Below are 120,402 nucleotides of genomic sequence, written 5' to 3' on the forward strand. Positions count from 1 at the left end.
TGTGAATTGTTGGAGAGGAAATGTGTAGGGCAGAGATGCTCAACATGAGCAGCAAACAGTGAACAACATTTCAAACCAGCTCCATCTGCTGGACATAAACAAGAAGTTGTTCAGTTGTCCCCCTGGATCTTATAAACAATATACAGTATATCCAAAATGTTATTTATTCTGCAATTTTGTTTGTCTATACACATGACATTTATTGCACGTCTAGCCCTTCTGTGCGAGGGCTCCTTCCTCTGTAGCTCTTTCTGGGGTCTCTACACTTTAAAATACGGAAGCAGGGTTGCCATTATTTTACCGTTAATTTTACAGTTCTCCTACTGTAAAATTAACCTTCTACATTTGCCTATCTACAGTATTGAACTCTACCATATTTATGTTATTAAAATATATGTTTATTTCAAGTTAATATGAAGTTTCATGTCTGTCAGAACATAATATTTGCTGAAATAATAATAAAGCGTTTGTTCAACCAAAAGACCTTTCTGTTCTCATTCCGTTAAGGAGTCACTGAAAAGATAACACCATGATACCGTAAAACTGTGATATTTTATACGAAGGTCATGGTATTGTGAAAATCTCATAAGCTCATCTCTCGTTGCCACCCTACTAACAGGCCATATTCCTGAATAAAGTTGCCTTCAAATTACCACAAACTGACACAGAAACCTTGGGGTCAGGTCCCGCAGGAACGAAAACTTTAAGTAAATGAGCAAATGATAAACTTGAACATAAGCATTGTTTTAATTTGAACACATCTTAGTGAAATCAGTGCTTTCCACAAGAGATGAATAGTATAAATTACACTTCATTGTTATTTTCTTGATATATAGGAGGTCCATAAGTAAAGAAATGTTACATTTAGGATTGTAAGATGTGTAAGATGGGTAAGTCTATTATAACCACCATTAACAAATTAATACATTTATAATTAATCAAAGTTAAAAGTTATTTCACTGTTAAGAAACAATGAAATGCTTTATAAACCATTTATTAAGCAACTGTTAAGGTTTATAAACATCAGTAGCAACTTTACAATAAACACTTACCTCATAAATGTTTTATAAAGTATGTTATTGTTTGTTAACAGTGAAATAACTATTAACTAAAGCTTAACTAGTTATACATTTTCCATTTATTAAAGGTGCCCTGTGTAGTATATTTATCTTTTCCATAACTGAATAAACAAGCTGTTCTCAGAGGAAGATAAGGTCCCCAGTTTATTCAGTCATGAAAACAAAGACAGTTTGTTTAGGCATAAAAATAAATAAATCAGTCGATGACGATCTTTCTCATCTGATTAAAATTTCTTCACCAAAACTACATGATGCACCTTGAAAGATGGTGGGTCATGGTCATAATATTTTTATGAACTTTATTGAAAAACAATCAAATATACAAACGCATCAGACATCTACTACATATAATTGAATCTGCTTGGGGTGGTTAAGGTAAATAAATAAATAAGAGAGAAAGAAAGAAAGAAAGAAAGAAAGAAAGAAAAAGAAAGAACAACACATGGTGGTCATTATAAAATGTTACCAATGTTTGAACTGCAGGTGTTTTTATGAAGTGAAACCACACCTCCTGGTCCCTGAACGTCACTCCTCTATATTGTTCTTAATTACTCACCTGAAACAGTTCGTCAGTCCTCCGCACTGAGGTGAGACCCCGCGACAAAACAACCCGTCACAGTAAATCTTTGCTGTGACTGTATAAGAGGAAGACGTCAGCTCACTATTTGGTTACTTGTTGGTTGCGAAACTGCAGCCAATCAGAGGGGGCCTTGCGCAGACACACGCACGCTTCACGCTCGTGCTCGGTCTCGTCTGTAGATAGAGGACCGGTGTTTGGGAGGTGGGCTGACCTCTGAGCTTCTCAGTCCGACTTGATCACTCTCATCAACTTCTTCGATTAAGAATGTCGCGTGGTGGTGCACAGAAGGTAAATGAGTACATTATACATCACACGTTACTTTATCTCACAGTTTAACTCCTTTATCTCCTCCAGTTTAACACAATGCGGACAATTGTGAGAGAAAAACCGAATGGCATGGTGGTTTGTGTAGTGAGTGCTGTTTCAAGATCTTTTGTTTTGTCTTAACAATAAAACAACCACGAACCTGCATAAAAACAGAATGTGGACTGACTGATATTAGGTAGTGTTTTGCAGGTGTCATATTGTCTTATATTGTGTGCAGAGGTGGCAAAATTAATTCTCAGGTGAAGTAGGAATACAGACTGAAAATACTCTTTTACTAAACCAAACGTAAGAAAATACAGACTCTGTAAAGTACTGTGAGTATAAAAGTTAAAAGTATCCCTCTGAAGGATATTCTGACCATTTCTGTGCAAAGCTAACAGAAGCTCGTCATATTAATGTCAATCGAAGGCTATTAAACTTACCGGTTAAACCAGTAGGATTTTTCCGAGCTGTTCATTAACGCACCACAAAGATAGTTGATTGTTCAGCCTCGTTCCCAGGACGTCAAATACCAACATTTTGGTTTGGTAATGCGTCAGTAAATCATCTAAACTTGTCCACAAATGCATTAAAACTAAAGTAACAAGCCTGTGTTGTAAATGTAAGGCGTGGAAAGTACAGATATTCGTGTTAAAATGTAGAGAGTTAAAGTAAAAGGATGTCAGAAAAAAATATGCTCAGGTAAAGTACAAATAGATACCTGAAAAATCTACTTAAGTACAGTAACAAAGTATTTGTACTTGTGCAGTAGCAGCTGCAGAACATGTGCACTTAATGTTTCTAAGTGATCACATCAGTAATTCTGCTATAATACAATCATCTATTACGTTTCTTGGTGAAAATGTAATAATTCATTAATGTGTAAGTTAGCTTTGGCAATAATGTAAACATTAAGCTTATTTGAATTTAATTTAGATATTGCAGGTGTTATCCTGCATGATATCTATCCAACTGCATGTTGTAGTGTTGGTTTTATTTTAAGATTTGTCCATTGTTTGTTTGTTTGTTTGTTTCATTGATTGATTAGGACAGAGCACCTTAATGAACATCAGTATAAAAAATACAATGTCAATATGCCAGATTTAGCAAGAATGCTGATTTTCAACTTCGGTTATTTCACAGGTAACAAAAACAGTAATATAAAAATAACCATACACAATACTAAAATGAACAGAATACATTATACAATAAGTCCATTTAAACGCCAGTGAAGAAACAAACTGCTCATTTATAGGAGATGCTGTGATTTAAGCTAATTAGTAGGTCACCTGATACGTGAAGATAAAGTGTATCTTAAAAAACATCTATCTATCTATCCATCTATCTATCTATCTATCTATCTGTCTATCTATCTATCCGTTTGTATTAACAGAGCAGTCCTCTGACGTTGGTTCTGATGGTTGCTTCTGCAGCCATTGGAGGAACTCTTCAGTATGGCTACAACCTCGCCATAATGAACTCTCCCACAACTGTAAGTTTGTGTATGTAGCAGGTTTCCCAGTGTAGTGTTAAATATTCATTCAGATACAGGCCTGTATGTGGTTACTGACAGAGGTGACAACGCTCTGCGGGGTGAGTGAACAAATCTACTCACCTCTTTGCCGATTGATATTGGCTAAAGTTACGTAGTCCACAAAACACTTGTTTCAGCAAAACAGAGTTGCAGCATTTTGCTGAACAACTGAAGTTGTTGTTTTAAAGCACACAATTCATTCAGCGTGATCCAATTCTCAGAAATCCCCAAGAAGATGTTATTTACGCCCTTTTTGAAGCCAAAATCTGCACTGTAGCTGCTTAGCTAAAAGCATTAGTGCACAACCCGTCTGAAGTGGGTCAATGAGCTCATCTGTGCATTAAAGGTGTAAATAACGTCTTTTCAAATCAATTTGGGACCTTAGGGCTTTCTTAGACTTGGATTAGAGGATTTCAAAACAAGTCCTCATCTACTTCAGTTGTTTCGGAGAAGGCTGCAACGCTGTTTTGCTGTGAAGCTCCAGAAATGTTTTGTGGACTACGAAACTTCACCTGACTTTCCATCGACATGGGGGCGAGTAGATGATGACTGAATTTTAGGTTTCACACAATCCTTTAAAAGTGTAATTTGTGCACGATGCTTATCGGTAAGTGTGTAAATTGGCACAAACCAGATTAAGGCTTCTTTTGTCTGTGATTAGTCAGTCTGACTCGAGCACATCCAATTGCATTGTGCTATAGAAACTCGGTGTTTTGTAAAGACTGAACAGCTGAACTGAGAAAATAAAGTAGGAAAGCCAATGAGGGCCGTATAGGTGCAGTTATTTTTTTAAATGTGGTTATCTCAAGATCACAAGCCAATCCTTATGTTACCTCAAGATAACAAAGATAGTTTTCTTGTGATAAAACAGCATTTGTTATAACGTGATAATGACAGACAAACAAAAAGACGTCACAAACTCTGTTGGCAGAGGTAATGAGTGTCAGCTTTAACCACCGCTCTGTTTACATTTGTGTGTTAGGTTAACTCAGTTTGACTTTAAAGGTTGTCTATGTCGTGTTTTCTCACAGTTCATTCAAACTTTTGTCAATGAGACCTTCCTGGAGCGCTGGGACATCCAGCTGGAGGATTACCAGGTGACTCTAGTCTGGACAATCATTGTCTCCATCTTCTCGTTGGGGGGGTTTGCAGGGGCCATTATCGCAGGACCTATGACCATACGCTTTGGGAGGTAATACGTAAATGTATGAATGTATTGCATTTCCAGTGCAACATGTAGAGAGTGAATGATCAACTTGCACACGTTTGAATGAATAAATGAAGAGATTCTTTATTTACTTCCGCTGTCACGTGTAGACAGTACACGACCCCGGATTGAGCCTTGATCCTCAGAGAAACACACATGCATCAATCACGCTTCAATTATTGCCACTGACTTTAAAGCATAAGGCTGATGTTGTTCCATTTTTGTCTTATTTTGAACAAATCCCATGAAAAGACCAAAACCAGCACCGCATCAGTCCATCCCAGTACCTTCAGTCTTTTTTGTTCTTTCTGTTGCACGCAGCCTCAAGCCCATACGGCCCTACTGAAGATGAACATTTTAAAAAACAGGCCACAAAAACAACCAGTACATTTTTTAAAGAGGCCAAAGAATTTTATGACACAACTGGAGACAGGAGTAAATAGTTTATTGTTTCTTGGGGACTGCTTTCAGTCTCAGATAAACACACATTCGAATGCAGGACAGTGTATGTGGGATTGACTTCAAATAAACTACAGTGCTCATGTTCATCATAATATAGAAAATGTCCACGACAATACTGTGCTCATGGTCTGGTTAGGTTTAGGTACAAACACCATTTGGTTGTGGTTATAAAATATCATGTTTTGGCTTTAAATACCTCCTTTGGTCGCCACAAACATGGCTGGAAATTTTCCTGAGGTCGCCTTAAAAATATTCAGTGGTGTCGCGCTTACAAATGTTGGTTCTAAGTCTTGAGCTGCAGTCAGTGGCTTGGCAGCCTTATCCCCCAGCTACTCCACCACCATCACCTCCACCTCTCGCTATTACAGTCATAAACAAGCAGAGGTGGGAATTGTGGAGTCATCAAGTCATCTCCATGCTATGTATTTGTTCTGTTCATGCACTAAACCAGCTGAGTCCAATCAGCACAGCTCTTCAGCCAGAAAGGTGAGCTAATTAGTGAATGCACCTGGTTCAGTGACTGAGCAGAACAAGTACATGGCATGGAGATGACTTGATGACTCCACAATTCCCACCTCTGTAAACAAGTAATGTGAACGTGATATGACAAGTATTATTGAAGTGTCAATATGACACATAGCCTTAGAATGTGAACGAATCAGAGGTTTGCAGAAACTGCTCACATTTTAATCTGGCGACGGGGCTGGAAATGTCATTATTACAATATTACAACATATTTTTAATATTTTTTTGGACACCAGTGGAGCTCTGTGGCACAGAGGAATAAGATAAATCCGGCTTTAACTTTACAGATTAATGCTTGTTGTTTGAATCTGTTTATTGCTGGTTTGGGGATTTTCATACAATAAATACACCCACCAAACAGAGGGTCCCTGAGTCTGTATTTCTTAAGACTTGAACTCTCTCTGACCATTGTTTTGAATCTATTAACTTTGTCCTATTTTTCCCTCCCTAGGAAGAAATGCTTGTTGTTGAACAACATTTTCCTCATGTCCGGTTCACTCTTAGCTCTGACAAGCAGAGCTGCCCAGTCTTTTGAGATGATCATTATCTCACGCGTGCTGATTGGAATAAATTCCGGTATGTCATTCGGTCTCATGCTCGTGCTGTATATTCATAACGCCTGTAGCAGACTGCAGTGAGAACTGAACTAAACTGAGACATTGAAGACACTTTTCTGTGTGTTTTGCAGGGATCAGCATGAATGTGCAGCCCATGTATTTTGGAGAAAGTGCACCAAAGCACTTAAGAGGGGCGATCTCCTTGTCATCAGCTGTTTTCACAGCATTTGGTGTCGTGTTAGGACAGGTGGTTGGACTAAGGTGTGGACACTGTCTGACAAGTTTCTGTCAAAATGGGCCAATCCTTTACTACAAGAACAATATGGGTCGTAGATTATGTATCCACAGTAACGCTCTGGATTTTCTGTTTTAAGAGAGATTTTGGGCAGCGAGTCGTGTTGGCACTATCTCCTTGCCAGTAATGCCATTCCTGGCTTCATTCAGCTCCTCACGCTGCCGTGGTTCCCAGAGAGCCCCAGATACCTGCTCATCGACCGCGGGGACAAGGAGGCTTGTATTAAAGGTGCGTACTGTAATATGTCAAACAGTGGTGGGAAGTAATGATTGACTATATGAGTATTTCCATTTTATGCTACATTATACTTCCACTCAACTACTTCTCTGAGGGAAATCTTTTTTACTTTATTACATTTGTCTGACAGCTATAGTTACTAATTACTGTAAGATCTTACATTTAGACACATGTGATAAGCTTATGAAGTGAAACACATTGTGAAAGATTAAACCAGCTGCTCCCAACAAAGTATCGGTGAGTAGTCATGTTTCAGCTTTCTTTGAGTTTGTAAGCAGTTCCGGCAAAGACACATATTCTGATGTTTCATTTGAAAAAGATTTGTTTTTGGTTTTTTATGTCCTCTCCGATTATTTAACTCACAACCAAAGTGTGTGAAAGGTAGTTAAAGGGTGACTCCACCAATTTTACACATTATTGTCTGTTTACAGGTCTTGGTGAGTATAACTGCATATGTGAAAAAGTTGTATAAAGCCTTTTGTGGCCCCAGAGGAAGGTGCATGTAATCTGATAAACTGCCTCCAGTGATGTCAGTGAGTGGCTAAGTTGCATTGTGGGTAATGTAGGCTACAGGTTTTGAAAAAGGAAGAAAAACACATGGAATAAAAAGGCGATATCTCTTGTTCTGCTGTATTGATTTTGATTATCCATTTTTAAACTGTCCATAATGAGTCTAGTAGTCTTTTTAGGAGTGCAATGCTAGATCTGGTGCCTACATTACCCACAGTGCAACTTAGCCACTCACTGACATCACTGCAGGCAATGTATGCAGCTTTATACTCCTTTTTTCAGACCTGTAAACACACTTGAATGTGTAAAATTAGTGGACTTATCCTTTAAAATTAGCTTCACTGTTCTCATTTTGTACTAAAAGTATCTATTTAGGTAAAAATATACTGTATTTTTACCTAAATAGGAGATTGAATGCAGTATTTGTACACTGCTGTATTGGCTCTACAAAGGTAAAGGATCTAAGTACGTCATCAACCACTACTATCAGCACGTTAAAATCTATATGAAACACACAGAATAATACATTTTAGCCGGAGAATGACAACAAAAAAATTCTCAGTCATCTAAGTTGTGTTTTCTTTTCTCTGTCAGCTCTGAGGCGGCTGCGGGGCTGTGAGGTCCAGAGCAGCGAGCTGGATGAGATCCTGCAGGAACAGGCTGAAACTAAAGGCATGAGGCCGAGCCGACCCTGGGAGCTGTTCGCTGACCGCTCGGTGCGCTGGCAGCTCATCTCCGTCATGATCATCAGCAGTGCCATGCAGCTCTGTGGGAATGACTCGGTAAGAAGAGCTGGGAACATCAGGAGACTTTAACAGTGTGATCTGTGTCTCTGTAGGAAATATTGTTATATAACCCACGAGGATCCGTGTTACTGATACCGAGCTACAGTGTCATGTTCTTTTGGCTCTCAGCTCCGTCAGAAGGTTGATTAGAAATTTGAGATGATCCATCAGCAGATTGTGTTGTGGGTTTTCTAATGTTCCTGCAGGTCATATTAATAATGTAAACTGGTGTTGAAGCAGCATCAGTGATGAGTAAAGACAGCTTATTGTTTTGAATGTGCCTTGTGTATTAAAAGTCATTCTTTGTTGTTTTTGCAGAGTGTTAATAACACGTCTAAACTGGTTTCCAGAGCTGCAACAGGTTTCCTTCTCTGTTAGAAAATGCTGACTGTATTTCAGGGCTTTTAACCACATGCTTGGCAGTTTTATGGAGGGGACTGGGTATTAACATAGTTACTCTTTGTCCCAAATCCTGGCTTAATCAGCTTATGAACACTTGAGGAACTTGTAATGATGCTCTGCAGTTATCTAATGTCTTTTTATGTTCTTTGTCTTTTAGATTTACTTCTACGCATCGTATGTTTTCAAAGAGGCTGGAATATCCGATGACCAGATCCAGTATATTACAATTGGCACTGGTACATGTGAGTTCACAGCATGTATTATGTGTGTAAGTATCTGACACTAAAACACGTTACGTAAGCAGCTAGAAGCAGAGAGAGACTGTTGTTTTCTGAAAGCTTTAACACAGACTGAGGACTAAGAACAGACCCATGTACTGTACTGTACAATGGGTTTTGCATTTCATTTGAAATCAGTTGGGTATATGATGTTACACTCGCACATACGAACACTTTACCTTAGATACACAAATTCTTGAGTAGCTAAAAAGATATGAAAAAGGTCTGTAACTAACTGCTAATAAGAGTAATAAGAAGTTCCTGGACATATTTAATTGAACAATATTTTGTCACTTGAGAAAGAAGATGTTATTTTTACAATATGTTTTGACGTTTTGGGAAAATCGCCTATTCACTTTATTTCCAAGACTGAGATATGAAGATTGATATTGCATCTCTGTACCGTAAATATGATGCCGCCACCAGTGGCTAGTTAGCTTAGCTTAGCATAAAGACTGGAAACAGAGGTAGTAGCTAGTCTGGCTCTCTCTGAATGTTACAACCCACTGGTTATATACTAATTGTTTAATCTAGGCCTGTACAAAAATACTGATAGCAGTTATTAGAAATCAAGGAGACTGAACTCCAATATTCAAGTATTTATTCAAGAAAAATTCATGCGTACAATTTTTAAGGTACTTAACTTGAGTATTTCCATTTTCTGCTACTTAATACTTCCTCTCCACTACATTTATTTGATACATTTAGTTAATAGTTACTTTGCAGATTCAGATTATTCAGTGTTTATAGGCTGTTATTTGTGATGTGTTACCAATCGGATATTGTTGTAGGCGGGACATTGTGTGAGAGGATGTTGCATCAGAGCCAAAGTAGCACATTTTAAAATTAGTAGGTAATCCAAAAGAAAAATTGGAAACCAAATTTGTGGATTTTCCAAAATGTAAAACTATTCTTTTAATACAGCGGTATGTCATGATTAGCGTCGTTTCATGACATTACTGAATCTAGCAACCAAACATGGATCAAAGTTAATAAAATCTGATAACTTTTAATCAAGTCCGAAATGGTGATACCGATAACTATTATGCACTTATCTAGTTACTATTGTTGTGTTCCCTGTGGGAGAAAAATATGATTCCCCCAGGTCATTCTGTCCTCATACAATAGGACGTCATACGCATCCTGTACAGACGTTAAAGTCTGGATAAGGATAGTGAAGACTGCTCTATGAGGAGCATATCTCATGGTCGTCTGTACAGGATGCGTATGACGTCCTATTGTATGAGGACAGAATGACCTGGGAGAATCATATTTTTCTCCCACATTCCCATCAGGTAGAGCATCAACCCGCTCAACTGAGCAGTAGTTTTTTGACTAGAAATATACCATAAGCTCATTTATGCTGCACATTAGTAATGGCTATTCACTGGCATGAAGTTCCTTATTTGTTCATCGATTACTGCTATGAACTTTAGATATAATTCGTTATAATTCAGTATTGAAAAGAGTAGGGTCTGATTTACATTGCTGTTTTGATGTTTTCAGAACCTGCTGATAGAACGCAAAGGCCGGAGGTTCATGCTGATGGGAGGATTCATTCTCATGACTGTCTGGGCTGTTGTCTTTACAATTGCTCTGTCGTTTGAGGTATTTTAAACCACTTGTATGACCTACATACTTACCTTTTCCAGTGAAAAATCATGTGTGTATCTTTAAAGATTTAGTAAACGATGAAAATCAATTACTCACAGTTATTAATAGCCAAGCGATTTTGTCTCTCAAAAAACATCCCGGTGGGTTTGACCACCCATGTTACTGCGTGTCAAACTGCATGAAAACACAGTGATGCTGTATAAAGTAATATGAGGAGTGTGAGAACAGGGAAATCCACATTTCAGTGTGTCAGTAAGTCCACTAGGAGGCGTCATGAGTCGACATTCAGCCATTAGACAATGTTTGACTTTTTGAGAGTGGAGGTAAAAGGAAGATGATAATTGCACTGGATTACGGGCCTGTGAGTGAAAATATTGAATTTCCCCAAATGGATCTTCTTCTTCTTCTTCTTCTTTGCACTAGTGAGTTCATAATTTAAGTTGGTTATACTAACTTAATGACATATCATAAAATATCTGGTCAAACTATGAAGTATAAAAGTGTCACAATGCTTCTGGTTTCTTCTTTCTTGTGAATTGCTCTCTGTAGTGATTTAACTTTCCTCCCCATGTGTGAACAGCACTATATATCCTGGATGCCGTACCTGAGCATGGGCTGCATCTTCACCTACATTCTCAGCTTTGGCATGGGACCAGGTCAGTTTATGGAGAATTTCTTTCTCGATTTGCATTTTTATAGCAAAGGGATTCGCAAAATGTCAGCTTAAGATACATGAATGAAATGAAAACATACTGTCTGTTTTCAATGTAACTAAGCTGCACTAGTTAGATATTTATTTTGAAATGTTCATTCTGTCAACAACATCTTCAGTACAGTTTTAGTCATTTTCTCACCCAGAAGTATTTACAGTAGCTATTTAAATGCTAAATATGATTTTGGATGTTGACGGCCATTTAACATCCAGTCAAGCCATAAACATAACTGCTCCCGGCACATCTCAACAGCTGTTTCCATTTCCATAAAAACTCACATTGTCTCCTGAGAGAACATTTCAGGTTATATACTCTCAGGTGCCAGTTTCACATGTACACATAGCTCAAACTAATGCAGTCTGTAAAAATACATCCTGCTGTAAATCCTCTCTTCATGAAGGTTATAATGTTGAGGTGTTGATTCAACTTTATGATCATTTTGGAGGATTTAGTTTTTGATGATGTTGAATGGTGTAACATATCAAATAGTATTGATATTTCTAGGGATGTGATAATGAAGCTTACTCTGATCAATATGTTTTCTCATTTCAGCTGGAGTGACCGGTGTTCTGCCCACAGAGATCTTCAATCAGACCGCTCGGCCGGCGGCCTACATGATCGCCGGCTCCATGATGTGGCTCAACCTCTTCATCATTGGAATGATCTTCCCTTTTCTAGTGGTCAGTCTGACACTACATCCATCCAGCTGTCAGCATCTGTCCATAAATACATCCATCCAAACATTTAACAAACATGCCGTGACATTAAACAAGCATACATACATTTAGAGCAGTTACCTCTACAATTATTTAATGTTAAAACAGAGTATACACACAGCTACAATGTGTTCATGGCTTCATCTCTGGTCCTGTGATCTTTCTAACATTAGGAATTTGAAGTTAAGGTTTTATTTAATTCCCAGTTATATACATTCTTTTTGAATTCTGCATATGTTTACATACAGGGAAACATACAGCCAGGTTTGGTGCTGGCTAAGATTGACACAGACAATTAGACATTATGAATCAGTCTGACAGCTTCCCATTGCCTTTCTTTCACAGAGCGAGTTGAGCGAGTACTGCTTCGTGCCTTTCGGCGCAGTCTGCCTGTTGTCGGCTCTGTATGTCGGCCTGTTTCTGCCTGAGACCAAGGGGAAGTCTCTGTCAGCCATCACGAGCGAATTCCACAAGCTCAACTTCAAAGGCGAGGACAAAATGAGTGAATCTCAAACACAAGCTCAGTATCAGCTGGGTGAGGTGTGTCTCTCCACGCAATTGTAGACAGACTTTTGTCACATCCACTGTCAGCCTCACTTTAACCTGATCTGCCTGAGCTGGAAGAAGTCGAGCACAGTCCGACAGGAACGAGAGGAAACGGTCGCTTTAAAATCACCGAAAGCAACTTAGATCTGCTGTTCCTCCTTTATCTGGAGTATGTGACACAGGAAGAAACAACAGTTGTTTGGAATAAAAATAATTCACAGCATGTATTATGTGTGTAAGTATCTGACACTAAAACACGTTACGTAAGCAGCTAGAAGCAGAGAGAGACTGTTGTTTTCAATTCATTTTATTACAGTTTGTTTTTTTTGGTGACACATTATAATACAGATTGTGATTTATGGAATTATTTTTGGACATTTAAAGATTTCTTATTGTGTAATTTCACTGAATATACAGCATCATTTTGCTGTATGAATCAATACATATAAAATACTTTTACCAATTCCAACTGGTACAGCCGAACAATTGGGAATTTTACAGGAATTAATATATAAATTATACTGTAAGTACTTTGCAAGTACTGGGTACCTGTGTGATACACTACTGGTAAATAGAGCTGAATTTCAGTTACACAGTTCATTTCCGGATATTACACTATAAATCGTGGGCTGTATTATTAAGTTCTAATGTTTCTTGTTCAATGAGACAAAGGACACAGTTGTCATCCATGTAACCAGAAGAGTTATTACTGACTGTGACGAACTATCAGAGGTTGAAGAGGTTTTTATGTCTTTTACTGAAGTAAAAAGTCTTGTATTCAAGCTTTCGCTGAAGGGAAACAGCAAACTGTACTTAAAGTATTAAAGTTAAAGTACTTTTTAGGCAGAGTGGTCCCTTTCAGAGACTTATATTATTATATCCTGTTATTGGAATATGCTTGTGTTTTAACGCCTGATCATTTTAATGTTACAGCTATAAGAGGTGAGCACAATTTAACTTCACCGTTAGGTATTTCATTATCATATTTAAAAATTGATTATGTGTTCTGTTTGTAAAATCTTTGTCTGTAAAGTATAGGAATAGTAGCTGAATGTAGTGGAGTACATTGTAAAATATTTATCTCTGAAATCTAGTGAAGAGTAAAATCAAAATACTGGGGTGAAATAAAAGTACCTCAAAATTGTACTCGTGCAGTACTTGAGTAAATGTATTTAGTGATTTTACTCCACTTTAAACGATGCCCTTGCTCATTTGGGAGGTCAAAGGTCAGAGCAGGCTGCACATCAGGACCTACTGAAGTCCTTGCTGTGTAGCAATGGTGCACCATAACGAATGTTAATTTGCCCCATATTAAATATAAACTGAATGCATCAGTGTGCACAGCTCACTCATCAAAGAAGATGTGGAACATTTTAGTCATGAAACTGTGAAATCGGCTGTTTCTACATAAGCTGAATATGTGAAAATGTTTATGTTGAATATTGCTGTCACTCCTCTGTTTTAATGATCAAACTCTGAGCCAATAAAAATTGCTTATATTAACATAGTTTTTCATAGTTAAATGTACAGCAAGCAATTATAGTCCCATTCCCAGGACGTTAAATACCGACCCTTTCGGACTGAATCAACTGTCTTTCTCCAGAATTGCTGCTGCTCCTATAATTTTCAATGACGTCATTACAAAAGGTGCCTTTCAAACATGATGCAGTAATAAAGTCATGTCAAATAAATGTTTTCTGGTGTCAAAAGAAGGAGTGTGAAGTTGTTTTATTTTGTTTAGCCACTGTTGGTTTGGTGACCATCACACACATTCACTCTCACTACCATAATTAATCTTTCTGTCCATCTACTGTATCACTCATGTATTTGAGTTTAGGCAGGCAGATGTCTGTTATTGCCTGGTTGGTGGTATTATAGTTTTACTGTATACACTAAAATGTGTTTTATGTAAGCTGTTCACCTTTCATCGCTTCGTCCACTGGTGGTCCTACAAAATTTTGGAGGAAAAGGTATTTTAAAGTGTGCACAAGACGTCAAGAATATTAGATCTAGAATAAAGAAACATCTTTGTTTTATATATTTCACTTTGTATAAGTATCATATAACCTCAACAAAATGATGTAACATGGAGATTAAAAATGTCGTGTGTGGAAAAAAATCCTCTTCTCACTGGAAAGAAAACTGAAGTGTGGGAATTCCAATAAAAATCATCAAGATGTTAAATACATTTACAAATGTTTCTGCTTTTCTTTCAGGCTGCGAATGAAGTAGATTCACAATCGCTCACAGCTGTTCAATTAATTGTCCTGTTACAAATCAAAAAGTTGATGTAAAAGGTCTTTTAAGCATCATGTACCGTTTATATAACAATGGAACAAATGTAGAAGAAGGAGTATTTACAAACATCTCAGCTGGGATGTTGGCCATTTTGTTTTAACATGTGATCAGTGTGGAAAGAAGGCACACGTGAGTAGATTCACATATATTACTTCTATGATGATCATAATATTATCTGCATTTTTAAAGAAAAGGGGAAACTCCACATTAAGCTGTTTTATCAAGTATGTAGTGGTTTCTCCAGAAGGTACTTGTAAACAGCAAATATGCAGAATTTGTTTTCTCGCTCTGTATTCTTCATTTGTCAGTGTAAATATACATTTACAGCACAAGCTTTCAGAGTATTGTGAACATGATGCAGACACAAGCAGTAAATGAAGCACAGCAACATTGGATCAATCAAAACTCTGAGACATTGGCGTTATTTACACTGAGGATGCTGGGGACATGTTCCCACCACTTTTAGACCTGGCCAGTTTTGTCATAAAGAGTTAGAAATGTGCTAAAAATGTGCCTTTAAAAAAAGAGCTTGTATCTTAATTAACAATTCATTCTCCTAATGAACTGTGATGCGCCACTGTGAAATTATTTTCCTGTTGTAAATTTCTTCTCTGACCTCTTATCACATCACCTAAAATCGCGTATTTTATAGACAATTCAACAAATGTTTTATTCATCTGAGCCCTGATGTCCCCACCGCCTTTCGACACCTTGCTCTGAGACACTGGACCAACTTAAATGAATGATATGGAATTAATTTTAACAAAGAAAAATGTGTTTGTCAGTGTGTGTCATTTATACATAAATTTAAATGTAAAAGATAAATCTGCTAATCCTTTGCAAAAACAATTAAAAAGATGGTGTATAGTTTTAAATTGCCAGTCCAGCAATTTAATTTTGCAAAAGTTTAAGGACGGTGGCTGGTCATGTTTAAAATCTGAGCTGCAGTTGTCAAGATATCCTGACTTTCAGTCTCTGGTATTGTTCAAGATCTCAACATATTGGATCTGACAAATCCCACAGTGCATCTGGACTGTTTTTTATCAGACCACTCGTGCCTGGTTAAAACCCACACCTTTCAAACGGCGCAATCCCAATTTGTAAGGCAGGCTTACTGTATAACCATTAAATCTTTCAGTTCAACCATAACCACGATGACATCAAAATGACATCATCAGGGTTATTGTCCCATGCTTGTCATAGAGCCACACAGGGCCCAATGCAACTTTTTTGAATAGATGAGTCATCCTTCCCTCAATGAGTAACCAGATCTTCAATTTTAAAATCATTGTAGTACCTATATAGTGTTTGCATGGACTTTGTAATCCCACTCTGACAAAGAGGAAGGAGACAAAATCTCTTACTATTGTCACACTTTTAATGCTCAGTGCCTGATACACAAGACAATGCTCAGTTTGTAATACACACACCGATGGGAAGCTGTTCTCTCTCTTTGAACCGTGGCTCGGTACTATTTCATCTTGTTGAAGTCTCTTCTTTAGCATCTTGGACATCCTTGTTCTTGAGAAAAAGGTCTCATAAGTCAAAGGTCAGGATCTGATCACATCCAGGTGGACGACAACTTCTTAGTTAAGGCAGTCAGACCAAAGTTTATTCAATCAATGTGTGATTGAATAAACATGTGATCTCTCTTTTTTGGCATTTTTCTCTTAAATCTTTGTGAGTTTTGTTTTTTTAAGATACCTCTCTACCAGTAATATCTCACCAGTGAACAGAACATATTAGCAGGTCTTTTATCATCTACTGGAATCATCCAGACAGACCAGGCTGGGTCTGGCACAGTGTCTAATCTTCCTTGTGACACACGTCAAAACATGACGGTCTTGCTCTAATGGACAACTAAAGTCTATTGATGTGTAACTTCAGGACGCATCCTTCATATATGCTGCTCCTCTGCTCCTTCTGTAGCCAGAAAAAGAAAAAATGGACAGTGCATCAAAAAAGGTAGGTGCTCTTTCATTAAAGTGCCGTTTGAGATCCATGCATGTTATAACTGAATACTTTTTCTGTGACAACTGCAGATTTAAAAACTTCTATGTATCAAAAATACAGTTGGGGAACATTTTATTATAGTGTTCAAACAAAAGAAGAAAACATGTTCATCAATCTGTCAACTTTTAAACACAAATTGAATACAGAAAACTGAAGCAAATACTGTACAGAAACAAATTCTAAGTATTTTCTACAGATGACAAACAAGCTGATAATAAAACAGTACAAATGTAAACGATGAAATAATTTGAGACTAATGCACACAAGAAAAAACATTAAAATGTAGTAATTAAACCTATCATTAAAGGGTCGGTCCATCCAAATCTTGGAATGATATGAGATAAAAGATTTTTTTTTTAAATGACACTTCTGCTGCCACCCCAGAAAAATTGGGGTAAAATGAATTTGAATTGCTTTCAATCAAAGAAATAATCCTATCGACAGAAAAGTCTGCTCATAATCCAGAGAAACTGGGACGAGGCAACTTTTTATTATGTTTTTTAAATGTATGTTTTAATGTGCTGTGCATCAAAATAAAAAATCCTCTTGCCTTCGTTGTACTGGTGTGGGGCTGCAGATAATTCAGAGGTTAATATCTACAAGCCTAAACACATCAAACTAAAATGATCTGTATGGATGCTTAAATATCAGTTCAGGTATAAAAAAAAAAAGGCCAGAACATTTGTATTTTAGGGAAGCCCTAAAGGGCCATGCATTCATACATTTTATTTCCTCCTTTTTCCCGTGATAACGAGTTAATTTCATTTGTTTTCTCGAGATCTCGAGTTATTATCTCGAAATAACAACTACCGTTTTCCCAAGATAACGGGATAATTTTCTCGAGATAACGAAACTTTGTTTTCCCAAGATAACGATATAATTAATTCAAGATCTCGAGATAATGACTGTGATATGATAGGCCTGAGATTATGGAGACGCCCGGGACCTCATAGCTGGTCAACTATGTAGTTAACGACGACATCAGGCTTACTTAGATGGTGCTGCCGATATAGCTGAAGCCTTGCTAACCGTCTTTTTAGATTGCGCACACTAATGTGTATATTATCTGTAATAGCAAGGCATAATGCTATTTCAGCCTGTGTCAGGCCTTGATTGAAAAGATATGTGACGCGGTAATCGATATGCTCCTGCTCCTCTGACATTGCTACACTGAATGATGTTTCCTGCAATGATTTAATTTACTACACTATCGTTTTGTTTTCTCAAGATCTCGAATTAATTATATTGTTATCTCGGGAAAACAAAGTTTCGTTATCTCGAGATCTTGAGAAAATTATCCCGTTACCTCGGGAAAACAGCAGTTGTTATTTCGAGATAATAACTCGAGATCTCAAGAAAATAAATTAAATTAACTCGTTATCACGGGAAAATGGAGGAAATAAAATGTATGAATGCATGGCCCTTTAGGGCTTCCGTAATATTACACCGATCAGGCATAACATTATGACCACCTGCCTAATATTTTGAAGGTTCCCCTTGTGCAGCCAAAACAGCTCTGACCTGTCAAGACATGGACTTAAATCTTACAAATGTTACATGATTTGTTTCTACCTGTGGACAAAGTCAATCAATGGGAAAATATCAAGTTCACATGGGATATTTTTCTATTTTCACATATTAAAATTTTAGTTTATAACACTCTTTATAGCTTTGATCACAATCTTTAACTGTGTCTGTGCATCTATAACAAGAAGTTGAAGGTTAAACTGAAATCTGTAACAGAGCAGAACGAGGAATGTGGTGTCCAAAGAGCATCAGAACACATGACATGCCTAACACATGATAATATTCCTAATCATTAAACACATGTTTGGTCCACACCCCTGTCCTCTCCTACAGTGTTTAAATAAGTCCCATAAATAAAAGGTTACTGTATATATGATGTCCTTTACATTTTAGCTGCAGTACTGGAGGCTTTATCTGCTGACGCTGGTGTTGGGAATCGGGGGATCGTTTCAGTATGGGATTCAAGTGTCTGTCATTGCCTCTCCAGCAGTGGTAAGATTTCTATTAATTAGACAATTAGTATGCATGAAAACTGTGAACAACCCTCTACAGTTTGTTTTTCTACAGTTTGTTTTCCTTCAACATCATTCCCTGTGGAGTCTGCACAGAGTCTGTGGACGGACTCAGCAGCTCTGTCCATGAGGCTTGAAAATGGTTTGAGCAAGATCATTTAACAGCTTTAACGTAGTTTTTGGGTGAACTTATCCTTTAATTCAGTCGCAACTCAGCGATCATAAGAGCCATCTTTGGTCAGAAACCTCACAACAAAACACAAACCTGCTTAGACATCAAGTTTTGCATCTTTAACATGACCTTTGACCTCTCTGACCTCTGTGCAGCATGTTCAAAATTTTGTGAACTACACCTGGATGTTGAGGTACGGAGCTCCGGTGACTGACTCCACCAACCAGCTCATCTGGTCCTTCATCGTGGCTGTGTTAAGTCTTGGAGCCTTGGCCGGGGCTGTTCACTCCGGCAGCCTTGCTGTCACTTGCGGCCGGTGAGACAAACACAAACACAAACACAAAAACACATACACAACATGGTTATATAATCTAAAGTTACATCTGTGGGATGAGTTGGGCCTTTAATTAACAGGAAACAGTCAACAGTACTTGCTGTCATCGCTGTCTTCTTCTGTTTTTAAGCAGTACAGCAGTTTGTAAACTGGAAGGGAAAGTGAAAAAACAGATTAATGTTCACCCTCAGTGCCACTATTCTGGATTACAGGCATTTTCACATAATAACACCAGAATCAAGGGCATCTTCCATTATTGTTGCTTTGTTTAAAATATAGTCAGTTATTCAATTGACATAAATTGGGTACAACATAAAAGGTCAATTACCAAACTTACTGGAATGTGCTCATAGATTGATTATGTGTAATGTAAAGTCAAGCCCCATCTTATATATATATATATTTCTTTTGATTTTGCAGGAAAAAAGCTCTCCTGATTAACAACATTGTGGCGATTGTCGCTGCTTTTCTCATGCTCTTCAGTCGCATGGCCAAATCGTTTGAGATGATCTTACTGGGCAGATTTCTCTATGGATATAATGTTGGTATGTTCTGATGTTGTGCAGAGTGTTTTTTTGTTTGTTTGTTTGTTTGTTTGTTGTTTAAGTGTTTGTAAGGCTTTTTGTTTTGTTTCTCCAAAGGTCTTGGCCTGAGTGTGCACCTCATGTACCTCGGGGAGATTTCTCCAAAGAAATTCAGAGGTTTCCTGACGCTCACCAGCTCAATCTTCATCGGTTTTGGAAAAGTCACAGGTCAAATAATTGGCATCAAGTAAGAACTGACTGTTGGCACTCTAAAGCATAAATTAATTAATATTCAAACTGTCAAGACAAACTGGGCAAAAAACAACATCCTACTCACTTACCTAAGTCTTTCTCTGGGTCAAAACATTTATATTACATTTAGGGCATTTAGCAGACGCTTTTGTCCAAAGCGACTTACAAAAAGTACATTTAAGTGAATATAGGGGGTTTTTTGGTGTTTTTTGTGGGTTTTTTTGGGTGGGAGGGAGTCACACTATGTGGGGTCGAGGTGAAGTCTGAACGAGTCCTAGTGAGTCTTGAGTCTTTCGCGGAAGATGGCAAGTGACTCTGCTGTCCTGACATTGGTCGGGAGTTCTTTCCACCACTGAGGCGCCAGAACAGAGAAGAGTTGTGTCTTTGCTAAGCAACCTTTGTTTGCTCTCAGCGAGGGCGGTACCAGCCGGCCAGCTGATGTAGTGGAGCGAAATGCTCGTGCTGGGGCATGTGGTCTGATCAGTGTTTGGTGGTAGATGGGCGCAGTTCCGTTGACAGCCTTGAAGGCCAGTACCATCGTCTTGAATCGAATGCGGGCTGCAACAGGAAGCCAGTGGAGGCCACAGGGAAGGAGGTCACATGGGAGAATTTGGGTAGATTGAAAACGAGGTGCGCTGCAGCATTCTGGATATGCTGCAACGGTATGGTCGCAGAGGCTGGGAGTCCAGTTCCTCGCAGTCGATGAAGGCGATACTGTGACGTCCTCGACAGTGACTGACAGGTCCATGCAAGGGCAGTCTTTCCCCTGGATGAAGAGGAGTTCAGTTTTATGAATGCTGAGCTTGAGGTGATGCGCAGTTGTCCAAGCGGAGATGTCTGCCAGAAATTCGGAGAAGCGCGTTGCAACGTGGGTGTTGGAGGATGGGGGAAAAGAGAGGAACAGTTGGGTGTCGTCTGCATAACAGTGATAAGAGAACCCATGTGATGTGATTGCAGAGCCTAGTGATGTAGTGTATAGCGAAAAGAGAAGTGGTCCTAGTGCTGAGCCTTGAGGGTGACCAGTTTCCAGAAAGCAGGGTTTGGACAAGGAGCCATTCCACGTGACCTGAAAGGTGCGATTTGTCATGTATGATGTGAACCAGGTAAGAGCAGAGTCAGCGATGCCAAGTTCAGCCAAAGTGGAGAGGAGGATTTGGTGGTTGACTGTGTCAAACGCAGCGGATAGGCCAAGGAGAATGAGGACGGATGAGTGGGATGGGCTCTAGCAGCAAGGAGGGACTCAGTCACGACCCCTTTTGGTGGGAATATCAACTGTCCAACTCAGTGTACTCTCAGGAGCCCCGAGTCGGACAGTTGATATTCCGACCAAAAGGGGGTGTGCCTCGGTGAAATGTTGCGAGACAGCTGTGAGATTTCCCACTTTGCAGCTCGGGCGGGTGGTGTCCCATGCGTCTGGAATGCAGCATGAGTTTGTCGGTTACACCCCGCCTTTCTGAAACCCCGCTGTTCCGTAAATAGACTTCCATTCATCGTAATGGCGTGGTTTCTCATTTTTTCTAAAGACCCCGCTATTCCGAAAAGGCTATTGTAGTACCCCTGACCCTAACCATATTGGGAAGTAATTGGAAGTTGAAAGTCGGATTCGGAACAGCGGTGTGTCGGAGTGGGGTGTGTCGGGATGGAGGGGTTTCGGAATGGAGGTGTTTCGGAATGTCGGGCTGTTCCCGAGTTTGTCTTGGGGAGTGAGAGAATGAGTAGGCAGTTGAGAGGGCAGCTGGAGTGGCAGTGTTTTCTGGGGTGATCCAGGTCTCCGTAATGGGCCAGGAAGAGGAGAGTCTGCAGGGAGGTATAGGCTGAAATTGTCCGCCTTCTTGACTGCAGACTGGCAGTTCCATAGCCCCCTTAGTACTTCAAGTTCAGTACCGGTGGAGAATGTTGGGTAACAGAGGTTGGCTGGGTTACAGCTTTGAGCAATGGGAATCCGGTGAAATCTTCTCCGGTTTGATGTCCTGACTGGGATTGGGTAGGACTCATGGCTGCGATGGGTGGTGGACAGTGAGTTACGTGGACTCCCTCGATGGACTCCTGCAGAGAGACTCCCTAAATCTTCATTCGGCTCCTGACACTGCAGCTGACACTGTAGTAGAAAAAAGGCACACAGATTGCCACAGACACAACACACACACTACATAGCAACTACAGCCTACTACCATCAGCATGCAGATACAGGTCACTCCCACTCCAGACAAAGAGGGCATCATCCAGTTTCATTCCCACCTCAATCCGACTTTTAAACACCTAACTCCCACCATAATTTTTTCTTTTTTTTTTTTCCTTTTCTTTTTCAATTAACCTGTTTTTAACTAATTTTATCTTTGTATGTGTCTTTTTTAACCTTTGCTGCGAGTACTTGTACTTATGTGTGGTTTTAGGAATGTGTGTTATTATTGTGTTGGGTATGTCTGTGGTATGTAGGGATGTGTGGATCGTTGTATTGCTGCTCCTGCACTTTTGATGTCCTTCCGCAACGAAGTTCCTAACGGAATAATAAAGTACTTTTGATTTGATTTGATTGAGTGATTAGCCCTAAGTGCTAGATTTACCTCATGCAGGGTTAGCTCCTCCCCTCAATCAAGCCTATTCACCACAGCTGAGTTGGCCAAAACTGGCTAATGACCACTCAGCATCAACAGTTTCACAATAATTTACACAAAAGTTATCTAGACAAGATTAAATATTTCAACTAACCTTACTCACAGAATGCCTAAACACTGGATCTACAATTACTTTCTGACTTGCCAACAACAAGATAACATGCAGCTTCCTTCCCCTAGACAAAATGTAAAAAGTGTCAAATGATTTTGTAAAACATTACAAAAATCTGGCAGTGCTCCATGTAGTTCTTCGTGTCTTGATCAAAAACTTCTTGTTCCTGACTAAAATGCAAGACCTTCTAGACCTCTTCTGACTAATGAGTGACTTCCCTGGATAATGTACAAGCAGTCTTGATTACTTTATTTTAAGTGCCCATACATAGATCTACAGTATCTCCCTTCTTTTCTGCCATTTCTTCTGATTGTGTTTGTTTTACACTCTGTTTAGGGAGATGATGGGAACAGAAGACATGTGGCCGTATCTCTTAGCTGTTAGTGGTATTCCTGCAATCCTGCAGTTTGTGACGTTGCTCTTCTTCCCCGAGTCACCTCGGTACCTTTACATTGACAAAGGAGACACTGAAGGCACCAGGAAAGGTGGGTGTACACAGCAGGTTCTGCATCTGCAAACTGAATTCTGACATTTACAAACATTTTACAAGTTAAGTTGGTAATTTGTCTTCAGTGTAAGACGCAAGTTCTTAGATCATTAGTTTGATTTGTATGGTGGCCCTGAGTGAATTTTGGTCGTTTAAATCACCTTTCTGTAAACTGAGCTCTTTGAACGCCTCCTGCTAATGACGAAAAAGTAGTCTGATTCTGTGCCCGTCCAGAATTAATTTCATATTAGACAGTTCATGTGTGATTCGATCAAGGCAGTTGAGATAAGTGATGCTAACCTTTGTGGTTAAGGTTCAATCTGAAAGCTCAAGGATCTCCTGTCATGTGCACTGAAATGCTACCAGTGTAATTTAATATAATGACAAACTGCTGTCGAGCTGCTTTAAACTAAACTTTAAACAAACTATAACTGTTGAGATTGGGTCATAAATGAACAGCAGATTCATCATGTTTTTGTAACGTGTATGTGCATGTGTGTTAAGCCTTGCAGTGGCTGTGGCAGGAAGAGGATTTGAAGGTGGAGCTGGACGACATGCAGAAAGAGAGGGAGAGCACGCTGGGAGAGAAGGTGAAGACTGTGAAGGATGTTCTCACCTCTCGCTGTGTCAGGTGGCAGTTATTGACTCTGGCCATCCCCTGCGCTGCTGCTCAGTTCTGTGGCATCAATGCCGTAAGTTCACTTCAGTTTTCCTCTTCGTGACATGAACATATACATTCACACATGTTAAATTTTGAACTGTGTCTTATATTTCACTGTCTCATCCAGCTGTATTTCTACGCCTTTGAAATCTTCCTTGAGTCAGGAGTGCCAGAGGACCAGATGCATTACTTGTCCATTGGTCTTGGAGCAACAGAGCTCATCACTGTAACACTGTGTGTGAGTGTCTCTTCAAAATAACATTAAAAATTTCATGAAATCACTCCTGAAGGAGGATAACAACTTGACTACATGTTCAAAGCAAACTGAAGTGTAAGTGTATCGTAATAGAAGTCTGATGAAACAACTAAACACAGATTTTATTTAACATCCTTGTTAATCTCCACATCACTGCTGCGTCTCAGTCGTTCTTGATAGAACGTGCCGGCAGAAAGAAGCTGATGGGCTACGGCTATCTGATGATGGGTGTCACCATGGCTGTACTTACCGTTACGCTGTCCTATAAGGTAAATACACTCCAACAAAATGCACTTGTCTTTCTCTAGGCTGTGATGTAGAGGACAGATTATAAATGTTTCTTTTTTCAAACAGGATCTGAACTCATGGATCCCATATGTGAACATCGGTCTGATCTTTTGTGTCATCTGCATTTATGGACTTGGGCCTTGTGAGTTTTCTGTCACTTGGCTCCACATCAAAACATTTCAAATGTATTTTTATCATTATTCAAATAAATGTGTTATCCTCTCTCAGCTGGAGTGTGTATGGCTCTCTGTGCTGACCTCTTCCTACAAGCCTGGCGTCCTGCTGCTTTTGTGATCAGCGGGACCATCAACTGGCTCAGCATGTTCCTTGTAGGGATGTTGTTCGGCTACATTGTGGTGAGATATCTGCTGTGTATCGTCTTATCTCAAATAATCCAGATACATTAAATCTCTCTTTATGTCACATCACAATCTGATTTTATGTGTGTCAACGCAGGATGGACTCGGCCAGTTCTGCTTCCTGATTTTCGTGGCTTACTGCATTTTCAGCGCAGCATTTGTTTTATTTTTCGTCCCAGAGACCAAAGGAAAGACAATGGTAGAGATTATGGAGGACTTCAACACACTGAATTACAAGAACAGGTCCGCTGACGCTGAGAGGACTGACATTGATCTTGCAACTAAGTTTTAAGAGGTTCTATCTATAGTTTATTAATCACTTTTGACTTTTTTTTTGCAAAAGCTATTGAGTATTAAATTATTCCGTTAAACTACTTCAAGAAAAAAACGTGGACTTTAAAATTACATTTTAGTGTAGCCATTAAACAGATTAGAAATGTGGAAACCAGATAGAGTTCTGATAATGACATTGTTTGTTAATATATTACCGTGGAAAATAAAACATTTGTAATCACATCTATATATTGTCTCTCATTTTTTACAGTTGTTTATTTAATTCGTATTTTCTACTATAAATACTACAGTTTGAGCACTTTATCATTTTGGCAGAGCCACAAGGATATCATATTATTTTTTTAATGTGGACATGTTGGTAAACATGTTTATAGGAGGACAAAGTGTGTTTGATGAAATTATATTCCACAAACCTCTATAAGGCATCGCTCCACATTGCTCCTCTTCCACCAGCAGTCTTCAAACATACAAACCTTTCTGCAGTCAATATGCTGCTGGGGAACCAGAGGTCCCCGTCACTTTCTGGGTGAACATCAATCAATCGTTTGTTCAAATAAAACACTACCAGATATTCATAACCATTTTGACTAATATGTAAAAAGTCAATTGGAAATCATCATTGTGACCTGTTTTTCAACCTATATGTCCTCTTGCCTTGTTTCATTAGACTTCTATTATAATACCCTTTCACTTCTGTTCATGATTTAGGTTCGTCATCAATATCCTACAGGCAGTAGTGAAAGACAAATTCAGATCTTTTACCTAAATATACAAAATATTACTTCCTGGAGAAAGATAGTTGATTGTTATGTGTCATCCCAAGATCGTCAAATACTGACGCTTTGGGTTGGCAGCTAGGTAGCAATACCTTGGGGTAAAATAACTACTATAAGTAAAAGTCTTGCATTCAAAACCTGCAATTTACAGTTTGATTAATGTATGATTATGAAGTAGATTGGTTGTAGAGCCCAACTGATATTGGACTTTTTCTGACAGTGTTATATCAGCCGATATACACTAATTTTTTGCAATGACTCCTCAGATGTGGTTATCAAACAATCCTTACAAAGATATATAATAAGACCATATTTTTTGTTTTTGTATAAATGTGGTTCTTTGGCCTTTTCGTGGCTTCATTTAACAGGATGACATGCTGCTGTGGAGAGGACTAAGTCTCTGTACCAACTAAGCTACTAATGCACACCTACATTTTTCTTTTCAACTACAAAATGTATTGTCTAAAATGACACCAGCACACAAAAACTTACTGGGAATTTAATAATTAAAAATTATCCCAAGCATCTTTTTCTGCATTATAATCTCTGAAAAAGAAAAAAAAAAGACTTATCGGGTAACAATCAATACAATAAATCTGTGATAGGCCAAATCAGTTGATAATATCGGCCAACCAGTATATCAGTTGGGCTCCAATTGGTTCCTTATAAAAATGGGTTGCACTATTTGTATCTATTTTTGACTAATTTTGTCTGCCACCGAGCACAAAATCATCTGGGAAAAAGAAGACAGACTGGCAGCATGTCTGTCTGCTTTCACATCTCCATTAATGACTAAATGAGTGAATAACCTTGTGTCTTCGCATGTGTTGTTGGAGTGGCAGCTTGCAGACACGGGGCCAGGAGCTATAAATACATATCTACTGCAACAAGCAAACACACATGAAACAGGAAATGATAGTTTTCATGACAGACACTTCACTACAGCGAAATGTATTTTAAGTATCAAAAGCAAGGGGCTGCAAAATTGCATCAATTTAGCATTGATTTTACACAATTAATTATTGCTATTACCTGTACTTGGTAGAGTAGCAGCTGACAGACTTGTGGTAAATGTTTGTCTGCGGGTTTTAATTAAGCCCCAACAACACAGAAGCATAATGCACCCTGCAGTGAAACTGCTATACATAGTTAGTTTCACATCTGACCCTACCCCACTCGTTGCTGCCAATGCATTTACCAGTAATAATTAAAAGAAGAAAAGTTAGGAGCTTTTTCAATTGCAATTTATTTGACGCTCATCTCTGTACCAACAAGAGAGATGAGACTCAATAACAGAGTACAAAAACAAATATCTATAGAAAAGTATGCTTATATTGAAATAAGTCCAAAGACGTTATAACAAAACATGTAGCCCACATGTTTTAAGAGCAATCTTGTTGAGTATGATGATAAAATACCAAGTTAACATATTGTACATTTTCTGTGTGTGTTTTTATACAAAAGTGTCAATGCAAGTCACTCTGTACAATTCCTAACCTTTAGAAAAGAGGACCTTTTTTAATCCACTGCTGTGCACAATCAGTATTTGGAAGGCACTTTGCAACAGACCAAAAGCACAAAGCAAAACATTTAGGCCTAAATAATCCTTGAAAATCATTTTTTACACTGGAGTACCAACACGAAGTGAAAACAAAAATCATACATCCCAGTGAGGAAAAATAAACAAAGGAACGGCACATCCTTACAGCATCGATAACAAAAACAACCCTTATTACCTTTTAAAGAAGTAAATACTAGTGCAGAGTGGATCAAAAAAGGACAAAAAACTTGGTCAAAGACATGAGTCGTGCAGCTGGCAGTGTGAGCGCTACCAGAGCAGAGTGACAGCGAAACCATTACTGCCACCAACCAGTGATCGACATTCAGTCCCCAGCTCGGCTCGCAGGCCAGAACATGCAGTTTACACTTCCAATCAAATGGCCATAACTTAACATCCCTCCACATGATAGACGAGAAAGAAAATCTTTATATCTACAGGACCACCATTGACAAACACTGATCATATTGGTTGGTTCATATATATTTATATATATATTTATAGAATGTGTATATGAATGGTATATACACTTGTTACAATCACAACATAATCATAAATAATATAGGAATGTACTGAATTTAACAGACTGAATTACTCACAAATAAAAAATTAAACAGAAAAACACAGATCAAACACAGACACACATGGAGACACGTATACTTTTTTTTTTTTTTTTTTTACAGAGCCATCACCACACACGCGCACACACACACACACACACACAGAGACACTCCGCTAAGCCCCTTCAATGTTGGATGGGTTTGATTTTCATCATGATTCAGGTTTTACAACACAAGAAGACACACCGACCTATTAGAAAGATGTTAATCGCCTGATGTGTGAGTGTAAGAAAGTCAATAAGATACAAGATTTTCGTTTGGACACTTGTTATTTTAGAGTAGCTCTTGAGCTTCTTGAGTGTTTTGACGCCAATTTTCTGTCCTTACTGACAGTGATCTAAAACCACTCATCTTTACTTAGAGAGAAATGACCTTCACACACACAATATCTTCTATTCAATAGCATCCTGAGTTTTCTTTTAAGACGTAAAACCAATTAAGAACCATAGTTTTAATTAAAGTAGGGCTTTACTAGTTTACTAGTAAGGAAAACTCAACAAATTTTACACATTACAGTGTGTTAACAGGTTTGGGTGAGTACTACTGCACGTGTTAAAAAAGTAGTATAAAGTCTTTTGTGGCTCCAGGGACACTGAATGACATCACTGGAGGCAATTTATCAGATTACATGAAGCTTCTTCTGGTCCCACAAAAGACTTTTTTCACATATGCATTAGTACTCCCCGAGACCTGTAAACACACTTTAATGTGTAAAATTGGTGGAGTTACCCTTTAACGTACTTATTTTCGTTAGCAATTAATTGCAGATTGTTTTCACGATTAATAATTTAGTCTGTAAAATGTCAAAAAGTATGAAAATGGTCATTAAAAATTCCCAGAGCCCAAAGTGACGTCTTCAAATCGCTTTTTTTTATCCAACCATCAGTCAATAACAAAAAGACTCTTCAATTACTGCCACAAATGACAAAGAAAAGCAGCCAGTCTTTACATTGAAGAAGCTGAAACCAGCAAATGTTTGACATTTCTGCTTGAAAAATGGCCAAAACAATGGATTATTTAAATAGTTGGGATTAATTGTCTTTCAATCAACTAATTGCAGCTCTATATTACAGTGGAGCGAGATTTCAAATCAAACAGAACAAAGCAGAATGTGAATTTGAGGCTCCCGCTGCGTATTGATTTGAAGTGCTCGTCACAGGAATGTCTTGGATTAAACACACTCAATGGATAGCTTGTGCATTAACCTAGCGACCATTAGTGCAAACACAAGACATGTCATCTACTAACAGCACTAGCCGATCTGACAGGTGAGCAACACAAAAAGAGTAAAGAGACACTGGAGAATTAACTCAAGCGCAAGTACGTGACTCTGTAAAGGTTGCAATACATTTGGTCGGTCCAGAGGTTGGTGGGTCAGGGTGTGACTCCTTCGTCCAACACAAATTAACCACACATCTCCATTTAACATAATTTAGAGTGAAACATTATCAAAATGAACAAATCACATGATTTTTCATTAGACAATTAAAAAAAACTGTACACAAAAGCGAGGGCGTGAATAAGTTAATAAAATATAATCTACATTTCTCAAAATATATACTGAAAATATACCTGACCTTGGTCCCTGTTTCATGTACACAAGTGATTTAAGCCCTAACGAACAAGAACTGGAAACCTTGTCATTGTAGGGGGGGGGGGTACAAAAATCATTCCTAACAAGCTCAAGCCATGTCTCAAGACAAATTGTACAGGTTAAAGGCGTTTTATCCTGGGAAAAAGATTTTTTATAAAAAAAAAAAGTATGCCTGTACGCAGTATAGATCGTGCTAATAATGGCTTTCCTCCCCTTACTTCTACAATTTCACGTATGAATACTTCATTTAAAAAATCATCAAATCAAAAAACATCCAAATGAGATGCCAGCAGATCTGCTTCATTTAGAGCAGCAATCTCATCAGTGTTCATACTTCACACCCGCTCAGGTTAAAGGTGAACAGTAACATTCCTTAAAGCCCCCCACCCGGTGGATTTTGATATTTCTATGATATTACATGTCCTTTCATATCCTATCCTTCCTGGCAATGTTGAAGAGCCACACTGTTCACCAAATACTTTTTGACAAATAACTTAATGCTTGATAACCACATTTGAGGGATCATTGCAAAAAAAAACAACTGTGTATATCGGCCAATATATTGATAGGGACATTTTTTACTCCACAGTATCGGTATTGGCCCGAAAAATCGAGTATCCATCGGGCTCTAAACAAAAGCCAACCTCAAAAATGAGAAAGCTGAGGCGCTACTGGAACTTAAAATATAGTTGTTTTTTTCACTGACATTCTGTAGGTATACCTAATTACTGACTAGACGAGTGTTGGTGGTTTCATTCCTGATTTTTCTTTTCTCCTTATCCTTTACATCTAATGACGACACACAAAACACTATGGTGTCATTTTCTTCTGTGAGGTAGCTTAATTATTTTATATTTTTGCGGTGCCAGATGGGCTTTGTGTGGATGCTATAGCAATTCAAATTTAAGTTTTTTATCAATACACGTTTTAAAAGTGCTTCAACACTGTTGTCCTGTCAATAGTAATTCATTAAGGTCCTTGACAGTTACCAGTGCTACTCAGAGGCCAGAAAACACGGTGTATGAAGCTGAAGAAAATTGCTTATAGTAAATGTGCCATGAAATAAGCCTGGGGCCTGTTAGGAATGCTTCTTGGAATAATTTACAGATTCAAAGAAAACCTGCTATCAAAACTGAGGCCAATTTAAATCCCTGTCCTTAAGAAAAACAAAATCCTTCTTAAAAAGACGCAGAGAAACAACATAAATACACAATTCACGAATAGACAATAAGCAATTACTTGTTTTAAGGTTGCAGTAAATAATTCATCTCATGTCAAGAAACATTTGTGCAGCTAAGAAAGCTCAATAACACACAAGCCAAAAAAACTAATGGGAGCATACTGAACATAACTTCAACAGATCCACGTCAGGTAAAGGACATAAAACCTTCATGTCGTTTCTTTATAAAGAAAATTTTAACACCGTACACGCACTTTTCATACTCTGAAAAAGTAGAAAAAGTAGGAATCGCATGGCAGTCTGTGACAAAATATATCGGATACACATTAAGCAATGTCACCAACGGAAAAAGTAGTCTTGAGGCAAAGTTATTCCCAAATACAGAGCATCTTCTGTGGGCAACCCGGCTTTATCCTAAGAATCAGAGGCTTTGCAAGAACTTTAGCAAATATGTCACTTTCCTCCAAAGTCGATTCCACTCTGACCCGCCTCAGCGTCCACCAGTGAAGAGGCAAACGCAGACTGGACTATCTGAAAGCCAAATGACTCAAGCAGAGACATGTTTTGTTGAGGGGAGAAGGGAGAGGTCAGGGAGGGGGCCAGCTCATTTAAGCCCGACCCCGTAACCCCCTGAGCCTTCTGGGCTTTGTGAACTCTGTGCTGGTGCTTGTTGAGGTAGGACTTGGTGCGGAAGGCCTGGCCACAGATGCCGCAGGTAAACTTCTTCTCAGGGTCCGTCTTGGCTTTAGATCCTTCAGGAGACCCCATGGTCCCTGCAGAGGCTCCGTTGCAGGCTAAAGTGGGCATTTCAAGCTCCGGCCCATCGGGTTTGTGTGGGGATTTAAGCTCGTCGCCATTGGACAACTCCCCAAATGAAGGATCTGATTCTTCCGATTCCAGGTGAGGACATTTCCCAGTGTTTTCCTGCCCATCTGTGGTGAACACATCATGGATAGGAAGGCAGAGAGTGAGACAGAGACAGAAAGAGAAAAGGGGGTAAATGGGAGGAAAGGGAGGCGTGAATTAGGACAAATGGATTATAAAACAGGTTTTGTCAGGTTTTGTCATATAACTTTGGTCCAGTAGCTGGCTGGCACCTGCAAAACTTAAACATTGAACTTGAGTGAGAAGGCTCCATCACAAATAGAACCAACTGACAATATTACGCATAAATCACTAAATATAGTTAAAAAAACAAATAACAAAGACACAATTCTTCAAAATGTGGCTACAGCATTTAACTATACAATCATCTATCTCATTCCATTTGCCCAGTGTCCACTGACAATGCTGCGGTGCTCATCCAACATGTGGGCAGTGCTAGCACCATGCCCCCACCCATCCTCCTGCTTGACTGTACTGACCTGCGACAGGCCCATGGACAGGGAAGCCAGGCAACCCGCTAGAGCGACACTCCCAGAAATATGGAGCCCCACCTGCCTTCCCCATGAGCAGCTCAGGCTGCAGGCCCAAGGCTGGAGGGCCGGGCTGGGGAAGAACTGGGTGTCCAGAGAGCCCATGAAAGCGACCCTCTGCCTCAGACGAGGTGAGAAGCAGCTGGCGACTGGCGCACATTTCTACACAACACCCGACCAGGGGAGAAAGGAAGGGGGAGGGGGAGCAGACATAACAGGCCGGCGGAAACCATAGGGACAGAATTACCTTCATTTCATAACTATTGTTTAGAAAGTCTGTTGAAGCAAGCCAGACAGATTGGATAGTTTGAATGTCGATGAGCGATGAAATAATTACCTTTTTCCTATTTTCCCCTTAAGCAAATACCAACTCACTGAATTAAGTGATTTGTGATGTAAGGGAATATCATAATAATTGACTAAAACAGTTGATATTTGTGCTACTTTCAGATCAAATTAAATAAAGTGTGTGACATTTGAGTAGACTTTTATCACACTCATTTGTTCAACACAGGGAATTAAAAACATTTAAAATGACCACTTTTAAAACAGGTGTAACCTTGACTAAATTAACATGCACAAAATCTTCCAGTTTTTGCGCTTATTATGAAAAAGACAATATTCCTACTGAGTTGTTTTAAAGGCTAATGAATATTCCAATAATATTCCTGTTACATGCAGCCATGCATACCCCAATTAATGTGACTTAACATGTTGTTTATCACGAAAACCTTCTGATGTAAGTCTTTCATCATGCTTAAAAGTAGTTAGTTGTTGGTTAGTTGGTTAGTTGCAAACTGCAGTACAAATTTTCCTAAAACCCGGAAAATATCAGCGCGTCACTCGACTTAATCAGAAAATGCTACATTTGGAATAAGGCCTAAATTGGAATATCTCAATGTTGTATATTGTCTCATTCAGAATAACATTGGAATATTAGTGTGTGCCTGCAAACATAGTCACTGTCAGGACACTGCTTGTGTGAATGCTGCCTGAGACACCTTAATGAACAGAGTGTCATTACTGTTATCAGTTACACCTGTGCATCCTGCTGTGACATGTCAGAAGACCCCTGTGAGAAAAGTCCGTACTGTGTATAACAAAGTATAATGTTCACACACACAGCTTGTTTGTCTCAATAAATGGCGTGACACTAAATGAAGACTAAATTGCAGTAAATATAGTGACAGTACACATGTCTAGCCATGGCCATTTCCAAGGGTAAACCATATTTTCTGCTTTTATTCTGCTCATGTATCTGATGAGCTTCGTCACTCAGAACTTAATCATTAAAAACTCAATGATTGCCTGATTGATGAGTTCTCAGCTCACCAAATGCTGGTGTTCACTCAAATTTTCAAGGGGCTTAACAGTCTGCACACCTTCTATCCTTAGACCCTGGATTTGGATGAGTTTGTTAGCTTTGTGGTAACAATGGTTACTGCTCAGATGACACCTATCTACTGTGTGACGGGGGGAGAGGTCTGCTCATTTAGTGACACCACAACCAATTATTTAATCCTCTAACAACTTCAGCAGTGCTGCTCTTAAACTGACTCATTATGGAAATAAGCACAAAAAGACTCATTTGCGTAACAGCACAACCTGAGCAGTGAGCAAGCAAATAAAAACAATGATGCTGTCCAAAAGACACATCAATAACAAGATTCATCATTTGACATTTGATTATGCATATCTGTGAGTCATTGCATACTAGTGACATGCTGATCTGAACACGAACTGACCGGCAAACACTATGACAACCAAAATCGATTTTAACATCCTAGATTCACCAAAGGAAACTGCTAACCCACTACCATTTAATAAGCTTGTCCAGTCTCCGCTTGCCAAAGAAGGACGCTTTTCCCCAGCTAGGCCAGGATTCTAAGGTCAATATGGTGCTAATGAATTCCTACTTGTGGTATTAGGACAGATAATATCACTCATTAAAAAGAGGCTTGTACAATTTCTCAAAATAACTCCTTAGGCGTTACCTAAGGAACCTCACTAAAGGAAAATGGCAAATATCTATCAAGTTGGTTATCAGCACATATGTACAATATGTTCAACATTATATCATGATATGAGACTATATGATCTTAAGATTTTGGATATCGTTATATCCTGAAGTGCTGTCTTTTCCTGGCAATTAAGGTTTGCATTACAGTAAAGTGATTTACTGAGCTTTCTGAGCTTACCACTACTAACCATTTAATCATTAAAGCCACATTACTTATGATTATTTATCAAAACTCTCATGTCTTATTAATTATTTTGTGAATGTACCAATAATCATCAACATTATTGTCGCAATATTGAAATCAAGATATTCTCTCGAAAATATTGTGATATTTGATTTTGTAACCCAGTCCTACCATCTATGAAGTGCTTTTTTTAGGGGAAACATATCAAAATATCTATCATGTATGACGACAAGGCCGTATTACCCAGCCCTAATAGGATCCGCAGCAATATATCTACCATGATGCAATTTAAAAGGTGGTAACCAAAATGACTGGGCATGATAAGTTTTAATGATTTATTAGGTTGCTAATGTTTCACCTTATAAAAGCAGCACTTAAATGAATCATTTTGATAGCCAACCTTTGGTTGGTAATTAGCCATATAGCATAGTTTTGTCTCTGATTATTCATATAATTGCAATCGTGGTTGAGGCTCACACTGTGCACTGTCTCTATGCTACTGCTTCTCCCACAAGAATGGCACAACTACACAAGTTTCATTAAATCCGGAGCAAATGGAGTACACATTAGGACGATCATGCAACACTGTGCATTGTCGAACGACTGCTGATGGTCCAGCCAAGCAGAAAACAGACACTGTTAACCAAACGATGCCATGGCCATGCTGGACGGACAGACACACATGTACCAAAAAAAAGAAAAAAAAAAGACAAAAGTGACTCTTGTCTGTTGTATACTTAAATCTGTATGTGGGTCAGCATTATATTCCCAAATCCCCGCCTAAATACAAAGCTACGTCTTCACTCTAAGTAGTATTCAATGTAGTGATTTAGTATCATAGGCGCACATCGCATTAAGTGTCCTTGTCGAACGACAGAAAATGTCATGATCACTACTGTAGTTTCAGTTCTTTAAATAAAATCAATTTTATTTATATAGCCCACAATCACATTGCTCAGTGGGCTTTACAATCTGTACAGTGAATGACATCCTCTGTCCTTTGACCCTCAATTCGAGTGAGGAAAAACTCTCGTATGCAAGTAAATGAGTCTTCTGCCCACTGACTTGCATTTATTTTAGTCAATCTTAAAACATGCACTGCTCATAGGTACAGCATAAAATGGTTTCCTCCAGCCATTTCTGCAATTCTGACCTTTGACATGAGTCAGTGAGTACACGTAGGTGTTTTCAACACTTTTCCCACTCTTTACGCAGCACTAGGGACTGAAAATGGTATAGTAGTTAGAGAATAATTAGAGAAAATGTCCTCAAAAAAGGTGTGGAATACTTCCAACTGTTTTCCCTCTACCTAATTACAACAGAAAGGTTCTGTATACACTGCCCCCTCTGAATAAAAGATGCCAGGCATGAGCTAGCACAAAAGAAAGCCAGCACATGAAATTGCACAACAGTAAATGTTTGAGCAAAAAGCTTGGCAGCGGAGGTTGATGTACGCTTGTGTTTTAAACATACACAAAGATGCAGCAGCATGTTTCTCCAAAAAGCAGCAGAGCAAATGAAAAAGCCAGAAACATGGAGGTTTGGGATGGGGCGGCCGGCTGCTTGCCTTCCAATGAGCACTGGCGTCCCATGTGGTAAGGGTTGCCGTTGTGCATCTGCAGTTCCCCCCTTGGCTCAGGGAAGGTGTGCATTGTGGCAGAGGGGGGCAGTGGAGAGCCATGGTGTGTCTTTATATGCACCTTAAGGTAGGACGCAGTGGAGAAACCTGGGACCAGAAGAACAAAGAACAAGGCAGTTGTTTGACACACTCAAGGCCTTGACTGCGAGGAGGGGCGCCCTGTTGCACAACCACAGGCTCTTCGTTGTCAATGATCAGATGACTGCTTTGACCAGAGTAACACTTGATAAGTGTTATGATTAATTGAGGGGAAGTTAAATTAATATCCATCTCTTTGAATTTCATCTCTCAAAAGACTATCACAATATTATGGGCAAGAGGCATAAAATCTAAATTACCATCTTGAGGAAACTGTGTGATGCACAGGGTCCTTGTTTCGCTCTCTGATTATCCATTGATGCATTTGCAGGTGCAAAGATGTCTATATTTCTGCTCTCCATTTATCTTACCTCGTCTCCAGGAGCCCTGGAGTGGCTATGGAGAGAAAACGTATATATTGAGGCCACGTTTTACTATATCAAGTGCTCAAAATGCTTTTATGTTGCAATTTGTTCCAACCTTTTGATTAATTTGTGTCCATGAGATAAGTGTATAAGTTTAACTCATGGGTAGGCTATCACGACACAACTATGGTAAGTCTATCCACCATGCATAATAATGCACACAACTACAGCACTGTTAGCTACTCTTTAAAGAAAAGACAGAGCTATTTGCCAGCTGTTTAAAAAAAACTTGTTTGTAATTCGACATCACTGTAAATGAGGGCAACCTCAATGGTCCTTCGAATTCAGATAAAGGTTTTGAATTGAACTGAGCCTGCGGCACCCATAAAGGCTTAACGTAGTGATAGCCATCCTATGCTTTCAGCTTAGTAAATAACTGTATCTTGTTTTCACTAATAATCAAAACATGAGAATGAATCATATCTCATGCACACACACACTACCATTTTGAGTGCTCAATGTGATAAAACATGGAGTTAGTTTTTGTTTCTTTCCATTAAAAGGAGAATAATAGAACCTCCACTGATGGATTTTGTTTCAACTGAGCTTTTCTCCACTGTCTTCAATTTAATTTTTTTAATTGCTAGTTTGATGCCTGTTTTTAAAAATCTTTTACCCTTTCATCCACTTTATCCATTATTTCAGTTGCAGCTTTATACATTTCATGTGACTTATCGTGTTTGCACTTGTAAATGTAACATTGCTCTTATTTTCTTCGTACAAGGCGCACTCATGTAAAACAAGATACAAAACTTTCATCTGACCTCTGTGAAGAGATAAACGGTTGAAATAATAAAAAAAATTAGCCTCCACAATAATCTCAACTGGTTCAACCACAGAAGGACTCTTGTGTTTGTGCTTATTGGGCACAAAAAATCAGAAGCCAGGGAAGCCTGAAAACATTTTCAGCAGGGAGCACCAAGACTTTATGTTCAAGGTAAAGGCCAACTTTCAGACATATTTGTCACATTTAATATGTGAATTTTGTCTACAGACCAAACAACAACAGCAACAAAAGAAATATAAATATTTTGTTAAACTCAATGCATCCTGTCCCCTAAAGACAGTGCATGATCCAGATGGAAAGATTTGAATCAAAATGTAGCCTTTACCTTCACAAGGAAAAGGCACTCATCTTAGTCACTGAGTTTACAGTTGTGTTTGTGTAGCACCATTAAAATCAGGAAGCAAAAGAAACTAAAATAGGGCCCCCACACACCCTGAACAAGACTTTGGGAAGAGTCAGGAGTGTTTGTGCTTTCTCCTTAAGATATTCGGCGACTTTTATACAGTACATTTCAGTCTTTGTGGAAGACATTTAACCACCCATTATCTAAATGGGAGTCCAAAAGATGCAGTAGGTGACCAATGTCACGTTTGGACCAACATTAAAAAAGACAACCCCCTCATTCATTTCAGTGACCTCGCTCTACAGACCGCAGAGCCAGCCAAATACCAAAACCGGGTTATGGCAAGCTGTTATCCTCTGAGTGTCCATGACTTCAGTGCCAACTGAATATTTGTCTGGACACGAGGAGCTTGTAACAGTGTGGTGCACGCTGAGGTATTTTAAACAATTACCTTTGTTGCAAATGCCACAGTAGTTATGCGTTCCTTCACTGTGTTTCTTGAGATGGTCTGTCATGTAGGCAGCTCGCAGGAACTTGCCACAAACTTTGCAGGGGATTTTGTCCTCATGGCATGCGAGGTGTGACCGGAGGCGATCTCTTGTGGCAAATGAGGCGTTACAAATCTGCAAAACAGAAATTAACATGATAACATGTATTATGATTTAAAGCCATAATTAGCTAAACTGTGGGATATTAAGTCTGATCTGTGTATCCTTAAGGTTACCTGGCACTTGTGGGGTCTCTCTGTTGTGTGAACCTGTTTGATATGTCCATTCAGGTGGTCTGGTCTGAAAAGAAAAAAAGGAAAATAACATTTGTAATGGAAATTAGCCATAGATGGACTTAATATACACATTTCCACACAGCTAAATACCTTTTCTTACTATTACCATTCCTCCCTTAAACTGTAAGAAAACCTCTCTGCCTTTGTAAAGACTTCATTGTGAAGGACATTTTACTTCATTTTATTCACGTTTATACTTTATACTTACTGAAGAATAGCAACAAAAAATAAGCACTGTAGCTGTTGTAGACTTCCTGTGTAAACCAACATGTGAAATGTTGCCTCCATTACAACAAACATCTTAGTTACTTCTGCCTGACTTTGTGAATGTAGAATTATATCCATGTTGTCATCATTAAACATTACATTTGTGTGGTATCGCTATATACGTCTCGGAAAATATCAAAGCCGGACTGAATTCCCATGTTATGAAATTTAATGACTTGTTTTATTATGACTAAATAAAAATACTAGGACTACTAATACTACTAATCTGTCACATCTTGTAAAAATAATTAAAAAATAAAATGAAAATAATTCAGTGGGGGATGTCATGCAACACAGGCCAGAATCAAAACAAGGGTGTAGTGGTAATGTGGCATGCTCTGTAACCATTTGCATACAAAGTGCCGACATAATGAGTTCAAAAAGACTCTTTAGTAAAAAAATTTAAAACATAAAGAATAAGGTGGGACATGACCAGTGCACCTCCAACCTCTCCCTCATCAAAATGTTGTCTTTCCTTTAGCAGTTAGCATGCAACTTCTTGTGACTTCCTTTCATTTCTTTTCTGCATGTATTTTAACCTCCAAAGCAGTAGGTGGTGACAGTGAGTTTCCCAACAGGGCCTGAGAACACTGAGCCTGGGAAACTAGTTTTTGTGGTTGAGGCCAAATTACACAGATGACAAGTCCGTAAGTGAGGGCTCTGCAGTTTTGTGAGAACAGAAACAGAGACACTGGTGGGTGCTAACATTTAAGAGTGTGTCAGGGTTTGCAGAAAGTGGCCTTCTTAAAATTGCTTTGAACTCTGTCCTGTCTCTGTTAATTAGTACCAACCTACAAGAAGGACATGTGTAGCTTTACTAATTTGGCTGTTTTAAGGCTAGAGCCTAACTCCAGGCTGCTGGTGATAAAATAGCTGACTAAATTATGTGTCTGTGTATTTTTGTGTATCTATCAAGCTGATTAAAAGCTTCCTGAACAGGAACATCAGGTCTGTCATGAACTGCTTCCACCAGTTCCTGTTTTGTAAAAAAAAAAAATGTGGGTTCAACCTGTAGTTACTGTCCTTTAGGTATTACATCTCACATGCAGATATATAGGATTGCATTGCAAAAAACAATACAGCAAACTGTGGAGGGTGTCTGATGATTGAGGCACAGTCACAGCATGGTTTTTGTACAACTCCAAAACACAGGACACACTGTTAGTGGGTCAACTCACCTTGAAAACCCTTTACCACAGCTTTGGCACACATATGGTTTGCCGACAGACCCGTCATGGGACCGCACATGGTATGACATCCTGTCCTTGCGTTTGAACCGGAGCCCGCACACATGGCACGCATACGGCTTCTCCCCGGAGTGGGACAGCTTGTGTCGGTTCAGGTGGTAAACGTCGCGGAAAACTTTACCGCAAATGTCACAGCCAACATGCCGCCTGGTCCTCTCCCTTTTGCGGCCGTTGTCCATAGTCAGCCCTCCGTGTACTTGCACGCCGTTTTCCAGCAGACCGGGCTGAGACATCACCGACATGCCGCCCGCCGCTGACAGGCTGTCACCGACGTTGTTGTTTACACCGCCGGTGTGAGCTCCGTGCTGCGCTTCGTGGTTCTTCAAGCGCGAAGCCTCTGTAAAAGCTTTACCGCAGGTCCCGCAAGGAAACAGCCCATTGTCTTTCTGGGTGCTGTGATTAAAGTGTACAGCCTCCACTGGCCCACCAGGTGTCTTTGGTCTCCCTCTGTTTCTTTTCGACCCGGGGGAGCCAGCGTCGTGCTGGAACGCGTTCCCCGGTATTTCCGTTGACGGGGACACGGACAGTCCTTCCACGGGCTCCAGCATCGGCACCGAAGACTCGCCGCCGTCTTCCAGTAACACGACGGCGGTGTCTTCGCTCCTATCCACATGCATCTGTGCATTGTTAGCGAAGCTCTGGCCGTTCACCAGCATTCCCGTTCCGTTTACCAGATCCTGCTGCTGTGCCACCGGGAAACCCAGCTCCGTGGTCCCCGTGGCCTGGAAAAGGCTGGCGTCTCCCCCGCGGGAGGTCGGTACGAGGATCTGAACGTTGGACTGTTTGATCACCTCCTGACATATCTCAATGACCGACCGCATCAGCAGAAACTTGGCAGCTGTCATCAACTCCGGGAAGCACTCCAGTCGCACCACAATCCTGGAGGTGTACGCGAAGTCCAAAACGTCTTTAAAAACTTTCGGGCTGATGGTGTGCATCTCCAGCTCCTTGGCGTCGCCGTCCCCCTCCGTCTGGCGACTGAAGACGGACTCGAAATACTCGCTGCACGCCGCTAACACAGCTTTGTGAGCAGGGAAGCTCTCCTCGCCGACGCGTAATATCACATCGCAGAACCTGCCTCCATCTTTCCTCTGAATGTTGAGGTTGTGTAGCATCTCCGCACTGTGCTTGCTCACCTGGTAGGTGTACGAAGAAGTCCAAGACGGCTCCGCTACCTTCTCCATGCCGAATTCATCCAATAACAATGGTTGTTAACAAACACGGTCGAAGAAATGACGGATTTTTGTGTGAACGATATCGTGCCGTTGGTTCCAGCTAGCTACAGGATCCAACACCAGCCGCCCCTCCCCGTCGTTTTAGCATCTAACGTTAAAACGTTAGCAGTAGCAGCAGCAGCAGGGAAAAATGGCAGCCCCCCAGCTTCCTGTGAACTTTGACCCTGGTTTCTTGAGGGGTGGGGGTCGCTCTTGTCTTGTGGAAAAGATGTTTCCCTCCGGTTTGAATCTGATTTTTGGTATCATTAATGATTAATTGTAATGACAGCCTCTTGGAGGAGCAGAGCCCCCGCACCGCAGGGGTCTTTATGTCTTCAGCTATGCCTAAATGTTACCACGCAGGTCTCTTCCTGCCTGCTCTGTTTGTAAAACCCCTCCCCCAACCAACAAACCACTGACATGAAAAACCCCATTTCCTCCGCACGAGCGCTGTCTGTGCGCCCATTCAAGACACGCGTCCAAGCATTATACTGTACAAGTCACTTCAGGGAAGTTCAGAAACAATGAATATAATCATAAACCCGTGAAAATAAATGAAAACGAAAACAAAACAGACCAGTATTATAGTAAAATAAACATATCTGTAGAAATAATTTAAGGGTTGATTATCAGGTTGGAGAATATTTTTGGAAAATGATTCAGAGTGAAACATTTCATAAGAAACTTTTACATTATTGAACCTGTTTATTATTAGTATTATAATTATTATTTTATCTTAATCACCCCAAGCAGATTCAATATGCAGTCATTATTTTATTCTGTTTCATTATATGTAGTACATGTCTGATGAGTGTATATTTGATTGTTTTTTCAACAAATTATCATCTTTCAAGTTGCAGTATGCAGTTTTGGGGAAGAAATTTGTAATCGGAATAGAAAAGGACAACACAATTTCATACCGTTTCACTTTGTTTATATGTGGTGGACCCTGCCACCTTTCTAGCTTCAAACAGTGTTCTGGGGATCCGAGCACAGCTTGTTTATTCAGTTATGGAAAAAAATCTGTATTTCCAAGTTCGTATTATTACCTCATTAATATTGGAAATATTAAAATTCTGAGTTTAAATTTCTTCTACAAAACTAGATAATGACCGTTTGAATACTAAAGAGTTATTTATTTTGTCCAATCCTATTTACCGGGGCTTTCCAAAGTGTGGCCCGCAGGCCAAAGTTGGCCTGCCATAAGGTTCATTTTGACCCACCAAATGTTTGTAGATAAAAATATTCACAATTTTGAGGGAGGTAAAATGCTCTTTAAATATGTAGGATCCCTAATTATGAATCAACTTTCATAATCCCAGCATGGCAGGCAGAGTGACACTTTGCAAGAACTCAATTAAGGAAACTTTGGATCCTAGTGTTATTTTGCATCTTAATACAGTACAATAGGTGTGTTTGCTTTTGTGCCTGCAAGGGAAAAACGTTTGAGCATCCCTGCTATGTAAATAAGGGGGCAGAATATTAAAAACTTTAATACAATCCATTCAACCACTACCACCTTAATAAACACCTTTCTGAAAGAGTCCATTATTGAAGATTACATGCTTCACTACAATGAGATATATTGCAGCCTATTGCATTGGACTAGAGCCAGATATCATTTTGTTAATTCTGATCATGTCTGTTGTTTTTAAAACCACATAACAGAAACAATAAGGATTCATTAGATGTGATTATTAAATAATGACGATGATGTGCATTTAAAAGTTGCAAATACCTCAAATGTCTGACATTTCTGCACCAACATGTCTTGTCTATTACTGGCCCACACTTACTCGCCAATGCCGCGATATCTGCAATATGCCAGCATCAGAAGAAGCAGATATCCTGGCCAATTAATCAGCCTGGCTCTGCATTGGACTGTAAACTTTAACAAAATAAACAAAGAACTCAGTTAAATGCCTCAAGCAGCACAACTATTACAAACTATTTTGACAAACATGTTGGAAGAGATTACAAAGACAAACTTCAGCAATTCTCCTGGCAAGTACAGTCAATAGAGAGTAGAAAACAGACTGCGCTCCGTTTAGAGTTCACAGCTACACTGGGCTGACTGTGTGTGTATGTGTGATTGATATCTATATATAGATAGCTAGCTATCTATATCGATATATGTATATATCTATACATAGATCGCTCCAGCCATCTATTCAGTACATAAATAAAACACAAAAGCATTAAAACAATTAAGCAAATCGTGTTTTACTGAATTTTATTTATTAATTCTATTTGTGCTTTTTATAACTTAATAGCACATAAACAAACTGAATCCCAACCACCCTCAAAAAATTGACAATGTGAGCAGTGCTGCCCCCCCTAGTGACAGGTTGGATATGAGAGGATACAGTTAAAAAGGAAGGAAAACAACAAAACAAAAAAAAGGCACAACCAGCTCTAGCTGCATCCCCTGGAGTAGTCTTGAAATGCTCCAGCCAGTCACATCTACAGAAAAAGGGCCACTAGCCACACAGGAAGGGTAGAGTATACACAATCCAACATTTCTCTCTAGCAGTAGCCCTTTCTCTGAGCATCAGGGGGAAATTAAAGTTGGACAAGACAAAGGAATGCTACCAGCTCTTGGTGACTTTGTCTCTCGCAGTTTTCAGATGAGCTGCAAGACAGTTTCAGCTTCCCCCATACCAAGAAAAAGAAAAATAGCTATATACAGGGAGAATAAGATTCTTTCCCAAGGTCTGTACAATTGGGCCTATACATTATTTACTGCGCAGAGCCGAATACAAATACAAAAAGGAAAAAAAAAATAAATTCACTCAGTCGTCAAAACTTCTCGCCATCACTCATCTTCCCATTACTGCCGACAAGCCTCTTCAAAAGCAGTGACTTCAAGGTTGAAGACAAAGCATGGCATGGTTAAACTGTCCAGGTCTGTGCACTGTCTTTCAAATTAAAGTTCACATTTTTATGGTAGGAGGAGGTGGAGATGGGCAAAAAGAAAAAAAAAAAATCTTGCTATCCAGCAGTTTTCTTATGGCCGGAACTCCAACTCATCTACACTTATGACCTTGGCTGGCATGGAGGGGAGTGGCTGTTCTAGCACGTCTGTGCCGAACCACTTGGCGAGGCCGAGAGGGGGGCTACCCCCATGTCGCTGGGATCCATTTGTCCTGTGAGGGCCTTGGCTCTGTGACTGAGGGCCTGGGACACCTGGATGCACTGCAGGGAGACAGAAAATACATAAAATGGGAACAATAATACCGCTGCTAGCAAATGTCAGTACAGTCTCATAATATTATACATTAGCTCCACTCACTTGGTCTCTGTTGCTGAAGTTGCTGCTGCATTACTGCTAACTGCATCTGAGTACTGGCTCTGGGAGGTAGAAGTGGATGCCCTGTTGCACTTAGAGGGTACAGCGGTTGTCCAAGCAGGGCGGGAGGCAAGCCTTGAAGTTGTGCAAGATCAACATGTGGTGGAAATATACCTGATGTGTAAAAATAAAAACTTCCATTAGACATCATCAAGGTTGCACATCAGGTCAATTTCACTAAAAGCCATCACAGTTTAATATAAATACGTTTTACAAAAGATTAGAATGAAGAAAAAGGCTAACCTGCTTGCACAAGAGCAGGTCCAAGTTGTTGGGGCTGGATACCCTGCGCCAGCATTCGTTGAACCATATTAGGGTGGAGCTGGGGAGGAGGCCGCACCATGGGTACATGGGATAGCAGCGGTACCGGATAGATGGGACGAGGGTAAGATGAGGAGGGTCCTGGAGGTGCCATGGTGGATGTATGGTGTCCAGCAGAGCCAGGCCTGAGACGCTCCTGGTCCTTACTTGGTAGGGTCTGCGAGCCGGCCTTTACTCCTCCTGAGTGGACTGCATTCCCGTCCATCACTTCCATGTATAGATTTGGCAAGCTGCTGTCTGTAATCACATAACCCCAATTGCCAATGTTACAGTGCTGTAGTTGATTAGGTAGTCAGCTAAAGTTCAAATTAAGGTGTTGTGGGTAATTATATCCTCTGTACCATCCTGAGAGTGGGCAGCTGCCTCTTCCTTGTTGTCTGAACGACTCGATGGTTCGTCTCTTCCTTTATCTTTTGTCGCATACATTTTGCGAATCACAGATGTGGGTGTAAATGACGGAGACAACTGAAGTAAAACGAATAAAAAGATAGAAAAACATTAATACTAACCATACAAAAATTATGAAGAGTCTAACTTTACATGACAATTCAGAGCAATGGCAGCTGGGAGGATAAAGTTTATGCTCACCATGCTGGTGACGGGATTGCCTGGAGAGTTTCTTCCAGCAGGCTGCGGGCCTGGACCAGGGGAGCGATTTGTACGCTGCAGTCTGTGGATTACAAGAAAATCAGCTGTGTGTAACTGTCAAATGCTAAATATCCATTTTGTTATCTGGTTTGAGTGCATCCATTCAATAAACTGATGTGTGCCAGGCCTCAAAATAATATTGCAATATTCTTAGGCTATATCACGATACATGACGCACATCTTGATATTTTGAAATCTCCTCAAAAGCAAAAGTGGGTAAAGGCAACCATCAGTACAAGTAGAACAGTTTGGTAAGTTCAGAAAATGACACCACTTAACTTTAAACGCAGCCTTTAAAACCAGGAAAAGATGACACTTAAGCCATATCATGATATCCAAAATCTAAGACGATATGTAGTCTGATATCATGATAAAGCTAAAGTATTGATTCATTGCCCAGCCCTAATATATGCCAGTAAGTAGCATAATATTTTTTATGATTGTCAAGGATATTTTAGTAAACAACAAAAACAATCATTGTAAACAGTACATGAATACATGTGGCATACTAAGCCACATCATTAAAGTTTCTAAAGTACCCCAATACAAATGCCCTCTTCACAAGACACAGATCACTGATAACTCAGGGGTCATTAATCACATTAAAATCAACAGTAATTCTTTCAGCATTGATACGCACGATTCTGTATTTTAAAATGTTTTTTAAAAAACACTAACCTATTTCGAAAAGATTTATCCTGCGGTGGCTTGTAGCCGGACTGGAATGAGTGGTGGTGGCCATGTAGAGCAAGGTCCTGCTGGAATGCCAGTGCTTCAAAATCTGCCTGATTCACTGGCATGGAGAGCGCCCTCATCTGGATAAACAAAACACAAACAACTGAAGTGTTGCTTTTCTTAAAATATAAACGTATTATAAAGTAAACAAAAAAAACTATATATCTGTTCATGAAGCTTAAAGGAAAGCTAGAAATAAAGATTTTTGGGTGATATGCAAGGTTGGTACGCTGAGAATGGTTACATGCATTTACTTTAATTGAAGTCCAACATGTCAAGACATTTAAGTTACCTGTTGCGGTGTAAGCGATCCAGGGCTGATAGACCTGTGTATATCAGCAAACTGCTCTGGCAGCATGGGTTGAGGACCAACAGCAAAACCTTGAGGATGGAGAGGAAGAAAAACTTTTAAATGATCCAGCTCGTTTGACCAACACCATCAACTAAAAAAAAATATTAAAACTAAAGATGTAGAATGTTGAGGCTGAACTCTTTGTTGCTCACAGAAGGCCTCAGTGCCATGCCATCAGAGCTGTTATTAAGTTTGGACAGCAGCTTAACAATGATTAACACTTCCTCCTGTTGCTTCACATATAAAGCATTCAACTGTGTGGTGATGACGAAAATCCATCGAAGGACATTTAATGATTAATAAATTATTTGAGCCAGTGAATCCCAATTCTTTTCCGATGATACGATCATGGAATCTGTGGGTAAGGTGTACACATTAAAAAGAGAATGTCCAAACAGTATGGCTTTGTGATGAACTTACCTGCTGAAGGCTGCAACCGACTGTTGAAGTAGTCAGGTGAGGGTGCCCTCTGTGGAAACAGAGGGGGTGATGGGCCCTTGTGTAGTAGACCATGTAATGGAGCAGAGGTCGTTGGGCCATCAGAGCTGCCCAACAGATTCCCAAGTAGTGTAGGGGAGCCACTACGAGCAGGACCTCCCAAGAGCTCCTACGATACAAGCACAGACGTAGTTAAGTCCCAATTCACTATAATGTTATTGGTCTGGCAGTTAGATTTAACTGTTCGTAAAATGTGGGATTAAGTAATTCCCTCCCCCCCATTAAATTCACCCTGGCAATTTGCACGATGCCTAGCAAACTCAACAGCTCTAGTGAAGAAACACTGTCAGATACAAAACACACAAAGTTACAGTGGTGCGAGACATTTAATCTTTTATGTTTTGGCTGCCCCTCAAACACAACCTGAAGTTTAACAACTGCATCAACCGTTTCCATAAAATCTCTTCTGTAGGTTGGACTACAGTTTTTCGGCTCCAGTTCACATATGGTATTCTTCTCATGCTACATCGATTTGACAATTAATTTTTCTACTGTAGTATGCAGAAGTTCATTCTGATGTGTTATCCATTGGGATGCTGCAGCATTCCCACACCTTGTATTTGTAGTTGTATTTGTCAACTGAGACCAATTTTGAGGGTCTACACAGTTCATAACGTGTGGTACTACTGAAGGGCTCGCAAGTCTGGCCCTGGTAGTGCCCATTGTCATCTACCCGGCGGGGGACTTGCAATCAGACAAACAAGTCAGAATTCAAAACAGCATTTTCAACAACTAGATACAAATTCATCAGCACCCAACTGTTACCTGGTGGCGTTGCCACCAATGCCGAGAAGACAAACACTCCACATCCTCATTAATGTTTTGTTTTTAAATCCTGATCTGACAGGGAGCAGAGGACAGCACAGATTGGAAATTGGAGACAGTAAACACTAAAATGAGAAGGAATCCAACACAGGTAGCAGAATAATTGTACCGCAAATTAATGAGCAGTCTCTAATGAAAAGATCAATACAGGTTCCCTTTCCCCCCTGCAGTTCAGTTTACACTCTCCATCTGCTCCAAAAAATATTTTAATCCTGTAATGATGATGACACACCACCACCTGATCAAAAACCAGAGATCTGTATTACCTCCCGAGACTGAAAATGGTTTGCACAAGGCCATGTGAAAATCACTTGCTTAGACTAAACATTTGTCAGCATCAGCCTGAGAAGATGGTCAACATACACACCTGAAATATGTTTTTCTGCTGCTGAGCGGGCACCGGAGTTTCAGACACGGCCATCACAGCAGGGTCTGAAGGCTGCTGCATTGTACAGGGAGAAAGAATTTGTGTCAATTTCAATGCAACCAAAAACCAAAACGAATTCTTTGTAAAAATCCATCCCAGTGAATGTACAGTGTTTGGGAGGCATTTTGAAGCTCATCATAAAAGAAAATGGCAGACAAATTGGCCCTTTAAATATCAGTGCTCACGAGATATAAAATTTGGACATTTATCAAGTACAGAATTTGGTGAAACCTCTTTAAACTGCAACACTGCAGGCCCACTGAAATGAGTTTGTACATGCCACTCGCAATCGAAGTGTCCCTCATGCAAGTCAGGTATGCCTTTGGTTAAATGTATTGTCGATACCGAGCATTCGTCCGATGGCTCTTGTCTCAGTACAGAAATAAAACCATATTACCAATTCAGACACTGACTTGCATAAAAAGGACGTCTGCAGGACATTTTTTCAGGCACCAAACCAAAAAAAAAGGAAAAACACCTCAAAACTGTTAAACAAATTTATGCCCATCACTTTCTAGTCTACTCATAAAAGTGGGTTAATCATGTATAGTTTAAAAAGCTTGCATGCAGCATCACACAGGGACAGATTTGTATGAAGTTACCAGTTTCACTGCAACATGCAAACTGTTGCTAGTTATCCAGTCTAAGTCTGGTCAATGCAAATAAAAAAACATATGGCAAGAATACTTACATTGTTTGTATTGGTTTTGGGGTGAGTTGGCAGAGTTCCACTTGCCTTCATGCTGCTGACCAGTTTATTAAAGGCTGACATGTCGGAGTCACGCGAGTGTGGACGGGTGCTGGAGCCACCAGTTAGAGCCTCCTCTAAATGTTCAGCCATGAAAGGTGTGCCGTTTCCCCTCTGGGGAGCTGGCACCTTTCGCACCTGTGATTCTGAGCCCAGCTTCATCCCCTTCATCGATCCCTCTACTTCCTCCAGCGAGAGTACCGCTCCACAGTTGGCTGGGGACAGATTTATACAGTTTAACTTTATGTAGGACTGTTCAAAACAAAAGACGTGCACTGTGTTTCAAATAAAAGCTAATAAAAATTTTTTAAAAAAATTTAACAACAAATGAAGAACTCAATATAGAGTTTAGAGAAGACTTCTAATAGGATGAAGACTCATACTTGAGACGCACAGGCAGGAAATGTAAGCTCAGATGCCTGAACAGAGAAGGCCTTAGCGAGTGTTCAGATACAGGAGTTTAGTCAGATATTCATTTCACTGGAATAGTCAAAAACATTACCCATCTAATAATGCATTTATGGCACTCACTGCTTTCCCGTAGCCGAGCCTTGTTCACTGACAATGTGGAAAGAAGAGGCTTCAGGTCTATTTTGGCCTTGTGCAGCAGTTCCAGGATGTCCACCTTCTCCTTGCACTCCGATGATTGAATAGGTGTGAAGTATGGAGCAGGGCCGTGGCCAGGGGACGTGCTATGCGTTTCGAGCCCTTCAGAGGAGCAAACCAAGATAAGAAATCCTTCAGACACTCAAAGAACTGTGTTTTGGGGGCATAAACATTACAAATATGCAATATGCTAGTCAGCGTTGGAGAGTGACGTAGTAAATCAGCAGCTTAGTGCTGACAAAGATTAAAGATTGTAACCTAGCCACAGACTCCAGTACACTCAAGATTGGCTTCTTAAATAAATATAAGATAACACTAAAGCTCAATGTTGTTTTTGGCCTGAATGTAATTCAACTGGCTTGTTCCTTGATGCAGCGTTACTAAATTATCTGGATAACTGGCCTAAAATCAAGAACATGCAGAGGTTAACCTTATATTTCATTAAACCCACTTTTAATAAACAGGCCTCTAATCTTGAGGTTTTCATACCAACATGCGCCAAGAAATAGCTCCTTCTGGGAAATCAAATCATTTACCTGCAAGTTTTTCCAGCTCCTCGTGGGGAGTGGACCTCAGACTGCTGGACCGGCTGCCTGAGGGGCTCATGTTACTGGAGAACCACTGACTGAAGCGGCTAGCCGATACAGGGCCCTCCCCCAAGACATCCTCTATCATCTGTGAGACACAAACAGGCGCCGCTGAGACAGAGCGGGAGACACAATACACGGCAGACCGAACAGAACAAGGACAAAGGTGGCACTTACGTTCAGGGCGTTTTCCATCGATTTAGCACAAAATGTGCTAGAAGATTGAGTGCAGTAGCATTGAATGCACTACTGTTTTGCTTGTGTTGATTTATTGCCACAAACCAGTCAGTACACAACTTTCTTACTGAGTCTGCTGACTGGTTAACTTAGGTTTTCTAATTAGTAGCAGGTGTACTGTGAATATAATGATGGGCATAAACTTGGATTGTTGATACCTTTTAACCCCATGCAGTAGTCCACTGACCATTCAGTGAAAACACCCACCACCAAAGAGCAAGTTCAGTGAGAGCAAGCCAGTGCAGCAGAGGTAATCTTGTGCTGACACAAAGCATCGGCAGATTTTTTGTTTAGAAACTGTGCCAGAAATGTCAAATCTATCCTCTAAAATGTTCTTTATGACTATATTAACTTGTGAAAAAAGCTCTCTAGTGTGAGGGGGAGGCACAACTGAAAACCTCTACTGTTAAGCTTAAAGTAGAAAATGCATAAAAGGAAAAAGAGAGTTAAAGATAGCATCCCATCTGTGATGTTACACCTTAAAAAAAACAAACACCAACAAACCCAAACAGTGCACCCCAGTACTTACAGAGGCCAGTCCTGGCATGGTCTTCTCCAGATTGAAGAATTCATTGAAGTCAAAGTCTCCCGTCGACTGCTCAGGTAGGACATCAGGGTGGGGAACTTCCTGATCAGCGGAGGACTGACCAACGTCTTGCTCTCCGGCCTGTCCACCATTACATTCCACAGCTGTGCACACATCAAATTAAATCATTAATCAGAGATTAAAACATGAAAAAAAGGGTATAAACTGCATTATGGTGCTTTATTTCTGAAGACCAAGGCTTTTGACATGCCTTCTTTTAAAGACTCTGTCCGCTTCCTTGATCGTTTGGACCTGCGCTTATCATCTTCCAGGATTTTGTCATCAAATCCAATGAGCTCAATCGTCTCAGACTGGCTGGTAGGACCTCCAGAGAACCACTCTGGCTCCTCCTCTGCATAGGAGTCATTCCTTCTTCTTTCACTAAATACACGTTTGTCACCAAAATCTCTCTGCAAAGGATGAGACAGGACAAACATAAAATCACTGTTTGTACTGCATTCAAATTAGTTTAAATGAATGGGACCATTCTTGAAATAAACTCTTTGTATGAAGAAACTGCCCTGATAAACCAGGAATCTTTACTCAGAGCAGCACCTTCCTAATTTTACTGTAGTAGTGAGTAAATGTGTGCTTTTATGATATGCAAGTAAAACCAGATGAGTGACCCAAATCAAATTCTTCCACTTTAATTTTGCACAACTCTTTCTTGGCAATACTACTTCAATTAGCATTTAGCAACTCAAGAGATTAAGTATGGGCTGGGAGCAATGAACACCAACCCTGAATCTTTTATCCTTGAAGTCTCTCTCACGTTCCCTCTCTTTCTCCGCACGAGCTTCTCTCTCAAAGGCTCGAGCAGCAATTATGCGGCCACTGCCAATTCTGCGTGCAGCTCCCAGACGGAGACTCTCGTTCTCCTTATTTTCCAGGGGGCTGATTGGGCGACGAATGTGGGGTGCAAGTGCAGCGTTGCCTTGACATCCACCTCCAAAGCTGCGTCGCTGTGGGCTCAGTATGACATCCAGATCATCCTCCTTTAACCGCTCACGAGGATCTAATTATAAGGAGGCATTGAACAGGCTCAGTTTTAGATGTTTAAAAAAAACTTCTGAATACCCTCCTACAGACATTAAGATAATTCAATGATTTTTATGACATTTACCTGGGATTCTTCGTTTCAAAGGAATTCTATCATCCACATAGTCCTTCTTAAAACCTTCCACTGGAGAGCTACGCTCTGAAGTGGGATACAGGGAGGCATGCCACTTCTCAGGATCCCAGACACCATCACTGTATCAAAACACCATTTCAACCCACGATTAAAAGAAATGCTCTTCATGTTTTTCAAACTAAAAAGACAATTGTCTAAAATGACTCCAAAGACCAAAAACATCAAATGGGTAAAATATGATTTTACATGTTACATGATAAAAAAAACATTCAAGGCTAATAACAGGAACAAAAAGGATACATACAGGGCACTGCTTATGTGTCTACTATTGTCGTCTTCTGAGCATTAGAAAGACCAACAATAATACCATCGAACAACGACATCAAGTCGGCATGACCAACCTTTATCTCTGAACTTTTAGCATACCAACTATCATCCCATGTCTAAGTATCCCTCTGTGATAAAATACCTGGAATAAAAAACAGCAGGGCTCTGTAGAATTGACAGCCATTCAGTAAAAAACCGAATGCAATCCATACAGAATGTATTTTTTAAAAGTGTGCTGTAGAGAAGGGTTAGGGTTAGCCAAAGACATCTTCTAAGACAATGGCAAAGGAATTCTTTGTAAAAATCTATGAAGGAGTCTAATTCTTGCACTTCTGGACAACCACTGCACATTTGGCTCAAGCCAACAGTAGGGCTGCATTCAACAACCATTTTCATCGACTGATCTGACGATTAATTTGTCAATTAACTGATTAGTTGTTTGGTCGATCAAAAAAAAAAAAAAAAGGCAAAAAAAAAGTCCATTAGTGTTTCCCAAAACCCAAGACCAAAAGAAAAAAAAACAATACAAAAACACAAGTGATCTGAAGACCAAGCAGTTGTTTTACATGTGCTGCCGTTCTCTATAGTGAAGAAATCAAAACATCTAGCAGAACCCACCGTTTGCCAGCCGCCAGCAGCACTGTATTTGGTAAATATTTCCTCAAGGATCTAAAACATTTGCACTTCGATTCAAGACTGCAGTAAATGCGACTACGTAAGGTCCTGCAGATTCAGGTCACCGAATTATAGATTTTACTGTCAAATGTCACGAAAGTTTGTAAAGTGTTTGCATGTTTTTCATGAGCCAACCAAGCGCTACTTCAAAGTAATCATATACACTTCAGACAGCACATACAATTAGACAAAGCTCTTGAATGACCAATAAAAGCCACTTATGTTATAGGCTCAGAACAAATGCTGATACTTTTCATACCTATGACCAGACAGCTAATTCAGCCAATTGCTGTCCAAGAGCCAAAAACGTGTCATGCAGTACATCTAAAGTATCTCATTACTCAAGATTAGTATTCCTTCCCTTGTTGACTCACATGTTTTATTCAGGTAATGTCTGAATACTATACTGTGGATTACTTATGGAGTGGATTTTTATGTAAAAGGAAATTAAACCTTACCTGTCATATTTCTCAGAGAGACAATCTGGTCTTTCATTGGAAACTGGCAGGTCTTTTATTTCCAGAAGTTCCTCCTGTAAAAATAATTCATCATGGTTAAATTTGTGGTAGCAAAGACTCTGTGTGGCCCCCTAAATTATACTGGAGTTTTTCATCACCTTGGTGTATCTGAAAGGAGCCGTGACTGCTGGCTGTTTCACTTCATCCACAGCAGCATCGCCATTTTTCTGCTCCACACAAGCATCGTTCTCCATGACTGATTTCAGACGCAGAACAAACAGCTTCCAGGCCAGCAATGACTTCTCTACCTGATAGACACAAAGTTAACGTCTGCAAGTTAATCAAGCATGACAATAGCTGCTCAAATTGATTTAATTTTGATTTGCCCTGACAATGTAGCCTTAAAAAGGTTCAGTCGATGTTAATCAATAGATCAATGGTGTTGATCAAGTGTTTTTAACTCAGCCACACTGCGTCATTCAAGAGCTGATGACATTTTAAACTTGAATGGGGAAAAAAACTAACTAAACAGAAGTGGCCTAGCTTCAAACATGATTACAACCAGAAATGATCATCAAATCAACAATAAATCCCACCTTACGTCGAGCTAACCTCAAGGTGTAAACTTTAACAAAAGCTACTAGCTAATTAGCAAGTTAATTGACAACAGCCGAGACCGCTGACATGACACTAGACACTAGTCAATTACAATCATTTACCAAGCGTTTACGTTAATTGACACATAGCCTGTAGTGGCTAGACTGTTAACGAATATGTTTGAAGAAAATCTACAAAATGTTGACGTAAATTAACCAACATGTTGCCTAATGAATCATGTCTTCGCCGAGTTACAAGACATTTGACGCTAACAATTAGCCTACACATTTGTGTAGAGTTAGCTAAGCTAGCGCCCCACACACAGGTAGCCAACAGTATCCCTCGTTCGTGGTCTAACATTTGTACTAATTAGCTAGCTAATACATTTACAAAAACACAAACGGCCAACTTACTCAGCTAGAAAGCTGCGTGGAATCCTGGTTGCTAACGGCCAAACAGCGGCACTTTACGTTAGTTAGCTAGCTAGCAAACCTAGCACCTCAAGCTAGCTAGCTAACTAGCTGGGCAATGGGGATAATGCCCACCCAGCAAGTACCAAATCTCAAGCCGGTTGAGTTGTTGCAGTGATTTAAGCAGACGCACAATTTACTGGGGTAACTAAACACAATAACACAGGTCTAAATAACTAATTAATTTACACGGAGACTTTGTAATCTCAAATAATTGTCTGATCTTTCTCTGTTTTCTAAGTCGTAGCAGCAATTTTCATCTGATCACCGCTTTAAGAAGGTCCTAGGAAAGATTACATTGTGCCCATCGCGCCTTTGTAGAATTAAAAATAGTCTCGAGTGCATCGGCAGTGTTGCATTTAAATATTCAAATCATAGTAAAGAATTATAACCCAGAACTATATAAACGTTATAAAAAAATCAAACTTGCTTTGTGGAGGTATAATATAAACTTAACCGAGAACATTCAAGAGGCAATAATTGGGGCAGCTACTTATTGTCGTGGGGTTTGCCTGATTTGTCGCTCTGTCATAGCCGTCCTTTGGTGCTGCTTTGTGTAATCGTCACACTCCGCCCTCATGGACTGTCTAGGAGTTCATTGCAAGCATCCCTTACTCTTAAAGGACCCTGGGTGCGTTCCTGATTTTTTAGCAACCTGTACTGCGCAGCGAGAATAAATATGCCACAGTTTAAACTCCAGTATAAAAGATGCGTTGTTTTAACTATTTAATCAGTTTCAGTCCGAAAAGATTATTTAATAGTTTGAAAACGCCAAAGAGACCTAAACTTTGTGCTTTGTGTGCTACGCAGAGCACCGGCGCTGCCTGTTGCCATTGACAACTGCGTCTGGAACAGACCCTAGTGTCACACCCGCGACCACGTGATCAGGAAAAACAAACGCGCGGCACTTAGTTACCCAAACAATCTCATCACATTGATGAAGGAGGAAACAAATGACTTAAAAAGGTCGTAAAGTTGTGTTGCTTTGAGTCAGATGTGGTGTTGTGGTTTTACAGTTCTGCGCATTAGTGGCCTGATTTAATAAAATGCAAAGTAACGTCAGAAAGCCGGATCCAGTAAGACCCCGACCAAGCAGTGTCAGTTCTGGTGATGGGACGAAACAAGCCCGCAAAGTTCACACCAGAAAGTTTCCTTACAGAGTTGGATACAGCTGGAACAAAGGTGGACGACTCAAGGAGCTGAGAATAAGGTGCTGACACTCTCCATGTATTCCAGTTTACAACTTGTATCTCACCGTGTGTAACTTAGTCCAACTTTTTCAACCCCTGCAGGCACTTGGCAAGGAAGTTCCTGAAGATATGGATGCACAACACCTTTGGACGAATTCTTCTTCATAAAGCCAGGTGACATGTGACATCCATTTTGCAAATTGGAGTTGTTGAAATCAGACATTTCTAAAGGATTTTGCCTTTAAAGTTGGATCGCAGTCTGGTTGCCACTTTGATCCTGAGTCCTCTTGCATGTTTCAGGTCCCACTATAGGAGCGTGGTCCTGAGACGAGCCTTTGGAGGGTGGAGAGACGAGTGGTGGACTTCAAGGAGGGAGTGGAGTCTCATAATGCGGGCAGAGTGTCACAACAGGTGCATCATACAGTCTTGTACCTTAGTCAACTGGTCACAGACAGTCTTTGCGTCTGCTGATGGTGATTTTTGTTTTTCAGGTATTATCTGTACAACCTGGCGTTCCAGCGCTGGCGAATGTTTGTGTCACTGCAGATGGAAAAGAAGAGCAAAATCCAACATGCTAAATCATTTGGTAAAATTTTGGACTTTGTAGCTTTGTGTTTTGTTACACGTCAAAATCAGCTGTTTTGTCGTTCATCACTTTGTTTCCTTATCTAGCCGACAGGCAGCGGATGCGACTGGTTTGGGAGAAATGGGAGGTTTTCACAGAGATGAGGCAAATGAAGAACAGGATGCTTGACTCTGCCCTTGAGCTGAACAGACTCACAACCCTGCAGTATGATCATTGTATTTATAAATCAGATATACACTTATAATGCTGAGTGGATAATTGATTTTAACACAGCTGGGTTTTTTCACCTCTGCAGTTCAGCATGGAGGTTGTGGCAGACCAGGCTGCAGCAGCATCAAGACCTTTACGCTTTACAGGACCAAGCCCTGAAACAGAGAGCACTAACTTTACAGAGCAGGGTAAAGACGTGATCCATAAATGATATATAGTCAGCATTTTGTGTGCTGATCATTGATCTCTGATTGTTGTTCTGTTTTTTAGACTTGGTTTCAGTGGAAAGAAATGCACACAGGTGCTTGTTGCTGGAGAGAGAAGGAATCCAAAGCTGCACTTCTCTTCATCCTGATACTGAAAAGAAAAGCTTTACATCGCTGGAAAAGTTATGTGTCTTGTGTCCAAACCAAGAAAAAGTCACAAGGTCATTAAAATTTACCTCTTTCTTTATTTAAACACACCCCTACACCCCTGGTCTCACTCGCCCTTAGAGTCCTGATATGCCAATGTAGGTGCTGTCAGTGAGCATACGTGGCCCCAGCTTTTGGGAGTTTTATGTTTTTTGATTTTATTTTTTAGCTGTGGCTCAGCGTGCGTACCATCTCCACCTGTTGATGATGTGTTGGAGTAAGTGGAGCAGCGCGTTGCATCACAAGCAGAGTAAGGAGGACCGTTTGCGAGCTGCAGGGCATTTGGCCGTACAGAGCACACAGCGCAGAGCACTGGAGCGCTGGAGAGCTTGTATCCTAAACATAAAACAAATCAACCTTACACTTTCATTGCTATTCTACGTCAGTACAGCTGTTTGATTCTTGAGCTTATAAGCAGATGTGACGTTGTGCAGAGAAGAGGATGAAAGAAACAGGATTGCACTTCAACATCGTCATCATCATCTACTGGTGAGATTCCCCAAAAATTAAGAAAACTGCACAGAAACCGAGAGTGCGATAATTTTATGCGTTGATCACTGTGTTCTTGTTGCAGCGTGCTGGATTGCAGGGACTTTCTGTTAACGTCGTGTGGAACAAAACACACCGACTGAACAACAACATGGCTGTCCAACATCATCATCAAACTGTAACTGCCGAGCGCTCCATCATCCTGATATCACATCGTCAAAAATGAACACTTTTAAAGCTTCTAAAGGTTTAATGTTTTTCATAGGTGACATGTACGTTTTGGAAGCTGTGGCAGGACCGTCTGGAGGAGGCCGAAGACAAGAGTTTTCAACCCCTTGGAGACATGGCACTGACTAAACACAGGTGCTATAATTTACACTTCCCAATCCCTCCCTGTAGCTATGTTTCACCTAGTGTGAAAAACTGTATTTATGGTTCAGTGTATATGATTTAGGAGGATTTAGGGGTCGCGATTACATTTTCATTAGTGTATAATCACCTCAAACTAAAAGTTATGTTTTCGTTGCCAGAGAATGATCCCTTTATGTCTAAAGAGGGCTTTTCATTTTTTTAGCGTCCACCATAGCGGAAGTTGAGACGAGGTTTGCTCAGTTGGTTGCAATCTCCATCCACATGGCTAGATGCCACTAAATCCTACACACTGGACCTTTAATTGCTTCTTGTTGTAACATCCAGGTTACAAGCATGTTGCATATTTCCTATGAAGTTGTTGCCTACTTTGGATTTCATTTTAACAGGAATATTTTTTTCTTTACAGCTCATCCCTGTTAAGTAGCTGTTTCCCCCACTGGAGAGAGATGCTCGCTGAGCGGAGACACATGCAGGTATTTTTAGATCCAGAACGTTACCGGCATGTTCTGCAGATATTCTCAGGGTATTCTGTATAAACATTATAATGTTACAGTTTATTGATTCCTTCAAAATTAAGGCAAACAGTTGTTGAAAATATGAGGGATATCTGTGTGACCCGAATCAATAATGTAAATATTTGTATATGTAGTTTAATTGCAAATTCACAAACATCATGTTTTTCTGCAGGAACTGGAGCATCATGCAGACATTTGGTTTGCTGAACGCATGTTGCCTCGGTGTTTCGACTCATGGGTCGAGTTCACCCTGCAGAGAAGACTCCACGAACAGAGGAGACACAAAGCAGAATTGTTTAATCGGTGAGTTACCACCTGGAGTTGTTCATCTGTTGTAGATGAAGCAGAGCTGATCTGACTGTTTTGATGTGTTGTCAGGCAGCGTCAGTACACTTGGGTGTTTTACACCTGGTGGGGACGATCAGAGAAGCAGAAGGAGCAGATGCTTTCTGAGAGGATGGTACGTTCAGCTGTAAAGGGAAACACAAACTACTGCATGTTGTTGATCGAGAGCCCGGCTGTGTATCAGATACTGACGGATAACTCTCTGCTGTCAGGCTATTCTACACGAGGAGCGGGGCCACTTGCAGAGAGCCTGGTGTCGCTGGAGCCAGCGGACAGAGCAGCAGATCAACGAGGAGGAGAAACAGACGGCTTCAGACAGTCTGTACCTGTACAGGCTGCTTCACAAGACGATGACAGAGTGGAAGGACAACAGCACTGAGATACGAGACAGGTGAGGCAATAAAGTGCTGATGAAGTGTTTGAGTAGAGAGGTGGACTTGCTGGTCTGTTGTCTAACATATATTTTTGTATTTTGTTTGCATGTCAGGAGAAATCGAGAGCAGCAGGCTTGTCATCAGGGTGACCTGTGCTGCATGAGATGGGCTCTCAGAAAATGGAAACGGGTGAGTCTGTAGTATTTGATCATAACATGTGATGGGCATCTGTTCGTTAAGCTCAAGGTTGAAAAAAAGACAGGAAGTGATCTGTTTAGGTCTGGAAACTTGCATTTTCTTTTAAGCTGTTCTGTGTACATCTCTGGTAACAGTGTCTTAATGAGACCTGCTGTATTTATCCCCAAAACACTGCTCTCCTCTTCTTAATTTGTTCAGCATTATAAGACCTACATATGTGTCTCATTTTAGAGCTCATCATTGGATTATGACACAGTCTGTTTAAATCCTCTTTTTATGTTTTATATATTTTCAAGAAAATCAGGAAGGCAGTGGTACCAACACACATTCAATGCACAGTTATCTGTCTCAGGTCTGTGTTTTTGTTCCTGTTCCTGACTGTTTGTCCAGTTTGTTCAGAGCCAGCGAGTGAAGAAGAGCAGACTGGAGCAGATGAAGAGTTACCATGAAGTTAAACTTCTCAATCACACGTTGGTTGCCTGGAAGGTACATCAGTGTTTGTATGACCATGATTTCTTAAAGTTGGAGTCATAAAGATGATGTTAGAGCTGATGCACTGCGGCATGCTGTATTCACAGATGCACCACCTCCAGGTGTCTCAGATCTACGATCATGCAGAGGAACTTCACAGACAACAAGAACAGAACTTTCTCAGGTACTGAACATGAACAAGAACCCTCTTCTTGTTCCTTTCTTAATGATTCATACCAGCTTCATCTCCTCAGTCTCAATAACATCTCTCTCCAGGAAGGTTCTGTGTGTTTGGAGGGAGAACGCAGCGCTGCTAACAGAAGTCAGGCTCATGGAGCGACGAGCACAAAATCATTTTCAGCATTTCCTTCAACTTAAGGTTCTAAAGCTGCCTCAAACTATCATAGTTATTATACTTTGTTGGAGCTTTTGCTCATTTCTTTCTAATTCCTTCAAGGTGTTTCTTGCTTGGAGAGAAGCAGCAACACGTGCAGTGCTCAGACGCCACCAGCAGGGGGAAGCAGTCATCAGGGCTCAGAGGTCCATAAATCAAGGTAGGAACAGAGCTCAATGTTCTGTCAGTATTCTGCTTTGAAAATTAGCCATGTGTACCTGATTTGGTCAACACTTTTTAACTTGATGTTACCTCTGTTTAGTTCACCTACTGCAGTCTTTCAGACGATGGAGGAAACAAACCAGGGAGGCTCGGAGGGAGAGGATGTACATGGAAAAAGCCAGACGGTACCATGAGTACAGACTCCTTTCTAAGACACTGGAAGCATGGAAGAAGCATCGCACACAGTATCATAGAAAAAAGGTTTTTAACTTCATTATCTGTTATCTAAAGTCACTTTGGTGACTTCATGCTGTAACATGGCTTTTTAAAAATGTGTTTATTTTGTAGGTAATGAAGCGACAGGGGATCATTTTGCTGAGGTTAAAGATGTACCAGAAATACTTTGAACTGTGGCAAGTGAAGGTTTGTTGATATTCTTTTTCACACAAATACTTAAACCTCTTTAACGCCACTCATTTTACAAATAAAGATCACTTAACTTCACATGAGGAGCACAACTCAGCCAGTAAAACAGTTGCATTGATTCAGGAGGAGCTTTTTGTGACAACAACATGACCCTGATGCATGATTGAAATTATAGGATCCAGTGCTCTTTTTTTTTCTTTTTCTTTTTTTTTTTTGCTTTTTAAGTCAGGATATCTTGGCCTCTCCTGCCTTGAGTTTGATTATTCATTTTCTAAAAAATGTCTCTCACACGTCCTTCAACTGTATGGAAACATAAACTATGAAGTCACTATAGTCCTCTGTTTGTTGATAATCTATGCCAGATGTAGATATGTGAAGTTTTGGCCTTGTTTTATTTGTGATGCTAATCATTCAGCTTGCTATATGGAGCAGATATCAAGGTCAGGCTGTCAGATATTTGTATGTGGTTCGACTCACTCTGTTTAACCTGGCTGTGACTTTGGTTTCCTTCCTGCTAACAGCTGCAGCACAGACAGCGAGAAGCTGAGCAGACGGAGCGAGCGCTCTGGCACTGGTCCCTCACTCTTCAGGCCAAGGTAACACCTGCCTGCACATTCTTCTCTCACTGCAAAACTGAGCTATATATTAGAATAACTGGTGCGCACGTGCTTTAACCCATCTCAACCTGCTGCAGGTGTTGTTTGGGTGGAGGCTGTGCGTCACAGAGCAGCGCAGGAAACAAGAGCAGGCCGCCAGAGCTGCACAGGTCTACAGAGACCAGCTGCTGAGGGAGGGCGTGACGTGCATCCTCACGTACGCTGCTCACATGAACGACATCACGACGAGCCTCACACAGCACAGCCAAGAGCAGGTGTGTCTCTGTATGTGTGTGTGTTTAAATTTCACTTCAGATATTAAGTTTAAGTTTACCAAGTCTGCCTGTGTCCTGCAGAGATCAAGACATCTCCAGAGAGTGGTGAGGCGCTGTGCGATGAGGTGGAAGCAGCGGGCGCTGTGCAAACCGCACAGGGAGCAAAAGGTTAAAGTGCAGCTGCCAAAAAAGAGTGTGACCTTCTGTTTGACTACACCTGGGTCGGTGGAGCAGGAGGATGAAGATGAAGTGCTTACTAAGCTGTGAGTCTGAGCCGCTGACAGCCTTTGAATCTGTGTTCAACACATGGTCCCAGTTTTAGAGAGCTTTTCATTTTCTTTGCATGCTGCTCAGCCGTCCGCCTCGACGTCAGCCACGTCGCCGCCCAGAACAGTCTGAGTCTCAACTGAAAATAAAGTAACACTGTTGTTTTCTACATAATCAACAAATTAGAAGTTAAATCGAAACATCATGTTAAAATTCTTTTTTCTTCTTTTGTTTTCTAGCACCCAAGATCAGTCGGCCATCACAGGCGCTGAAGCAGCTCCAAAACCCTCGCAGCTCAGTCATCGTACAGTGTTGTCCTGCCTCCATCCTGTTAACATCCCTGTCAGCTCCACACATATGAGCACCACAATATCCAATGTGTCACCCTCTGAACCTCACTCATCCACTGTTGGCTCTCCTCAGGAGAAACAAGATGTTCTTTTACCTCCCTCTGCATTCATGACCACCGCGGCTGAAGATACGGTAATAATCACCTCTGTGACTTGGACAGACATCAGTGTGCATTCAGTGTTAAAGTAACTTGACTTTAGTTGTATCGTCTGCATTTGTTTCCAAGTTGTGGAAGAGCAGCAGCTCAGGTTTTGGAGATCCTCTGCTTGTTCCTCCCTTTAAACAACACACATCAGCTCATCCAGGTATGACAGCTGCACCTGCCAGTGCAGAAACTGCAGCAACAGATCCGACTTCAGCTCTGACCAGAGAGCTGCTCAGCATCCAGCTGGACATGAAGACGTACCAACAGGACAGGAAGCAGCTCCGGTAAGAAATCTGTAAGAACTGCGTTTCCATTCTTGTCGAGTTGTCGAACACATCGTCTGCATTGTGGCTGATTTTGATTGTGTGTGCTCTCTCAGGGCATGGCAAAAACTGAAAGAGGTGTTACTAAGTTGGCTGCAGACCAGCGGACAGGAGGAACAAATGGAGAAAGATACTGTTTGTCAAGAGTTGGAGGAGGTAGGAAGATGATTGCGTCATTGTTTATTATGATTAACAAGAAACAACAAAAGACATGACTAGCATGGGATCATGAGTTGTTATTGTTAAACAACCACCATTGCTGATAAAAATCTACCTATGTCTCTATTTATGCAGTTCTGCTGTATGATCAGTAGAAATACATTTAGCCTTCTGAGTTTTTTGTTATTATGGAGAGAGACGTGTGAGGTGCTGATCATGAGGAAAGTTATTCTGAGGTAACTTCCCAAATTACTTCTGCTGATGGCTTCAATTATTCATGCATTCCTGTGAGGACAATAAATCAAAGGCGATCAGAGGTCACATGAGGGAAACGGTATATAAAACCACCAGTAGATGAATGTAACTAAGTACATTAACTAAAGTACTGTACAAGTTGATCTACTTGAATACTGAAGTATACCCATTTTATGCAACTTTATTCTTCTTCTCTCGGAGGCACATATTGTACTTTTTACTCAACAATTTTTGTCTCACAGCTTTAGTTACTAGTTACTTTTCAGGCCTGTCCAGTGAAAACAAAGTAACTGAAGGATAAAGTGTTCCTTTATGGGTTGAGAAAATTCTCCTCCCTCTTAAACTGAATAAACTCTTTAAAGACCTTCTTGGATTAGCTGGAAAATGCCTTGTCACAAAGCTGAAAACAGGTGGTTTTTCTGAGCTCTTGGACTTTAATAGTTCCTGGTGCAGCAATAATATTTATCCAGAAACATTAGATGTAATACTCAAAGAGTGACAGGGACTATATTGTACTGCAGAATGAGTACTTTTACTGATAATACTCACAAACTTTTTCTTAAGTAAGTACAAGTAAGTTTGATACAGGACTTTTAATTTAAGTATTTTCCCAGTGTGGTATTTATAATTTTACTTATGTAAAAGATTCAGAATAATTAGTCCACCACTGGAAATCACTGACACTCAACTTTATGTTTTTTTGACAGCTGGAGAAGCGCATCCACAGTCTGTCCACCGAACTGGCCAAACGGAAACCAACAATGCTGCTTCATGCAGAGAGGATCCAACATTTACAGACCGTCCTCACAGATCACTCTGCGTTTACAACATTACAGCAGATAGTGCTCACACACAGCAAAAGTGAAGGCACCTGCTGATCGTTCGGACTGTTGTTCGTCTGCTCGGATCACATTTAACAAGCAAACTGAAACTGAAAGTGGATTAAGAAAACTGTCCACCAGCTGATACATATTTTCTGAGCTTTTGGCCCGAGCTCGTAAGGAAAAAATGTCCATGTATGCTATTTATCGTCTTCCAACTGGCTGTTTGTGCCTTACAGCAGCTCTCACTGCTACATCCACTCTTAAAATGTACAAAAACATTAGCTAGGGGTCGTCCTTCTAACAGATGGTGCTAAATATTTTCCATATGTGTGAAAAAAAAAGTGACTTTACTGTCTTCAGAGGAGCTGCCCTTGCGCAGTAGGTTTTCTATTTATGCTTTGGTACCTCTAATACTGTGGAAAATCCATGCAGGAGTGTGGGGATTTGAGACTAACAGAAAGGACAGCTGTTTGTTGTGCTCTGCAGAAGAGATAAGACAGGTTTGAGAATCAGCAGGGCAGAATGAGAGGACTTTATGCCATTTTACTCTTTGTCATCTTTGTCTGCTGCATCAGGGGTAAGTTTTGTTACAGAACTAGTTTATTTGCTTACATTGTTAAGTTATATTTTGTTTATATTCAGGATCAATGTGTCTCTAAAAGTCTTTTCATTTTGTTGATGTTGACTTTCGATTGTTGTTGGAAAGATTGTTTCCCTCTTTTTAGTCTTTTTGTGGACTTTATTAAAACTGATTTAAACACTAAATGTTGTAAAATCATTTCACTCTTCACCACGGTTGACTTTAGATCAGAATGCACAAAGAAATCATTAAACTCCTGCATCTTACTAAAACACAATATGCATGAAGTAGACACATTCTCTACAGAATGTATATCTTCTAATGAACTGTCACTTGTTTGTCAGCTAAGAAGATGCGGTGGTGCACGGTGTCCGATCCTGAGCAGAGGAAGTGCGCAGAGCTCGGGAAAGCTCTGGTGGCAGTGCTGCCGCCAGCTGCTGTGGCAGCGTTTGCCAAACTCTCATGCATAAGAGCGTCCAGCACGACTGACTGCATCGACAGGATCAGGGTGAGACATCCTTCACCGTAAAACTTAAAGGACTGTCGGAAATAACGGCCATGTGAAGCTATGTTTGTGTGTGCTTCTACATGCGTATTCAATTCAAACAATGAAGCATTTTCTTGACAAATACACAAAGAAAACTTTGGATGGACAAGTGGATTTCTTCTTAATATTTTCTCAGAAGTTAAAACCTGAGTTGCAAAAAATAATAGACATACTGACAACAGATATTATTTTGAAAAACTCAAGTGGACTTTCCCACTCAAGTGACAACTTTCAGTGTTATTGAGAATATTAAGCACAGTCAAATTTGTTGTATAAAGTGTCACAGATTACTTTTCCTGAAGGGCAGATCAGGTCAACAGGTTTGTAAAGCTGTAAGCAACAATGATTAAGGCCAGGAGAGTTTTTTAAGAGCTCGATTGATATTGGGTATTAGAGGCAAATATTGATATTTAAATATTTAAAAAAACAATATTTGCATGAACTTGATCAGGATCCCTTATGCTTCTTACTAGGAATTAAGAATTGTGACAAAGTGTGCACATGATGTTTTATAGGTGACAAATCTACTTGCCTGTGCTCTTTTTGGCAGTTTTTTGTGCTATGATTTCTTGTAATTTATCAGCCACCATATGCGCTAATACCTGTTGGAATCAGTTTAGCTCTACTCTTGATGATAACAACAGAGGTCGGTACGTGGAAAAGGAGAAAACATCCAAACCGGGAAGAGCCAAAGCCAGAGATGTGGACTCAAGTCACTGTGACTTGGACTCGAGTCGAGTCAAAGTTTTGATGACTTGCAACTTGACCTGATGGAAAATAAATGACTTGAGACTCGAATTGGACTTGAAGGGTAAAGACTCGTGACTGGACTTGAGACTAGTTTTGACTCTTTAAAAGTGATCGGGAGGAAATAAGAGACAAATTAGCTTTTATAAAGTTTTGTTTTGTTTTATTACATGAAAGAAATACTGAAAATCAAATTATTATAATCCAAATTAAATTCATTGTCATACTTTTTGAACAGGAGATAAATTGGCCAAAAATATCATTACTAAACAGGTACTTCTCCCTCCCCCATCCATCCATCCATCAATGTTTCAGTAAAATTCAAATGTGTTTTCAAATATTTGAATACCTACATGACCAATTGTTACTGACATGCACATATGACCTTTCTTGACTGATTTTGCACGGGCCTAATGGAAGCCCTCACTGTGTAATGAACCACTATAGTTAGGTCTCTTTTCTGATATGTAGACTCACTGTGTTAGTGCTTTGTTTCAGGCTAACCGTGCTGATTTAGTGACATTAGATGCAGGAGAAGTTTATTCTGCTGTGAAGCAGTTCGGCCTCGTCGTCGTTGCCAAGGAGATCTACAGTGACGGTAGGTTGACCTCATGTTTCTGGGACACTTCAGCATCTCTCTTCAGCAGTGGTGTCTGAGTCAGTGTGTCTGTGTGAGTCGTGCAGGAGGCTGTATTCTGTCTGTGGCTGTGGTGAGAAACAGCAGTGTGGACATACGGTCCCTGCAGGGCCTCAGGAGCTGTCACAGTGGGGTTCGATGGACGGCTGGATGGAGTCTCCCTCTCGGCTTCCTGCTGTCCCGCAACTACCTGAGCTGGTCAAAGGAGCAGCCGCTCAGTCAGGGTAATGGGATTGCAGTCAGCTCCAGTGTGGAAAGTCTTTCTGTTTTCTATTTTGTCGTTTCTGGTCCACTGATTTTCAGTCCCCTCACTTGTTTTTCTCCTCTCGAGCAGACGTCAGCACCTTCTTCAGTGCCAGCTGCATTCCTGGAGCTGCGGCTATGGCGCCACCTCTGTGCGCTCTGTGCCAAGGCCAGAAGTCCTACATACGCCAGAAGAATTACCACTGCGAAACGTCACACAGTGAGCCCTTCTACAACAGCCAAGGGGCCCTCAGGTCGGGCTCAACAAAGCTCTCAACTTAATGACGCACATTTGCTGTATTTCAAACATGAAGACAGTCAGAACAGCAGAGAAGTGAAGTTCTTCTTTTTGCTCTGTCACAGATGTCTCAGGAGCGGAGCAGGAGACGTCGCCTTTGTGGACCATCTGGCTCTTGAAAGTATTGAAGGTAAACTAATCTTCTAATGGACTCCTAAAACATCTCACTGTTCTACTGATCTATGATTAAAAAATAATTCTGAGGTGTCCTAATGGGCGAGAAGTTACAAAACTAATAAACTGGAAGCCTCAATAAACTGACACAGATTACCACCATCCAAATTATGCCATATATATCATATAGTGCCCATCACCAATTTCAGATTTTTGCCTTACTTTAAGAAAAACACTTTTGAGTGTATAGTTATGTAAAAATAAATAGATAAAATAAATAAATAAAAAGAGTCTGGAATCCCTTGCCCCATAGTTTCACACAATCAGGGGCCCCATTTTGCACAGGGCCCCTGAAAAAAGCTAAAAACGGCCCCGCCACACCCTCTCAATGACAATTTCATCTTTCCTAAATGCAGATGCTGCAGAAAAGCTTTCACAAGTGCAGAATAAGTTGGAGCCTTAGTTTTCTTCCAGTTTAATCAAATCAGTCTGCGCTTAAAAGGGTTACACATGTAATCATGTTATATTAAATCTGGTTAGCACGAGATCAGATCAGAGTCTGTCATCAGTGATTAGGATCAACAGGTTTTTGCATGATGTCAACAATATCATCTTCTGTTCTTCTTCTGTTTGTTCTCTCAGACAGTGACAGAGACAAGTTCAGCTTACTGTGCACAGACGGCACACAAGCTCCTCTCAGCGGCTACAGAAATTGTAATCTGGGACGTGGTCCAGGAGGCGGCATGGTGACCAGATTTAACTTCCGCAAGGTTGCTCGCAAGTTTCTACAGACGGTGCAGGTACTTTTTTTGTTTTTGTTAAGTCTTTTTCTTTCCCCCCTTTTCCCACATATATCATTTTGTTGCTTTCACCTCATTAAAATATTTTGTTGGATTGTTTATTGTTGTTTAGGTGCTGTTTGGTCAACAAGGGCGAGAGCGACAGCGCTTCCATCTCTTCAACTCCTCTTCTTTTGGAGAGCACGACCTTCTCTTCAAAGATGTGACAGATAAGCTGGCTGTTCTTCCAGATGACATGGACGTCAGTCAGGTGCTGGGGCTGGATTATGTGGCTCTCCTCAAAGGCCTTGGACATGAAGGTGCTGACCCGAATTAGTTTGTGCTTGTTGTTGTTGTTGTTTAATGGCTGTGATTTTAACCATATTGAACCCGCTCGTGTGCAGGAAGTTCACTGGAGGACAGTGTGGTGCGGTGGTGCTGTATCAGCCACGCAGAGCAGAAGAAGTGTGAGCAGTGGGCTCTCAGTATAAAGTCCGACCCGCTGGTGTGTGTTAAAGCAGGCTCACTCCGCGACTGCATCGAGAAAATTAAGGTAAGTTGTTTAAGTCACAGGAGGCTGGGACTTTGAAGTTTTATCACACTTTTAAAAAACACATATGATTTAAGTCGAAACAAGCTGTATTCACTGACACTGATGCTTCAGAGGGACGAGGTGGACGCTGTCTCACTGGATGCAACTCACGCTTTCATCGCAGGAAAATGTGGTCTGGTCCCTGTTGTCACAGAATATTATGGTGAGACCGTTTACATTTCTTTTCTTCTAAAGTCTGCTCTAAATATACAGACTATATATATATATATATGTATATAAATGAATATTGATCTGTTCCACTGTGTTTCTCCTGGACTCTCAGGAAGAGAGTGTGTTCCAGCCGAGGGATCGACCCACCTGGAGACAGACGGTAAAACGCTGCAGTAAATGACACTACTCGTAGCTGACGTGATTATTGTTTTTACACTGAATGAAACTGCTGCTGTCCGTGTCCTCAGTATTGCCCTCGGTGGTGGGCGTGGCGGTGGGGAAGCGCTCCAGCAGGAACATTTTCATCGGGAACCTCGGAGGCCGTCGCTCCTGTCACAGCAACATGTACAGTCCAGCCGGTTGGCTGCTGCCGTACAGACACACGTTAAGTCTGGAGCATAACAGCAGCTCCCCCTGTGATCCAAACCAAGGTACTGATCTCTGGAGTCCTGCACATGTAACTTATTTATCAACTTCACATTCACACTGACAGTCCTCTTGTAATCAGAATATCACGATATGTGTTTTTGTGTTTTCTCAGTGTACAACGGGGTGTTTTGGAAAGGCTGTCTTCCTGGCTCTCAGGGGAATCTGTGTAAAGTGTGTATGGGAGGCACCGGGGAGGCCGCCACCAAACGCTGTGCTGACAACCACAATGAGCGTTACTATGGCAACATGGGGGCTTTAAGGTATGCACAGTGACTCACCTGAGCCAGAGCTTTCTGCTCATCTGTGATTGCTGGTGTGGAGCATTTAAAGAGTTTTTATGAAAAGTATGGATACTCTCACTTGTGTTCTCTGACATCCAGCCAATAAAATGCTTTTGTTTTTACATTTGTTTGATAACACTTTATGATAATCATGATAAATAAATCGTCAATCAACATTGTTTTGGATAATCTGCAAAATATACAGTCGACTGTTTTCATAGGGACTGTTGTGGCTGGATGCTACCAAGACAAAGTGAGAGAATGTTTGTATGTAATTTGGCTGAACTGAACCTTTAATCCTTCACTCATTACTCGCAGGTGTCTGGTTGGAGATCCGAGCGGTAAAAGCTACGGCGATGTGGCCTTCCTGGAGCAGCACAACCTGCAGTCCAACATCCTCAGTGACAAATTCAATATGAAGTTTTGACATGATGCACACACTGATACAAACACGGTGTGTTTATTGTGTTACATTGTGCCTTTGTCATGTTGTACATCAGGTTTGAGTTCCACTGGTTGGGCAGACGGGTGGACGTCGTCAGACTTTGAGCTGCTGTGTGGTGACGGCCGTCGGGCCCCGTTGTCTGAGTGGGAGAGCTGCAACCTCGGAGTCATCCCGCCGAACACCATCATGACACGGCCAGTTCTCACGGCACGAGTTTACGACTTCCTCATGAAGTCTCAGGTCAGCTCAAGTCAAGCCAATTTTATTCATATATCCCAAAATCACATATAGCTTTCAACCACAAATCCTTAGACTCCTGATTTGAGTGAGGGCCCAATATTTGTTGGTACCAAAACATTATTGCCAGCAGTAACTGTTGCTAAAGATCCAGCTCTTTGCTTCTTCTGATGAATACTGACAGAAATCAGAGCAGACAGTTATATTATGATGGTTGTCATGGGAGTGTTTCATTGGATAATTACTCTTTAAAATGTTCTTTTAATCTTTTAGGAAACTTTGGCGGCCAACCCAAATGCAGAGTTCAAGCTCTTTGAGTCTCAGCAGTATGGAGAAAGTGACCTGCTGTTCAAAGATGCAACTCAGTGTTTCGTCCACACGAGCCACATGGACTACCGCTCCATCCTCGGAGAAGAGTTTTACAGTCACGCAGAAACTGTCTTCAACTGCACACACTCTGGTACGACTGTGATCAAATACACTTGCTTGACTGACAAATAAGTGAACTACCCCTCACACATGTTCATAATGGTGACATCTGCTTTCTTTACAACAGATATCTTGGAGTTTTGTAATCAGGACGTGTGCAGCATATTTTAATGGACACACAGGACACCCAGCGGTTCAAACTTTCATCTGCAAACTTGTTTCATCAACATGTGATGACTGCGAACCGTCACTGGTATCATCCTGTTAACAGCAGAGATTAAAGTCTGCTGCCTGACGCTACTGCAAACTGATGTGATCGCCACATGCACCTGCTTTCATGTTTTCCACAAGTCTTAAGTGATAGAGAAAAGCCTTCAACAAGTTTCAGGTCCTATTATAACTTAAAATGAGGTATAACATTTCTGTCTTTCAAAAAAAACTCAAAACACATTTGTTTGTAACAGAGCAAAGTGCAAACATAAAGGCTAATGAAAACAAGTTAAGGTGACATGTAGCATTGAGGTTAATACCAAAACACAAAAGACATGACTACACTTGTGTATATATATGGGTGTAAAATCACTGTGTGTATAAACTGTATTCATATGTAAATTACCCACGTTGTGCCTCAATTGTTCCACTTTTATATGCACCTATTATATCACTGTATTTGTTTTTTAAGTGTGGTAAATGAGTTTGAGACTTGGAACCATCAGATGTTTGGGGAGGCCATTTTAATGCAATGTTTATTACTGTTAATTAATCATAAAGCAGCACTGAAATAAATGGCCTCAAACTCAAACACATTTTCATGACCGCTACACTTGTTGTATTATTAAAGCTTTGGTTTAAAAAAAGATATCCAAACTCAAGGAAACCTACAGCAGCTCATTGCAGCCGGGACTACTGTGTCATAACTGGTTTTGTAGGCTACAGTTATGTACTGCAGTGTGTGTGATGACATTAAGTTGGTTTTAATGTTAAAAAATAATTAGTATAATTTAAATTTCTTCAGGAAAAAAAATGGAAATAGTGTTATTAAAACTGAGCAGTAATCTTGATCTAAATATATTTGACTTCAACTCCCAGACTCCACCGCGACTGTGTATGGTGTTACGTAAAGCCCGATGTTTCCGGTTGCTGTCAGTGTAACAGTCCGACAAAGGTTCCCATCTTATATCACCTTGTTGTAGTTTGTCATGTAACTCAACCAGCACTTTGCCGCAGCTGTGACTTTGTTCCTACACTAAAATATAAACTGTTGCTGCCGCTGTGCCTCGTGAATAAGGTATAGTAGCTGAATAACGAAGCTAAACAAAGTAAGCTAGCTAGCTGACAATGTAACTGTAACGTTAGCAATTTGTTAGTTACCGGTTCAAACGTGCATGTTTGCAGTCACTGTCTCACGTCTTTCCTGCTATATTTTAATAATTTAGTTTATTGTATTCAATATTTTAGGCATTCACTCTCATAATAACATCGTGTAATTAAAGGTTGTGTTAAACGAGTGTCAAAGCATGAAGCCGTGTTCTTCTTCTTCTTAGCTAACTGACTAGCATTCACTTTACTGTCAGCGTTAGGTCACAGTACTCTGATACAGATTACAAAGCGGTTTGTGTAATATGTAACGTTATTCACTGGGTTACAAAGAAGTACACTGTACACTTTTGGATTACTACAAAATAAAAAAAATATAGCCTTATTCCCCTTATACTAATTTTTTGTGGTTTTTATTTACATTTATTGAACATTTGGGACACATAGTAAACATACAATATCTCGTATAGGATATATATTTATAAAAAACAATATCAAACAGGGTGAACAATAATCAACCTTGATGAAGTGTAAGAAAAATAAAATAAATGGGATATATAAAAATGGATATAAAAATATAATGAGCAGGCTTATTTCTTATTCTCTAGAAAAGATCAACACAAAGTGGAGTTAAGACATCAAAGATACAAAAAAAGTGTCTGACACTTTTCATGAGTTAGAAGGGCAGCAGTGCTTATCATGAAAGAAAGTTACATCATTTTAAAACTGACATATTTTAAAAATCAAGAAATTATCCTTATTGCATGTAATCTTTCACAGTTTGCAGTGACTTGTCACCGCCCCTCAGAGAAGAAGATAGAAAATTAAATTACATGTGTCATTTATAATCATCAGTACTGTGTGTGTCTTCCTGTAGATGAGATTGCCACGACGGATCCTCACACTTCACACAGCACCTGTAAGGAGGGCGTCCTCAGCCCCTGCAGGTGTGGTTAACTTCGTCCCCGCCTGCTGCACCACTGACCTCCAATCCCTGGAGCTGCTGCAGGACTTTGTGACCCGAGCCAGACGCCTGTTTGTCATCACTGGAGCTGGACTCTCCACAGAGTCTGGGATCCCCGACTACCGCTCAGAGGGCGTCGGGCTGTACGCTCGCACTGACAGACGACCCATGCAGCACGCAGAGTTCGTCCGCAGCGCAAAGTCCCGTCAGCGCTACTGGGCCAGAAACTTTGTCGGGTGGCCGCACTTCTCCTCCCATCAGCCGAACTCTGCACACGAGGCCCTGCAGCGGTGGGAGGAGAGAGGCAAGCTGCACTGGCTGGTGACACAGAATGTGGATGCTCTTCATTCAAAGGCAGGACAGAAAGGACTGACGGAGCTCCACGGCTGCGCCCACAGGTGAGAAAACATCATCTGACACATTCATCATGGACCTGCTCTAATAGTTTGTTTGGTAGATTGTGGTCTTTGGTTTTATTTTATCTAAACAATCGAAATATTTAACAATAGAATCCCAAACAGATGCAAAACCAAGTCCAAGCAAAGTTAAGATAAAGTTAAAACAAGAAGACAAAAGACACAATGCAAAATGCAAAATGTCAATATAAATGAATAAAATTAAGAGAATGAAAGCAATAAAAAGACAGCATGTTTTGTTATTTGGATGAACTGACCCTTTAAGTCACCATCCACATACACATCCACTAAAATGTGTTAAAAAATGAAATAATAGAGTTCATGTCTGCGTCATCAGGGTGATGTGTCTCGGCTGTGGTGGCATCTCAGCGAGGACGGAGCTCCAGAAGCGATTTCTAGCACTCAACCCCGACTGGAGCGCGCAGGCAGGCGGCGTGGCCCCAGACGGTGACGTCTTCATCGAGGACGAGCAGGTCCTTCACTTCAGGGTTCCCTCCTGTGAGGCCTGCGGAGGGATACTGAAGCCTGAGGTCACGTTTTTCGGAGACAGTGTGAACAAAGCGACGGTGCAGTTTGTGCACGACAGGCTGGCGGAGTCCGATGCGGTGCTGGTCGTGGGGTCTTCGTTACAGGTGGGTTTTGGAGAAATGTATGAAGCTTCATGTTGCTTACATCACAGCTCCTCTGGATTTTTTTGTTTAATTGTTTCTCTTTCTGTTTTTTCCCAAGGTGTATTCAGGATACAGGTTTTTACTGGCAGCGGGTGACAGGAAGATGCCAGTCGCCATCCTGAACATCGGGCCCACGAGGGCAGATCACCTGGCCGAGCTGAAAGTGAGCGGCCGCTGTGGTGAGGTGCTGTCAGTCATTCAACCTCTCTGACTGTCGTGGACACACAATTTAGATATTCTGTAATAAGCTGGTCAAAATTCTGTAAAACTACCTCAGATTCAAACAGATAAACAACATACAGACCACCTCAGCTGTTTGTCCAGGAGCCTCTACGCGTCTCTGCCAGGAGAATTTGCTGCTACTATCAAAAAAGGTCAAAAACTGACCTCATCTATTTTATGCAGAAACGGTTGAATGTTAAAATTGTTCATTGCCCAAAAGTGTGCCTGTCCTGGAAATACAACGTCCTTGCTCACAACAGATCAGTGTCAGGGGATCGTTATCTTTGTTCAGCTAAATCAGAGATGACGACTCTCCTTGGAGACACAGAAAGACTAGTTCTGTTAGCATCGCTCTGTGGGTTTAAGTTTGTACAGCAGATGATACAGCAAGCATGGTTCACTGTCTGAAGGCCCTGAGATGAAAGCTGTGTAATGACAACCTGGAAGCTGAAGCCACGACGTGCGTCTCCGTTCATTGTAGCAGGTACTTTTATTTAAATTAAACGAGCTGCCAGTTACACAGTAGGCTGCTGTACTGACAAATCAGTTCATCTTTCTTCTTGTATGTGAAATAAAACCGCAAGATGTTTGTTGAGATGCAAGCAGGTAACAGAGGAGTGAAGTTCTCGACACTTTCAAGACACAGTGAAGAGTATAGAAAATATGGTGCAATCAGCTGGTTTTTAAAGGGTGGGATTTGCTCATCTTAGAGAGGATCAGCCTCATGTTTTTATAAAATGATGCTCAGATTTTTGAGCAGTACACAAAACGCTAACATAGTCAACAGAATGGACCTTTTATCATTTTGTGAACAATTAACTGTTAAAGAGGCTGAAGACTATAAACTGTGTTTTCAGACAGATGCAAATGTTAGTGTTTGAAATGTCAAGCTAAAATCATGTTATTTTCTGTTCTACATGATTTAAAATAAACATTGTTTTGTGTATTAACTTTTTACTTTTGGACTTCATCATATCAGTCTTTACAAATGTCTGGTGTAATGTTGTGAGGGGCACATTGAACCAAACGTAATATTTGCATTCTGTTACATCTTCACCATTTGTCAGTGTGATCTTTAACACAACTGGAGATGATGTGATAAATTGGTGCCCTGACACCACCCATCATTAATCGCACATCAATTTATGTCAAAGCTACTACAATAAAGAAATTCTGATCTTGTCTGCAGGTTAAAGGGGCACTGTGTAGTTTTGGAAAATAAACCCAAACTCAGAAATGTACCATTTACAATATTAATGAAGTAATACAAACTGATATAACTGAATAAACAAGCTGTTCTCGGAGGAAATAAGGCCCCCAGAACACTGTTTGTTTATATTTGACGGACCCTACCACCTTTCTAGCCACAAAGTAAGACAGAATGAACTTGTGTTGTCCTTTAAGGTCAGTTTATACGGTCATGATAATGAAGAGGGTTTTTTTAGGCATAAAAATCAATCAGTGAAGATCTTTCTCTTCTGATTAGAATTTTATTTTTCCAAAATTACATATTGCACCTTTAAGTTCAGTCGTACTGTACAGAAGTCTTTTGCACAACACAAAATGTGACCAATGTAGTTGTTCAACACCTTACAGCTAATAAAATGAATCCTTTTGTTGAATTAATTAGTGTTGTGAAGCTTACTGAGCAATTATTGAGTTTTAATATAATGTTTTCAGACTGGATTCAGTCTATATAGGAATCCAAAACAAAGCTTTGTTCTATTACATAGAATCTCAAATTAATTGTTCTAATAAGTGTATGACCTTGTTGTCTTCATACGTTACAGTTGGTAATATTTTATATACCAGAGTATAAACACTGATTACTTTCTAGACTTTGAAAACATCTGTGGAATCTCTGTCGTTCTCCTCTGATATGAATCACGATCTGACAAAAATAACGCTCCCTTAGTCTCTTTAATCCATTACTTGTCAGAAAGGTCGTGTATGTGCAGTAAAATACCACAACACATTCAGAAATAAACAGCTGTTCTGACATACTTTAATGAAGTGATAAAGTAAACAAACATTAGTTTATCGTCATGACAAAAGTATGCTGCTAGCATCACAAACAGACAGAGGGCAGAGTGACTGTGGACTGACAAATGGTGAGATCCTTGAGGACGTTTTGCTGCTGAAATCTTTCCTGTAAACGAAGCTTCCAGTTTTCCAGGTTGGGCTGCGTCACTTGAAGCAGAACAGCCGGGATGCTGAAGGAGTACAGAAGACACTTGTGCTCTGCGGAGTCCGCCTGCCATGTTGCTGAAGCTGTAGTCACCATCAGGGGAGTCATGGACAGACAGTTTTCAAAGCTCTTGTTCTGATCAAACCAGTAAGTGACAGGGTAACCCAATAAAACGCCAAACACTGTGCACAGGTTCCATTCCTCTGATTTCTCTCCGGCATAATGAGGTTTCTCATCTTCTTTCAGATGTTCGAACCCTTTCAGGAGCAGCAGTAAATCTTGTATCATGCTCTTCAGCTCTCCTCTGAGCGGATCAGTGACTGTGGGCTCCTCCAGCGAGTGGCACACATCAATCACGGCCAAGCTGCCGTCATGAATCAGCTGTTCTACATTTGACCTGACTGCAACTGAGTTCACGATGAGAGCGTTTCCGTTTAAATCCAGTGTGAGGAGTGATCTAGACACGAGCTGGGAAGACTGCAAAGAGCTCAAATACTGCTGCACCTGATCTGCACTGGCGCTGTTGCTGTCATACAATAAAGCTGGTTTCAATCCCAAATCAACAGCCGAGACCTGAGCAGCCAGCTCCAGACTCTGAGGGACAGAGAGAGATTTCCTACCAGCAGACAGACATTTACGAGCTGCAGCAACAAAGAGCTCCTGAGTGGACATGGCTGCAGAAATCACACCATTCAAATAGACAAATGTAACAATAATACACTTCAGCGATTAGACATGTTTTTGAGAATAATAAAATTAAATTACAGCTTTTCTATGGGTCAACAACAACAAGAACAAAGATTCTGATTTAATGTAATTAGTTCTCTTCAGGCCACGATGACATGAAGCAAGTTATTCTACAGAAACAAGAAGTTAATTCAGGACAGCAGGATGTTTGTTTTAAATGTGTAAAAAAAAAGTTTCATCATCATTTATTCATGTCCTTGTTCTTCTTTGTTGGTCCAAGACACCTGAAAAGAACAAAAACAAAATCATGACGATTATTTAAAAGCAACTCTGACATAGGTCCGCATACGAACTGCACACATGTAGCAGACGTTTTGATGTTAAATTCCAATTTCATAAGTTTGTTTATTAGTAATGTAAACTAGATGTAAATGGACATCACCTCCCACTGGATCAAGTAAAAGAGATGATCTCACCATCATCCTGGTTTCATGTTATAACCAGCTTATGTCACAGGCTGGGGAGCCATCAGGTCAAAATCTGAGAGGTTTCTTGCAACCCAAACACCAGCTGCAAACAAGCCCAGGTTGACCAGAAGATTCCTTTAAAAATGACATAATTTTACATTAGCCACAAGTAATCTTACAAGATTAACACTTTAAACAATCAGCACAAAAGAAACAAACACAATTCTAATGGTCACTAAAAATAGAAAAAAATATTGCCCAGTGACTATAATCAGGTTAACCTCCCAGGGGACAAAAACAAGTCTTGTGTATCGGTTCTCTATGCTCGTACAGTTAAAAGGACTTTAGGATTTGGGGTTTGACAAGTCCAGAAATGCGAAAGAGGCTGAACGAGGCAAGGACAAATCCCTCCGGCGCACCATGAGCTAACGTTAGCTTCACGGCTAACGACCACACAGGTCAAACAAATGATTGTATTAATATTAGCTCACCTTCTGAAGTCGTTTCTGTCTGTAGCGAACCGACACGCTGAACCGATCCACTCCATCACCCCGGGGGAAGAGCTCTTTTTGCCGTTTGATCCGTTCATCTTGCTAACGTGCAGTGTATCGACAGGAGCAGCAGCAACGAGGAGAACAGACAGGAGGGGGACGAGTTTAGATGTGACACAAGTACGGTGCGCGATAAAGCTCAAACTTCAGACGTCCTTACACAAGTCGATTAGCATAAGTCCAAAGATGTCAGCTACCAGGTACCGTCGGTTCCTGAAGCTGTGTGAGGAATGGCCGCGGGACGAGTTCAAGAAAGGCCGTGATTTGGGGACGTTTCTGCGGCAGAAAGTAGCCGTAGCCTTCCGTGAGGGTGAAAACACACAGGTACTGTAGTTTAACTGACACAAGACACGGCTGTCCCTCTGCTAGGCTACGTAACACACCGAGCTAAGCTAGCTAAGTGGATAACCGTGAGCAGGACAGCCGGGGATAAGAGAGCCGACAGCCGTCGACCTTGCCTAACCCTCGCCTGGTCTGACAGATGATTCAGTTAAACATTAGAAATGCAACAATAGTGGTGCTAATGCTAATGTCAATGCAAATGCTAATGTACTTTAATTGGTACACTATCACAAATGTAAGTGAACCTGATAGCAAGGCAGTTTGATTATGTAAACTTTCATAAGTGGCTAAAGAAAGATTTTAGGTAAAGTTTTAAGGTATTTTAATGCTCCTCATGCTATTGTATGTACAATTGTAACTATTGCTATTTTCTCTAATACCATTATCAGAACCTGACCAATGCTTGATTTTTGGGGAGGGAGTCAAAATTTCCAAGATGAATACATCAGCTGTTGTTCATACATTTTTGCACTCATCCCTCTCATGTGGATATCAAACACCTGAGACAAAGATGTGCAAGGAAGGAAAGATATTTTACAGTTTAGCAAACTTGATTGATATCAGAGCACTGAAACGGTAAACTTCACTGTGAATTTAATAATTGTAAATTACCCTGAGCATCTTTTTTTTGCATCAAATTCTCTCATTCATATCGGACAACATATACACCCACACCGATATATCTGTGGTAGACCAATATCAGCCGATAATGTCCACCAGCCAGTATATTGGTCAGGCTGTATTTGTTATTTTATTTTTACACAGCTAAATTTCATTAACAGCTAATTATTATTGTAGGACTGGTATCTGAGATTTCTGATGTTATTGCTGCTGTAAAGCTTTTACAAAATTAATATACCCTAATATTCTTTTTTAACATAAACAACAGTATACTGTATCATATTCCAAGTTCTTGTTATTTATTGGCCAAAATGTCTGTATAAATGCATCTGTAATACGCTTTAAATCAGCTGATAATATCAGACTGCCAATGTGTTGGTCCAGTTATAGTTGGTATTTACCTTTAAGTTCAATATTTGTAGCAGTTCACATTGTACTCGATGAGAAATTCCTATTATGTGACACTTATCCTGTCAATGTTTTTCCCATCAGATCCAGGATCCAGAGAAATGTGACCAGATGTATGAAAGTTTGGCCCGCATTAACACCAATGTGTACAAACAAAGAGTAAGTACAGAATATGTTCACATATTTTATGTACTTCTGTAACTGTATCTGCTGTATTTATGCATCAATTAATTTATTACCTCCTTACCTAAAATATACATTAAAACATACCTTTCCCCTCCAGAGCTGTCTGTAGCATCAAATATATCAGCTAAGGGTGAACTTCTCCATCATGTTAAAGACTGTAAAGACCTTATGGCAGTTACTTTATAGCATTCATCCTATGGAAGATGATGATAAAACAATTTCTCTCTTAACCAGTGTCCCATTAACATTTAGCAGCACTGTAATACAGTACAGTGCATTTAACATTTTTCTTTAGGTTTTAAACATGAAAATTATGCAGAAAATGTATCATGTCATGTAATTATGTCTTTGTGTCTGTTACAGTTTCCTCGTGTACGAGACACAAGCTTTACTGGAGTTACAGTGGAAGAGTGTAAACTGCTTTTATCAGGTACAGACCCACTGCAACATTTATGTTTACGGCTATTTATGAAACACACTTTTATTACAGTTATTTTATTCTTTCATTGTCCAGGGAACGTGCAACAGATGGACGAGGAAAAAAAGGGTTTGTGGAAGACGTTAATGGAGAGATTCTCCAAATCGCAAGAAGACGTTCCAGAGAAAGCTCCTGAAAAATAACTCCCCTCCTTTCCTTTCTGTTCTTTTCTCAATGCATGTATAAAATTAAAGCTTATTGTTGGTATCTTTACAGACTGTTGTTATTTTTATGATTTACTGCCGCAGACGCAGAATGTGAAGAGAAGGGTGATTGGAGAGTAATTACCTTCACAAACATAAATTAGATTAAAATACTTTATACATTATTGGATTTTCTTATATCAAAATCATGTTGATGGTTCAGTGTCTTGAACCACCTGTAATAGGGTGACAGACGCCATGTCTGTCTCAGCCACTTTACCCCCCCATCACTTGTTTCTGCACTATGTAACTTCAGTGAGGGGGGATCACAGCATTACATACATGTTTACTTCACCTTTCCAACTCATAACACTGTTATGACATAATGAGTTTTGATTGTAGTTAGCACATACATTACGTCTGACAAATTGTTACAGAACTAGGACTTGTATTTACTACAGCGGTGTTGCACTCAAACTGTGGCCGGTGGTAAATTGCACAAAATGCCAATTCCTACATAATAATGCTTTAAAGGGCTGCATCCACCCCACGAGTAGGTCTTTGCTATATTGTCCAAATTCTGGGATGCACTATTTCAACTTTCTATCCACCAATATCAATTCTGATACATTATCTCAGGGCCTTTGCAGATATTGACAACAAATGTGATACCAGTGTTTGTTCACCGCACTGCAGATATACTGTGACTTCATTTGGTGGCCAACTGTGACTGAATGAATAGTCACTATCATGATAAACAGGATAGAAATCTTTATTTTAGTTCTTTTATAGCACACATGGAACATTTCTTCATATAAAAAAGGCAAGTAATTGCAGTGTTACACTTTATTTGAAATACACACGAACATTGACTTAAATGCTATTCTGGCAATTTAAGAGCTTTGAATGAATGCACTTTTTTAAAATTAGGGATCTGTTTGTTCAGATCAGAGGCAGGTTATTCCACAGTCTGAACATTCAAGCTATGATCAGACACATCTGCTCTAGTGTAATATGCTGCACATGACTGTAAACTAACAAGTCTGCTCGACAAAATATAAGAAAACGTCTTCTCAATTACCTCATGACTTTTTAAATAATTTTTCCACATTAATCTGCCATGTTTGAAGATATTGACTGGCCTTTGATGAGCTGATATTTCAATATTAACCCTCAGAGATTCAAATTATTCCAAATGTAAGTAGCTGGTTACAAAGCACACAGAACTGTATCCTACTCTTCCTTCTTCTCTGGGTTGTCTCTCCATATGCAGTAGTTGAGGGAGGTGGCGAGGCACAGCCAGGACAGGTAGGGGGCCATCAGGAGAGTGGCGGTGCGGCTGATGGAATACCAAGACACCATGGTGGCGCCGACAGTCCCAGTGAGCATCATGATCTCAATGAGGGCCTGGATTGGACAGAGAGTGTTAAATAAACACAAAGCGGTCACACTTGCTATGCCCCTCATAATCCTATTTGATTTCCCAGTTAAAAGAAAAATGATGTTTGCGATGTTAACTTACCCATTTCAGCTTGTGTGCGCCAAAGAAAATCGGAGTCCAGGCCCAGTTCAGAGCTAGCTGCAGCCCATAAAGTCCCAGTGGAACCAGTGCATCCTCAGTAAAACCCCCCAGCTCCTTCCACACCAGGTAGGAGCCATACCTGCATGACAACATTTTAAAAACAAGATAATTTAGAGAAGGAAGTTGCATCACAGAGAACAACAGGCTGCAGAACCCAGTCAAGATGATGCTTACCCCATGCCTGTATACAGACAGGTCCACACTATGGGGAATGCTGCATTTGGTGGGCGCCATGATGGTCTCTGCAGGGTTGGGTACCAAGTCTTCACCTCTTTGCGTGTGATGTAACCGCCATACAGCCCGCCGATGTGCGGCAGGGCAGTCATTCCAACCAATGGCAGCCACATGTTCTGAGATAAGAGTACAGCACATCATAGCTGTTAAACGTCTGGTAGGGCTGGGTATCAAACGTCAGCAAAAAACTTTTTCGGGAATGATTAAAAGGTGTCAGCGGCACTGATTATTAAAACGTATGGAAAATCGTCTGGTCAGATTCATACTCTTACTATCCTAGTAATATCCTGGGTATTTAAGGCTTTTTCACTGAAAACAGCTGCTTGCTATGGCCAAAAACAACAATGAGAACGGTGAGAGTGACCAAAACGCCAGGTTTACACCAAAAGGACCCAGAAGTTTTAGTCCCAGAAACTGCTTTTCAGTTGTGGGAAGTGAAAGGTTTTTTCAGCCCGCAATGATTAGGCAAATTAGTCCACTGACATACGAAAATGCTATGGCTGTTTTGACAAGTCATTTTTGTACACGACTATACAATGACGACTGTACTTCATCGGTGGCCCATCTATTGTTTGCTGTCTTTTCTCACTCCATGATGTGTTGCAAACTAAAAAAACTGGCAGGATTGATTTGATTAGGGAACACATGACAGCATCAGAGGTGGAGCCCCACTGAAGAAAGCCAAAAAAGTTTGATTTCCTGGGTGTAAAATGACCCAGACTTTCTGCAAACCTTCCGTATATAATCTGTATATCATGATTTATACGTTGCATTTTATTATGTTGTGACTTCAATACAGCTGCTATCTTTGCCCAGGTTTGTCTTGTAAAAGACATCTTTATCTCAATGGCATTTAAAAAAGGAGGAAGGGGCGATAAGTTACTGAATCTTCCTTTGGGGCCAGACTGGTGACAGTTGTATTGGAGTTATGCATGGAGAAATACACTTCAACCCAACATATCTACATTGTATGACTTCTGATGAAGAAATGCCTCCAGAAAATTAAAGACCACACTTCAGAGAGCAGGTTAGCCACTGATGTTAACCCCCAAATGATTGTCATGACTGAAAATATTGTGATTAAACGAGGCAGGTCTGACTGATGAGACTGCACTTACACTGCAAACAGGTTTTCCTGCACAAATTTGAGTAAAGGAATAACATGTCAATAAAAAAAATCAGTGGTTAACCTACTCTCTGAAGTGCAGTCTTTCATTTTCTGAAGGCATTTCTTCATCAGAAGTCATACGTTGTATATATGTTGGGTTTTAGTATGTTTCTCCATGCATCTCCCATAGACTTCAATACAACAGGCACCACAGTCTGGCCCCAAAGCATTATTCAATGAGGTAATGACCCTTCCTTCTCTTTTAGGTTCCTTGGTTAAGTAAAGGTGAAATACAAAATAAATATACACAATGTAGGACGGTAAAGGTCTAACTTCTCTAGCTTTTGTCACATATCATTACTGTGATGATGTTTCAAGTTTAAGTGCATACTGACCGGAAGATTCATTGAAGTACAGGAAGTTTCATGTTTCTTAGAAGCTGATTTTCATGCTGTCTTGAAAATAAAAAAAAAACCAATAGTCTTTGAAATGTATGAAAATGCACCCAAAACGTAGTAAAACAAAATAAAAATGGCTAACACGTGTGGTCACGCGACTGGCGGTTTATGCAATAACGTCTCACGGTAACAGCAAATGATGCAAATGTGAAGCTAATTTGTCTTTTCTTTCTTTTTCATGCGGAAAAACATGGTTTTCAAACTTACCGCTGAAGCTAATTTTACTGCCTTATTATTGCACGGAGGTAACGCAAGGTCAAAGCTGTCACACGTTACTTAACTCACCCGTCACTCAGTTGTTAGCTCCTCCGCACAGTAGTGTACAATACGTGTGTCGCTCTCTCGGACTACACACCTACAGTGGAGTCCTCAGGCATGCTGCTGTATTGTGATATAAGCGTGTTGAGCGGGCAGGGCTGTCTTATCAGTGTGGCCAGTAACACATTCCTCAGACGCTCCCTGCACCGACACACACACAAACAAACACTGTGACGTCGAGGCGTGGTTAGCAACGATTGGTCGCCAGGACAAACTCAAGAGGAGACTGACGGTCAGCTCCGTATTTCGGTAGCTCAATAAATATGTTTTATAACGCTACCGAGGTCCAAAGGTCACAAGATGTACTCGCTGTTGTTACCCAATCTCCTGCTTGGCCAGAAATGACACATTTCCTTGTTGCTTACAAAACACACACAGCTGGATACGTGACTGGATAGGCGACAGCAAAGATTACACACGCCGTCAAGATAGTTCCCCACCCCTCTCATAGCGAGTTCCACTTCCGCTAAAAACGTGAGAAACATGTCAACATTGTCTTGTTACAAGTAGCTTCTACAATAATCGAGCTTCTGAAGACATTTAACTTCATTTAAAAAAACAAAAAAACAAAACATGAATCAGCCATGAATGCCTTAATAATCAGATGCCTAGTAACATATTGGTACCTCTCATGGTTGTGTGGCTCACAGAGGGTGCATCTACATGTCAACATGTGGACCTCGTTACTCACATTAAATCATGAATGAAATTGTTTTAAAGGTGCCGTGTGTAAGATTTGGCCACCTGCTAAGTTCATAAACAACTCCAGACATAGCTGCTAACTGCTGCTAACTGTAGCTTCTGTTAGCAAGTAAGCTGGGGGGGTGTTGTTGTTTACCATCGGACTATCATCTAAGGCCTAGCTGGTTAGCATGCTAATTTCAATAGTGGCTCTGATAATTTTTGAAAGTTTTAAACGCAAATTCTTACATATCGCAAACTTATGCTGAAACAGCTGTTAAAGAGGGATCACTTATGTATTCATGAATGATGTGGTGGCCGCCATTGAGTTTTATGGTACTTTTATGCATTTTCATACACAAATAGCCCAGTACTGACAGTGCCAGCACATTTCCATCGATCACATACACCACACGACAAACACCTGATATGTATCAGCTCATGGCTGTAATTACCACTCTGTATATAGGAAACAACAGCTTACCTGCTTTAAAACTTTATAATCCATCATTCTACCAACTAGACAGCGCCGTTAAAACAATTTTAAAAACCTCTAGGTGTAGACAGAGGTGCACCAAAAGTGATGTCACTTGAGGTCATTAGAAACAATATTTTCTAGAAGTATTTAAAGGTGGGATCCTCAAGATTTATGAGCTGTTTGGAGGTTTAATGGGTTTAATGGGTTTGTTTCGTGATAATCCACAGTCCTTGTTGTGAGCAGTTTTATGAAGGAACTACTTTCGTTCTACCAAATTACAGCGTATCAAGGAAGAAAATGTACAACTATGCAAGGTTTGTACTTGTGACAACGCGATATTTAAACGTTAATGGTGTCCTCCTGCACCGACAGTGCACTATATTTACTGTCCGCTTGTGTGTAAACTCAAGCAGACATAAACTCAACCCTCTATATTGTGACCTCAAAAATTCCACAATGAAACAAAAATAGATGCAAAAATTACCATATATGACTTGCTGTCAGAGACTAAACAGAATTATGATGATTATCATTGAGTGTCCAAAATCTCAATTTACGGCTCACTACTGAGTAATTTATGGAGTACCTATAATATGGCGAGGAGTGAATGAGGGAGTTATTTCGGACACAGCCTAAAACTGAGCCTACATTAACTTCCTCTGCTGGTTGCCTGGCAACTAGTCCAGCACATAAACCCCTGTAAAACATCCAATTGTCATTTTTAAACTTTATTGAACAGATTAAACAATCTAGATACAAGGAGTAAGTCAGCTTTAGAGTTGCTGGAAGGCAGATTTTGTTACCTTTGGACAGAGCTAGGCTAGCTGTTTCCCCGTTTTCAGTCTTTATGCTAAGCAAAGCTAACTACCTCCTGGCTGTTGCTTTATACATTTATACAATAGAGACATGAAAGTGGTATCAATATTCTCATCTGACTCCCAACAAGAAAGTGAATTAGTGTATTTTCATAAACGTGGAACTTTTCTTTTAAGGTGAGCACAGAGAAACTTTCCCACTTTAGCAGATGAATGTGAAGACAGCCTTTTGGTGTCAAATGTGCTGCATGTTAAATATGCAAAAAATACCAGTATGTGACTTGCTGTCAGTGATGAAGCAGAATTATGTTTATTATTTAGTGTACAAAATCTCAATTTACTGCTGAATACTGAGTAATTTATGGAGTACCTATAATATAGCGAGGAGTAAATGAGGGAGTTATTTCGGACACAGCCTAAAACTAGCCTTCCTCTACTGGTTGTCTGGCAACTAGTCCCGCACATAAACCACTGTAAAACATCCAATAGTCAATTTTAAACTTTGTTTTTTGTACAAAATACTAGATATAACGAGTAAGAGCTTCCAAATTGCTGGAAGTTGGATTTTGTTACCTTTAGACAGAGCTAGGCTAGCTGTTTCCCCCTGTTTCCAGTCTTTATGCTAAGCTAAGCTAACTACCTGCTGACGGTTGTTTCATATTTACAGAATTAAAGCGGTATCAGTCTTCTCATCTGACTCCCAGTGACAAAGTAAATTAGTGTATTTATCTTCTAAGGTTAGCAGAGAGAAACTTTCCCACTTTAGCAGAGGAACATAAAAACAGCATGTAGAGAGTTAAGTTAATAATAATGAAAAGCAAGACACATCTTTTTAAAGAGTAGGGACTTTTGGGAGAGAAAGTGTTAAATTAAAAACAAAGTCATCATCACGTGTTCCTAAAAAAAAATAATAATAACACATTAAAAATAAAAACTTTAAGGGTAATATTCTCAGTGAAGTGACGGTAGAGATGCTCTTCCCTCTCAGCTCGGTGGGTTTTTTGCCCCTCCTCCCGGTCCGTCCGTCCGTCCGTCAGACAGGCACACCTTCCTTCTCTGGTCCTCCAGCGTTTCTTACCTTCTTGTCGCTCCTTTCAGCCTCGTTGTCTGGCGGTGAACTCTCACCCCAGCTGCTTGGGAAATGTCATACAGCCAGAGGCCCGTGCTGCAGTAGGGGGGCGTAATAGGAGGAAAAAATAACAACATTTTTACTGCTCCCACTGCATCTTTTACCCGCGTCTCTGCCGTGCAAGTGCCACATCCCGCTACCAGCAGCAGCAGCAGCCGCCGCCGATAACTAATTGCAGTCTCAATGCTCATTTCGCATTAGGGCTAATATAAAAAAAAAAAAAAAAAATCCGTGCCAGACATGTGAGTAGCAAACCATCGCTGTCGTTCACCACTTACCCGTTGACTGCTATGTGCTCACGCTATTGTATCCTCACACCAATGGGAGCAAATGCTCATTGAACCGTGTCGTTGTGCATTTAGTGTCAGTGTGCTGTGTTTCATGGTAGCATGGCTGTGCCGAGGTCTCTGCTGCACATAGATGGGGCAGATGAAGCCTCGCTGTCGGCTTGTTTTTGGGGCTCTGCGTCGGCTTGGCTAATTGAGCAAAAAAAAAAAAAAAAAGGAAAGGAAAGGAAAGAGAAAAGGCTGTGGTGGGTTTTCTGCTGTAAATAGCCCAGATGGAGGGGCCCATTCAATAACAAGCTGTGTGACAAGTGTGTAACGTAGCCGACCTCTTTAGCCTGCTGGCTTATTAAGACTCAAGGTAGCTGTGATTGTGGTGTGTGTGTGTGAGAGAGAGAGAGTGAGAGTGTGTGTGTATGTGTGTGTGTGTGTGTGTGTGTGTGTGTGTGTGAGTCCAGCCTGGCATCTCCAGTCAGATGTGGAGGCCCAGGTTAGAGCACACATAATGCGGCGGTGTTGATGTGAAATGTGTTTGGAGGCTGTGTGAGGGTGACAAGGAGCACAAATCACAGGATGATCACTGGTGCAGATGTGGGAAAAAAACCAGGAGGCATTTTCAGCCTGTTTTGTGTTGAGTACAAGCTCAGATCACAGACGTGTAAGGTTGTTTTGTGTATTTGTTCAGTGTTATTTTTCCAGTCCTGGTTATAAGATGCCACATCTGGCCTATATTGACGTTTAGCTTGTGATTTCCGGTAGTAACGTTACAGGAAACTCACTGTAGAAGTATATTATTCTTGTATTGTTTTGCATTTTCAATATTGTGCATAGGAGATGTGGGACATAATAGTCTCAAGACTCAAATGTCCACAAACTACCAGCTTCTTCTCTGTGGCAATAGATTGTTATTTACTTCTGCCAAGGATTTGTTTGTTGGTTGGTTGGTTGGTATGTCAGCAGAATTACACAAAAACTACTGAAACATATTCCCGTGAAACATTGACAGAGGATGGTTTATGTACTAGAGTAGACCCCATTAACTCCAGGAATGTTTTAAAACTTTCTTCAGTGTGTTGGTTGATTTCACAGGGGATAATGCATGGATCTTGATGAAAAAATCAGGCGTATTTGCTGTAGGTGGCTAGTATATGTGAGTGAGTGAAGGGGACTGCTGTGCTATTTATGGCAACACGGGGGTTGTTGTGGGACTAAAACTTAGTCGGTGTCCCATGGTGAATAGAGAATAAAATGATTCAAGAAATTGGATTTAATGTGGATTGGTTATGTCATGGTCGATACACAATAAGTGAGGAAAGTACTGGTGCTGGTACTGATTTGGTGTGTCGAATCTGTGCATCAGGGAATAAACAAATTTACTCCATCGTTTAGTTACACACAGGAGATATTTCATTGTGTTGACAGACAGGGAAAAGCTCAAAAACATGCAACTTTCACTGTATCTTTGTCGCTAAATAGTCATAATGTTAAATGTTTGATAATAATGATTTTAAATGGTCTTAATGTATAGTTGATTGGAAGTAAATAGTAGAGAGGTGAGGCGAGAAAGAAGACTGATGACATGCAACAGGTTCAGCGTGTCTAGGCCAGCAGGATGCCCTGAATCCATATACATTTCTGCTAAAGCAAGCTCAATTTATATTTGGTATTTGACGCACAAGTGTTTCGGTCTAAACCTGATGTTGTTCATGGTTTCAGGGGGGGGAGCACCATGCTTCTCTTGAAGATGGCAGTCCAACAAACAAGCTGGCTTGTGACGACGATGCCCAGCAGAAGATCCTGGGATTGAGACGTAAATCCCTTCACACTGATGGCCTGGACTGAGTAAGAAGTTTGTCTGTGTCGTTCAGTGCTATTTTGTGAGAGCCGGGTATGACATTGCTGATATTGTAAATGGAAAAGGCTGATGATGTTCGTTTCTTTGACAGGTTTCAGCTGGCCTGCTGAAGCTATGGGGAGCTGTTGGAGCTGTCTGTACAGAGACCCCATCCGAGACAACCATCTCACCAAATTTAAGGTCAGTAATAATAAAAATAACTTTATTTTTGTCTGTTAACCACCTGTTTGTCACCACCACTTGCACTGTTTGTTTCCATGTGTTGTTATGATTCAGTAAACAAATGTATTTTACAGTTTATTTCAATAATCTACACGTTTTATCTCCTTGTCCTAGGTCACCAATGTGGATGATGAGGGCAACGAGCTGGGCTCTGGGATCATGGAGCTCACCCAGACCGAGCTCATTCTTCACACACGTAAGAGGGACGCCATCCGGTGGCCATATCTCTGCCTGCGACGCTACGGCTATGACTCCAACCTGTTCTCTTTTGAGAGCGGCCGTCGCTGTCAGACGGGGCAGGGTGAGCAACATCTTCTCTGCTTCAGTGACACAGCTGGAGAGTCATGATGATTATGTTATATATTCAATACATATAACCATCTACCATTTACAACTTCTTTTTTAAATACTATTTTAAACATTGGAGTGGTTTTACTTACTAGACTTTTTTCACTGAAGACATTTTGACACGTCACAGTTGGAAAACCACAGGTGTTAACAATAAAATTAGTGATGCCTGAATTTCATATACACATGTAAGCCAACGCGACGCAGATACTTCAAGCTACACAAGATTGATTTCCCGTTCTGGAGTGTGTCACTTAAAAAAATCGCAACGCAACCGAAGTGAGAGCTGCGGTATGAGCGTTGCAGGCTGCGGGAGCTATAGCACGAAAAACAAGACTAGCCATGGTGGATCAGTTTGATGAAGCTCCAGCTGAAGATGTAGTGGCATATTTATAAAACCTCGTCACCTCTTTTCTCCTTGTCTGTTTCTTATTTTGTTTCCTTCTGTGCAGTAGGTACAACGGAAAACATTCCTCACCTGCATGCCAAGTTTGTTACTCCCACCAAGGAGGTTAGGTTTTCACCAGTTGTTGGTTAGTCAGCAGGATTACACACAAACTACTAAACGGATTTACAGGAAACTTGGATGGAGGATGGGTCTCGGCCCAGAAAAGACTCCATTAACTGTTAGTGCTGATCTCAACTTGAATAGCACTCAGTAGAGCGAATACCTCCACCAAGGCCCAACAGTCCCCTTTTGTACGCACTCATAGATACCAGCCACCTTTATATGCCTGTTTTTTTTTTCAACAACAAACAAGAATGGAAAAATGTCAAACACAAATCAAATCTTGCAATGAAAAAAACTTCCTGGATCTACACCAAAAGATAATGTGATCTATTCTGGGCAGATACCCACCCTCCATCCAAGTTTTGTGTAAATCAGTTCAGTAGTTTTTGTGTAATCCTGCTGACAAACCAACAAGCAAATGGACACAGGTGAAAACATAGCCTCCTTGGCAGAGGTAAAACTTTAGCAAGAAGAACCTTTTTAGGGGGTAAAAGGACAAAATAGGTTACAGTGTTGTAAACCTAAAGCCCATCACCCATTTATTCCTTAGCCATGGAGTTCCTTATGTTTTCATTGTGTTATCTGTGACTAGCCTAACAATGTCGTTATTTTGCTTGTTTACTTAGGAATCTTTGCATTCAAGTGTTCTCGGGCAGAAGAGATCTTCAATCTGCTTCAGGAGCTGATGCAATGTAACAGCATCAACGTGGTGGAGGAGTCGATGATGATGAGTCGCAGTGGTCACACACCAGAGATGGAGATGTCTCGCACGCCACAGACTCCCAACAGTGAGTCACAACACCACACGCTCACACACACAGTAGGAGTCCTGCTAATTATACACTTAAGACTAATTGTAGAACTTGGATGCAGCAATACAGCAGTAAAATTAGCAGAATTTGTAAGGTATTATTAGATGCAGGTTAAATTAACTCCAGTGAGTCACAGGTACAAAGGTATTCAAATAACACCAAGTGGAGCTTTAGACAGGCTGCAGCCATGGACTTCCACTTTATATGGTCAAGGAATATATGGTATATGGCAGGCAGAAAACTTACGATTATGTTTTAAGTGCCCTCATAAACATTGTATTATGACAGAATTCTTGAATTGAGATAATGTGTGTCATGGCTTGTTTGATGAATAGTAAGTTGAATTTTATTTTGGCTTGGGTAAGACAGTGAACCCCAATATGACTATTTGAGGGAAGCGATGAATTTAAGGATTAATCATGTCATTTTGCATATTAAAGTGGTTGTTATATTTCATATAATATCAAGATAATGCTGCGATAATGACTGTATTGTAATACTGTCACTAAAATGTAATGGGACCAGGTTAATATGATTATGAACAAATAACACTAGGACGTTGTAAGTGATTTGTTCCTCAAATTAAGGTTTAAAGAATGAGCAACACCCCCTGCTGGTGGGACAGTCTGCAGTATCTGTCTAGTGCTTTGTAATTTGAAAGAGTCAAATGACATATTGTACTCTTTAGCCATTTTTGTGACATACAGAGTAAGTGATTGAATAGTCTTGTGATTAAACTGGTGATGTTGTACCTTGGTATTAAACCCTCATATCATCTGGCTTAACCAGTTTTTGTATGTTGATGAAGGTTCTCAGTCATCCAGGTCATGGTAGGCAACTGGACTTGTTTCAGTTTAAGTTACAGTTTAAAAGCCTGCCCACTCCCCTCCTGTTAGTTAGAACTGAGGAAGCCTCTTGAATGAGAGGTGAAACGTATTCAAGAAACTGAAAGTCCAGTGGCCTACAATACAGCATCTTTTGTATCTTTCAAGCAGAATGTAACAGAAATTAGCTAGCCAATTTCAGTATGCTGGGTTGTTTCTGTTGCTCTGGATGAAGGTGGTGGTGGTTGTGGTACCTCTTAAAACAGTTGCTTTGGTGTCGATGTATCTCTTTTTATTTGGCATCATATTCTTGTTGACAGTCAGCAGACAAATAAAATAGAAACAGACGATTGTGCCAAACCTTTTTGGGAAAACTACAGAACTGTACAGGAACAGGATGGGATTCTAATTTTGTTTGTGTTGCTTTGCTAGTGTCTTTGATATCTACCCAATAGCAACACCTCAGACTAACTGCTTGTTTGGGGTAAACTTAAGATGTAATATTCTTTAATCTTTGGCCGAACAGGTAAATAAGTTCTCACACTAAGATTAGTGAAAGTGTTGTAATAATGAGAAACAAAAGCGTCAAACATGCATTTTAGATGAATTAGATGTATATACTTATAACGCCATGAAAAAAGATAATTAAGCTCTTACGTAAGCTCTTGTGTGATCCAAATGTTTTCTACCTGGAAGTTATTGTAAACAAGCATTGTGATTGGTTCTGTTGGAGTGATGTGGCTTATTAGTATTTTCACAAGCTATAAACACAGTGATATTTGTGATAAATAATCATTAGTAATGTGGATACAATGACTCCGTGGGGAAAAGCGAGTATAACAACAAGTACAACAGTTTGGTTAGTTCAGAAAATAATCAGGAAATGACCACACTGATGCCATAACGATATTAATATATCCAAAATCTAAGACAATATATAGTCTAATGTTACGATTCCCTTTCCCCTTCTTTAAGCTTGATACTATTCGTAACACATGTTGAGCTCACTGAATCAGGGCTTCTCTTGATAACAAATTCAATCTCGTCTTGATAATGTCACATAAATATGTTCGCAGCTCCAGCGTTCCCTGTCCAGGCTTTCCCCAATGGATATCCCGGTTATCCAATCAGAGGTGATTCCTCCCAACCCTCTCTTGCTGATGATCATGGACATAGCCTCATGGGTTTGGAAGACCAGGTAAAATTTACCCATGCTACTCATTATAGTATCTGTGCTATTGTATTTGTGCCAGTTCACAATTTGACCCTGTTTATATTTTCCCTGACAGACCCACACCTATGTAAATACTGTTAGTATGGAGGGGGATCTCTCTATGCGTCACTGTGTGCACTCCCTGCCCGAGGTGCGACCCAGCACTTTCCCTGAAACAACACGGGGAGCCATGCCTGTCGGGGGCCAAGGAAATCCGCAGTCCAACCTGCGGTGCTGTCCCCTGGAGGAGCATAACGATCCTCAGGTGTTCTTACAGCCGTCCTCGCAGGAGGTCAAATTCATGCTGGGCCCCACTCCGGCACAGCGTCATCTGCTGGAGAGAGAGAGGGAGAGAGAGCGGGAGAGGCATGGGCACAATCCTCACAACCTTCAGCCAGTAGAGGGTGCAACAGGTTCAGAGACGGAAGGAGATGAGTCCTCCATGCACCTGTGCAACTCTCACTCCTATCACCATTTCCATCACCACCCTCACCGACACCCGGGCCTCGAGCACGCAGACAGCTGCCAGAGCGGCGAACTCACCTACGAGAACATCAACGGGCTGAGGAGCGGCCGGAAGCAGAGGCTGAGTCCCAGCAGTGTGTCGCAGTCTGTGGGTTCGAGCAGCAGCAGCAGCACTGGGGACAGTCACACCCACTCCCTCCTGCACCCGCATCCCCACGGCCCATCATCCCTACCCCCGCAGGGCTACGGCTGCGAGAGGGGCATGGGCGGGGGTCATCGCCGGACAGCTCTGCTTAACTATGAGAACTTGCCCTCTCTGCCGCCAGTGTGGGAGTACAGCGCTCTGCAGCGGGATGACGAGCAGGAAGAGGAAGACGACGAGCAGGATGAGGAGGAATACGAGGAAGAAGAGGAAGACTTTGATGAGTATGAGTTCTCAGAAGGCCCTGGGACACCCAACGGGTACCACCAGGATGGTCGGGGGATCCACAGAGATGCCCTGCAGAACTATGTCAACACAGAGCAGGTCCAGCCTCGGCTCCGACACGCCTGTCCCCCGCACCCAAGGCCATGTCAGCCAGACAGAGGGGGGCGAATATTTAGCTTTGATTTAGGCAGACGATCGAGGTCAGGGGTCGGAGGCTGTGAGCACGGCCACATGCCTCCATCGCGGCAGCTGAATTACATCCAGGTGGACCTAGAGGGAGAACCTCCCTGCCAAGCCCTCAGCAGTGGGGGTGCCCAAACCCAGCCACAGCACCAGCGCCTACCACCCAAAAAATGTGGCCCACAGGCACCCCGGCGCAGTGAATGCTACGCAGTCATTGACCTAAAGAAGACCGCTGCCATGTCCAACCTGCAGAAAGCTCTGCCCAGGGATGATGGGACTTCCAGAAAGACTCGCCACAACAGCACAGACCTGCCTCTGTAAACAGTGTTCGAACTGAAGAGGAGCGACGAAGACAGATGAAGGCTTATCCTCATCTTAGCACACTGGACCCTTCACTGTCATCCATCCATTCGACTGTCGGGCTGAATAATACAGTACAGGTACCTAATTAGAAACTTACTGAAACCTATCTGTGCATATAAAAGGAAATGAGAAATCTCTGAGGAGAATTTGCCATTTTATTCTGTGTTATTTATTAGATATGTGGTGTGAAGCTCTCTGGAGAAATTGGCAGTTTTTACTACTGCAAGTATGTTTGCTGGATATATGGATATTTATATATATAAGCATAAAATAATATATATACAGTATATGTATGATTTTATGCTTAGCGAGACTTAGAGCAGAGACCTCAGTGGAAGCAGTCATTGCCATACTGGATTAGCAAACTTTAATTCATAGACCCATCTTCACTCACAAATACAATTGTTCCTATCATTTACTTATTCTACATCCATATGTATTTTTACACAAATAATATGTGAGTCAAAAATGGGACTCTAGATACAGAAGAAGTAGAGTAGTTGTTGGCATGAAGGAAGGTTAATGGTTCCAAGATACTGGCCAATATTCATACCTCATCACAAGCATCTAAATCTAATATTGTGGCTGGTAGAAGAGACCATTATTTGTTATTTTATGCCTATAGAGCATTTTGCACACAATCCTATGGAATTGTATTTTATCATATTTTAGGAATGGTGTCGTCCAATCCAAGAAAAAAAGATTACATGAACAGGAATGTTGGTGAAATTTAGAGAAACTATACTACACTGAATGATGGTAAAAGTAGCACACATGGATTAAAAACGAGCTTTTGGCTCCCTCCTGTCCACATGCAGCAAATGAAAAAGTAGCATATCATCTTTGATCACACCTCCTGCATATCATCCCAGACCTGCAGGAGGTCCACGTGGTTTACGCTTGTCACATTGCACTTTTGACCCTGGGCCACTGAAGCGCTCTTTGTCTCTACTCCCACTCCACTGGAGCCACAGGTTCGACTGTGTCCTTTCACCAAAAGCAGGGGGCCAAATATTTAATTCTTAGTCAGCGTTGTAGATAGAATTTATTTACATGTTTTGATGGAGACATCAACAACCTCAAATAGTGGCATTAAGCTATAACCTCACATAAAAATGTGCTGAATCTATCATTTGTTAGTTATCAGGTGTGAATGGTCTGTGTTCAAGGGGAAATCAAGTTTGTCGCAAAGTCATGCAGTGAAGATTGTTGTGAGGCTATTTATCAACCTTCTCAGTCAGATATTTATTTATTTATTTCGTTATTTATTTATTCATTCCTTTTAAAAAAGAAATTGTAATTATTTTTGTTTTCCATGTGATGACCAGCGTTTTTGTAATCCAGTTGGTAATATGGAGACCAAAGTTTCACCTCAAATTATCACTGGACACTGGTGTGTTACTGTTAAAACTGTGCTTAATTATATTTAAAAAAAAAAAAAAAAAGAAAGAAAGAAAGACTGTATTTATATTTTAAGTGCCAAAACTTAATTGCAAACTGTATGATGAATTAAAATCAAACGTGCCAATAGGATTTGTAGAAAACTATAGGACAGAGATGCTCGGACGGGAGACAAACCTAAAAAAAAAAAAAAAAACAGAATCCAACTTTTTAAGGACAAGTAGAAATTTAATCGACAAAATCTGCACATTCCACCTCAGCCACATCGACAGCCATTTCGGAGTGAGATATAAGAATGGTAATCTTGTAGTCTGATAATCACAGTTAGGGTGGTTTTATGCTGCTACATGTACATACTAACAGTAGCCTGTGTCAACTACAGCTACTCAAAACAAAAACATTATGTGCTTGAACCTATGCGATGTCAGATCTTACCATATCGTTAATTGCTAATAGAAGTAGCTTTGTTGTGTTCTTCTGAGATTATTTCTGAGCAGTAGAAATACAAGGTACCATTTCAGAGAATGTTTGGCCACTAACATTTCATTTGACCAATAATATTTAATTTCATTAAGATTGTTTTCTTGACAAACTGGCGTCTGGTAGGAGAGGTAGTGGAAACACAGGCCCACAGATGCTGTCATCTCTTTGTTGAATGCTCATATCAATTTCATGTTTTCAGCTGATGGGGGAAGGCCAAATTTCCTACTTTTTTAAATGCAGTTGTATTGTGGCATTAAGCCAAGGTTGAGCTCTTTTTTAAAATAGAGCATTCAGGAGATAAATATGAGACACAACTACAAATTCTCAACTTCTGATGAGGAAGGTTTGTTTGGCTTCTGTGTAACATGAGGTGCAAAAACAGAGACGATTTCTTCAAATTGATTCAAACCAAAAAAAAATTTAAAAAACAGCTTCAGGTTTGTGATTGGTGCTCAGATCATAGTTTTCCACCTAGGACCTGCCCAGAAAACAACACAGACAACATGTTTTCAGGGCCTCATAATATTAGCTTCCATTATTTAGATGTATTTATTATTATTATTTATTCAATAGTGACTATTTTTAAACATTTTGATTAGTCAATCTTTTAGTTTATTTAATGTAAGAAAAAATGGAAATTGCCCATCGCAATGTCACTGAACACAAAGTTAGGTTTTTTAAAGGTGCAATATGTAAGAATTGGCCACCTGAATTCATACTCCAAACCAATAGGGGGCTGCATATCACCTGAGTAACTGCTAATTGCTGCTAAGTGTAGCTGCCATTAGCTAGTTAGCTTAGTTAGCTGTGCAGCTAGCAGTCTGGAATAGGAGCTCAGAGCAGTGGGGGAGTGTTGGTGTTAGCAAGCTCAAGAGCTTTGGGCTGTGACAGGCTGTTAATTCTTCACATTCTGTTGACAATTTCAGTTAATTTTTTGGATGTTTTCAACTGTATTCAAACATATTGCACCTTTTAAATTGCTATGTCTATTTATTTTACATAACATTCTATTTACATATTTAACTTAGTTTTATATAACTGTTAAAAGCTGCTAAAAACATATTTTGCATTTCACAACTTTTATATTTTTTGATTGGCCAACCAATAATCCAAAATTCAATGATTTAAAAAAAGTCCCCACAAAGAAGAAGCTGCAACCAGAAGACATTTGGTATTTTTGCTTAAAATTATTTTTTTTTAGATATTTGATGAAAAAAATTATATTTTATTTACTGGTTTGTAGAACAGCAGCTAACGATTATTTTCATAATTATCAACACAGAAGCCTTAAAGAGGTCATATTATGCTTTTTGGGGTTTTGCCTTTCCTTTATTGTGTTATGTAGCATTGTTGTGCATGTAAAAGGTCTGCAAAGTAAAAAAGTCCACGCCAAAGGGAGTTTCTCTCTCCTACAGAAAACACTGCTCCTGCACTGCCTGGTTTGGAGTCAAGCCTTTACTTACGTAACTTATGTGCATCACTATATAACATGCATTATATAAATATATATTTTTATATATTTATTGTAAAATATATACACTCCAGTCCGTCAGCAGACATACAGTTTCTACTGCTGTAGCAGTGTTATTTTTGATCACACTACCTTGCTCAGCATGACCCACCTTACTCTGCCTCTGATTGGCTACATCCTGCCCGTTAAGTAATGCAAATGTGCAACTCTCACCAAAGATTGAACAGAGGTGAGATGTCTCACTCTGTAGCTAAAACGGAGCGTTCAAGACAGTGTGAAAAGGGATACTGCAGCAATGCACCCTATGAGAAAAATGTTTTTTTTGAAAAGTATGTAAACCTATTCTACTAGGACCCCCAAATAAAAGTATGAAGCTGAAAATTAGCATTATATGACCTCCTTTAATAACCCAAAATCAAAGGTTGAGTGTTTGTATTTTAATTTGTCCATCAGATTTCCATTAAACATTAACAAGTTAATTCTCTTCTATTACAAGAAGGCCAACTATTTTTTTTTTTTTTTTTTTGCATTATTTGCATTGATATTGTCATGATACATTGGAAGGATGTTTACATTTTTGCAATAATAGGTGAATTATTGTTTTGTTGATCTAAATCAGACCAGTGTGTGAAGTTTGAAATCTAAATAGTAGTCTATGGAGCTGTGGGCTTTACATATTCCATCATCTGTTCTCCTGTGACTCAGCCGTCTTATTTTTATTTCAGGTACGATGTTATTTTTTCAATCTTAATAGTCAAATTTTAGCCATGAAAGTAAAAAAAAGAAAAAAGAAAAGAAGAACTCTCATTAACAGTGCCATACAGTTGGTGACCATTGTTAGTACTTAAATTAAATTTTATTGTATTAAACCTTTCAAACCAGTGGCGATGTTTCATATCGGAATCAGAAAATATTTCATCTACTTTCTCAGAATATTGTTACATGTGGTTTTATGGTCATTTAAAAAAAAATATCCATGTCTAAATGTGTTGACTATCTTTGTTGTAAGGCAGTAACCTCGCCACCACCCGAACCAGTTACAAGTGATTACCGCATCATTACCACATACTCCTGTGTTTACAGATTATAATCAAAATGAATAGGTATTTTAAGTAATAGTTTTCAAATATTTCTGCACAAAAACATGTGATATAATTGTAAAAGAAGTGCAGTTCCCATCTCATAACTCACCGTAATTGGCTGATGCTATCTCAAGCATTTCATTTTTCATAACGCCCAGTGTTTATGCTCTAGGCGTGAATCACCCAGGTGTCTGTGAAATCATTTAGCGCTGCTCGTTGGTATGCTTCATTCTGCTGATGTAATCTGCAGGGCAAGGAGCTACAAGTCGAGATAACACCTGTCAGTAAGTTCCCTCATACTGAATTTATTGTATGGGTTGTTTAACAAAAGGGCTGTGCTCTGTGTTTACTGTACAAACATGAACGCGTATCTTGAAGTCCATTTAAATAAATTTCTCACTGTGCCTTTCATATTCAACCTGGAGAAACATTTTCATTGCAGTTTATGAGGGCGGCCTGTTGTAAAAATAAATCCCCGCCTGTTAGAAGTGTAAAGATTTAAGATGGTGAAGTTGAAATGGGCTTTAGTCAAATGTGGTTTCACACTTCAAGTTGTATTTCATACTTGAAGTTGTTTTTGACAATAAAAAGTGCCAACTCCTGATTGTTTTACAGCATACTGTATTTTGAAATGATGTATGTTTCAAGGAATGTTTTGACACTTTGGGGAATGCGATTATTTTGCTTTCTGCCAAGTTAGATTAGAAGATTTACAGCTAAAGCAAAGAGATGCCTAGCTTAGCTTAGCTTAGCTTAGCATAGCATAAACACTAGAATTGGGGGTTAACAGCTAGCCTGACTCAAAACACTTTGAAAGCTTACAATTTAACTCGTGATATCTCCTTTGTTTATTCCATATATAAATCTTTGTGTAAAAGCGACATGTATTTGCGGGGGAGTAGTATCAGTTTTCTTATCTAAATCTTGGCAAGAAAGCAAAAAAAAAGCACATATCCCAAAATGTTGAACTATTTCTTTCAGGTTGTAGAAATGAAAACTGAATGAAGCGTTTTTTGTTGAGATTACATGAGACATAATGTTAATAATGTGTTGAGTGGTTTAGGAGATGCAGTGAAATAGCCAAACTCAATGTGACTGAAAAAGTGTTGAATCATGACTAGTATGTTCTGTAGCATATAATGTTAATTATGAATAAAGATTACAGTGTGTTTGTCATTATAATGTCATGTGGCTATGGTGCACTCCATCCGATTTCTCATCAGCTGCCATTTCTTCTCATAGTGCCGAAGAATGTGAAAATAAAATTCCTTTCAGAGATTTCTGTTTTTTGTATACTTTTCCAATTTGTACTCAATGTGTAAAGAAGTCAGAATACAAGAACATAGTAAGAACAGAAAGAAAGGCCAGCAACACGGTGTGCACCATAGTGCTACACTTCATCTTCATCATCTGTGGTTTTCATTATCTCTTAAGTGATTCATCATCTTCAAAAAAAAAAAAAAAAGAATTTCTCCCACAGAACATAATCAAAATGACATTGATATTGTAAAACCTCAATTTTCTGTCCATGCTATGAGATAGATCTCTGTCAAAATACTGCAAGTTTCAGAAAAACTGTAATATCTCTTATTATTATTGTGTACTTCTTTTTATCTGGTTTGTTTTTGTCTGGTACGAGGGTGTTAATCACCACCAGAGGGTGATGTACATGTACGGGTCTGAGCTGTACAATTTTTGTGACAGATTTGTGTATTTACATACAGGTTGCATTGGCCTTTGTGACTATTATATCAATTTATGAAACGAATGAGTGCCAAATATGCTTGAGCATGACAAAATCCGGGACCTACAAGGAACTGCAGGTACTCTCTGACTCATCGAGTGCGACTCGAGTGACTCACTGCTGTTGTAGACTCTACTTGTGATATGAATGCACAGCTGAAGGTTTAACCATGCTAAATATTTTTGCTGAAAGAGGGAAAAAAAACTTATTTATGTTTTTTGTCTCAGTTTGAAAAAGTTTCTTCAAATATTTGTTGTATGTTTCTGTGTCCATCCATGGCTTATAAATGAGTATGCAGTGATGGTCTTCTCATGTTGCCATTAGAGGTGAATATAAAAAGCTGATTTGCTTAATTTGTTGGACTGTCAACATCTGGGTCATTTTCATTCTGAAATCATTCCACACAGATGCCTTGTATGTTATCTGACCTCCTCTTCATCCCACCCTGTCCCAAAACAAAGTGAGCCTGACATTTGGTGAATTTTACCATGAATTTTATCAATTATAGAGTGTGGATTTGTCCAAAATGTAAAAGTAAATGTAATTCTAATATTAAAATGAAGCTATGAAAATATCTTATTGCGCGCTAAACAGTGTCTATTATTTTTTCTTTCAAGTCAAACCTTTAATGTCTCAAAGAATCAATAAATGTATTTGAGCAAATGAAGCATCTCCCCTTCAGGATCATGTGCCTCTTCAGTTCATAACATGGAACATTTTTAACATTACAACATTTACAAGATATTTTTTAAGGTATTCCTAGAATATTTTTATAAAATATACCAGAACAGGCTGCTCAACAATCAAAACAGTACAAGATCTAAAAAAAAACAACAAAAAAACAAAAAAAAACATATATCTTTTTTTAAGAGAGAAAGAAACCAGTCAGGTCAACACAGTTTATGTGAACACTGAACCTTTTTGGGCTGTTGATGATCAAACCTGATCACTCGTGGAGGTGAAATGCTTTGTTTGCTCTGGTCTGTTTATTATTTTCTAAAGAAACATTGAAGACAGACGTGAAACTGACCTGTTTAAATGTGTGTAATACAATACTCAGACAATTCATCCTTCAGCCCAGCAGCTAAGAAAAGCTGTGTGTGTGTGATGGATGTCCGTTCCCTGAGGAGAGAAGCTATGTTAACTGTGTGAACACCATTCAAAGTAGATTTTTGTCGAAGCATGTACATCTGTCTGTAGCTCAACAACCTGCCCCCAGAAATATTACCTATTATCCAAGTGGACATAATCCTGTTTTTCCATTTTTGCTTAAACCACAAATTAAATCGTGATTTTCTCCAACAATTGTTTATGCAGCTGAATATTAACTTCTTTTGAGCATGTACTTAGTGTCTGCCAGTGTGTAAACAATTTTAATAGTTTGATGTACAGAGAGCATGGTCCTTGTTAGCTCTAGAGATTTACAGCAAACTGTAAATATATGCCTTAAATATTAGCTGTCTTGTCTTGTGTTCGTATGTCTGTCTTGTTTTATGGGTACTGAATAATTGTATCAAAAGAGGAGCCTCACAAATAAAGCAGAGCTTTTATTGTTTCTACTGTACCTTGCGTCACTAATGTTAAGTCTTGAGGGTTCGAACTTAACTAAAGCACTCAATTATTCATTTTGCTGTAACAGAACACAGGTAGATAGACAACACCTGCACAAGGCGTCATGAAACCTGCTCTACAGTTTGTCATTTGAGGGTTGGATTTCTGTTTGAAATACGATAACCTGAAATTTCCAGTTTCCTAGTGCGGTTTTAACTACAAACAGTTCACTGTGTAACAAACAGAGGCGGTGATGGGAAGTCGGGTGTGTGTGTGTGTGTGTTGGGGGGGGGGGGGGGCACATTTAAAGGAACAGTGATTTGAAACACAAAAATATAAGTTCTGATTGCTTCTGAAATGTAGATAAGCCAACTCAAATGTAAATTGCAGAATGTAGTCAAAAATAACTTTATTGATGCCTTCCAGAAATTTGGCTTTTATGCACCTTGTGATTTTTGGTTTACATCAACATCAAGTCAACATCTAAAGGTGTTATCTTTTCACTTAATCAGCTATAACTGATATTTTATTGTGAAGAATTTACAAAATGAAAATGTTAAACAATGTGAAAGGGGCCGCTCTTTGATGTATCTATTGTCACCAGACTCCGCCCCTTCTCCTGGCTTTAAGGAGCGTTATATCGAGTTTCAGCTCATTGTTTAGCTGTCAAGCCTGCGACTTCACTTTGTTTTGGCTCACTATCAACGCTCTTGCAGACAACACAGCTAGCGACTAGTGAACATAGGGGAGCATTTGGCCGCTAAATATTCTGAAACCAAACACAGAGCTAAAAGAATGAATATTTGTTTTCATCAGGTCACCTGAAATGGGATTCCCAGTGAATGACGTTGTTGCTCTGCGAATGCTGGAGGTGTAAAAAGACAACTGTTAAGTTTGTCATATCCACTTTAAAGGTGATGTCAGTGTTGTGTTAAGCTACAAACGTTAATGAAAGTTTAACCCAGTGAACTCTGATGACCAGCTGGTACCGTTCCCTCCTCGGAGATTAATTTAAGTTTTTGTAACTGTTTTTTTTTTTTTGTCATTACAAAAGCTGACCCATCAAGAAAAAAACGCAATGAACGGGACTACAAGAAACCACAGGTATGCCTAAAGGCTTTGGGTTGGTACATTGGGCTGGCCACCAAATCCAAAGCAGCAAGTTGATAATTGAGAGTTGAGACTCAAAAATCAACTTTCGTAGAAATTGAACCTTTAAAGTTAAATGCTAGCATCAGCATGTTAGCATGATCACAGTCACATTACTAACATGCCGATATTTGGCGGGAATAATGTTTACCAAGTACATTTGAGGCTGATGGAAATGTTATTCGTTTTCTGTGACACATTCAACATCAAGGGCTATTTATAACCCCAAGATAAGATTATTTTTATTGGTGCCACAGTGGTAAATTTAAGCGTCACAGTAACAGAAGTACACTTAAGTTTAAGATCATAAAAACTAGATGAAGGAAGTTAGTGTAATATAGAAAAAGATATTAATAAACTGTAGGATTAAGGTACAGTACATCAGAGATCATGGCGATAAATATAAAAACAGTAGTAGTATGAGTAGTATCAAAATAATGAATAAAAAGAGCTGCAGTTTTACATGATAACGGAGAAATCGCATGTAACTTTATTGCTGCAATAAGATGGCATACAGTATAAATGAGTCTGTCCACATTGTTACACCCACTTATTCAAACCAGATGACTGTTTGCACACAGAAATTCAAGTTGGTATTGTTCTTTAATGATTTATGACCCAAAGCTGCAAATTCCCAACTGGCAGATAACTGAAGCCTGTGTACAGCCACTGACAAAACAGGGACGGCTCAGCTGATTTGGTTTAGTTGTTAGCAACTGAGCTAATCTCAATGACTCAAGCAGCTCCCGTCTCAGTGGAAAAATACAGAAGGGAAGTGGTATACCTTGGATCTTTATCAGAGCCAAACAGTTTTCTAGTTAGACGGTATGGCGTGCAGACCAATCCAACCATAATTAGGTCATAGAGGAGCCAAAGGAAACCATAGCTACTTTGTTTCTCACTCTGGCTCTGCTCATGACATGTTGTTTGTGTAGAGAGCCTGTTGTGCACCCAGCTGAGAGGAATACTGATCAGTTTCGCTGTAAGCAGCATTTGGGGGAGGGGGCTTTGTGATGGAGGGGTAAGTACTTCACCATGTTTTTGGTTTACGCTGGGCTGCTAAATGCATTGCTTTAATTCTAAAATGTGCTCTAATAAGTACAGCTTTCTGATAAACTCTTGCCAGTGAAAATTTTCCATTCCTGATAATCCTGCCAGCTCAAGTTCAACAAATAAATAAATAAAGCTTATGAACAGTGCCAAACAATCAGCTGAGAAGTTTTGTCTCTGTGCATAACCCAGGGCTAGAAAGGTTTGTCAGCACTTGTCCTATAAATGTGGAGGAGGTGGGTGGGAATTTTCAGATCAGATTTTAGTGCATTGTAATAAACTGCTACTTTTCTTGATCATGTCAAGGGAATTCCTCAAAGCGAACAGCCTTGAGACGCCTGGTCAAGATAACAGTCTTGCGAAGAAGACTCAGCTGTTGGACCGTGGCCAGTGGGGGAACAAGTTGGAGTTCTTGCTGGCTGTGGCGGGAACCCTGGTTGGACTAGGAAACCTCTGGAGGTTCCCCTATTTGTGCTACAAAAATGGGGGAGGTAAGCAGCAAACATTAAAATCATACGTACTTTATGCTTTTACATTTACTCTTCTGCACAACGGGAAACGCAACTCTGAATCTAGTGCAATGTCAATAAAATGTGGACAAACAACCTTGAGTCATACATAGATTTAAATGATAAGGAAGTTGCTCAGGAGTGGCACAAAGCTTCTGTTTGTTACACAAAGCAACTTTTTTTTTCTTCGTGTGATGGAATGAAACTTGAGGGACAAAGGGGACCATTGTTTTTCCTTATTTCGAAGTTAGTTATCAACATAAAAAGCGATGCCTCTTTAAACTCTGCGGTCATATTACATTAGTATTTGATCTTTTGAGGCAACAATCTGTGGCTAAATTTTTGGATCACCTTTCTCGAATTTAGGGGACTGCTAAAAGTTTTAAGTTAAACTTCTCTATCCAGGAAATACTACCAGACTCCATGGTGAGTTATACGTTTGCTATTGTACAATATGCAACAAAACCAAAAGAGCTATGAGCAAGCCTTGTCTTGTCAACTGATTATAGTAACAAAGTGGTCTCATGTGTTACGTGACTCGTCATTAGAACTTGTTTGGCTTTTCTGTTGGCTCTTAGGTGCATTTCTGGTTCCATACGTCTTGTTTCTACTTGCTTGCGGTATCCCAATGTTCCTCCTGGAGACAGCCATGGGACAGTTCACATCTCAAGGCTGCATCACCTGCTGGAGGCACTTTTGCCCTTTGTTTGAAGGTCAGTGTCAATCAATAAACAATGTATGTATATCCCCATTTATATAGGTTAGTGCAATTAAAAGTACTTCAAAGACGACTGACAGGTCAATAATATTGTTAATTACAACTGCATTATGCAACCAGAGAAGGCAACACAAAACAAAACAAACTCAAACTTAGGTGGAGCATTGTTTGATTTGAATGGACTAAGGATGGCATTTTTCCACAAAAAATTGTCATATTATCTTGTTAAAATGTCATCTACATCTTAACCCTCGTTATAAAGATCCTGAATCTATGATTATGAAATTATTTGTCATTTTAAAAGTAACGACATCACAGAAGATGTCTCCTACTCAAATGAAAAGTCTATTTTCTGGAGGCTTTAGGTTTCCACATTACCCATGTGTAAGACTGGACACTGGACCAGGATTGGCTTCCAAACTATTAGTGATGTCATAAATTATGCCTTGATGTAAGATTTTCAAAGAGCACATAGGAAATTAACACTTGGGAGAATAGCCTGACCAATGACCAACCACCAAACCAACACAGAACTACAATAACAATACTTCCTTTAAGAATAAAGATGTTATACATGTTACAGCACTATTTTCACTATCACTATCAATAACCTACACTGACCAAACTGTGTCTGTCTCGTCAGGGATCGGTTATGCTACCCAGGTTGTGATTGCATATGCTGCTGTGTCATACATCGTCATCCAGGCATGGGCCTTCTTCTACCTCTTCTCGTCCTTCAGCGCTGAGGTTCCATGGGCCAGCTGCAGGAACACCTGGAATACGGGTATACATACAGACAGTTATAGAGACTATGTGCATGACAGATTTGTGTGAGTTATGTGTTGCTCATAGGGCTGTCGTGGTTTCCCTGTGATTAAGGGTGGTATGCGCTATTACAGTAGCTTCCTTTTTTACATTTTTTTTTAATGCTTTTAAACCACTGTTAAAAAATATATCCCGCAGGGTATCTAGCCTAGTTGTTTATTTGTTTTCATAAACAGTTAGGCTAAATAACTATACCCTACGGGTTATATTGTTCACAATGTTGTTTTCACAGTACTCAACCTTTTCATGATTTCACAATTAATTAATTTAACAAAATTGTATCTGTCATTTTGTTTTCAAATATGTATCTAGACTTTAACATTTTTAAATTTCTCCTTTTTGTTTTTTCTCAGAGACTTGTGTTGAGTTTGACAAAAAAAATGCCTCATCCAATTGGACAGCAGCTGCGAACGCAACAACGCCTGCAACAGAATTCTGGGAGTACGTGAAATCACTACTTTATAGCTGATATCACACGTTTTAGGAGGCCAAATATTAAATGTTTTTTTGTTGTTTTTCTTTCTGTAAAGATAATCTATGGAAGTGCATGCATCCAATTGGGCACATATATAACAAACACTGGTAATAGAGAAGTCAGGAAATATAAAAATAATTTTGGGCCAGCGGTGAGCTGTATTTCCATGTTGCTTAACCCATGATTACTCATTATTTCTCTGTTGTCTTGTTAACATGCTGGTTCTTGCATTACCCTCAAAGCACCACTGTGCCAAAAGGCAAAGCTGTTACAATTTCAACTCGACAAGACAAACCCCCAAAAAAGGGTGCGACCATGTTTCAACGAATTATTTTGGCTGTCAGTTCGAGTTTTCCTGAATGTTTTCCCCACATTGTTGGGCATGGTCATGTGCACTCAGTGCACTATAAATGTAGCATGTGTTATAAATACCCCCTTGGCTCTGTGGTGACCAGTCACATTGATAGGTCATTCTTCACCATCATAATAACCTTATTTAATATTTTCTTATCATTATTAGTAGTCTTGAACAAAGTTTCCCATAGTTTTTGTCTCCACACTGTTTTACTGCTCTTATTGGCAATATGACATGTTTCTTTTCAGGAGACGAGTACTGGGTATATCTCAAGGGATTGAGGAGATTGGTAGTCTGAGGTGGGAGCTGGCCTTGTGTCTCTTACTGGCGTGGGTCCTGTGCTACTTCTGTGTTTGGAAAGGAGTGAGATCCACTGGAAAGGTAGAAGTCTTTCTCAAGAAAATGACACAAGACTGGGTGTATTATTTCTTTGACTATGGCATCTGAGCAGGAGATCTTTTAAACAGACGTGGTAATTACTTAATTGCATCATTCAGTACACCTGCATTGAAACATCAGCATGTGTATGTTTGGAGCAATGAAAGTATGTATTGTGTACAGGATACAATCTGTCAGGCAAATGGGCTTTTGGTCCTATTTCAGACCATTGGAGTTTCATAATAATGGGCCATCAGAATAATGGCACGGCACCGGTTTGGTTTCCTACTTTGAACAGACAATACAATGATATATTTAGTCTTCAGCATTCAGGAAGTGATATGGTAAAACATCTCCTTAATATTGACATTGTCTTTCTTTTATGCAACTCTTGTTTTGTAGTTGCAGCTTCTTGTCAGATTCCAATAATCAAGGGTATCTTAAAAGCAGAAACCTGCCTTTGTTTCGTGTTGACAGGTAGTTTACTTTACAGCCACTTTCCCCTATGTGATGCTGGTGGTTCTGCTGGTTCGTGGACTCACTTTACCAGGAGCTATAGACGGCTTAAAATTCTACCTGTATCCTGACCCGACAAGGTTGGTGGATCCTCAAGTAAGTAATAAAGTAAAACATTAAACACTAACACCAAGACAAGCTGCCAGCTCAATATCCTCCCACCAGAGGCCCAAAAACTGTAAAAATAAATAAATTAATTAATTAATTAATTAAAAAATAAAAAGTGAAACTTCACTAATATTAAGGTTTTGGCATCCTAGGTTTGGATGGATGCAGGTGCACAGGTTCTCTTCTCTTTTGGGATTTGTCAGGGGAGTCTTACGGCTCTGGGCAGCTACAATCAGTTCAACAATGATTGTTACAAGTAAGTGCTCTCTGCTTTTTGTCTTCTTTATTTAAATGCATCACAAAAATGATTGGCTTGAGACTTTTCTCTTGTTATCTCAAACATTATGATTTGTTGAGCAACTAAGGATTATTTTCATTACGGAAAAGTATTTGCCAATGTGACATTTTGAAATTGTAATTTGTCCAACTTACCATATTTTATAGTGTTTCCGAGATTTCATGTTAACCATTATCTCTGATATGCTTCATGATTTCCTTCTTTCTGTAACATTTTCACTTAATTTCATTACTTTTCAACTCAGAAACCAAAATTACTGACGTGTCATTCATTTACGAAATACTTTTTTTTATTTCCTCAGGGACACATTTGTTCTGTGTTTGGTGAATGGCGGGTCAAGTTTTGTGGCAGGGTTCGCAATCTTTTCAGTTCTGGGGTTTATGTCGTATGAACAAGGACTACCAATATCTGAAGTGGCTGCTTCTGGTAAGACCCCCATAAAACTGTGCCTGAACCTAAAGTTGGAAAATGTCTGTTAGTGTGGTTTTACTATATTTAGCCATTTTGAATTGGAAACCTACAGTACGATTAAGTACTGTAGGACACATTTAATTTGATTTATTCATCTAAAAAGGAGAAAACACATTAATCAAATTGTGATTAATGTGCCGGTGCTGGCCTGCTGGCTAATATTCAACTGCAGTCCTTTGAAGAGATGTATGAGAACGAACAAAAATATGTAGTTAACAGTCTTTGCAGGTCTTAGGGTATTCTAAAGGCATGAAAACCTCTGGCGTAGCTGGAATAAAGTGGTAACTAAGTGTATTATACATGTTACATGATTATAAATTCATATGAATCTTGTATAATTAAAAAATCGCCTTCTCAAATACAGGACCTGGTTTGGCATTTATCGCCTATCCACGCGCAGTAGCCATGATGCCTTTACCTCAGCTATGGGCTATTTGCTTCTTCGTCATGGTCATCTTGTTGGGTGCAGATACACAGGTCAGATAAAAACATATTTCATCACATTAAGCAGTTATAAATCCTTAATTAAGATTTATTATTTGAACTTTGTTAATAGCAGACAACAGATTTCTTGTTCTTCATGAAAGTATTTCAGTTTACTCATCGGTCTGTGTCTCTGGCAGTTTGTGAGTCTGGAGTGCCTCATGACTTCGGTGACAGACATGTTCCCCACTGTGTTTAGAAGAGCTTATCGTCGAGAACTGCTGCTGCTCTGTCTTTGCTCTGTTTGCTTCTTTCTCGGCCTCCTTCTCGTCACAGAGGTGAGAACTCTACTAGGTCCCTACCACGATTTTTTTTCTTTGTGGTCTGTTCACAATGAATATAAGCTAGCCAGTGTACTGTCCAAAACCAGGCCAATACTAATTACTCCATTATCGTTTTCACTAACAGTCTGTCCTTGTCCTAATAAATTGAAGTTGTACATGAGTGTTTGATCTGCAGTAACAATTGACCCTCTGTGTTCCTGCAGGGAGGCTTGTATTTCCTTCAACTTTTTGACCATTATGTTTGCAGTGGGAACAATCTTCTCCTTCTTTCAGTGTCTCAGTCTATTGCAATCGGATGGATATATGGTAAGTCATTATGGTGATTCTGCATTAATCAATAATATATATGATACAGTATTGTTTTTTTTAAATGCCTGGTGAAGCTATCTTCAGTCAACCAAATTATTACAAGTTTTAAAAGGTTTTACATTGATGAAAAGCAAAAAAAGTCGACTTTAAACCATGGAACGTGTTCCTAATGGAAAATTACTTAGGAGCCTTTATTTAGTGGTTAGTATAGATAAAATCAGCTGACTTGATAACCGTTGGTTTAATTCAGGTCGGTGTCAGTTTGTTCCAGAAAATCTGAGTACATCCTCCACTGAGGACTGGTTTAGCTCTTTAATAGATAAGATCAATATCCTTATTATTTATTTTATTATGGTAAAAATAATCACTCATACCTGAAGTATTTGGTCAGTTGATTTCAGTTTCGGATGGTGACTGAAAACATCAGGGAGGACGGGAGGAAACCCAACCCACGTTATCATGTTATTTTAACACTGGTTGGCTGCTTATCTGTACTTACTCATGGTCAGTGAAAACTTATGGAGTAAAACAATGTCTTATAAGATTTCTTAAAAGCAAAATACTTTTATTCAATTCTTCTGTTGCCAGATTAACTACAGGCCTAATGCAGAGGATAGAGTATTTATAAAGGGTGTAGATATACTGTACGGGTTTATTTTATAGATTACAACAAACTAGAGCACAAATTACAACAATGATAATACATTTAGTCGCCAGTTTAGGAGCTAACCCATCATAATACAAACACTTTACAAATCAATAAAGCAGGAAGGTTTTAGATAACTTTAGATAACTCTTTTTTTGAGTTGTTGTTTCAACTTTGTGGCATTTTTGAGATTGTTCATGCGGCTGTTAGCTTAACAGGGCTGCAACAACAAGCAAACTGTTGTGTTGGCTAGCTGACATCTATATAACCTCAATGATAAAAGGGAAGTGGCATATTTAGTTTAAATATAGCTCATTATTTACACAATATAATTTTTTCTAATATGTTTCTGAACTGCCCCTTCTTCTCACGCCCACCCTGGCAGGTGTCACTGTTCAGAGAAAAGTCATTTTATAAATGCTTCAGAGATGTTTAATTTCAACCAGTTACTCTTTCATTTTTGATCTCCCTCTTGCCTCTCAAAAACAGAGGAAGAGCAACCTCCTCTGCCTCTGTAGACCAGCCTCCCTGGTTGACTTGCTAGATATCTTGCCCTCACTTTGTTCTCTTTTACATTCAGATTTTTTTCCCTCCATGACTCTGTAAGTTTTTTTAAGCTTTAAAGACATTTGAGCCTCTGTGAATGTGACTGAATACATAGAGCTCTTTACACACAACCTTCACGGGGGCCTAATGTCAAGTGGAATTTAAATAGTGCCTCTGAGGGGTTTGTGGTTAGAGTAACAGGGTTACTTGACAGGTTTAAGTGGTCATAACTGCAACACTGGCATCCACAGTAGTTACTTCTAAATCAAACTTAAAACCCTTTTCTTCTTGGCCTGCATATTTGGGAGGAGCGTGGGAGGAGCCATTTTTATGTGACTAGTGTTTTTGAAAATTTCAACAAATGTGCTTTATAAAGTAATTTGACTTGATACATGTGCTTGTGTGTGTCTGTGTGTGTGTGTGTCTGTGTGTATGAACTTGAAATTATTAGATTCAAATATTACAGATAACGTCAACGAAAAGTATTCTCATTCAATTTTAAGACATAACACTTTGAATGACTTTTAACCAGCACCACAGCACTGAACTATACTTACACGACTAGTTTGTACCTATTAAAAACAACTGAAAAACATCTTTTTACCTCAGTCATAGGACAGAGCATAGTTGCAGAACACAATGCACAGGCAGTCAGTACTGTGGTTATTTAGATCACATTAACGCTGTATGCCATAAATAAACATTATCATGGCTCCATGTGTAACAAGATTAGGATTACTTGCATAATTGCTAAAAGTTTATGTTCAACTACTGTTAAGCAGTATATTTTTAACTTTTAACTGTAACATTTTTCTTCTTGTATGCAGAGGGAACTACTCTATGCTGTACAAACGACTTAGCAATGACATTTCATTTACAATGTTTTGATCTTGATGTTCATATCTGTGTAATATGAAAATACATGCCAAAATACAAAATACAAACATGGTAAAGTGTTCTAACTACTATTCGGGTGACTGTTCAGAATTAATTTGAATTTCTACAGATTTTAGATTACAACATTTGTTTTCCTTTTGATTAACAGGTGCAGACAGTCTCTATGATGACATTGAAGACATGATAGGTTATCGTCCATCGTCAGTGATGAAGTATTGCTGGCTTTATGTTACCCCCATTGTTTGTATGGTGAGTGAAACAGAGATTGTTATTTTGCTTTATTTTTGACTGTGCTCACACACCAAATTCAACAATGCTTGGAATCATACTTTTTCTGCCCTCAAATGGTAAGCGGGAGGAGGTGAGGAATGAGGACGAGATGTGAGTGAATTAAGTGAGGATTTTAAAAATGTGAATTAAAAAGCATTTCTTGCAAATGCAAGGTCTATTTACAGAAAAAATACTGCATACTGTGGGTAACGGAGAGAGTATGGAAGAGTCAGATATCCACATATGTGTTTATGGTATATCATTTTAACAGTATATTATACAACATGTTTTGTTGACATTTACACCTTTCCCTATCACTGTCTCCCTCCTAAACTACCTCAGAACGAAAAACAAGGTGGAATGAGATGTTTAAACAAGACCAAACATTACAATATTATACAAGGTGAAGAAGAGAGGGGGGAAATAACCACAGATTAGGGATTATTATGGTTTAAATCTAACTTGGAACAAACCAAGTTTGACATTTGAAAACTGTTGGAAATTAAATAGTTTTTAATTCAGTAATAGGTTTAGGGTAGAGAACATATCAGTACACTTAGTGTCCGTCACTCTTTTTATGCTGCAAGAGCTTTAGAGAGATCAGTGGGTGAGAAGACTCGGCTCTTGTCCCATTAATTTCCAAAAGTGCTAGATAGCATTGGAGTTTCATAATTATATGTTTAGACCTGTCTGTAGTGTTAGACCTGTTTTAATCTTGCTCTTGCATTAATCTGATGCCAAAACTTCCTCCCAGTTAATTCTGAACTAAGAGCCATGTTTGTAACAATCAGTGACAAGCCATATCTATGGCACTGAGACAAAAAAAAGAGAGTGGCTCATAATACGGGTTTCGGAACAGCGGTGTGTCGGAGTGGGGTGTGTCGGGATGGAGGGGTTTCGCAATGGAGGTGTTTCGCAATGTCAGGCTGTTCCCCACAGGGAGGACGTTCCTAGCTTTTTTCCTCCATTCTGACTGACAAGATATCAGAGGTGCTGACTGAGTCCTGCACAGAAAGAGGTCACAGTATCATTGCACCGCACTGAGATTTATGGCATTGGAAGTTTTTTTGTGTTGTAAAACTCAGAATTCTCCCATTAAAATGTCCTTCCAGCTGCTTAGAAAAAAGGCTGCCCGAGTGAAGGTAGCCAAGTGGTTTGATGGGATTACATGCCATGGTGGAAGAAGTGCTCAGATTGTTTACTTTAACCTGTAGTGCACGATTTACATATAAATGAACAATTATTACATTCAACCCCTTCCCAAACAACTTAACACAATGCTGATTAAGCCCATTTCCATCAGATAACAGTACAGTATTGAGTTTTTGTGGCAAGATGAAGAGGGGAGCAGCCAAACAGATGGAGTAGGCCACAGCAAGGAGAAGTATGGTGGAGCCAATGGTGTCAAAAGCAGGTCGGCAGTGTTGGTGTATTTACTCTCACTTTCAAAAGGGGGAAACAATAGTTCCACACTGCAGTTTTAAGAGTGTGGACAGGGTTGTCAAAATTGTGTGTGGAAATGAAAAGCGTTCTGTGAACAATACAGTATATGTGTTGGGATTATCTAAAAAAACTTCCATGTGTAAATAATAAACATTCCTGATACACTGGACTTCACTGAGACCTCAGTGGACATCACCGGACTGGCAGTAAAAGTCAACATGTTTTGATAAAAACAACTAAATACGTATGAAAATATTATTTTTTTTCCTGGCAGGGTACCTTCATCTTTTCGGTGGTGAAGTACAAGCCTCTCAAGTTCAACAAAACCTACATCTACCCGACCTGGGCTTATGCTTTGGGCTGGTCCCTTGGACTGTTCTGTGTTCTCCTGGTTCCTCTGTGGATCATCTTTAAAATGACTCAGATGAAAGGGACAGTATCGCAGGTATGTACTCAGTAAAGTATTATGAAAACACAATAAGTGTGATCGTGAGCGGAATCGATCACTTGATCAACAGAAAATTAATGATTGACCAATTCCAGCCTCTTGAATGTAAACTTCTGCAAGTGTTCTTAGTCTTTTATGATAATAAACTCAATATCTTTAGGTTTTGTCAGACAAAACACACACAGACTTGAAATAGGTCTATCTGAGCTCTGGGAACTTCAAAGGGGCATTTTTACTCTTTTGAGACATTTCATTGGCCAAACAATCGCAAAATTGGTCAGCAGATTGAACTATAATGAAAACAATCATTATTTGGAGCCCAAATGCGAACATTACAATATTAGGTTGCTAATATGAAAGGTTGATTTCCATTGTGAGGGACACTGGAGTGATGGTTTGAACTTTAACTTTATGTGTCATGACAAATAGTGTGATTTTGTTATCATTTCATTAATAATTAACAAGTTTACTTCCTTCCTTGGCAGTCTTCTGGCTTTGATTGTTGCTTATCAAAATGACTTCAGACAGTGTAGTAACCTGTGCACTTTGACCTTAGGGACACGGAGTCACTTACGGCTGCAATGGAACAATTGAACACGCTTTTGGATTTGGATTTAACAGTACTCTGTGTCCAGCCACGACAATGAGAACTATGAATAATGACATCTAATTAAACATTGCCACAGAATACAAGTACTGTAGTACAACAAGCATCATAGTTTAATAACCAGTAGACGTTTTGTTAAATTTTAACAGAGGGTTGGACTTGTACTTCATCTGATTGATCGTTGAATCATAGAGGACAATCACAAAGGACAAAATGGATTATTCATTACAGTGTGGGTTATTATCTGATATTGTAGCTTTTGATTATGTCATCAGGAACTTCCTGTCTTACTGTAAGCTGTTTAGGGTTATCCCCCCATCCCCACCTCCTTTTCTTTCCTCTTTCTCTTTTCTTTTTTTTTATGTTTGGCTGTTTTTGTTTCCTTTTTGTTTTCAGTTCATTGGTTTTACATCATCTTGTGTTCGCACAAGTTGTTACGCCGTTGTTGATATTGGTTATGTTGCTTGATTTATATTCATCAAGGATATAAAAAATAGCCCTGTTTCCACAAAGCAGTATGGTTCAGTTCAGTCCGGTTCGTTACACAATTGTTTACGTTTCCATTGTGAAAAGTTGCGGATGGTACCAAAAGTACCATTCCGAGCTGTCCTGTTTTTTCGTTACCCTTCTGTTGAGATACCTAGCACACTGATAAAAGGTGGGGTTACAACACAGCAGACCACTGATTGGTCAGTCAAAACAGCCAGAGTTGTCTCCTCCCCTGCACTATGAATTAGGATTACTCTTGATGCTTTTTATCTGCAGTCTTTTGTCTAGGGCTGCGCAACATGGTCAAAAAGTGATATTGCAATTATTTTGACAGATATTGCGAATGCAATGTAGATCATGATTATTATAGATGATTAAATATGACATCACAATTTTCATTGTCATTGAAAAACTAGTCAAATCATGATGATGTGGCATTTCTCTTGGTCTCTGCCAAACAAACATGTTTTGTTACATATGGAGAACAAGCCTCGTAGGCCAGATCATCTCTGCAGCACTGCAAAATTTCATTTTAACATTGTTTTGTGACCCATTTTATCTTCATAAAATAATTGCAGTTCTTGCAATTTGGATATTGCAATTAAGAATATTTTGTGATAAATTGTGCTCCCATACTTCCGTCTAACTGCCTGAAGTTTTTTCTTAAGTAAAGATTGTTTCCTTGTGGTGATAAACAACTACAAGTGTGTGCTATGTGTGGAAAACGTGGGTGTGTGGTCAGGAGTGAGCGAGCGGCATTAGAGACAAAGTGAATGCAAGCGGAGCAGAGGAAGCCAAGGTTAGCAGTTTGTGTATGTTGTTTTTCTGGCAGTAATGTACAGCATAGGTCACAGTGTGTCATTTAATAAATTCAGCAGCTTATTAAGAGTTAAGACAAGTCTCTTTTGTTGTTTCCTTACTGCTGGAAAGTGGAAGGTAGTTCCCCCAAAGCTGGCCAGTAACAACCCCACCTACATTCAAGACTACTGTCCATAGTGGAAGCGCAAAGCAGATCTAGGGGCTACTGTTGTGATGTGCAATGAAATGAACCAGACTGTTTGGTGAAAACGAGGTTCAAGTATATCTGTTCTTGTGAAGTTATTACCAAACTGTCATCTTTTTTTTTTATTGTTCTGCTTGGTTAGTAACAAGCAATTGCCTTCACACACACACACACACACACACACCCCAGCAGTATGTCACTGAAGCCCTCTATCCAGACACGCTGGTCAAGGACATGCAGCTGCACATGCCAACATGCTCAACTCAAATGTTCAACTTGACACTAATGATGCTTAAAAATGTGAGAAATTAGAGATGACAGGCCAGGCTTTATGTGTCTGAGTACTGCCTACAGGCTTGTCTTTTCCCACCATTTTATTTAACGGTTAAGTCTGTTGTCCTGTTTTGTACCAATGGCATGGCACACCGTATGCCAGTATCATTAAAACTGGACACTAGTGATTATTTTTCATTATCGATTAAACTGCATATTGAACTACATATTATTTTCTCAATCAATAGTTTGATAAAGACAAAAATACCCACCACTATTGAACAAAACAATTATTTGAAAATATTGTTTTGTTTGACTTACAGTCCAAAACCCCATAGTGAATCAATTTAACCTCGTATACAACGACATTATTGTCATATTAGTTGTCGATTAATTTTTTGCCACTGCACTAACTGATAAAGTCAACTAAGGGTTTCAGCTCTATTTAAAACTTTGAGAACTAATACTAGACATAACATAAACTCTTTGACAGTACACATTCAGATAATACCATAGTTTTGTTGTACTGAAGTACATGTGGGAACTGACACACCGACTCTGGCAAAACGTTTAACCTGAATCAGCCAAAGGCCAAAGCAACATAATCCAGGAAAGCAATATACTGCCCACTCAAATATGTGCAAGTTTCATTTCCTGGTATTCCTCTAAGCCAACGTTATTACAATTCATTCTGAGTGGAATATGAATTTATGTACCAAACTTCACAACAATGCAATACTTGTAGAGACATTTCACTAAAAAACACACGTGAACATGTTTGCACTACAGGAAAAGTCAGCATAACAAGTACAAGACTGCAATATTCCTCCTTCGTATTTGTTAAATTATCTCTACACTTATTTGTAACATTTGTTTAGTGTCTTGCAAATTCATTGTGACATTAATTGTTGTGTTACCACCCTGTTTCTACAGAACCTAAGGCAACTTTGCCGCCCTGAAAACCAGACGCACAACAAAGCAAAGCAACCGGAGCAATGCCCTTTAAACCCAGACCCAAACACTCTTACTCCTGCTGCAAATGAATACAAGGCAAATGGTGGAACTGAGATGGAGATGCAGGTGTGAGAAAGTGCAAATATTTTATACAGTTTTCAATAGGATGTTTCTATCTTAAACTTTCAAACAGGTTTTTACAAGCTTAGCATTTTTAAGAAATTATGATGAGCAATAAATTCTGAAGACTTCCAGCTGCACTGGGTTTCCATATCACGTCTGCAACCTGCACAATAAGCAGTGAGTGTTATGTCACTGTAAAATATCTCTATGTTGTAAACATACAGTATTTACAAGCTATTTTCAGTTAAAGCAATCCTTTAATATGTTTCATGTTTCAGTATGCCACCTCCATAGATGATCAGGAGATGCCAATTTTGATTATCACTGCCCACTAAGATGTACTGTTGACACTGATTTTTAAATGGTGGTAAATCCTGAATTTTTATTCTTTAACAAGCTTCATATGCTGTATGTATTTGAAATGGTTTGCCTTATACATGTCACGCAGGAAAGATTTAAATTAAAGTATACATATCTGCTCTATTAGCTATCTACTGTATGATAAACATTTTTATGGTGTTACATGTATTAAGCTACCTATCTTTTATTAAATTCCCCTATCATTTGTTATAATACTGTGGGGACCTTATGTCTTTGTCTGTTCCCAACAAACAAACAACTTCTTACAATGCATTTGCTGTATAAGCTGATTGCCAGCCTACCATGCTCATTAGCTCACTAAATAAGGGGGTTTAGTTACAGGTCTCACTCACAGTTAACATTATGGAGGAAGTTTGACTTGATTGATTGTGTAGACTGTACAGATATCGTGCTAAAATAATATAGGAGACTGCAGTTGTACTGTTTTTGCCACCTATGTTCTGATAAGGCGCTGAGGTCACCATTTCATGAATGCTTGTTCTGCTTGGTAGTTGACTCAGATATTGAATGTAGAGTAGCAAAGTGAAACTAATTTCAGTTGTCAAGAGAGTCTGTTTCTGTTTATTGACTGCCAACTGAAGCATTTATAAGGCTAGGATGGTCGTGAAACTCTCCTGTTTGAATCACAACACAAATGGGGTTAAAAGTGAAGCTTTAACAGTCAAAAGTAAAGGACTGTGCTCATGAAAACTTGTGAAGAAAAGTCTACCACAACTCTCAAGAAGAAGCAAACAGTACAACACACCACTATTTATGCATTCAGCTGTTTACATTTTAGACAAATTTTGAATAAATTCAACCACTCCAGTGCATTGTTCAGATCCTTAATGCAACAATAAAGACTTCAAGCCTCTGTCTGGCTTCATCTCCATAGCAACACCTGCTGTTGCTCATGGGAACTGTAGTACTTGGAGCAATTGACAGAAAATAAATTAATTGGAAATATTAAATATAGAACATTGAAGTTATTATTTAAAAAACTACATATGAATTCTTAAAGGGGAAATATTTCTCCTCCTCCCACAGGGACTTTATCATTAGACAGATGTTTGAAAAGTCTTCAGTAAATGTAAAATATTCAGATATATTTTAATGTCATACACGCACAAGGTTATTAATTCTGACTTTTGGCCACTACTGTAATTATATTAATGATGTGAAAAACCATGACAGCTGATTGCTGGAAAATTGACAAGAAATTCTTGTACTGTAAATCACAAAAGTGCACTTTTTCAGGCTTTTTAATGAGGACATTGTAAAACAGTTATGTTGTCAAATTGTATCCCTGCTATGATAAATCAATAAATATTGTTTCATATTGTGTCAATTTTTTATTAATTTCACATTGTATCCATATAAACTATATTTTAATTCAACATAGTTTTTTGGTGCGTTTTGTGCTGGACTGGACATCAGTGAGACATAAGATTTACTACCCCCCATTGTATGCCATGTACTACTACTGCTACAACTTATTACTTCAATTAATTTATTAAACAGTTATTTAAGTATTTTTATAGTATGGTATTGCTAATTTTACTTAAGTAAACGATCTGAATACTTCTTTCCTTCACTGTTGACTGAGTATATTTCAGTGATTTGGCTGGAAAGAGCACATGCTCTTGTGTGAAAGCTGAAAAGCCCACATTAGCAACCAGCAAGCTATAGTGAGCTTGAAGTGTCACTCTGCACTCAAAGGAAGGACCAAAAAAACGAAGAGCCCCCTGCTGTGGCCTTACAATGATGAGCTGCACAGAAGTAATCCTCTAGGAGCAGAAAACATGAACACACTCAACAGGGCTTTTGCATGATGGCAAATGCATTAGATAAAGAACTAATATTAGCAAGTTCACTTAGGCAAGTTGGACCTGGAGATGGACCGAGAGGCAAGGTACATGAAGACATAAATATAGAAGATTAGTTCCCAAATAAATCATATGTGTATCTGAAAAAAGGCAACGGTACTCTATTGATTTTCATGGCTGTACACAGTGTATTTTAAACCTGTTACTCCATCACATGGAGCCCACAAATTCCTGAAAGGTTCACACTGTAATGATAAT

At 39.8% G+C, this 120,402-nt stretch overlaps 13 protein-coding genes across 27 annotated transcripts; 8 read left to right on the forward strand and 5 right to left on the reverse strand.

Moving 5' to 3' along the window:
• Positions 1–1,855: 1,855 nt before the first annotated feature.
• Positions 1,856–14,441, forward strand: slc2a11a (solute carrier family 2 member 11a). Its single transcript, XM_084349800.1, has 12 exons — positions 1,856–1,947; positions 3,359–3,457; positions 4,531–4,691; positions 6,145–6,269; positions 6,382–6,511; positions 6,625–6,773; positions 7,887–8,074; positions 8,637–8,747; positions 10,264–10,365; positions 10,952–11,027; positions 11,637–11,764; positions 12,146–14,441. The coding sequence occupies exons 1-12, from the start codon at positions 1,924–1,926 to the stop codon at positions 12,362–12,364; spliced, it is 1,512 nt and encodes a 503-aa protein (XP_084205926.1). The 5' UTR covers positions 1,856–1,923; the 3' UTR covers positions 12,365–14,441.
• A 2,114-nt stretch (positions 14,442–16,555) lies between these two features.
• Positions 16,556–25,238, forward strand: LOC311255379 (solute carrier family 2, facilitated glucose transporter member 11-like). Its single transcript, XM_084349801.1, has 12 exons — positions 16,556–16,609; positions 18,578–18,676; positions 19,024–19,184; positions 19,623–19,747; positions 19,844–19,973; positions 23,042–23,190; positions 23,697–23,884; positions 23,981–24,091; positions 24,277–24,378; positions 24,464–24,539; positions 24,626–24,753; positions 24,854–25,238. Exons 1-12 carry the CDS (start codon positions 16,589–16,591, stop codon positions 25,046–25,048), a joined length of 1,485 nt encoding a protein of 494 aa, XP_084205927.1. The 5' UTR covers positions 16,556–16,588; the 3' UTR covers positions 25,049–25,238.
• Positions 25,239–27,052: 1,814 nt separating this feature from the next.
• patz1 (POZ/BTB and AT hook containing zinc finger 1) lies at positions 27,053–41,881 on the reverse strand. Of its 3 annotated transcripts, XM_084349789.1 has the most exons (6): positions 39,899–41,881; positions 38,394–38,457; positions 38,121–38,292; positions 35,965–36,123; positions 32,143–32,355; positions 27,053–31,710 (listed from the first exon to the last, which is right to left on the reverse strand). In XM_084349789.1, the coding sequence occupies exons 1-6, from the start codon at positions 41,149–41,151 to the stop codon at positions 31,232–31,234; spliced, it is 2,340 nt and encodes a 779-aa protein (XP_084205915.1). In that variant the 5' UTR covers positions 41,152–41,881; the 3' UTR covers positions 27,053–31,231. The 3 variants fall into 3 exon arrangements, with proteins under 3 accessions (XP_084205915.1, XP_084205916.1, XP_084205917.1); XM_084349790.1 differs by lacking the exon at positions 35,965–36,123 and having other exon boundaries at positions 39,899–41,880; XM_084349791.1 differs by lacking the exons at positions 32,143–32,355; positions 35,965–36,123 and having other exon boundaries at positions 39,899–41,876.
• Positions 41,882–43,397: 1,516 nt separating this feature from the next.
• Positions 43,398–55,271, reverse strand: eif4enif1 (eukaryotic translation initiation factor 4E nuclear import factor 1). Of its 6 annotated transcripts, none has more exons than XM_084349785.1 (19): positions 55,253–55,271; positions 53,851–54,000; positions 53,693–53,766; positions 52,224–52,351; positions 51,841–52,115; positions 51,312–51,510; positions 51,044–51,204; positions 50,227–50,365; positions 49,616–49,792; positions 49,028–49,299; positions 48,277–48,351; positions 47,007–47,193; positions 46,527–46,615; positions 46,178–46,314; positions 45,440–45,521; positions 45,193–45,316; positions 44,774–45,088; positions 44,474–44,644; positions 43,398–44,376 (listed from the first exon to the last, which is right to left on the reverse strand). In XM_084349785.1, exons 2-19 carry the CDS (start codon positions 53,944–53,946, stop codon positions 44,189–44,191), a joined length of 2,889 nt encoding a protein of 962 aa, XP_084205911.1. In that variant the 5' UTR covers positions 53,947–54,000; positions 55,253–55,271; the 3' UTR covers positions 43,398–44,188. The 6 variants fall into 6 exon arrangements, with proteins under 6 accessions (XP_084205911.1, XP_084205912.1, XP_084205913.1 ...); XM_084349786.1 differs by lacking the exon at positions 55,253–55,271 and adding an exon at positions 54,703–55,206 and having other exon boundaries at positions 48,277–48,348; XM_084349787.1 differs by lacking the exon at positions 55,253–55,271 and adding an exon at positions 54,703–55,205 and having other exon boundaries at positions 49,073–49,299.
• A 73-nt stretch (positions 55,272–55,344) lies between these two features.
• On the forward strand, positions 55,345–64,993 carry sfi1 (SFI1 centrin binding protein). 2 transcript variants are annotated; one of them, XM_084349781.1, is made up of 30 exons: positions 55,345–55,969; positions 56,052–56,123; positions 56,250–56,360; positions 56,441–56,535; positions 56,622–56,739; positions 56,831–56,933; positions 57,016–57,172; positions 57,328–57,489; positions 57,577–57,647; positions 57,733–57,825; positions 57,913–58,010; positions 58,426–58,492; positions 58,707–58,837; positions 58,913–58,994; positions 59,092–59,270; positions 59,367–59,442; positions 59,842–59,937; positions 60,030–60,106; positions 60,199–60,301; positions 60,380–60,476; positions 60,579–60,739; positions 60,827–60,901; positions 61,426–61,500; positions 61,599–61,775; positions 61,857–62,038; positions 62,130–62,192; positions 62,282–62,525; positions 62,620–62,822; positions 62,918–63,017; positions 63,983–64,992. In XM_084349781.1, exons 1-30 carry the CDS (start codon positions 55,806–55,808, stop codon positions 64,151–64,153), a joined length of 3,603 nt encoding a protein of 1,200 aa, XP_084205907.1. In that variant the 5' UTR covers positions 55,345–55,805; the 3' UTR covers positions 64,154–64,992. The 2 variants fall into 2 exon arrangements, with proteins under 2 accessions (XP_084205907.1, XP_084205908.1); XM_084349782.1 differs by lacking the exon at positions 62,130–62,192 and having other exon boundaries at positions 63,983–64,993.
• sxph (saxiphilin) lies at positions 64,538–71,461 on the forward strand. Its single transcript, XM_084349793.1, has 17 exons — positions 64,538–64,676; positions 65,024–65,187; positions 66,472–66,571; positions 66,658–66,834; positions 66,945–67,107; positions 67,217–67,281; positions 67,908–68,065; positions 68,178–68,364; positions 68,449–68,597; positions 68,709–68,799; positions 68,920–68,967; positions 69,056–69,238; positions 69,349–69,496; positions 69,836–69,918; positions 70,018–70,202; positions 70,473–70,659; positions 70,756–71,461. The coding sequence occupies exons 1-17, from the start codon at positions 64,622–64,624 to the stop codon at positions 70,797–70,799; spliced, it is 2,187 nt and encodes a 728-aa protein (XP_084205919.1). The 5' UTR covers positions 64,538–64,621; the 3' UTR covers positions 70,800–71,461.
• Positions 71,462–71,772: 311 nt separating this feature from the next.
• sirt4 (sirtuin 4) lies at positions 71,773–75,175 on the forward strand. The gene is made up of 4 exons (XM_084349806.1): positions 71,773–71,916; positions 72,823–73,307; positions 73,663–73,957; positions 74,055–75,175. The coding sequence occupies exons 2-4, from the start codon at positions 72,823–72,825 to the stop codon at positions 74,205–74,207; spliced, it is 933 nt and encodes a 310-aa protein (XP_084205932.1). The 5' UTR covers positions 71,773–71,916; the 3' UTR covers positions 74,208–75,175.
• Positions 75,176–76,201: 1,026 nt separating this feature from the next.
• Positions 76,202–77,078, reverse strand: cUnh1orf74 (chromosome Un C1orf74 homolog; the record flags this gene model as incomplete). Its single annotated transcript, XM_084349807.1, has 1 exon — positions 76,202–77,078. The coding sequence occupies one exon, from the start codon at positions 77,076–77,078 to the stop codon at positions 76,287–76,289; it is 792 nt and encodes a 263-aa protein (XP_084205933.1). The 3' UTR covers positions 76,202–76,286.
• Positions 77,079–77,237: 159 nt separating this feature from the next.
• On the reverse strand, positions 77,238–78,237 carry tomm6 (translocase of outer mitochondrial membrane 6 homolog (yeast)). The gene is made up of 3 exons (XM_084349820.1): positions 78,052–78,237; positions 77,570–77,695; positions 77,238–77,377 (listed from the first exon to the last, which is right to left on the reverse strand). Exons 1-2 carry the CDS (start codon positions 78,147–78,149, stop codon positions 77,599–77,601), a joined length of 195 nt encoding a protein of 64 aa, XP_084205946.1. The 5' UTR covers positions 78,150–78,237; the 3' UTR covers positions 77,238–77,377; positions 77,570–77,598.
• Positions 78,238–78,294: 57 nt separating this feature from the next.
• uqcc2 (ubiquinol-cytochrome c reductase complex assembly factor 2) lies at positions 78,295–80,359 on the forward strand. Its single transcript, XM_084349819.1, has 4 exons — positions 78,295–78,435; positions 79,567–79,641; positions 80,032–80,098; positions 80,183–80,359. The coding sequence occupies exons 1-4, from the start codon at positions 78,298–78,300 to the stop codon at positions 80,287–80,289; spliced, it is 387 nt and encodes a 128-aa protein (XP_084205945.1). The 5' UTR covers positions 78,295–78,297; the 3' UTR covers positions 80,290–80,359.
• Positions 80,360–81,043: 684 nt separating this feature from the next.
• On the reverse strand, positions 81,044–84,357 carry tspo (translocator protein). 4 transcript variants are annotated; one of them, XM_084349817.1, is made up of 5 exons: positions 84,270–84,357; positions 83,957–84,130; positions 82,046–82,221; positions 81,812–81,950; positions 81,044–81,696 (listed from the first exon to the last, which is right to left on the reverse strand). In XM_084349817.1, the coding sequence occupies exons 3-5, from the start codon at positions 82,216–82,218 to the stop codon at positions 81,523–81,525; spliced, it is 486 nt and encodes a 161-aa protein (XP_084205943.1). In that variant the 5' UTR covers positions 82,219–82,221; positions 83,957–84,130; positions 84,270–84,357; the 3' UTR covers positions 81,044–81,522. The 4 variants fall into 4 exon arrangements, with proteins under 4 accessions (XP_084205943.1, XP_084205944.1, XP_084205942.1 ...); XM_084349818.1 differs by having other exon boundaries at positions 84,309–84,327; XM_084349816.1 differs by lacking the exon at positions 84,270–84,357 and having other exon boundaries at positions 83,957–84,135.
• A 50-nt stretch (positions 84,358–84,407) lies between these two features.
• frs3 (fibroblast growth factor receptor substrate 3) lies at positions 84,408–94,750 on the forward strand. Of its 3 annotated transcripts, none has more exons than XM_084349798.1 (7): positions 84,408–84,463; positions 89,093–89,218; positions 89,323–89,411; positions 89,568–89,754; positions 90,939–91,100; positions 93,025–93,146; positions 93,238–94,750. In XM_084349798.1, exons 3-7 carry the CDS (start codon positions 89,346–89,348, stop codon positions 94,555–94,557), a joined length of 1,857 nt encoding a protein of 618 aa, XP_084205924.1. In that variant the 5' UTR covers positions 84,408–84,463; positions 89,093–89,218; positions 89,323–89,345; the 3' UTR covers positions 94,558–94,750. The 3 variants fall into 3 exon arrangements, with proteins under 3 accessions (XP_084205924.1, XP_084205923.1, XP_084205922.1); XM_084349797.1 differs by lacking the exon at positions 84,408–84,463 and adding an exon at positions 85,841–86,140; XM_084349796.1 differs by lacking the exon at positions 84,408–84,463 and adding an exon at positions 87,045–87,334.
• LOC311255375 (sodium- and chloride-dependent GABA transporter 2-like) lies at positions 94,593–119,662 on the forward strand (the record flags this gene model as incomplete). 2 transcript variants are annotated; one of them, XM_084349794.1, is made up of 16 exons in its annotated part: positions 94,593–94,676; positions 103,386–103,435; positions 104,837–105,021; positions 105,618–105,752; positions 106,401–106,541; positions 106,936–107,023; positions 107,661–107,793; positions 108,268–108,402; positions 108,567–108,670; positions 109,014–109,138; positions 109,548–109,660; positions 109,807–109,944; positions 110,154–110,256; positions 112,497–112,597; positions 114,336–114,506; positions 117,815–119,662. In XM_084349794.1, 16 exons carry the CDS (start codon positions 94,593–94,595, stop codon positions 117,965–117,967), a joined length of 1,959 nt encoding a protein of 652 aa, XP_084205920.1. In that variant the 3' UTR covers positions 117,968–119,662. The 2 variants fall into 2 exon arrangements, with proteins under 2 accessions (XP_084205920.1, XP_084205921.1); XM_084349795.1 differs by lacking the exons at positions 94,593–94,676; positions 103,386–103,435 and adding an exon at positions 104,232–104,501.
• Between the last annotated feature and the right edge of the window lie 740 nt (positions 119,663–120,402).

Source organism: Pagrus pagrus (genome assembly GCF_965226575.1).
Source record: "Pagrus pagrus genome assembly, chromosome: 3".
Lineage (NCBI taxonomy): Eukaryota > Metazoa > Chordata > Actinopteri > Spariformes > Sparidae > Pagrus > Pagrus pagrus.

What these genes read in the sequence shown, in the direction of transcription:
- sxph (XM_084349793.1), top strand. Translation starts at nt 64,622, where the DNA reads ATGAGAGGACTTTATGCCATTTTACTCTTTGTCATCTTTGTCTGCTGC. An exon ending in CCCCTGTGATCCAAACCAAG is followed by an intron (nt 69,239 to 69,348) that starts GTACTGATCTCT and finishes GTGTTTTCTCAG; the next exon opens with TGTACAACGGGGTGTTTTGG. An exon ending in ACTTCCTCATGAAGTCTCAG is followed by an intron (nt 70,203 to 70,472) that starts GTCAGCTCAAGT and finishes TTAATCTTTTAG; the next exon opens with GAAACTTTGGCGGCCAACCC.
- patz1 (XM_084349789.1), bottom strand. Translation starts at nt 41,151, where the DNA reads ATGGAGAAGGTAGCGGAGCCGTCTTGGACTTCTTCGTACACCTACCAG. An exon ending in AGAGACCCCACAAGTGCCAG is followed by an intron (nt 38,293 to 38,393) that starts GTAACCTTAAGG and finishes TCTGTTTTGCAG; the next exon opens with ATTTGTAACGCCTCATTTGC. An exon ending in TGTCCATGGGCCTGTCGCAG is followed by an intron (nt 31,711 to 32,142) that starts GTCAGTACAGTC and finishes TGTTCACCACAG; the next exon opens with ATGGGCAGGAAAACACTGGG.
- sfi1 (XM_084349781.1), top strand. Translation starts at nt 55,806, where the DNA reads ATGCAAAGTAACGTCAGAAAGCCGGATCCAGTAAGACCCCGACCAAGC. An exon ending in CTCTCAGAAAATGGAAACGG is followed by an intron (nt 59,443 to 59,841) that starts GTGAGTCTGTAG and finishes CTGTTTGTCCAG; the next exon opens with TTTGTTCAGAGCCAGCGAGT. An exon ending in TTTGTCAAGAGTTGGAGGAG is followed by an intron (nt 63,018 to 63,982) that starts GTAGGAAGATGA and finishes TTTTTTTGACAG; the next exon opens with CTGGAGAAGCGCATCCACAG.
- tomm6 (XM_084349820.1), bottom strand. Translation starts at nt 78,149, where the DNA reads ATGAACGGATCAAACGGCAAAAAGAGCTCTTCCCCCGGGGTGATGGAG. An exon ending in GACAGAAACGACTTCAGAAG is followed by an intron (nt 77,696 to 78,051) that starts GTGAGCTAATAT and finishes TCATTTTTAAAG; the next exon opens with GAATCTTCTGGTCAACCTGG.
- frs3 (XM_084349798.1), top strand. Translation starts at nt 89,346, where the DNA reads ATGGGGAGCTGTTGGAGCTGTCTGTACAGAGACCCCATCCGAGACAAC. An exon ending in ACCATCTCACCAAATTTAAG is followed by an intron (nt 89,412 to 89,567) that starts GTCAGTAATAAT and finishes TCCTTGTCCTAG; the next exon opens with GTCACCAATGTGGATGATGA. An exon ending in TCATGGGTTTGGAAGACCAG is followed by an intron (nt 93,147 to 93,237) that starts GTAAAATTTACC and finishes TTTCCCTGACAG; the next exon opens with ACCCACACCTATGTAAATAC.
- sirt4 (XM_084349806.1), top strand. Translation starts at nt 72,823, where the DNA reads ATGAGATTGCCACGACGGATCCTCACACTTCACACAGCACCTGTAAGG. An exon ending in CTCCACGGCTGCGCCCACAG is followed by an intron (nt 73,308 to 73,662) that starts GTGAGAAAACAT and finishes CTGCGTCATCAG; the next exon opens with GGTGATGTGTCTCGGCTGTG. An exon ending in TCGTGGGGTCTTCGTTACAG is followed by an intron (nt 73,958 to 74,054) that starts GTGGGTTTTGGA and finishes TTTTTTCCCAAG; the next exon opens with GTGTATTCAGGATACAGGTT.
- tspo (XM_084349815.1), bottom strand. An exon ending in TGTCTGTATACAGGCATGGG is followed by an intron (nt 81,951 to 82,045) that starts GTAAGCATCATC and finishes GTTGTCATGCAG; the next exon opens with GTATGGCTCCTACCTGGTGT. An exon ending in GCGCACACAAGCTGAAATGG is followed by an intron (nt 81,697 to 81,811) that starts GTAAGTTAACAT and finishes TGTCCAATCCAG; the next exon opens with GCCCTCATTGAGATCATGAT.
- slc2a11a (XM_084349800.1), top strand. Translation starts at nt 1,924, where the DNA reads ATGTCGCGTGGTGGTGCACAGAAG. An exon ending in AGCTCTGTGGGAATGACTCG is followed by an intron (nt 8,075 to 8,636) that starts GTAAGAAGAGCT and finishes TTTGTCTTTTAG; the next exon opens with ATTTACTTCTACGCATCGTA. An exon ending in TCACAGCATGTATTATGTGT is followed by an intron (nt 8,748 to 10,263) that starts GTAAGTATCTGA and finishes TGATGTTTTCAG; the next exon opens with AACCTGCTGATAGAACGCAA.
- eif4enif1 (XM_084349785.1), bottom strand. Translation starts at nt 53,946, where the DNA reads ATGGAGAACGATGCTTGTGTGGAGCAGAAAAATGGCGATGCTGCTGTG. An exon ending in GGAGCTGGAAAAACTTGCAG is followed by an intron (nt 49,793 to 50,226) that starts GTAAATGATTTG and finishes GCTCCTCTGAAG; the next exon opens with GGCTCGAAACGCATAGCACG. An exon ending in GATCGCTTACACCGCAACAG is followed by an intron (nt 46,315 to 46,526) that starts GTAACTTAAATG and finishes TTGTTTATCCAG; the next exon opens with ATGAGGGCGCTCTCCATGCC.
- uqcc2 (XM_084349819.1), top strand. Translation starts at nt 78,298, where the DNA reads ATGTCAGCTACCAGGTACCGTCGGTTCCTGAAGCTGTGTGAGGAATGG. An exon ending in GTGAGGGTGAAAACACACAG is followed by an intron (nt 78,436 to 79,566) that starts GTACTGTAGTTT and finishes TTTTCCCATCAG; the next exon opens with ATCCAGGATCCAGAGAAATG. An exon ending in GTGTAAACTGCTTTTATCAG is followed by an intron (nt 80,099 to 80,182) that starts GTACAGACCCAC and finishes TTCATTGTCCAG; the next exon opens with GGAACGTGCAACAGATGGAC.
- LOC311255379 (XM_084349801.1), top strand. Translation starts at nt 16,589, where the DNA reads ATGGACAGTGCATCAAAAAAG. An exon ending in AGTTCTGTGGCATCAATGCC is followed by an intron (nt 23,885 to 23,980) that starts GTAAGTTCACTT and finishes TGTCTCATCCAG; the next exon opens with CTGTATTTCTACGCCTTTGA. An exon ending in TGTTGTTCGGCTACATTGTG is followed by an intron (nt 24,754 to 24,853) that starts GTGAGATATCTG and finishes GTGTCAACGCAG; the next exon opens with GATGGACTCGGCCAGTTCTG.